Source organism: Ursus maritimus, unplaced genomic scaffold (genome assembly GCF_017311325.1).
Source record: "Ursus maritimus isolate PB19 unplaced genomic scaffold, ASM1731132v1 scaffold_29, whole genome shotgun sequence".
Classification (NCBI taxonomy): Eukaryota; Metazoa; Chordata; class Mammalia; order Carnivora; family Ursidae; genus Ursus; species Ursus maritimus.
In genome coordinates, this window is record NW_024425452.1 from 216,949 (window position 1) to 338,389 (window position 121,441).

General features: G+C 51.4%; 1 protein-coding gene, 1 long non-coding RNA gene and 1 other non-coding gene across 3 annotated transcripts; 2 read left to right on the forward strand and 1 right to left on the reverse strand.

Annotated features, from left to right (window-relative positions):
- Positions 1 to 17,206: 17,206 nt before the first annotated feature.
- On the forward strand, positions 17,207 to 19,854 carry LOC103664111. The gene is made up of 2 exons (XR_568928.2): positions 17,207 to 18,456; positions 19,167 to 19,854. It is a non-coding gene; the product is annotated as an uncharacterized LOC103664111 (long non-coding RNA).
- An 11,617-nt stretch (positions 19,855 to 31,471) lies between these two features.
- On the reverse strand, positions 31,472 to 71,091 carry LRFN2 (leucine rich repeat and fibronectin type III domain containing 2). Its single transcript, XM_040643441.1, has 2 exons — positions 69,596 to 71,091; positions 31,472 to 32,696 (listed from the first exon to the last, which is right to left on the reverse strand). The coding sequence occupies exons 1-2, from the start codon at positions 70,993 to 70,995 to the stop codon at positions 31,718 to 31,720; spliced, it is 2,379 nt and encodes a 792-aa protein (XP_040499375.1). The 5' UTR covers positions 70,996 to 71,091; the 3' UTR covers positions 31,472 to 31,717.
- LOC121105744 lies at positions 44,923 to 45,026 on the forward strand. Its single transcript, XR_005838393.1, has one exon. It is a non-coding gene; the product is annotated as a U6 spliceosomal RNA (small nuclear RNA).
- Positions 71,092 to 121,441: the final 50,350 nt, after the last annotated feature.

The window sequence follows — 121,441 nt, forward strand, 5'->3', positions numbered from 1 at the left end:
AATGGTCTCTCTGGCTCCTACCACTTTCCATATCCCATGGGCATGCCTCTGGTGGGCAAATCTTAAGTCACAGCCAGAATCCCAGCAGCATGAGATTCGGGGAAATGTCATTTTCATCCTTCCCCTGTGATACAGAGGGAACCACAGAAGGGGGTGGATGTCGGTGCCAGGGACCAGTACACAACGCCCAGTACCCCACACTCGTCTGGACTTCACCTACCCGGTAGTCCTGACCTGGTTTTAGCTTCCCCCCAGCCTGCGGGCACCGCTCAGACCCCTGCCCTAAACTCAGCTTCTGCTGGGTCAGCCCTAGCGGCCATCCAGCCCGCAGCCAGGGCAGAGGAGAACCCCCATCCGTTCCTCACCCTCATCATCTCCTTAACTGGGGTCTTGTTAACTGAGCCTAGGTCCCTGGACCCTCCTGGGGCTCTCCTGGAATGGAACCGGATCTGAAGGCAGGCTGTCACTGGACAGCACTGGGCTGGAAGTCAGAAAGTTCAGAAGGCCTGGACTTCAGCCATGTCCTCATCATGGGCCCTTTCAGCCTCTGTCAGAGTAAGTGGTCCCTCAGGTCCTGCCTCCTAGTGACACTCCGAGATTTCGAAATCTTATTTTATAAGCAGAATGGACATGGTCTCACACACACACACACACACACACACACACACACACACACTCACACGTGACATCCCCAGGGAGCTGGGGACGGCTTTGCTGGCACAGCCCAGAGTTCTTGTCCAAGTCCTTTCAGAAAGAGTGAAGGAAATGTGGTGCTGGGGAGAAGGTGAGGCTGTAGCAGAAGGTGGAACAGGCCAGGAACTGCCCCCACCTGACAACCTATCCCCCACCTGACCACCCACCCCTCACCTGACAACCCACCCCCTACCTGACAAGCCCCCCCACCTGACAACCCATCCCATTCCCCCCTCACAACCCAGCTCCACACCTAACAACCCATCCCCCCACCTAACTACCAACCCTGTAGCTGACAACCCATTTTCCCACCTGAAAACCAATCCCCCCCGCCGACAACCCATCCCTTCACCTGACAACCCATCCCCCCCACCTGGCGACCCCCACACAACACATGCACCACTTGAAAACCCATCCCCCCAACCTGACAAGCCACCCCCCTTAAACCCATCTCCCCTACCTTACAACATACCACCCCACCTGACTATCCATCCCCCCACCTGACAACCCAACCCCCACCTGACTATCCACCCCCCACCCATACCCCCACCTGACAACGCATCCCTCTACCCAACAATTCATCTCCCCACCTGACAACCCATTCCCCCCCACAACCCAGTTCCTCACCTAAAACCCCTCCTCCCACCTGACAACCCATCCCCCCACCTGACAACCCATCCCCCCACCTAACAACACATTCCCCCACTTGATAACTTATCTCCTACCTGAAGCCCCATCCCCCACCAAGGCCTTGTGTCCAGACTGGGGTCCAGACTGGGCCAAGAATACCTGCTCAGGGCAGACTCCAGGGAAGGCAGAAGAGGCTGGGGGTAGGGGGAGGTGAGAGAGGAACTGAGCAGCTAAGAACTAGAGTGAAGAACTTGGGCCACCAGGGAAGACAGTCTGAGCTGGGCTGGCCCGCCGGACTCAGGCCCCTGCCCCCCTGCTCTGGCCTCTTTGGCACCCCCTCACCTAGACCCTCGAGAGCAGTCAAAGCCACCCCCACGCCGGTGACCTTGAGGCTGCGCATCCGGCTTAATCCACCTCAGCGTCAGTGAGGACCTTGCTGTCACTCAGGGATATTTATAACCTTGTCTGCTGGAGCCCAGTACCTGGCAGGCCTGGAAACTGGGCCACAGGAGCCACAGAGGAGGCAGGCCCTGCCCCCTGCCCCAGCCTCTGAAGGCTCCCTGGGAGCCGGAGGAGTGAGGGACAGAAGAGAAAGCCTCTCTGCCCCAGCTGGGAAACTTGCCCTGCCCCTGGGTGAGTGGGGTTTCCAGAAAGGGCTTGGCATGCCCATCAGCTCTCCTCTGGGCTGCATTTCTGCCCAGTCATGAGTGGCCCCTCATCGTGTGTGGTGTGCGTCCAGCAAGAGAAGACTGGAAAAGAAGCATCTAGGCCAAGATGCCACTTTAGGCAAGATGTTGCCTGAGTCTGATCCCTCGGGAAATTCTGGAACCCGAATGGCCCCTTGGAGTTCGTCCAACCTGAAGACAAGAGGGCCAGCTTTGGTATTTGGACACCAGTGTGATTAGTCAAGGGCTATTGGGGGGGGGTGCATGTGACAGAGGGATTCAACTCCTGGGTGTCTCCCAAGGAAGTGGCTTCTATCCTGCCAAGTAAGGACCGTCCATTGGAGAAGGCCTGGTTATGAACCATTAGGAACCAACACCCCAGCAGCTTAGTGACGGAGATCTGACGGGGCCTCTGACACAGCCTTCCAGGCTGAGAGACAACAGATATCTAGTTGCCCTGAGGATGCACAGAGAGGCTCCACAGCCTTCCAGGGCTGTCTTGCAGCCCAGAGGGCGGTGTGGAGGCCATCTTGCAGCCGCCATGTGCCGTATAAGTACCTGCCGGTACTACTGCACAAACCCCCGCTGCTCGGGGAGACGTGCTCAGATCCAGCTCCGCGTGCAGCTGGAGGCACAGACCGGCACTGAGCTGGACTTACACGGCTTCCCTCACCACCCTCTGGTCTGGCCTGGGCACCTCCCTCAGACAAACGTGTCTCGGGGATGGCATTATCCTTGGGGATAAGTTACAGAGAAAGCAGAGAGGGGCTGGTTTTCGGTTCTCCGTCAGGAACACCAGTGTGAGTGAGGATCCTGCCCAGGCCGTCCTAGACTAGCATCAGGGAGAGGGATGAGGGCCAAGCAGATGGCCACTGAGGGGACCGCAGGAGGGACCTCTTCCCACCCTCATCCATTCGGGGTGGGCTGACCAGGAGGCTGGGAAGGGCTGACCACTCCGGCCAGTGACAGGAGTCTTCTGTCCCTCAGGGAGGATGGGAGGATGGCAAAGGAAGCACTCCCCTCCCACCCCACTGAGCCCCCTCCTTCCCTACACCTCGCCCCAGCTCACAGGAAAAGGGGCACCCTGCCAAAGGCGGCTTCTGTGCCACAAGCCAGAAGGAGAGGTGATTACTGAGGGAGGCAGTGCAGGAGGCGAGAGGGACGTCCTCCCTCCATTGTGGCTACTGGAGAGACAAGCAACTCTGGGAGCCTTGCAGGCCTGTGGGGTAGAGGGGGGGAAGCGGACCACATCCGAAGAGCCCTCTGACGAGCCTGGGGCGCAGTGTGGCCTGGAGGACAGCAAGTGTTAATAGTGTCAAGGTCAGAAAGGTTGACCTGCTGTCTATGGGACCTTTCCGGGAGAGAAAAATAAATGACAGTCTGGTGCTTCTTTCTACCTCAAGAAATGGGCCGCAGCACTTTAGGAAGATCATCGCCTCCCCTTCCCCTGTGAGGCACCTCAGTGCCCCCCCCAGGATGTTGCCAGCTTGCCCTTTCCCAGGGGAGGAGGGGTTCTATGCTCAAGGAAACCGTCTGACTTCAGGGTTTACTGTTTGCCACTAAAATGGAAACCATGGGCGCAGCCGTCTTTCCCCTCTCCCCATGGTGTTGCGCCCTGCACCTGGAGCACCTTGGCCTGGCACATCGTGGGCGCTTGACAAATACTTATTGATCAATGAGCACTCTGGTCACGTACCAGTGCGCACGCACACACACACACGCACAGACGCTGTCCACGTGCTATAGTGTGCATTCGAACGTATTTGCACGGGCCCAGGCAACCGCGTGTCTGTGATATAGTACTCTGCAGTGTAACACCAGATAGAAGTGGTGAGGCCAGCTTAACATAGATGGGCTTTCTAACAGCGCATGCTAAGAAACAGAACGTCTCTGAGGACAGATCCATAATTACCCAGCCTGGAAGAATGCAGAACAGAAAATAGAACCTCTGTGTAGGAGCCAGAGCGTCTCCACCACCTGGTCCAGGCCTTTTGTGTTGGTTGCCTGGAGAAATGGAAGACCCGATTAAAAGGTGTGAGAAGCTGACCCCTGCGGAGTCCTCAGAAGGGGAGGTGGGGCTGGGGTGACCCAGTCGCTCTAGTTACAGAGTTGAGCTTGCTAAATATAGCCCGGCCAGACGTGGGGCACCGATGAGGCAGGTCTGAGATCAGAGAGGATGGAGGGGGCTCCCCTCTCACCCAGGCTCCCTGGCCCCCCACCTTAGCATTTCCAGGCCAGGACTGATCTGGGGGGAGGGGATGCCATCTCCCCCCTGACAAGGAGATGGAGGGAGAGGGGCAGCAGCGACCTAAGCTTACGGCTGTTCTGACCTAGTGCCTCACCCGAGCTTGGGCGTCGCATTCTGACAGGAGGTATTTGGGAAATGCAGGATCAGACACCATGCGTGGTCTATGGTGGTCAAGGTCATATCTAATGGATATGACCCTTGTTGTCTGACACTCAGGCCTTGGTAATTTCAAGGCTGCTCCAAGGCCGTGTGTGTGTGTGTGTGTGTGTGTGTGTGTGTGTGGTGATTCATACAGTCAGAGGAGCAGAATAACCCAACCCCCTTCATGGTTAAAGACCAGGAAGTTCAATATGATGTCTTCACGGAGCAGAGTGTGCAGACGTAGGTGGGAGCATACCCTAGAGCTGGCCCTGGTGGCATGGGACAGGATTGGTCCTCACGGGCCTGGCAGGTCCCCAAAGCCCCTGTTTCCATGTGAAGGTCCCCAGAGCAGCACACGGGATGGAAAGGGCTGGGCAAATCTTTCCAGAGCAGAGGGCAGGAGGAGCCCACCCTGAGACATTAAGGAGGACCAGGGTGCTTGTCTCTGAAATCCTTCCTGTCACAACTGCCAACATGTCCCATGTCCTTGTCCTTCGTCTGTCCTGGCCCCTGGCGCTCCGGGTACCCCCGCCACATGCAATGGTGCCCCTGGACTCTCAGGAAGCCATGAAGCTTTGGCCAGAGGTAGGAAGCTGGACGAAGGGACAGTCTGGAGGGTGCCTACACTTGTGGCTCGAGAGTCTCCTTATCAGAGGACCATCAGTAATCATCCTGCTCCGTCCTTTCCGGGACAGGGAGCTCATCTGTAAAACGGGACAATAATGCCCTCTTCAGAGAATTGTGAGGGTGAAGCGAGAAAGCACAGCAGAGCACCCAGCACAGGGCATCACATAAAACGTTGATTGCCATGCTGCCTTTCTCTCTTCTCCTGAACTCTCTTCGGAAAATGTAAGTTGGCATTACCTATAAGAGGATGTGGCCCAAATTTGTTGTGATTGTTTCCTACCTGCTTGAACTACCCAAGGCAGCTGTCCTCTCCCTGCCCACCTCCAGTGGAAGCCCCGCCACACCCCTGGGCCACCGGGTCATGCCAGTACCAGCTGCCGTCACAGGCGGGGGCACAGAGGATCCACAGCCCTTGGAACTGGGGTGCCCTCCCCCTTATCCTCGGTGGCTCACCCAGGGTGCGAGGAGCTGGCAAGCAGGCCTCCCTCAGGGATCACCTTTCCTGGCCTTCTGCTACCTGCAGGCCTGAACTTGGGCGTCCCCATCCAGGCAGGGGTAAGCGGTTGGCGGGACTCCCCCAGAGCCTTCCTTGTGCCCCCTCCCCTTGCCACAGGCTCACCCTCACATTTCCACCCTCTTTTCTCCCTTTACCTGTGTATTTTTTTTTTACTTTTAAATTTTATTTTATTTTATTATTTAAGTTCGATTCATTAACATATAGTGCATTATTAGTTTCAGAGGTAGAGGTCAGTGATTCACCCGTCTTACATATCACCCAGTGCTCATTACATCACGTGCCCTCCTTAATGTCCATCACCCCGTTACCTGTGTATTTTCTCTCCAGTGGAAGAATGCTATTCTCCCTTCCAGAGGGGCTGCTGGCAGGGAGTGGAAGAGCTCACAGGACTGCAGGACCCTGGGACTCCAAGGATGGAGCAGGACGAGCCTGGAGGAGCTGCCCTGCCGGCCCCCAGTCTGAGCCTGAGGCTGAACCCCCACTCCCGGGGTTTGTGGGATGTTTCTCAGTGGCTTCCTCCTCAGTTCTATTTCTCACCTCCCTTCCCACTGTGAAGGGTGGGGGCTTGGACTGGACGGAACTGCCCTGGGGCCCAGAGCTCTCCTCTGCAAAGCCAGGGGCTCCCTTCCATGCTTGGTGGGGAACCTGGACCAACCCAGACCTGTCTGATCTGCCATTTCCTCTCCTTTAAGATGATCAAAAGAGCACCCTGCCCTGTGTTTCAGGGGAGAGACCTAATCTGGGTGGCCACCTGGCTGGGGGACAGGGACATGGGCCGGGCCTGTCACGGAGACCGCACCCGTGTCTCTCCCTGCCGCCACCTGGCCTCTGGGTATCTACTGATCATCATTTTCCTTCACAGGAATCAAAGCCCAAGTAGCAGTCAAGCCGGACACAGAGCAGGAGACCGCCCTCCTCAGAGAATGAGGTAAGTGTGCACAAGCCACTGTTCCCAGTTGTGGGCAGCCCCCACCTGACCCTTCCCAGGTTCCTTCCCTCCCTGTGCTGCTGAGTTCAGGTTTCCTGGGAAAGGGTCTGCTCACAGGACCTGGGGCCCCTCCTCCTCCCACTTGAGCTAGGAGGGAGAGCAGGGACAGCCAGAGAAGAGCCCCAGCTTCTCCTCCTCCTTTTTCAGATGAAGGTCCTCAGGGCTGCTCAGAAGGGAGGGCTGCGGTGTGAGCTGGGGTCCTGGTACAAGAAGAAAGTGGTCCCCTTCCCACCGTCCTTGTTCCCCTTCTTCCCTTCCCTGACCTACAGCTCAGCTCTGCCCCTCCACGTACAACCATGTAATGTCAAGCTCTTGGAGCGGACAAGCTCCTGCACCCTGGCCAAGTGTCCTGGCACACCTGTGGCCTGACTTGAAGCTGAGCTCAGAACATCTGCTCCCCCCATGGTTGGGGAGCCGGGGGGACACTAGGGCTCCCACAGAGCCCCTCTTGCAGCAGAATGGGGTGGACAGGTTTCTTTAAGGGAGTTTTTCTGTCTTACTTCTTACTGCTTCAGCTGTGACAGGACTCTATTTACCTCCCACTGCGCCCAGGCAGACTGGGCTTAGGAGAGAGGAGAGGTAAGAATCAAAGGGAAGGGGGCCGGGTCCATGGCTGCCTGGGGGACTCCCACCTCCCCTTCCAGCAGTGACTGCCTGCTGTGGCCTCAATGCCCCCACAGCAGAGTGGCGGCCCCTCGAAGGAGTGGGATCACCTTCCTGGGCATCTTCACATTTTGCAGAGGGGATTCTGTTAACACAAGGGAATGGGACCTTCTGCCAGGGCCACGTACTGGGCAAGACTGGGGGCCGGTAGGGCATCGTTCCTCCCTGATGTGGTTTCTTAGTGAGCACGCTGAGAACAACTGTGGGAAAGCATGACTCCTACGGAACAGATGCCCGTGGCAGGAGTGTGGGGGTTGGGATTCACAGAGAATCGCTCCCCCCCCATTTTGTCATGTGTAGCTCTGAGGGGATATCAGCAGCTCTTCCAGGCCTTTTAGTTGATAACTGGGACGGTTGGGCTCCTTTCCTTCGGGGTCTTCTGGGCCTACTGGGCCTGGGGAATCGGGCTGCCCCCGCACCCTCACCTCCCTGGGCCTGCCTGCCCTTCCTTCTTGCCTCGGCGCTGGGCTGAGAGGACAGCAGATGCCACAGAAAGTTTCCCAGTCCACGTCTTGATCCAGAGCTGCTTTTCCTATTCAAATGGTGACCACCAATTCAGTCGGGATGCTGAATCTGCCTGCGCTCAGTTATCCAAGAGGGCAAGGATGGTCCGATGGCTCAGGCTGCCTGGAGGGGATGGGCATGAGAACCCCTCCTCCCATTCCCAGATGAATTCTGCTCAAGATAATATCAGTGTTCCTTGGCATGAATAGTAGCCAGAGAATTCTACTATCAGATAAGGGAGACTAAGCTGCATGGGCTCCGAGGCCCTGACCGTGCCAGTCTCGTGATTCTAGAACCCCACATACTGGCTCCTATCATGAATATGAAGTAACCGATGACCTGTGCTCAGCGGCACACGTAATTAACGTAAGGGAAGCTGTTGGCACTTCAACTTCCCCAGCTCTACGTGCTATGTATTTAATTACTCTGTACTTCTCAGCTTATAAATACACAGCCCCCTGAGCTAGATCTCTCTTCATTGTCATTTGCCAATTAAGGAACCGAGGCGACAAACTAAAGCCCCTCACTCAGGAAGAGACAAGCAGCCCCCCTGATTTGGGCTTCAGGAACAAAAATTCCTTTGCCCCCGGCCCACTGCCCTGAGGCACGCTGTCCTCTGCAAGCCCACAGGACCACATCGTTCCTCAACCCTAAAGCTGGGGTTTGTTCCTCAGGCTTCCTCCTCCTCAGAAACAGCAGTCTGTCTTGGCTGATTCCTAGTCAGACTCAGAACAAATCTCTTCCCCTTCATCACTTTCTGGGATAAGTGAGGCCTGTAGGTCTGGGAACCTCAGAGGGCGCCATGAATCCTCCCAGCTGAGAGGGACACCGTGGCCTGTGGGGAACTCTGGTCTGTCCATCCTTGCCTGGCAGCGCGTTCCTCAGAGACAAAGAGAACAGGGGGAGATGTGTGGAAAACCTACCAGTCCTTGTCAACCAGAGATAAGTTCCTCAGGGAGACCTGTGAAGGCCCCATGGGCATGGCTGGTGTTCTTTCATTTCTCACGACACGGGGCAGAGTCAGCAAACCACTAGATGCCAACTATTGCAATTTCTATATCTCCCTCAAGTGGCTGCTGGCTTCTGCTTTCTCAGGTTCATGGCCCATGTGTTGGGATGCAAAAGTTTAGGAATTAAGGACTTTTCTGGGATTCGTTCATATCAATTCCAATGGAGGCAAATGTGTTTATCGACGGCTTACTCAGCCCTGTCACTCGCTAGGACTATGACCTTCGGCACGGGGGTTTAACCGCTCTGTGCCTCAGCTTGCTTCTCTGGAAAATAGTACTTGAAATACCCCATGTCACAGGCTTAGTGAGGATTAACTGGCACAGCACATATGAAGTGCTTAGTGGGAGCTGTGTAAAGAAACCCAAGCCCCTCCCTGCCCCACTCCCCCTATCTACACTGCTAAGAACCTTCCTCTTCCTCTTCATGCCGCCTCCGAGCAATTGAGCCAGGTTACCTTCCAGGCACCCATCTTTCATCACAGATAGGATGGCTTGGCCCATCCGGTGCCCTTGAAACATTCTGAAAGGTCAGGTCTCAGAGCTCCTCCTCTGTTCCCTCCCCTTCATAGGAGCTTTAGCCGCTTCCTATATTTAGGCCGTCATGTCTGGCCCAGAAATCATGACAGTTTTAAAAAGGCTGGTGGCTCTCCACTCCGGTCCAGTGGGCCAACCCAGCTCCTCGTCTGAGGAGGCCAGAGCCTAGGTGGGGTGATGGGCAAGTCCCGGACATGGGGGCCCCAGAGCCAGGCTTTTTGACTGGTCCCACACGTGACAGCTGCTGTGCCTTCAAGAGCATGTTGTACCCCCAACCCCACCGACCTGGGTTAAAAAGTGACAGATATCAAGAGGTCTGAGGTGGCAATGGGATACGGCCCTGAGAGCGGATAGAAAGAACACCTCAAGTCCAGAATATACGCTTCCCTTCCTCAGAGTCCTAGCTCCTGCCTTTTTACGTTGACAGCCATGTTTGCTGCCACTTCTGCTCCTGCCATGGACCCCCTGATGGCTGGGACACGAGAGTGGAGAAAAGCGAAAGGAAAAACTCAGGGATCCCCACCCTGCACCCATGCTCTGCACTGTAGGAGTTCTAGATGTCACTGCTCTGACCAGAACCAGAGGGTTGCTTCTGTATCTCTCTGCACCAAGTGCTAACTTTAGGTGTCAGGCTATGCTCAGTCCTGCTCTGCAGAGACCCAAGTACAAAATATGTCCCATTCACGACCAGTTTGGTGGTCCCTGGACTCCTGGTTCCCCCAGCCCCCAGTCCACTTGCTGGTACTTACTGTTCAGAGACGTCAGATAGCTGCGCCATGTACTGTGTTTACTTCATCCTCCCTGGAATTGGAATATAATAAGATTTTAAAGCCTTATTGAGTTATAAAAGCCTGGGTCCTTCTTCTGCCTCCAAGAGAAAGGAGACAAGTCCTGGGTGATTGTCGCATTGTCCTGTATCCTCATGAAAACACAATCACACCTATTCACTTATTCATTCTCTTAACAAATATTTCTTGAGCACCGGTTCTGTCTGTGGTAGGCCCCTTCTAGACACTGAGAATTTAGCAATGAAAACCAGACAAAGCCACTGCCAGACAAAGCAGTCAGAGTATAAACAAATAATTAAATATATAATATGTAGGCGATAAATACTATTGTGCAAAATAAAGGAACACAAAGGGATGGGAGTGCTTCTTTATATAGGGTGGACAGGCAGAGGCTCTTTGAATAGGTAATGGAGTCTAAGGAGAGAGTAGAAAAAAAGTGAGCTCTCTAAATATCTGAGGCAGAAGTATTCCAGGAAGAAGAAATGCCAAGACCCTCCGGGGGCAGACAGAGCATATCTGGCATATCTGAGGAATAGTGAGAGGCCTATGTAAGTGACCAGGGAGCACAGGGCAAGGAGGCGTGCAGTTGGCTGGGGCGGGGGGACCGTGGGAGAGATCATATGTGACCGTGAAGGCCGTTGTTAGGACTTTGGGGAATGTGGAATTTGACACAGGGGAGTGACATTATCTGACTTATAATTTAACTGGATAAGTCTGACTGCTGTTTGGAGAAGAGATTGGGGTAGGGGAGTGGGCGTCAAGAAGGAAGCAGAGAAATCATCTAGAAGACTATTGAAATAATTCAGGAGAGAGAAACTATGTATTTACTGGTCCAATGGGAATCAGATGGAGGAAGTTAGAAGTGGTTGTGTTCTGAATATATGTTGAAGGTAGAGTGGACAAGAGCTGTTGACAGGGGGGTTTGGATAGAGAGAGAAAGTGAATAGTCAACTTGGAGATGCTATGGAGACCATTTGGCAATCACTCTGTTGACCCAGGAATCTCTAAGACAACATTCTTGATATCATGATGTTCAGGCACTTAAGGAATTCTCCCTGGGAGAGAGGATTCACTACCTCACACAACAGCCTTACCCAGTCCCTTAAAGTTCTTTCTTATACTCGCTCAAAGCCATGTCCCTGTGTTTTTCTCTCACTGCTCCTGAAGCAATAGAAGGCAGGTCTTCCTACCTCCCACAGACAATCCTCCAGATTCCTGGCAGAGATGTGCCTGGCCTTTCCCTCCATTCATATCCCCCACCAGTGTTGTTTTCAGTCCCTCTGAACATGAACAAATACCAGGAGGAAGCAGCTCTGGGTATTCTACCAAGTAGAACTCCTTCTGGATCATAGTTCACAAATTTTGGTAATGATTCATATTTAGGCCACACATCTAAATTTGGCAAAAGGACTCATCCCCATCCTTTTTTCCAGGTGGGGAGAATTAGAGAGTTAGCTTTAATCTTGCTTCCTTATCACTGAGAAAACCAAAGAAATTAGAAGTGTGTTTCCTTAGACCACCTGTCGAGATCCGTGTCCACACTCTCCTTTCTTGACCATCATAGTAAATGGTCAGACAGTGTAGATAGTTCATAGTTAAGTGAGAAACTATTTGTGCTCCTACCTCAAACCAGTTTCTCCACTTTTCTACTATATCCCACCCCTTTTCCCGTGTTCAAGAAAATTGGAGTCCCTGAAAATTAGAGGGAACAATGGAGTAGAACTAACATTTTAAAAGCAGAATTCAAGAACACTTACAGAAATAGGAGAAAACCTTACTTGATGTGGAGGTCAATGATGTGCCTGGGAAAATTGAGAATGATCAACTCACAGACAAAGCCTATACAATTATTAGACTTTAAAGACGAAGACGCAATACTCAAGGCTTCCAGACACAACAGTCATAATACCTACAAGAGTATGCAAATTCTATTGGCATCAGGATATTCGAGAGCCATCTGCAAAGCAAGACAAGAATGGAGCATTATTTTCAGATAACCGAAAGAAAGGAAGGAAGTTGTGAGCCAAGGACTTCACATGCAGCACAGCTATCACTCATTTATCAAGGCTATTGAAAAATTACATATGCAAGGAGTGCAAATATTCCGTACACATGAGGCGTTCTTAGGTAACCTGCTAAAGGATGAGTTCTATCTGATCAAGAGATGAGTGGTGGGAGGAGCTTATGGCAAATGAGTGATGGTGAGGATGGAGTGTATTTAAAGTACATTTAGAGCATGTAGGTCTAAAAGTTAAACAAGGATCAGAATCAAAGGTGGAAAATAATTTGTAAATGGCTTATGTTCTGACCAAGTAGAAAGAATATAACTTAAAACTTGAGCCGAAAAGGAAGACAGAAAGACCAAAGTAGAATAAGGTCACTGTTGCACAGGCAACAGATGGGAATCAAAGGATACGATTTAGAATCGCCAATTTAGTCGGTGCAGATAGTTCACAGTTAAGTGAGAAAAAAGTAGATCAGGATATTTTAAATGATACCAGTACAAAGGTAACTATTAGAGCAAAAATGTACACTTTTGTAAATATCAAAGCAATTTTTATAAAAAAAAAAAGCAAAGGAGACATGGAGAGAAAGAAACAAAGTAAACATAACATAAAATTGACACCAATATATTAATCATAACAATAAATGTGGAGATTACCTTGTCCAGTAAAAGAAATATATTTTCAAAATATCTTACAAAGCAAAACTCTAGTCTCTTCTATATATAGAAGAAACATTTAAAACAAAGTGATTCAAAGGCTAAAAAATAAAAGAGGTTAGGAGAAGTTATGCTAGCCAAGTAGAACAACTCTAAAGAGGGGAAGCGAGCTTAATATTCGTGCAGAATTTAGGCCAAAAAGCATCAAATGAGACAAATAAAAATATGTTATAATGCAAAAGCAGCAATCTACAATAAAATAAATCAGTTATTAATATCTATGTACCAGATTAACCAGAAACCACTTCTCCATGAAATAGAAATGACAGCAATGGGAGAAGAAATAGAAATAATAATGATAAGACAGTTTTACTCACCGCTCTCAGGCCAAGAAGGGCACGTGAACAAAAAATAAGCATGAATAGAGAAGACTTAACCAACATTAATGATAAATTAGATTTCATAAATATGTATTAAATGCTGTACCCTTTAATAAAGAATATGCTTTCTTCTTAAGCAGACATGAAATATTCATCAAAATTGATCATATATTATATCACAAGGGAAACATAAGTAGGTTCCATGGTAGGAATATTACAAACTGAGTTCTCTGATCACAATGCAGTAGAAGCATGAATAAAAAGCAAACATTTAAAAAGCCCTTCCAAAGATGGAGAAAAAGGGACTGACTTCATTCTCCCTCCTAAAACAATAACAAAAAATCTGTGCAAAATATATGAAACAACACCAGGCGTCAAACCATGAAGGACAGTGATCCTAAAGACTTGGGAACAAATGAGATGATGTCTACAATTTCGTCAGCTTAGTGCCTGGAGAGAGTTCCAGGCCCAGTGCAGGTTGCCCAGTGGACTGCCTGCCTGGCCTGAGAAGCTGCGAGTCTGAGGGATCAAGGGAACTGTGGTTCACAGGACAGAGTACAAGAGAGAGGAGAGCTGCAGAGGGGCCTCTCAAGTATCCAACAGAATGCTGATGGGCACATATGTGTGAGGATACCACCTCTCTCAGTCCATTCAGGCAGCTTTAAACAACAGAAATCTATTTCTCACCGTTCCTGAGGCTGGAAGTCTGGGATCCGTGCTGGCATGGTTTGGTGAGGGCCCTCCTCTGATGGCAGACTTCTCACTGTAGTCCTCACGTGGTAGAAAGGGCCAGGGAGCTCTCTGGAGCCTCTTTTATAAGGATAACTAATTCCACTCGTGAGAGTTCCATGCTCATGACTTAAGCACTCCCCAAAGGCCTGACCTACTAATCCATCATCTTTGAGGGCTAGGATTTCAACATATGAATTTTGGGAGTGAAACACACATTCAGACCATAGCATTACCCCAAACCACAGAAAGAACCTCCTGAAAAGATCAGCAGAAACACTGCCGGGTATTCTCACAGGGCCAAGAATAGTGTCTGCTCCAAGCAGCTGAACTAGAAAACCTCATTATCCAGGTAGAATTGTGTAGAGTGCTCAGAAGGATCTTGCCTCAAAGGTGGAGGATGATGGGCTCTAGACTAAACACTGCTTTGGCTCTATCTGACAAATCTTCAATGTAAAACCTGAAAAGACTGAACTCTTTCCAAGTAACTTAACTGTATCTCAGAACGAAGTCCAGGAACAAAAGTACATTAAAATTCATAATGTCTGGCGTCCAATAAAAAATTACCTGGCATGTAAAAAAGCAGGAAAATATAATCTATAATGAGGAGGAAAGTCACCTAATTAAAACCAACCAGAACTGGACACAAAGGTTAGATTCAGCAGAGGCATTAAGATGGTTATTATAACTATAACACAAATGTTTAAAAAGTTAGTATATTGACATAGAAGATGCAAAAAAGACCCAAATTGAATACCTAGAGAGGAAAAATACAACGCTTGATGTGAAAGACACACAAGAAGGGACTAAGAACTAAGATTAGACATTAGAGAAGAAAAGATTAGTGAATTTAAGACATAGCAATAGAAACTATTCAAAATGAAATACACAGGAAAAAAATAATAATAAAGAAAATGAGGGCGCCTGGGTGGCTCAGTCATTAAGCACCTGCCTTTGACTCAGGGCGTGATCCCAGAGTTCTGGGATCGAGCCCCACATCAGGCTCCTCCGCTATGAGCCTGCTTCTTCCTCTCCCACTCCCCCTGCTTGTGTTCCCTCTCTCACTGCCTTTCTCTCTGTCAAAATAAATAAATAGAATCTTAAAAAAAAAAGAGAATTTCCTTATTCTTTGAAAATAGTTAATTATGAAGAAGTAAACAGGCACAATTTTATACAACCTATTATCAAATGAGAGAGAGAAAGATAAAGCAAATATAGCAAAATGTTAACCGTGAATAGTTCTGCTTAAGCATATTTAGGAAATCATGTACTATTATTATAACTTTTCTATAAAATCTGCAACCAACACAAAATAGATGTTAAAAAATTATATTCACATCAGTGCCATAATAGTCCCTATTCAAAATAAGTATCCCAATTTCTTTATTTCAAAGCACTTCTTAAGTTCTAATATCATGTATTTATTAAATGTTTATTATGAATCTGCCTCCATAAAAATCCAAGGTCTCAGGGACAAGAATCTGCTATTTTGTGTAATGAGGTAATCCTGAATTTCTAGAAGTATACTAGCACTTAGTAGATGTTAGAATTAATATTCTTGAATGAGTGAATAAATGTTACAATTGGATAAAACAGGCTTAGAGTCAGATGATCTGTGTCCAAGTCCTCATTCTTAGTGTTACTGGATACAACATGGGCAAGTAATTAAGCTTCTCAGGAACTTAGCTCCTAATGAGTAGTTACCTATCAGAGAAATAGGGAGTGCGATATCTGCAAAAACGGCAGAGTACAGAACTCCAAAAGTCTGTTCCTCCACAAAAGCAACAAATAAACTGACAGAACCTGTGAGAATCAACATTTTCTGGACTCTGGAATCTAATCAATATCATACAGCTAGCATGGGAATGATTGATCAATATAAACATATATGAGACTCAATGAAATGTGACGTTTTAACCTACCTGGTACTATCTCTCACTCCCCAGCTTGCCAGTGGCCTGACGACAACAGCTGGTATTCCCAGTCTGTACCTGGCACCAGAGGGAACAGAACAGACCCTCTTCCAAACAACTGTGGTTTTTGTTTTGACCTGTCCGGTGGCTTCTTGAAGAATGGTCTCAAAAAGCTTGTTCTATTTCACCTAACTCAGAACTATCCCAGGGTTGAAGCCGCTACCCAGGGAGAATTGGTCAAAAATACTGAAAATCAAATGTGTTAGCTGCTGCTTCCTCAGGCAAGGACTAACAGTTGGGGAAAACAATAGTCTAACCTAAAAGCCTGGAAAGGAAAGGCTGGAGAATGAGATTCTTTGAAGAATAAGGATTTTGTAATGCTGCCGCATACTTCTGGGAATCTAGAAGGCTATGCACATACCCAGGGCTGGGAACATGCTCCAAAAACACCAGAGAAGGCCTCAAGCTCTTGTGCCTGGCTGCTCTTTGGGTTCTGCACAAGCAGGAAGTGAAGGCTAAGGTAAAGTTGTGAAATGTCTGGCTGAGTGTTGTAAGCATGTCCTAACACACACACACACACACACACACACACACACACACACACACATGCGTGCACACGCACGCCACCCAATAAAACTAGTTTTTTGTTTGTTTTTATTTTGTTTTGTTTTAGTTCCAAGTATTTAAGGAAATTTCTGTGAAATCACTAGCTGACCATAAATCTAACAGAACAGACTTTAATGATCACACATGAAAAAGGATACAAACAGTACAAAACTCATTGAAGAAAGTCATGAAACAGACAAGCAACAAGGGAAACGCAAATCAAAACGACAGTGAGATACCACTTCACACCTACTAAGATGGCTATAACCTTTTTTAAAACATGAAAATAATAAACATTGATGAGAAACCAGAACCATTGTATATTGCTGGTAGGAATGTAAATAGGTATAGCCACTGTGGAAAGCATTTTGGCAGTTCCTCAAAAAGATAAACATAGAATTGCCACATGACCCAACAATTCCACTCCTAGATATATATTCAAGAAAATGAAAAACAATTTTTTAAAAAAGATTTTATCTACTTATTTGACACACAGAGAGAGACAGCCAGCGAGAGAGGGAACACAAGCAGGGGGAGAGGGAGAGGAAGAAGCAGGCTCCCAGCGGAGGAGCCTGATGTGGGGCTCGATCCCAGAACGCCGGGATCACGCCCTGAGCTGAAGGCAGACGCTTAACAACTGAGCCACTCAGGCATCCCTGAAAAACAAAAATTTAAACAAAAATGTGTACACGTGTGTTTATGACAGAGTTAGTCACGATAACCAAAAAGTAGAAACAACCCAAATGTCCATCAACGTGAACAGATAAACAAAATAAGGTATATTCATGAGGTGGAATATTATTTGGCCTTAAACAAAGTGAAGCACTGATACATGTTCCAGCATGGAGAAACCTTGAAAACACTATGCTATAAAAAGAAGCCAGACACAACAGATTACCTGTTGTGTGATCCCATTTACACGGAGTGTCTGGAATAGACAAATCCATCAAAACAGAAAACAGATTAGTGGCTTGCTCTAGGTTAAAGAAAAGAAAGAATGGACAGTAACCGCTTAGCGTGCATGGGACTTCTTTTAAGGGGGGGTGACAAAATGTAATCCAATAGTGGTAATGGTTGCACAACGTCGTGAATGCGGTAAAAGCCATTGAATGGCACACTTTAAAATGGTTAAGATGGTGAACTTTACGTTATGTGCATTTTTGAAAAAGGCGTATAGGATGCTCAAATATGATGATGCATGCCGAATTTTCCAGGAGGGAGTCTTTCAAAATAAGTGCCCAGGAAATAGTAACAAGTGAGCCCCCTCCAACTAGCCCCTAAGGCATCGTCCTTTTCTCCTTGGTCGGGGGCATTCTCATCAGCTCGGCAGCTCTCTCCCATTGGCTGGATCCTTGCCGCTAAGGGTCTGAGAACCCGGTTCCCCAGGCCCTGCAGCGGGGGAGAGAGGAAGCCAGGGACAATGACCAAGCTGTCTTTAGGGGTCTGGGGCCCCAGGAGCTGGATGAGGCCGGCCAAGCATTTCTCTCTAGTGAGAGGTCTTTGGTTGGTTGGAAAATGCCAGAAATTGACGTTAGGAGGGTCCGAATGGCAGCTGTGCCCGTAACTCTTGCGAGACGTCAGGCCAAGCGCCTTGTGGATGTGCTTTCCTCTGAGGTAAGATAAAACCTAAGCGAGGACTCCAGGAACGCAGGTAACCTGTGATGCCACGGCCTGCTAAAGATAAAGCAAAGGGCACTGCCCTCGGAGGCCAGACCGAGGCTGACCCCTGTTCCCGCGTGCCTGGGGCTCGGTCCTCGCCCACTTGGCCACCACCTTCCAGGAGAGCTGCGCCCCTCGGCAGTCCCAGCGCCCCCCCACCCAGGCCTCCGGGACGCCCCTCCCCCACTCCAGTCGGCGAACGGGACCCACGGCGGTCGGCGGAGGCGGGACGGGGGGAGGAGCTCGGCCTCTGATTGGAAAAGGGGTGTGTGGGCGGGGCGATGGGCGTGGCCAACGGCAGGAGCCCGAGCCATTGGAGGTTAATTTCGGGCAGCGCCTTTGCTTAGTTTCTTCGAGTTGGATCAGAGCTGACTTCGTAGCTGACAAACCGGTTTAGGGGTACCCCCATCCCCAAGGAAGATCAGAACTGCTTTAAGGATGCAGGAAAACCCCCGAGGCGCAGGCTGTGGGGAACTGGGCATCCCCTTGCTTACCCCAGGTTGGTTGCAGAAGTTGCGGCCTTCGTCCCCAGAGCCGCAGGGCTGGGGGCTGGGGTCCGCTCTAAGCCCGGGCTTAGCCCCCTCCCCTTGCCGCAGGGTCACCTCGTATTTCCGCCCTCTTTTCTCCCTTTACCTGTGTATTGTATCTCCCGTGGAAGGATGCCATTCCCCCTTCCCGAGGGGGCGCCGCCTGCAGGCGGTGGGAGAACGCGGGACTCGGAGGAGCTGGAGGGGCCTGGCGGAGCTGCCCTGCCGGCCTGGCCCCAGCCCGAGGCGCCTGGTGAGGGGCTCTGCGGGATGTTCTTCCTCCTTTCCTTTTCACCTCCCTTCCCACCGCGAGGGAAGGGGGCTTGGGCTGGACGGAACTGCAGACCTGAGGGCAGGACATAGCCTCTGCAAGGCCAGGGGCTTCCTTCTACGCTCGCGGGGCGGGGAGGGGGGGGAGGGGGCACACTAACCCCTAGCAAATGTTTCCTCTCACCTGAATCATGACTGGAGAGTACCGCCGCCTACGTCGGAATCTCGGCGAGAATGCGAGTGAAGTGAATGTCTTTTGAAAACAAGTTTGTTATGCTTTGCCTGCTTTAACTTGTGGTTTTAACCGTGTTGGCTTTGCCCCCGCTGCCGGCTTTGCCCCCGCTGCCGGCTTTGCCCCCACTGCCGCCTTTCCATGCATCAAGTTTCTCCTGATCTCCTTTTACTTTCACAGGACTGGCCACAGGCCATGATCATCAGTCAAGCCATAACCAAGAGCGTGGAGGCTGTCTATTTGTGCACGTGGTCATCTTCTAGGAACTAGGAAGCCACCCTTCAGGAGTCCCCATCACAGTGGGACCATGCCCGGCTCCTCCTTTTGCAGCCTTTACTGAAGTGTTAGCTAGCTGGAAAAGGATCTGCTAGTAGAACCTGGGGCTTTTGTCCCCTGTGCCACACACCCCATTTCCCTCAAGATATCCAGTACTGTTCCTTCAGGGAGGAGATTTGAGCTTTGTTCAGGCAGCAGGAGAAGACCTAGTCCTCACGGGTCACGGTTCCTTCAAAGGTCAAGGCTCACAGGATTCCTTAGGTGAGAGGGCTAGGCGTGAGCAGGAACAAGCAGGAACCCCACTGTAGGCTTGCATATCAGTGCAGAGGGTGGGTCCCTTCCCCTCATATTTTCCGCTTTGTCCCAGAGCTCAGCTCAGACCCAAAGGCTCTTCCATTTACCATCAACGTGGAAACTTGGCTCTTCACATAGGTATATTCTCCCTCTTTTGCGCATTATCTTGTTCCTCAAAACTGTCCTTTCATGAAGGAGGCTTGTGGAGTCAAGGGCCCTGACCAGACACCCAGAGGTGACTGAGCCCTTCAGACCTCAGGTTGGGTAGACCAATTTAATAAAGGCTTTATGTCCTTGACTGCTGTGACTTGTGATTGGTGTGCTGAGTGAGAAATTGGATGGTCCTTTTTTTTCTTTCCATCTAAACCCAGTGCACAGTGTTTGCCACAGAGAAAGGGGTGATGAGGGGAGGAGGGGAGGACTGTTTTAAGGAGTATCCCTGGCTCTCCCCACCTCCCTCTCTGAAGAATGCTTGTCACTATCTCAGGGAGGGACTGGACACCAGCTGGTTTGCTAGACACCTGGCAGAGTTTTCTCTGAGCATCTACATGGTGATAGGGCAAGAACCAAAGGAACGAATTTCTCCATTGGAATGTAAAGTCACTAGGAAGGACGCAAAAGGGGGTAAATAGTGATTTATATTGCGGTCCTGGAATTTTATTAGTTACTATTTTTGTAACTTTGTTCTCCTAGTCCTTGATTAAGGATAAAGGGAGAATTAATAAGGAACAAATTCTTGGTGGGAGGGGGTTGTTGATCAAAGAGTACAGGTATCCCATCAATGAGCCTGTGCTGTGCACCTGGCAGGTGATGGGCAACTTTCCTGGATCTCACAGTTGGTAGTGAAAGACCTTGCAGAAAATAAAGCATTCAATGACCGGGGCTTCAGAGGTTGCCCAGTGCCCTGCCCCCTCCTCCTCTCTTGTTTTGCCCATGTGCCATGGAGACCAGCGCTGATTTGGCAAGAGAACAGACCTCTCTAAGACTCCCCACCTTGGGGCCCTTGCTCTGTGTTTTTCTACTCCAGTGATAACCACAGAATATTCTGGGAATTTTCTGTAATGACTCTGGGGTCTCCTGAGGAGCAGGAGCCATAATCATCAAGCACAGAGCTCATCGGAGCACAGAGAATGAGTTCATGTGTTCTCTTCCTTGGGGACTTATAAATTAAAAGTATGGAATCATTTGTAATCAGAATAATACCACCTGGCAGGGATATTGATGAGCAGAGGAGGGCTTATTTGAAGACCTCTGATCTTTCCAACACTGAGACACTTTGCCTAATACCCATATAATAATCATTAGTGTTCTGTAATTTATAACAGTGTTATCATTGATCCAGGTCATTAATCATCATGAATTGGTGACTTCTGAAATGCTATGGGTTATTTGCATAGCTACACAGAGCTCTGTGGTTTACAAATAAAGTAATCCTTGGAGGTAGATACCATGGCCATTTTACAGATGAGGATACTGAAAGATTCAACTCCCTTAAGGAGAGGGTCTGCAGTGCACTTGCTTTGTTGGGCCTACTGGCTTACTCCTCTCTCTAACCCCCACATTTTAGAAAACAAAAACAAAAAAAGCAAATAGGGACTTGGGGCTTATTTAATCCTCAGTTTGTCAGGGCATTTTAAGGACCTTCAGGGCAGGCTTCTATTTCTCAACAGGCACTAGGACAGGCACAGAGAAGTCATTAAATACTTGTTCAATAGATTCTCCATGTCCTCCACTTTTTAATGTTTTATTTTCTTTTTAACTCTCATCACTCACATGATTCCTTCCGGGTAATTCACTGAGACTCTAATGTCTTTCACTGTTCTTAGGTAAACTTTGGAGCAACTCCAATTATCAAGTGACTGATTACCCAGCTCTTCCCATGACTAGTTATATGACCTGCAGCAAGTTGTTCATCCTTTCCGTGTCTCGGTTTTCTTGGGGGTAAAATGACCTAACCCTTGTGTCATAATCCTTGTGAGGATTATGAAGAATAACACAGGAAGTATACACGATGCTTACCGCACTGTTCAGAAGATCACATGAGTTCCCTCTTCCCTGCTTGGGCAGTCCTTTGTGTAAAGGACTCTTCAACAAAGATCTTTACTATTCATGGTGCCTCACAACCAGGAGGGAAGAGTCCTGAGTCTCCTCTTCCCTAGCTGCTTCATGGCCAACCTAGATTCCATAAAACTTTCTGAAAGACTTCTACTCTTCTGTGCAACAGCTCTCCCCTCAGTCAATTTACCCTGGAATAATCCGGAAGACCAGGGGCTCATCACCCTCAGTCATTCTGCACTCATGTAGTGTCCAGTCATGCCTTCATGGAGACCTAGAAGAGACAAGTGGATTTGATGGTGGGGCCATGCACTAGAGCGTCCGGTATCCATGGAGAAGCCAGCCCTTTCTTCCTTTACTAAACCTTGATGTGCAGGTATAGACATAGCCATGATTTCCCAATGAGCCTCTCTTGTTATATGGGGTCAAGAGTCTTTGCCTTCCCACAAGGAAAAACAAGAGCCTTAAGACATATACAGCACAAACACTCAAATCCTGAAAACGACCTCAATTTCTCGGTGGACCCTGCTTGCCTCCTGGCTTCACTATGTAGAGTGCCTACAAGGACGTTCCAGATGGAGCCCCATCCCAGGCCTCTGTTCTCTTGCCCTCTTCTGGATGTGGATGGCAGATGGGCTAGACCTGTACCCTGGACCCACACAACTGTGTCCTCCCAACTGTTCCTCTGATTCTGCCCCTCACCTCTTCCCCTACTCATGCTTGTTTGATCCCTCTCACCTGCCCACTTCTTAGCCAACAGTGGACCATGGTCTCTAACCCCATCCCAACTGGCCTGGCACTGGAGGGCTGAAGAGCCTCATGACCATGAGGAATTCCTGGCAAGTCACCCTTTTCAGCGCTAAGCTGCAACTCTCCAGGGTCCTATATCCTTTCTCACCTCTCCCAGGCTTCGTTGTCCTCCTGCCATGTGGATATTTTCTTTCCTTCCTCTGGTTGCCTTCTGGGCCTATTTCTATTTTGCTGTAGCAGGCAGCCATCACCATAATGGCTGAGTGTGTGGGGGGGTGGGGGTGGGGGTGATGGGAACACATGTTCTGGGGTCTGAAGTTTTCATTTGAGACTCTCTTCTGCTACATAAACTCTGTAAGAACTTGGAAAAAACAAATAAACAACTTGCATCCTCAGATTGGAAAATCTGTAAAATGGGGAAAGCACTGATGTATAAATCCAAGGTGTTAGGTAAGGAATGGAAGGAAAGAATTTACTTGGAACAGCGGGATGCTGTACAGCCTCTCCAGCCCTGCTGTTGGCTAAATGTCCCCACTTAGTTTTTCTCCCCCACCACTCTGCAGACAAGGCTGGGTCTAGGGAGGGAAGCCCAGTTGACCACCCCTGGAATCAGATACTCTTGTCTCAGCCCCCTCCATCTACCTTGTTTTCTACCCCAAATGAAAGGCAGAGGGGCTTGGGCAACAGTATCTTGTTGTCTTATGCCTGGCACAGACCCCTATTCCCCATTTTCCATACCTCAGGGGAGATGGAGGGCCCTCAAACTCAAGAGAAAACTCCCAGAAAATTCCCAGCCTCTGCTTCCATATTATTAATAATATGGGCCAAGGTTGAACTAACCTAAAACTGTTTGCAGGATTCTTCGGAAGACAGAGTCTCGTCAGAACTCCTCAAAATCTTTAAAGAGCAAGGAAGATTTGGACCCCTTTACTTGATGGCTGTGGAGGTCCACCCACCTTCCTCCCAGACCTCTGGGGTGACCCACACTCATCTCCATTTACCTTCATCATGGAAGCCAGGCTCTTTGTGTGTGGGTCACCCCACAGCTCTACCCAAGGGGCCTGCCCAGTTGTGTACCGCCAGATGGGGTGGACCATTTCTCTAACATTCCTTCTTCGTTCCAGTTGGGGACTAATGTGATGATTCAGAAGTAAAGACTAAACTGGGAGCCACTTTGAATTATCCCACCTGAAGCAGGTGGATGGTGTTTGTGTCAGGGACCAGGAAATTAAGGAGAGGTGGAGAGGGCTGGTCGATGGGCTGTCCCAGGTCCTCCTACCATGCCTTGGGAAGTGCTCACTCCTAACTCAAGTGAGCCAGCCTGTCGCTGGGTGATTTACTGGCATCTGGCAGAGTCTTCCCATGAGAATTTACAGACAACAAGGGTTTTCCTCTAACGTCTATTAACCCAGAGAAATGGAGGAAACTGGTGGGAGGGCTTGGTGGCAACATTTGTGTCATTCCAGAGGCCTGTTGTTAGATTTTGGCTATTATGCCAGACCCGGAACGAGGATAAAGGGTGAGCAGGGATTGGGGAAGTGATAAGTGAGGGAGCCCTGGGGTGCAGTTGGGGATTTTCCAGGTCCTCCTTGTGTTAATGGGACTGTAGATCTCAGAACATGAAGGAGCATCAGGGGCTGCAGAGGCTACCCTCTGCTTTCTGCCCCTTTCCTGCCTCCTTCCTTTTGTCAATCTCATGGAGACCTATGCTGATTTGGCAAGGGAACAGCATCCTCCCCCTCACAGATTCTCCCAGCCAAGGTCCTGGCTCTGTACTTAATTTCCTACTATAATTTTGGCCACAGCACTCTGAGAGCTGCTTTCTGTCTGGCCTCTGGATTTCTTGTGAAGGAGGGAATGATGGCTCCACACAGGCCCACCAGGAATACGGAGTCATAACCATCAGGCCTTCATCTGATTTGAGTTCAGGGAGCCACTTCCTACCTGGGCTGAACTCTGAAATTCATCATGCACAATCTTGCTTGTAATAAGATTAATAACAGTTTTCATGGATATTGAACAGAAGATTCTAATACCCATCGAGGGAGGCTAGAGTGGATGGCCCCTGATAGCTCTGGCAGCCCTGAGATTCTCTGAGTCTGAGATACCTAATATTATCACTAATTCCCTGTAATTTATAATAATGTTTCCAATGATGCATATCATTAATAATAATGACTGTTATCACTCTGCCTTTTCCAATCTGATGTGTGATCTATAGAACTGCATGGTACTTCTCAGGAGTACTTACCAAAGTAGATACTTACCACTAATACTTTACCAGAGAGGAAACCAGGGCCAAGAAATGGCTCTGAATCTAGCTCCCAACACAGAAGGGCCCCTCACCCACAGGAACAATTGCATGTGCCTTGAGTTACTCAGGACACCCCCCCCCCCAATTCTCTGCAACTGACCCTCTTCCAGGCCTCTTTTGTTCTCTCCATCCTACTTGCCAGCCCCTTCAAAAGCTCCCGGGATGGCTAGTTTCCTCCATCCACCCCTGCCCAGGCCCAAGCCCAGGACTTCAGTCCTGACCTGGCTTCTGTTTGGCACAAAGCCAGTCAGTCCCCATTCCAGGTTCCTTTGGAGCTTAAAATCCAGTGAATTCAACCAGCTAGAGGTGCCACCTGGGGCTTGTGGCCCTGGCAAATCCATCCACCCAACCATCTCTTCTGGGATAGTAGGTTCCCCAAAACTATACATTACCTTGAAATAAATGAAAACAGACCCATCTTTACAAAATCAGAGATCTAGAAACTAGCTCATGTCCCTGCCCCTCAGGGAAATATGTAAGGCCCTCAAGGGCATGCACAGTGTCCTTCACTTTTATTTTGATTTCTTTTTAAAACCAGGCACAGTGTGGGGCACACAGCAGGTCAGCAAATGCATGTTGAATGCCTACGGCGCTGATTTCTCCACCCCTCTCACTTTTTCTACTGGGCTCGGTCTTCTCAAATTCAAGGTTCACACGCCAGGGTTCAGGCCTTTGACATGAAACCCAGCGTTCCTCTTCGCCTCTGCAGCTCTGCAGGTAACTTCAGTGCAAATCCATTTATTGAATGTTTATCCAACTCTGCCACTCACTAACTATGTGATGTTGGGCAAGTTATTTAACCCCTGTCTACCTCAGCTTCCCCAAAGGGAATGTTAATAATAATACCGACTTCATTATGTTGTTTTGATGATAAAGCGAGACTACACCAAGCTCTTAGGACAGTGCATGGCACATAGGAAAATCTCAATAATGTCAGCTATTATTAGCAATTTAATTTTGTGGTTCAATATCCACTTGGAAAATGCTAATCTTGTGTCAACCTAATGAAGGGATAAAACTTTCCCTGAAATTAGTCTGGGTAAGTAAGGCAACTAACCCATCCTTGGTAGACAGGCAGAATCATATCCTGAGAGATCCCTGGAGGAATGGGTAGAATGTGACAGGGAACCCAGGAGGGAACATTCAGGACTAGTAGGTATCACTGAGGCCTTCCACTCTCTTCTTCATAACATTTTTCCTCAGACAGTGAATGAGATACCTGCTTCTAGTCAGGATGTGCTGCGTCAGGGATGGAGGCGTGAGGCTTTGAGGTTTTTCTTCTTGAGAAAGTGGCAACAGTATCAGGAAGTTCAGCTAATAGAGATAACTACGGTTTGGGGAACAGGAGACATCGCGAATACAACACAGCAGGTGTCAAGGGAAAGCGAACCCACCCCTGCTTGAGCCGCTGCTGGGTGCGCCAGGGAGCACCAGTGAACACATGGCACAGAGGAGGTGATGAAAGAAGGAACAAGATGGGCAGCTGGACGGAGCGACCTGGGGCAGTGGGTGGCTGGTCAGTGGGCTGACTGGCTGCGGACCAGATGGGTTTGGGGAGCCCATGGAGATGGGTGAAATTCCAGTTTCACCCCCTCATCACTAAGAAACCAAGCGGGTGCCTACAGGGTGCAGTGACATCTCAGAAAGGGATTAGCTAGTGAGAGCGTCCTTGCCCCAGCCCCACACACACACCAGCGCAAGACGTGGGGCAGAATAGTGGCTCTCATTCACCAGGAGCCCATTCGACCGTTGGCTAAAGGAGCCAGAAGCTCGAGGATCCCAGCAAGAAGAGGAAAATAATCAGGCAAGAGCCTGCAATCTGGGCCTGTTTGTTTGGGGATGGGGAGCTGAAGAAAGAGGCCAAGCATCCAAAACGAGGACCCCGGGCAAGACGGCTGGGTCTATCAGAAGACACTAAATGGCTCTGATGGGCATCGCAGGAGAGCTTGAGACACAAAGGCCAGCTCCCCTCTTAGGTCTTTTGGAAAGCATAGCAATTCCCTCTGCTAGAGGCTTTGGGGAAGGAAAATCCTGAGCCTTGTAGTAAACACTGACTGGCTGTGACGTGGGAGACCTTAAATGAGATCACGAAAGATCAGAAACTAAGATCTTGGGTTTAAAGCCTGAAAGGAAAAAAACCTGTATTTTTAAATTGTGAAGGCAGAAGTGTTCCCTGTAGATGTTGGGAGAGCAACCCCGGTGAGTCTGATTCCATTATGCAAAGGTAGAAACCTCAGGTATTTACCTGGGAGAAGCCTTGTCACCAGGAACTTTCTGCTGCCAGCTGCATCACGGGGAGCAGCTGGGTTTGAGAATCTAGGTGTGCTATTTAAAACCGCGTGGTGGGGATTTGACTGCTGTCTGCCAAGTCTCGTCTTTTGAGTAAGTGTGTCGGTTTTACCAGCAGCAGTTTGCAGAGACCACAGCGGCAGTAAGAACAGAGGAAGCCCCGCCTTGCTGGCTTCAGCCGAGACCCTCATTTGCAGACACACAGAGAATAGAAAACACAGAAATCCCCAGGCCGTTGTTGGGAAAAATCAGTATCTGTAAACCTGAGGAGAAAAGTTACTACTCGTCTTGGAAGGGGGGCAAACCCGAGACAATGACCTTCCTTTTACCTGGCTGGAAATTGTATCCCTTAAAAAAAAAAAAAGTGTGCATAAGTCCTTTTGGAATTTCAACAGTGTTATGATAGCAAAATGAAAAGCATCTCCTTTGAGGGGAAACTGAGGAATGTGTCATTATCAAGAATTTGGGGGAAGGGGGTTGGACTATTTGTGAGAAAGCTTAATCATTCAGTTGCGCTCAGAGTCTATCAGCTAAATCTTCTCTGCGAAAGAGCAGAGAACTGAAGCTTCTCTCAATCAGGAAAGAGGATCTGGGTGGGCGAGTGCTTCTCCTGACAGGGACAAGAGTTTAGGAGCAGGAAGTGGTGGGAAGATGAGTTTGGACATTGGAGTGAGCTGGTGTGAGGCTTTCTATCTCACAGGGATGAAGTCATAGGCTTTCGGGGCACAGGGGCTGGGGGTGGAAGGCTGTTGAAGCGAGTGATCTCCTTGGAGTCTCCAGGCCAGGAGAAGGGCTGATCACAAGGGTGGTCTGAGCAGGACCTTCTGAAGCCTGGGGGAATCTTCCTGGTCAGGGGAGCGAATGTATTATAGGCCAAGAAGGGCCAGAAAGGCCAGTGTGAGGTCAGAGGAAACCAAGGGGACCTTACCTGGAGTCAACACTCTGAGAATTTTACCAGACCTTGAGGCCAAACCAAGAGCTCCCAGATTAGGCTAAAAATCGGAGTACTTCCATCCGTCTAAAATATGATCCATAATGGGTTGAAGGGAGGAAGAAAGAATAGGGGGTGATGTTAAGGAAAGAACTAAGACTTTGTGGCCAGACTTACTGTGTGACCTCGGGCAAGTAACTTAACCCCTCTTGGGCCTCAGGCCCTTCCTCTGTAAACTCAGCATAATAATATCTACTTTGAGAGGTTGCAGTGAGAAGTGCCACTTTAGTATCAGCACATGACCAGCAAACTGCAGGTGCTCAATAACGGTTAGTCTCCTTCCCCTTCCAGAAGCTGTGCTGGCAAGTCAATCGTTCTCTGTCCCGAGTTGCACTGTCCCGTACGGTGACTAGTACTAGCCACACGTGGCTCTCAAGCACTTTAAACATGGCTAGTCTGGACTGAGATGTGCCCTGAGGGTAAAGCGCACACTCGATTTCTAAAACTTCGGAAGGAATAAAACTCCCACCACCCACGCCAAACCGAAGTATCTTATTAATATTTTTATAGTGATTACACATTAAAATAATAATCTTTTGGGTACATTGGTTTAGATAAAATATATTATTAAAACTAATTCCACCTGTTCCTTTCTACTTGATTTAATGCAGCTACTGGAAAGTTCAAAATGACAGTGTGGGTCACATTTTATTCCAATTGGACGGTGCTAATCTAGCCACTAGGCGTAGCTAGGGTTGGGAAGCTGTTCCCAGAGAAGCTTATTCGTTTCTATTCCTTGGGTTTATCCTTTGGTTTGTTGTCCCAGTTCCCCAGTAAAAGAGCCTTTTGAAAAAGTGCCATCCAGGGCTCAACCAAGATGGGTGGGAGGTGTCCGTGCGCCCCTAGTGGCTAAATGTGGTGGTGGCCACAGTACAGGAAAAAGGAGGCAGGGCTGGTCTTTGAGATACCAGGTGGGACAGTCAGGGCAGCTGAGGGTGCACCATTCCTTCTTCTCCTGGAGCTTCACCCCAGATCCCCCTACTGTCCTTTATTTCAGAAGGACGACCCCGTTCTCTCTTATTTCAGAAGGCTCCCATCTTACACATGAACTTGGCAGGAAGCAGGCTCCCAGTGGGCAGTAACAAACACAGGTGCAAGAGAAAATGCCACTTCAAAGCCACATTCAGAAAACCTCAGTTTCCAGAGAAATGAACAGCAGACATTCACAGATATGAGAATGTTCTTTTTTTTCTCTATCCCAAGAAGTGTGGTTGGTTTTGTTTTTTAAACTGTACATTTTACTGTACATTTTTTTTTAGCAAAGAAAGTTGGCATTTATATTCTGACCACACAGATGTTGCTTTCCAAAACTCCAGGTCAGAAACATGACAAACACAAGTGCAAGTACATATCATGTCACGACAGAGCTCGGGGCCACTGACCCAAATATACGGTTGGTTCTCCCCTTCCGGTGTCCACCATTTCCTTCTGGGTGTCCGAACCCAAAGGCAAAAAGAAAGGTGGTATTTAGGGTCACTTCCTCAATGGCTACATGTAGAAAGACTGAAGGAGAAAGGTGTAGGGAGGAAAAGGAGAGAAGAGAAACACGGGCAGGGAAAGAGGAAGGGAGAGAGAGATTTCCGTTCAAGTCACCCAATTGTATGGTTGCTACCATGACCGGGGAAGGCCCGTGCTCTGGCCCCGGGACTGGCCTGGAAAATTAATGTGTCTCAGGAAGAGACTGGCCTCGGCTGCTAATGACTGTCAGGACCAGAAAGGGACTGGGGAAGGTAGAGGGTCAACAGGAAGAATAAGAATAAAGACAGGAGAGTGGAGGGAAGGTGAGAAGAGACAGAAGGGGTGGGAGGGAGAAGGACAAAGACAGGGGATTTGGAGGCTCCTGGGCTGGAGCCAGAAGGCAATCCTGCATAGACAGTTCCCCACCAGCTCCTTGTGTGTTCCGGGTGGGGTTGGGGGCCACCAGCTCAGCTCCAGGTCTGAGCCCATCAGAACCCTTCAGCAGAAGTGGACTCACCTGGACATCGTATGCGGTATGGTTGGCAAGTGGAAGGAGGGAGAAGAACAGGAGAGAAGCTAGAGATCAATGGCACATACTCAGAAGAGCAAAGAACGGGTTGGGGAGACCGAGGGAGAGGTAGTATGTTGGCAGTGAGGAGAGATCTGGAAGAGACGGAGACCAGGAGAGACAGAGATGCAGGAGAAAGTCCTCCAGATGCTTCTAAAACAGTTTCTTCCTGGCCACATGTCCTCTGCCCCCTCCTGACACGGTCTGGGGTGTGGGGGTTCATCCCCTGGTAGAAAAGGACCCATGTGTGCCTCTCCCATTGCCCTCTGTCATTTCCGTGGATGGATCCTCCTCAAAGCTGGCATCCAGGAAAGGCGTCCCCCATGTCCCGTGCTGAGCCACCTTCCTCAAGAACAAACAAGGGATGGACTTTGGACAGAGAAATGCCCGAACCAGGGTGAAGACAGCATAATGGATCCCAAACACCATCCCAGGAGGTGGCCTTGGCACCTGCTCTGACTTGGTCACTAACTCACTGTGTGACCTTGGGCAAGTCCTTTATACTCTGGGGCAGGTTGGGGAGGGAGAGAAGGTTAAGGATGAGATGACTGCAAACACCTCTTCAAACTTCAAAACTCTACCATTCTAAAAAAAGATTTTGATTTCCCCCTCCCAAAGCTCTAGAATTCTCCCTCTGTGTCCAGTAGGGAGAATAGGGATGCTTTACCAGCTTGTGCTACTGGTACTGCTGATCTGGAAACCACAACATCTAGAGCCATGGAAGAGTTCATTAGTCCTTAGAACTTGAAAGGAATCAAAGACTGGGTACCATCCAGTAGTGTGAGAATTAAGAGACTGAGGTCCAAAGAGAAAAAGAGTCTTGCCCAATGTGTTCAGCTGGTTATTTAGTGGTGGCTCTGGAACCCAAACTGAGAGCTTTGGACTCCAAGTCCAGTGCTCCTTTTGCCACCCTACTCTGCTTTCCTTAAGAGAAGCCCTCTTTGCCCGCCATATGCTCATGGGGACTTTCGGTCCCACCTTCCCCCCAAAGAGGTAAAAATCCTATAGCAACTCCAAAAGTTAACAACCTTTATGCCCTTATGCCTCATAAAGCCCTTCTCCCTTTCCCACACATAAGAAGTTCTGGAAGTTCCCCTTCTGGCTTAGGCTGCTGTGATGGGTGTGGGGCATGATGTCTGAGCAGAGGGAGTTGGGTCAGGTATGGGAGTGGTTGCCCATCCCTCCCAAGCGTGCAGACAGTTGGGAATAAGGAGGAGTCTGGGCAGCGGATGCCGCGGTCTTGCCTCCAAACAAGAGTGGAACCAGAACCATCCCCTTCTCTTGTCAATGGAGAATAATCTCCCACTACCAGGGCTGCTGGGAACCCGCTCTCATGTGAAGAGTAAATTCTCCATGATCTGTGTGAATGAAGAGGAGGAGTCTGGGAAGTGGGGAAAATAAATTAAGAAATAAAAACAATGCTGGAACCATAAGCAATCCAAAGCCACTTGCTTACACACTACATTCGTGATCAGAAAGGAGGGAGTCCGCCTTTCCAAACACTCAGGGCTCAGTCTGACATTTTAGCGATTGAGTCCGCTTTCCCTGAGCACACCCCGGCTGGGTGGTGGGGGAGAGGCTTGGAAGGTGGTGTGGGTTGCGGGGGGGGTTGACAGGGAGACGAAACTGTCCCTGGATGTAAACATCACCATGGAAACTCCACAAAGACTTGCCAGTATAAATTCTTTCCCCTTCATCCACCCTGCAAGGGTGACCGAGAGGAGACCCCCCCAGGCCTACACCGTGCTCTCCATCACCCACTCGGAGCTGCCGAAAGTTCCCCGGGCCCCCACCAGGTCACTCTCCTCAAAGGGCAAGAGCATGCCATTGACAGAGAGGCTGCGCTTGGTCCAGATGTTCGAGACCCTCCGAGGGGGGCTGTAGCCACCGGGTGCGACCCCTCCAGCTGCAGCAGCTGCAGCGGCAAAGTCCCCCATGTCAAAGGAATGGCTGCGTTTGGCCTTGCCCTCCAGGGGCAAGGGGAGCAGGCTCCTGGCCCGGGCCGCTGGAGGCCCCAGCAGTGGCTCTCGGTCCGAGTGGTGGCCCCTGGCCGATGTCCCAGACCCTCTCCCGCCTGGAGTCCTGGAGTCCAGCAGCTCCTCCTTTCTCTGACTCTTGAGGTCCAGGGAGGCAAAGGCCCCCATCAGGCGGTCAAGGTTAGGCTTGGGGCGGGGTGCAGGGGGTGGGAGCCTCCAGGGGCCCCGCCCCAGCCCTGCGGCCTCCCCGCTGCCCAGGGAGCTGGAGGAAGAGGAGTCGCTGCCCCGGGCCAGGCTGGCACTGAACTGTACAAGTTCATTGCGCACCACCACCTTGGGTGGCCCCTGCGTGGGGACCCCGCTGGGTGCGCTGGCCAGAGTGGGTGGCGGGGCCCCATTGGTCTGCGAGTGCACGTTGCTGACCGCAGCGGCTGCCAGCTTGCCCGGGGCCTCCTGGTTGCAGACTTTGTAGCGCACCATGAGGATGACGATGAAGACCAGTAGCGTGGCCACGATGATGCCGCCGATGACCAGGATCATGGTGCCGCCCAGGATCTGGCTGTGCATCGACTGGCACTGTGGGTAGTCAGCCTTGGTGAAGAACTGGGCACAGCCCACGATGTTGGTGGCCGTGAGCGTCGTGGCCGTGTCGTCCCACATGGCCAGCACACACAGGTCGTAGCCGGTTCCAGACACCAGGTTGTTGACCACGAAGGCCTTGTTGGAGGCTGGGATCATCCTGGGGTGGGTGGACGCAGAGGGAGAAGACAGTGAGGGTAGGCAGGGACAGGAGAGGTTGGCGGTAGGGAGACAGACACAGGGACCAGAGGGAATAAGGTGGAGCAGGAGAGAGAAGGACAGGCGAAAAGGTGGGAAAAGGAGCCAAGGAGACGGGACGGGAGGGGAGAGAGGAGGAGGAAGCAAAGGGACGGCAGAGGGCAGGAACAGGGTGTGATAGGTGGTAAAGGAGTCCCGGGGGAGAGGAGAGAGGCCCACGTACGAAGCCAGGGCAGGACATGTGGGGGTGAAAAGGGCAGGGAGAGAGAGATTCAGGGGTGGAAGGGTCAGTGAGAAATTCACAAGCAGACCAAGTGCCCAACGGCCCAGAAGAGGCCGAAACACAGACACCAGCAGTGTGAAGATGAAGAGAACGAGAAGGGGGGTGTGGAGAGCAGGTAAGAAGAAGGAGGTAGAGAGAAGAAGGTGGGAGCCTCAGGCAGAGATGGGAGAAGGACCATGGGAGGGGCAGAGGGGGAGACATGGAGAGGCAGAGAGGTTAAAGCCAGTGGAAGCCCAGTCTAAACAAAGAGACCCCCAGCCTGACTCCCGGCCTGTCTTCCTCAGACTCTGGGAGGTGGTGGGAGCCAGGCCTGCCCGGCCTAAACTCGGGATGCCCCAGACTCCATCCACCCCTGCTTGTGTCCTGGAGATTCATGGACATTGTCTGAGCCCCTCCCTGGGCCCTGCGCTGCAGGAGTCACAGTCCAGGCCCTGCCCTCGGAGCCCATGACATCCTTCTCTGCGAATGGCTTTCTCAGGCCTGGCAGGAGAGTGTTTGCTGCTGCAAACCAGGTTGGAGGGGTCTAAGCAGAAGACAGCTGGAGACAGGGAAAGGAGGGGGACAGTGAGATGTGGAAGATGGGAGGGCGATTCTGCTTCCCAGAAGGAAGGGATGATTCCTCTCCCTCCGGGGCATGGCAAGAGGCTCCACCTTAGGGGAGGGTCTGGGGGGGCTGCAGTCTCCCACACTGGGGCCCACCCACTGTCCTGGGCCTCTTCTGCTGGGACCCTCAGGAAGCCTGGGCGCACACCCTGATCTCTAAGGCCCTGTCCAGGTATCGTGCCTTGTGGCATCTCCAAAGACAATGCCCTGTTACCCCATAAACACTCCTGCAGAGATAGTCACCTCGTCCTGGAGGGGCCAAGTCCCTCTCTGCCTTTCCCACCACCCCTCCTCCCAAAGAGCCCTCCGTTCTCCATCCCCCTACTACTTAAGGGCTCTATCAGCACCCACCAACCCCACAAACCCAGAGTCAGGCAGTTTAATTGAGATCTCAAATATGAAATACCAGAGCCTGAAAACTTCGGCCCGGGAGCTCCTCGTGCAGGATTGGAGCTGACAGGCATTTACTGACAACCCGTCAGTGGGCCGCGCAGGAGGTCTTTGCCTCCTTCCTCACATTCCCAGGCTGCTGTGTGGTTGGGGAAGCCACTTCGGAGGAAGCATTGGTCCCCAGCCCCCACCCCCCAGCTACAAGAGGTTGGGTGGGGCCGGGGTGGGGGGATCTGCAAGGGCCCGCGGGCCAGCCCCTTAGGTCTATCTGTTTCACCTGGGCATTGTGGCAACCCTGTGAGGATAGGGACTAATGCCCTCCTGGCACAGAAGAGGAATGGCCATGATTCAGAGAGGTTAAGTGATTTGCCTGAAGTCACACAGCTGGGGCTGCTAGGCTGGGCCGCTGGACTTGGACACTGGTTCCCAGATCCACAGTCTGGGTTTGCTCCTTACCATGTCACAAACATGAGGCACGTTTCTTCATCTCACTGAAAAGCTTGTCCCCGCCTGTGGCCTGTCAGCCACCCCTTCCCTGGAGCAGTGCTCAGGGCCCACCACGCTCTCATGCCTCCACCGGCAGGATCTCTGGCCTGCTCAGCCACCCACTGGGCAGAGCGCACTTCATCTCCCCTTGGAGCTGACGATAGAAGCCTCAGTGGAGGAGCGATACGTACCCAGAACAGTGACGCAGTAAGCAAACCCCAAGGGTCACCTGTGTGCCAGGCCCCATTGTCAGGGCCCTATGGCTCTCAGCTCACTTAGTCCTATAGCAACTCTCCGGGGCAGCCACTACCGTGACCCTTACTCTGCAGGTGGGGGGGGCAGAGGTGCAGACACAAACACACACAGCTGGGATTTGACCCCACACCGCTGCCCCCCAGCACCTTGCTGGGTCATGAGCAGTGTCAGAGCACATGCATCAAGGGGGGGGGGATGGGCCAGCTTGCTTATTGAACAGCTGTTATGTGATGGGGTTTTCACATCCGGGGTTGCACTTAACCTTTGCCCCAATCCGAGGACACGGCGGATGGACCATGAGCCCAGACCTCCTATCCATGTTTAGCTGGCTTCTCCTGGAAAGCAGACACCACCCCTACCCCTAATTAATAATAAAGTAGAGGGGCTAAGGTCTAGGGAGGGCTTCCTATGTGCCAGGCACCGTTCTGAGATCTTTAAGGGGATTAATACTCATAACTGGAATCGTCATCTCCATTTTACAGACAAGAACCAGAGGTGCAGAAAGGTTAAGCTGGCTGCCCAGGGGCGCCCAACTAGTAACTGACAGAGCGGGGATCTGAACTGGGCAGTCTGGCCTCAGGGCCTTCCCTCCTGACCACTGTGCCCTCCCATCTCTCAGACACTGTCCTATTTTCCTGAGGCCTCAGGGCGACTCTGTGTGGGACCCTGCCTGGCGCCCCTCCCAGGGCAGGGCAGCTCAGAATATGATAAAGCCACAGTGGGCCGTGCTGCTGACAGAAGTGCAACAGACTGAGCTGATCCTTGGCACCAGGGGTGAGAGGGGGCAGGCTGGGAGAAGCTTCTCACTGTAACTGGCGCATCAGAAACGTGGCTGGAGGAAAGAGCTCTGGGTTCCTGGGTATGTGTGTGTGTGTGTGTGTGTGTGTGTGTGTGTACTTACAGGTGAGCCAGAGCCACCTGGCTCCAAACAGCCTTGGCAGTCAAGTCCACCTTTGGCAAAAACAGCAATAACCAGCGTTCACTGAGCACTAATCTTGTGCCCAAGTTTGCGTGCATGATCTCACTTAACCCACCTGACAACCCCTGGAGGAAGTCATTATCATCATTCCTGTTTAGGGAAGGAGGAAGCTAAGGAATTGTCACTTTCCCTCGTGGGAGTGGTGAGCCGAGACCAGATCTGGGTCCGTGGGGATTCAGATCCCACACTTTTAGGCATAAGCAAGGCTGCTTCCCACCCTGCGCAACCAAAATGACAAACGGCATGAGAAAATCGTGTGAAATGGGCACTATTCAAACTCTAGTGACACAACCAAACTCATCTCTGCCCGGGTGGCCCTGTCTACCCGCTCATGCTCCCTCGCACAACCAAACCCTGGTCCTCCAGGCTAGATCTGGAGAGGCCGGGTCCCTGCTTCACTCCTAACCATGTCCCACGTTCCACCTTCTGGACTGCTCACTGCCTTCCAACTCCACACTCACACTTTTGCTTAGGCCTTGCTGTCTTTGGTGTGGACGAGTGCAGCAGCCTCCAGACAGGCCTCCCTGCCTCTGCCTGTGCTCCCTTCACGTCCATGCTCAGCACCACCAACCCCAGAGCGCACCATCTGAAACAACTCTGGCCACGCCCCTCGCACACTGAAACACTCCTCAAGGGCTGACGGTGACCTACAGGAGACAGTCCAAGCTCCGGAGAGGGGCTCCCAAACCAGGCTGCCCATCACATTCTTGTCCTTCCACCCACACACCCTCTGGCTTAGCCCACAGTCTATAGGAAAACAGCTCGGAATCAGCTGGGCCCAATAGCAGCAGAAGGCATACTCACAGAGGCATAATTAAAGCCTTTGCTTACAAAGGACCTTGTTACAAAGGGGTAGATTTGGGGATGAGGGGGCCGCAAGGGAATGTGCCATAAACCAGGATTGGTAGCAGACGTGATGTTCTCCAGTCTAGCTCTGAGCATACCAGGGGAGGTCACCAGACCCTGCCTGAACTCACTCTTCCCTCCTCCCAATCTTCTGCTGTTGCTCCCTATGGCTGAACCCCACCGGCAGCTGGGGTTCCTGGCAGTACACTGGTCAGGCTTCCAGGGCACACAGAAGCACAGAGGGGTGGATCTGGGGAGGTAACAGGCAATATCTGGCACAACCATCGGGTCACAGCCCACCTCGTGAAAGACACTTCCTGAAATCCTGTGTGAAAGACACTTCCTGAAATCCTGATAGGTTTCTTTCTATAACACACACCGGCAACATCTCTGCTAGCAGAAACCATGAATTGCTATTTTAAGTTCAGTTGCTCCAACATGTTAAATTTAATTAAGCTCACGTGCTCTAAAGCACAATTTAAAGCTGCAACCCCAAGCACTTACCCAGGAAAAACAAAACAAACGTAAGTGGCTGCCTCTGAGTTGTTTTTTTTCCCCCTATTAATATGCATTTGGCATTCATACTTAATACTATCAGACAAATCTACAGCTGATGTCTGCAGCTGATGCCAGAGGTTTAGGAAGGAATCACAGGAGCATACTGGTTACCCGAATATTTGCTCCCACATCTGTCTTCCCTTTCACCTGTCCCCACTCTGTGTGCCAAGGAACTACATTTCCCAGGCTCCCTTGCCTGTTTCCAGTCTCCTTGGGCTAGGGCTTGCAGGAAGAGTTGGCCAATGGCGGCCCTGGGAGAAGGCTGGAGAATCAGAGGTGGGGGAGAAGCCAGATATTTCTTCCTCCTTTTCTGCTTCATGTGGTGCCTTCCCATCAGCTGCTGAGCCCCCCCCTTGTGATCCCCACTCCTGGGGGTCTGGTTCCTGCTGGATGGATTTGGATCTTTGGCTCTGGTCATGTCCTCTCCTGTGCTCTCCGCCCCCGGGTTGGGGTGGGAGGGGACTATGGCTTCCCGCTGTCCCTCATCTCTGCGATGCCTCCCTGCCCCGGGGTTGAAGCCCCAGCGATTCCATCCCTTGGGTAGCCCAACCCCTGTACTGAATTCCGTCTTAAATATAGAGTGTGCTTTTATTTTTCCTGACTGAATCCTGAGTAGCACGGGAGGTAACCTTCCCGTGACGAGAATGTTCTGTTATCATTCTCCCCTTGCACTTTCGGAAGAGACTATCCTGGCTTCACAGCAGCAGCACATCGTGGCCTCACTGGTGGGACTCCAGCTGCAGGAAGCACTTGGCCACCTTCTCTGACTCTCTCCCCACTCCCCACATAAGCCACCCCAGCCCCTTGGCTTCTAGCAACCCCTCTTCCTGGAAGCATCCGATCTCTTTCTCTACCAGGTGACTGTGTCCTTTGGGGACTGACCCAGACGTCACATCTGACCCCACCGAGAGCTGCCCCCACCCTTACACATCCCTCCCTTAGAGCCCTTCTCTGTTTACGCACTGCCACCAGCTCCCTTGAGGACAGGGGCCTTGTCTCGCTCACTTTGTAGCTCCACAGCCAATCATGGTATGTGGCCCAGAGTCACGGCTGAGTCAGTATTTACCTTACGGTTGAGTGAGTGAAAGAGTGCTTTGTTAAATGTTAAGGCCTGTACAAATGGGAGAGAATCTTCTTTAAATATGATGGCTGGCTAACGGCGACTCGCAGACACTGGCTGGTCCCCAGGAGATCCTTCCACAGAGGTGTTTTCTATATCCTTGAGGCTCACTGTGTGGCCTCCTGACCACCTTTATGGATGTGCACGTAGTTACGTGTGTGGGGCGTGTGAGTGTGGGCGTGGAGGTGCATGTGTGTGCATGTGTGGGTGGGTGTCAGTGCTCACACACAGATGGTGTGCAAAGGTGGTTCCCCCCAGTGTTAGTCACGGCTCTTCTCAACCCTTCCAGACACTCTTGTGTGTCCCCTGACACTTCTGAGGTGACTCCTGTGTGCCCTCTCCCAGAAACATTTGCAGGCCAGGCCTGCTCCTTCCTAATAGCTACCATTAAAGATATCAGAGCATCCGAGAACAGGAATGGGAGAGATCCTGACTCTCTGCCCAGGGCCTCAGGGCAAAGCCTGGGAGCTGACCCCCAGAGCCCACTTCCCCCTCCCTGGGCTCACTCTCGACTACATTCCCCTGTCTCCCTTGTAGTTAGAGGAATCCAAGCCATATGTTCTGGCAAATGGAATGTGAGCCACCCCCCGGCCAGGCCTTAAAAGAGAGGGACTGCCTGCCCCACACTCTCCCTCCCTTCTGCGGCCAGACACGGGGTACGGTGACCTGTCTTGACCACACAGGTGACAGCGAGGCCTGAAGTGTGGTAGAAGCCAGAGGTGTCTGCGTCTCCAGGTGAAGAAGACCTCCTGACTAACAGCAACCACCCCCCCCTCCACCAAATCCATGATGCACCGTGGCTCCCAGTTGGGCCTCTGCACCAATCTGGAGAAGCCACGTCAAGCTGCCCCACTTCACCTCCCCGGCTCTGCACCCTCCTTACCTGCTCTTCTCAGAACCACCAGCCTGCCAACCTCTCCGGCCGGCTGCAAGATCTCGGGGCACACAAAACAGCCTCATTAAAACAAAGCGAGCGGCCCTGGCTCCCCAGCCTCTCCTTCTTCCCGCAAGCCCCCGGAGGGGCCTGTTTGCTTCGCTGTACAAACTGCCAGGTAGAGAGGAGGCGTGGCTGCTTCTCTCCGGCATACACCTTATCGAGTACTTCCCATGAGCTGGGCACTTGACAGGCACGGTCTCTTTGATTCTGTGCACTGCTCGTGTAAGTGGGAATAATTATCCCCACGCTACAGATGAGGAGACTGAGGCTCAGGCGGGTGGGTCACCTGCTCAAGGGCATGGGGCCGGACAGTGGCTGAGCCAGTGTTGTAAGCCAGGCCTGCCAGGGCCCCGAGCATGATCTGCCCTCTACTGAATGACCTGGAACTGTACTGAGCAGAGTCAGATTTTAGCAGCAAGCAGGACTTAGAGTCAGGCTAACTGACAGCAATACCAAAAAACTCCCAGAAAACCAAAAAAACACAAAAATCGCATATTAGTACAATGACAGCTGATATTTATCGAACACTTAAATATGTCAAACACTCTTCTGAGTATGCGACATGTATTAAACTAATTTAATCCTAATGGCAACTCTATGAGGGAGATATGCTATTACAATCCTCGTTTCACAGATAAATTGAAGCTCAGAGAAGCATTTTGCCCAACGTCTCATAGGACATTTGTGCCTAGACAAGATTTGAACCCAGCACTCTCACATTACCTCCATCAGTGCTCACAATAACCCTGAAAAGTACAGTTCATAATTAAGCTCCCATTTTAGAGGCAGTAACTGAACTGCCCGAGGTTGCAGGGGGAGTTGGGGGGAGAGATGGGATTTCGGTGAGCACTGAGGGTCGTCTGGCTGCTTCCTGACACTCGCATGAGGTCTGGAGACTCGAGGCGGGAGCCACGTGGATATTTGCAGGCAGTTTCCTCACAGAGCAAGCTGCCAGGACAAAGGCCCTGAGGCAGGAACAGTGAGGAAGCGGGTATGGCTGGAATAGAGTGATGGGAAGGAAGAGTGGTAGGAGGTGAGGTCACTGAAGTCGTAGCCAGGAGCCAGGTTCTGGAAGGCTTGTAAATATGTTCGGTGTTGTGTTCCAACCCAGAGTATTTGCTGGGCTCCAGGGTTGAGAAAGATCCTGAGGCTGTGTTCAACTTCAGTGGGACAGAGTGGTATGGGTTTGGAAGAGCCTGTGTCCTCTGTCTATTGTTTCTGGTCTAGGGATCAGAGAATAGTTAGAATTGCTGGAATTACTAATACAAGCTATCGAAACCCCTCTTCTTGTGTCTCAGGCCAGGTGCTGGCCTTGCCTAAATGTGGGGCCCTGCGTGGTAGCAGGGAAAGCCATACGGCTGCTCTTTAAGATGGGATTAGCATGGAGCTGGCGTGACTGAGTGAGGGCTCCAAGAATCAGAAGCCTCTTAGGAACTTCTGACCGGGGCCAGGGGCCAGGGACCACACTCTGCCGCTGCCTTTCTGCCTTTGCCCCTCCTGAGAACACAGGGCCCCCCGGGTGTCCTGAGGCCCTCTGTCTTCTTGACTTCACCCTGTCAGCAGGTAAAGAAGCCCCATTCAAGATGATTGAGATTCTGAGGCAAAGCCCTCACTATCCATTCCCACAGCCCGCAGGAGAGCAGGCCAGGTGGGGAAACAGAGCCCTTGTGGAACTGGCCTCTGGGTGGGCTCTCTTACCCTCCTTCCCCCTGCCTCTCCTGCACCAGCAGCCAGGGGATCTTGTAAAAGCCAATGAGGTCAAGTTCTTGCTCTGCTCTCTACCCCCAGTGAGGCCTGTCTCACGTGTCAAAGTCCTTGCGTGGTCCACACAGGCCCCATGTGATCTGCGCCTCACCTCTCTTATTTCCTCTCTTCCTCCTTACCCGGATCACTCTGCACCAGCGCCTGGCCTGCCTTCTAGTCCTCAAACCTGCCGAGGGTGCCCCTGCTTCCGAGCCTTTGCACTGGCGGTTGTCCTTACCTCAGTGCTCTTCCTCCAGATGGCCCATGCTCACTACTTCACCTCCTTCAATTCCGCTCCAATGTCACCTTCCCTGACCTCCTATTTAACATGGCAGGCTTCCTCTCATCTCTACCTTGGCTCCCCCACGCCCCTTACTCTGCTCCATTCCCCCCCATTCCACTGTTATTGCCTGAAAGATGCTAGCATTTGCTTATTTACTATGCTTACTATTAATTATCTTTCTCTCCTTGCAGTAGAATCAATCTTAGCTCTCCCTCTGGGCGTCAGTTTTTTGCCTGTTTTGTTCGCTGATATTTCCCCAGCCTTGAGAACAACACTTGGCACCAAGGAAGCCCTTAAAAACATCTGTTGGGCAGGTGAAGGAAATGCGTGTTCTCTATTTGCACTACCTAACACAGTAGCTACATGTGGCTATTTAAATTTGACTCTAATCAATTAAAATGGAATCAGATTAAACATTCAGTTCCCCAGTCACGCTAGTCACAGGTGGCTAGAGGCTACCACACGGGACGGGGCAGCCGCCGAGCACCCCCGACCCGTCCCGGAGCTCCATCGGACGGCACTCTTCTAGAGCGTGCGGAGGGCCCCAGCAGGAGGCAGGTGCTTTCCTGTGTGAGCCCCAGCACCCCAAACAGATGGGGTCAGGCCGGGGAACACCGTCCAGCTCAGGGACCACTTCTAGAGGTTTCCATAGGGCTTCTGGGTTCTCTTTCTCCCCGCAAGGTCCCTCAGTGACTTTGGACAGCTTCATCCTTTCGTTTTGGTTCTTGCAGCTTCTCTTGGCTCCTTGGACCTGAGGTTCAGTGGGGTCTCTCTGGGGTTCCCCTGGGCCTGGCTCAAGCTCACATGCCCTCAGAGTGCTTAGACTCTCAGCCTTGCCAAACAGAGGCTCTGCCCCCCCCAACCCCGTGTAGTTCTCTGTTTCTAAATCGTCATTCCTGCTTTTCCACTTCCCATCTAGGAGTTACACTTTGGTTGCATAAGTCTCTATTAAGAAAAATCCCCGATAAATCCAATCCCAATGATAAATGTCACGCCTCCCGGGACTACCTCCCGCTGGGAAGAAAGAGAAGGTGCAGGGCAGCAGAGTGCCACGGGGGTGAGCAGACCCTGGAGCCAGCCTGCTGGGTTCAAACGCTGGCTCCGCTGCTAACCAGCTGTGATAGGGTACCACGGGCAACCTCTTAACCTGTCTGTGCCTTAGTTGCCTAAAAATACCCGATTTCTGTAACATGGGGCATTTATAAGCTCTGCCTTATAGGGTCGTTATAAGGTTTACATGAGTCATGATTCACAAAGAACCTAGCTCGGTGTCTGGCACAGAGTAAGTTCCTCTTGAACATCTATCATGTAAAGGAGTCGGTGATGCTGAACCAAAAGAAACATCTCTTACAGTGGAAATGCAGGCCTCGGGGTCCTCACACCAGCTAGAAAGCGGGAGACCTGCGTTGCCCCCGTGTCCTGGCTGGGCCGGCAGGGAGGCATGGTGCCTGGGACACTCACTGCAGGGACATGTGTCCCCCACCCTCCACATGACTCCAAGAGTCTTTTTCAGAAGACAAGTGGTGACAACGTTAGTTAACCCTAGTGGAGTGATTGTGGAGATGTCTGGAAATCAGGCCAAAGTGAGGCAAGCCCCAGCAGGCTACCTCTGTGCCCACCTCCCCAGAGTAAGGGCTTACCCAGTGACAGGTGAGGGTTTGACCTGGGGAGACCTTTCCTTTGCTGCCTGACTCGGGAAGCATGGCACAGCCGGCTACCTGGCAAGGGCATGGGAAATCGCCAGGCCCCGTGTTTGGCTGGTACTATAGTGCCAGTAAGGGAGTTTCTCCCTGCTCCATGGTGCTCCTTCACGGAGAGGATTGAGCCAGGAGGTCAGGGCGAGAGCGCTGGTCCTGGGTCGTCGGGGTTCAAAGCCTGGCACCATCACTTACTGGCTGTGTGACCTTGGGCAAGCCACTCAACTTCTCTGTAAAGGGGGGCAGATGACAGGGCCTCCCTCACAGGGTCCTTATGAGGACTAAATGAGTCAGCACCTATTGTGTGAACGGTGCTGGGTCCTTCGTGAGAGCTCAGCATATGCTAGCTGGTGACCGAGGGTGTCATTTGGTCGGAGCGGGGGAGGGGGGCGGGGGGGAGCGGAGCGATGAACCTAGCAGGCGCGAGGTTAGGTTCAGTTCCGACTAGGGAGGCAGACACACAGCCCGGCGCAGCAGCAGCCGTCTCAGACCCAAAGGTCTGCTTTGGTGCCCTTGCTGGCCCAGCCTGCCCTCCCACCCAGGTGCTTGTCTGGCCAACTCCCCAATGTCTGCTGGTCTCTCTTGCCTCCCCTGCCATTTCCATACACAGACCTCAGGAACGTGGCTTGGGAGGGGCGCGAGTCCCTCCGCGACAGGCCCCTCTGGCTGTCAGCACTGTGCTCCCACGGGTAAGGTACAGGCCGGGCAGCCCATTCAGCTTCACACAGCCTCGAGTGGAGGGGAATCCCAGCTCACGTTGGGCTGTGTCCTGATAGCTGTTGCTTCTCCCACGGACCCCAAGCCAACCCTATGGGGACACGTAGAACAAGGTGGTGGTTTGTCTGTTTTTGGACACGTCGGTGCTTCTCTCAAATCTTGCAGTGGCTCTCCCATTCCAACTTGAGGTTCCACTTTTGCAGAATTAATGTTCCCTTTCCTTCTAACATTTCCTTGGGCCCCAGTTTTCATGTGCCTCTCGGCTGCTCACCTCTGGTCACTTGCGTCTGTGGTCAGCCCTCCTCTCTGGGGCACTCTGAGCACAGAGAGCGGGGTCAGACCCCACCTTACCCCGATCGGACATCAGACTTCTCCTGAGCCTCCCCCACTCCCGCCCAAAACTGCACTGGACTTTCTGGAAGCAGCATCCCATCGGTGGTTCCCACTGAGCACGCGGTCAGTGGAAACGCCCTGTGATTTCCCTGCGGTTGCTACGAAGCCCCGTTGTTCCCATTCTGTTCCCCTAAAGCAACATTTCTACCATTGCCAGCTCATTTTTGCCATTGCTGTTGACCAGGCAAGCTCCCCAACCCACGGAAGGCCTCTCTTCTGTGTGTCTTTAACTTTCCTTCTATCTCCCTTCATCCAAATCGTGACAGATGTGCGACTTTTCTCTGTATTTACTTGTCCTTAGCTCCCAGCCCCCAAGAACCGGGTTGGCATGTCTTGGAGGAAAAAGTGTGGGTTTTGGAAGCAGACAGAAATCTCTCTTTGAAGGCCGGTTCTGCCCCCAACCGTGTGACTCGGGATCATTGTCTGTCTCTGAACCTCTTAGGTCACGTGCGAGATGGGGAGAGCAGTACCAACCTCCCGTGTGAGTGTGAAAAATCAGAGGCGGTGGGGGTAAGCATGGCCGCCACCTCCACCCCGTTCCCAGGGCCACTTGGTCCCTGGTCCCCCAGTGAAGATGACGATGACGATGAGAGTTGCCTTTTATCTCCTTGAGGAGCTGAGAAAAGCTTGCTCACTAACAATTCATCACTCACAGAAAAAAACACAGAAGGTGTCAGACCAATTATACCTCGTTGCAAACACAGGAGTGTTCAAAATAAAGATTCCCCACCAGCTGCGTTCAAACTGCACCTGAACAACGGTCAGACCCCAGGTCAGCGCCGCGCAATGACGTACCTGATGTGACAGGTCCCCCGGTTGGTAGACGCACCATTTCATGCGGGCGCCTTCCAGGGACAAAGTCACCTGTGGCACCAACGTCCTTAAAAATGTTACCACGGTGCTTGCGTCAGCCGCACATGTACAAAAATTGGAATGATAGAGAGATGAGTACGGCCCTTGCACACAGATGACATGAAAATTCATGAAGCATTGCCTATTTTTATGAAATTCTGACACAGGCTACAACATGGGTGAACCCTGAGGACATTCCGCTAAGTGCAAAAAAGCCAGCTACGGAAGGACAGCTGCGGCACATTCCACTTACTCGAAGTATGGCGAGCGCTCACGTTGACAGAGATAGCAGGTGGCAGGAAGGGCGGCTGCCAGGGGCTGGGGGGCGGGGAGAGGCAGCTGGCGTGTGGCGGGTGCAGTCTGCGTGGGGGACCGGGCGGTGCGGCTGCACCACAGTGTGAAAGTCCTGCGTGCCACTGAGCTACACACTCAAAAGTGCCTAAAATGGTCAATTTCACGTCCCATATATTTTAACACACACACGCACACAATGCCACCCTGCAAATGTCATCACAAAGCAAATCCTGCCAGGAGGGTAGGCTGTTGGAAACAAATCTGCCACGTCCGGGTGGCTGATGCACCCTTGGGGGGCGATCACCATTGGCAGGGCCTTCCTGGCTCCATTGTGCGCGGGCTCGGTCGGCCCTGTCAGATCAGGGATGGGCAGCATTTGGGGAGGGGCCTGGGTGGAATAGGGTGGCCCCTGGCCTTGTGTTTGCGCTTCTCCCTCTGTCCTGGCAGTTGAAGAACAAGGCAGCTCTAGAGCAGAACTTGGCATGAATCAAATGGGTGCAAGGAGGTTGTGCAAGAAAATCACATGGTGGTTCACAGGGTCCACTGTGGTGTCAGCTGGGCCTGGGTTCAATTCCTGCCCTGCCACTGATTAGCTGTGGGACTCCAGGCAGGTTATGTCACCTTCCCTGCCTGAGTTAAATAGCAATGCTAGCACCTGCTTTGTAGGAACCCTGTCAGGATGAAAGGAGGTAAGTGTGTGCAACGGCAGGAGGCCTGAACAGTAAACACGAGGTTCTGAGTCGACGACAGTGGGGAAGTCAGTGCTGACCCTTGATAGAAGAAATCAAGATGAAATGAAGCCCTCAGTCATCTCATGGCTGAGTTTGGGGGTCCCGCCTTTCCCCCCAGTTATAGATCCCTCTCTCTGTCACACGAGAAGCTCCTTGAAGAAGGGAATTGTCTCCACCCCTAAGTGGAATTTGTGCTGTGTGGAAAAAATTCACTGACTGTGTAGGTAAGTCACTTCACATCCCAGCTCTGAGCCTTACTCAGTTTTCTTGCTGCAAAATGGGTTCATAATGTCGATCATATGGTGTCTCCGTGAACAGTAAATACGGTTTTGTTTGGTACCAGATACCATGCTTAGAACGTGTGTGTGCAGTCAGGAGCAGCCATGATGATGCTGGGGTTCGGGGTAGATCAGGTTCCGTTCCTGGCCCCACCATCGGCTAGCTGAGCAATCTTGAACAAGGAAATCTCACTCGTCTGAATCTCAGCTTTGTCGTCTGTGCCATGGAGCGATAATCCTGCTACCTACCCCAGAGGACACTTGAGCAAACCTAGGAGAAGGGAGTCTCCTGGGATGCAGCACGGAAGTGGTCAAGGGTCACAGTGCGAGGGGTTGTTCAGCACCCGTGCACGAACCAGTGACGGAGAACCCCGCGGTGCTTCCTTGAGGACCGCTCCAGCCGTGAGGCCAGAGCCTGGTCCCCACGACCGAGGAGCCTGCGGGACATCTAGCTGGCCAGGCGGCAGCGTCACTCCACTGCTGACTCCGCTCAGCAAAGAGATACTCTCTCCAGCGGGAGGAGCCTGCTCAGCCCTTCTCTGGGCTGCACGTCCGGGGATCCTCCCGGCCCACCTCTGCCTCTCCGGAGCAGGCTGGCTGGGAAGGAATTCATCAGGGTAAGGAGAGAATGACCTCTGGAAGGAGACGTCCCCACAGTGGGGAGACTACTCTGCTCGGCCAAGCAGGAGAGAGGATGGGAGAACAGAGACATCCCCACCCATCCAATACCCTCAGGTCCAGGCTCTAACCCTGGCTTTGTCACAGACTTGCTGTGTGGCCCTGGGCAAGCTACTTTCCTTCTCTGTGCTTCCAAGTCCAATTCTGATATTCTAGAATTCTATAAGAATATCGCCAGCGGAGGGGTGATAAAAGCCAGGGAGAGGCAGGAGGAGGGCAGGTGGGGTACAGCCAGCAAAGGGCTGGCGGAGCCCGAGCACCAGGTTCCCCACCCTGAGAGCACATAGGATTAGGCACCCGAGTGACCTGGGCTGTGAGCTCAAATCCTGCCTCACAACTTACTGGTTGCCTCATCTTTACCCTGTCGCTTAACTTCCTAGAACTTCATTCTTCTTGTTTGTAAAAGCTGTTTGCAGTTCTAAATTGCAAGGTCATATGAGGATTAGAAATAACGTATGCAAAACACTGGCATACAATATATACTCAATAGATCATGTATGAATGTGGTGAATGCTCCCACTTTATCACGTCTGTCATCTCTCTCTCTCCATCTATCTCTACGTATCTGTCTGTCTCCGACCTTCATCATCACTATCACCTTTTTCATACAGAACACCACCACCACCCAACCCATCCATCTCCCAGGAGGAGGGCAGAAGGTGAGCTGTCTGGGGGCACTGGTAGGTTGTATGGGGGCTCAGGGGCTCGGTGCTGAGAAGGTGAACCTTACTGTGGGACTTATTCATTAGCTGGGAGCTCTCAGGTGAGTCCGGCCTGGTCTAGAGGTGCCTGTCCTGGTTCTACCTGGGAGTGCCTAAAAGTAGCAAGATTACTATCCTCTCCTTCCCGAGCCCTCCCCAGGCCTGGGGCAGCAGTTCCTGTGGGGACAATGAGCACAGAATAGAGCCGCTAAATGCACTTTGTTGTCCCTTGGGGATGGTCATGGGGGTCTGTGATCTTCTTATATGGAAGTAATCATGTGAGTAAATCACGTGTGAGTACATCAAAGACTTGGGTCTATAGTTTTCTGGGAATCTCTCCAGCACTGTTTATTGTGGTGTATGGGTCTGAAGCCCCAGGAACTGGCTTCCTTTCCTCCCTCTCCTGGTCTGGCTATGGAGAGGCCATGCTGGGCTGCAGATGGAGCAAAGCTGATGAGGGCCCCTCTTGCCCTTTCCCACACACAAGGCAGGATGGAGGATGAAGCTTCTGGCGGGGTGGCTGTGTAAGTGTGTGTCCACTGGCCAGTGTGTGTGTGAGTGTGTGCTCATTGGCCAGTGTGAGCATGAGTGTGTGTCCATTCGCTAGTGCGTGTGTGTGTCCATTGGCCAGTGTGTGCGTGAGTGTGTGCTCATTGGCCAGTGTGAGCATGAGTGTGTGTCCATTCGCTAGTGTGTGTGTGTGTGTCCATTGGCCAGTGTGTGCGTGAGTGTGGGTCTATTGGCCATTATGGAAGCATCCTCGCTGTGTGAGCAGAGAGGAGGGTGTTGGCTTGAGGCTGTGGCCTATGTTAGCATTTGAATGAGTCAGACCATTTAGGAAGATGTCCTTGAGGGAGCTGCAAGGCTCCTGGGATCTGGCCCCACTCCCTCCCTGCCCCATCTCCTAGCCTCTGCCCCTTGCTCTCCCGCTGTAGCCACCCAGGCCCCTCACTGCTCCTCAGACCTGCTCTGGCCTTGGGGCCTGGCCCTGGCTCTTGCCTCTGCCGAGAATGCCCTTCCTGCAGACCTCCGCTTGGCTCAGTTCCTTCAAGCCTCTATCGGACCTCACCTTCTCAGGGAGGCCCACTCTGCCACACTCTTTAAGCTGCACCTTGCCACCGCCCGAGCCCCTTCCCCTGCTCTGCTCTCCCCTGCATAGCACTTACTGCCTCCCCACGCCTAGATAATTTACTCATTTATTGTGCTTGTTGCCTGCTTCCTCCATGAGGACAAGGATCCTCAGTTGTTTTGTTCACCGATGCATCCCAAGCACCCAGAATGGAAGCATTTACATTCTGGCATATTTGCCTCTGGTTCCTCATTTGTAACATGGGGACGATAATAGAAGCTCTCCACTTCATAGAGTTGTCGGGCAGATTAAATGAATGGATACCTACAAGCACAGAGAACAGTGCTTGGCACATAGTTCGATAAATGTCGGCTGTTATTATTATACTCCGTCACAGCTGGGAGTCAGAGTGAGAGGAGCGATCCGTGCGAAGGGCCCGGCACACTGGTGGTCACCAGAGGGGAAGGGGCTTACTGTCCTCTCAGTCATCTTGTAAAAATTCCCTGACCTCCCACAGTCCCGGAACCCATAGTATTGGACCCTTTAGGCTTAGGAAGTTAGTTATCAGTTTATTCATTACCATTTTTTTTTTAAATCCAGCCAGGAAGCCAGGAAGCCCCAGCCTGCCCACCCTGGGCTGCTGGCTCCCGATTCTATAGCTACTTAGCAGAATGTGACCAGCAAGCACGTCCTCTGAATGGCGTGGTTGCCATTCAGACCACGCAGGACCCCAGCTCAGGCCCAGGAGTTGGATGCCGGGATTCTTCTCCCAGCCCGGAGACCCCTAACAGGCTGTAGGACCCAGGACAAGTCCCATGCCCCCTGTCTGGGTCTCTGCTTTTCCTGGGCCCAGAAAGGAGTGGGGATTAGACCACTTCTAAGGTCTTTCCAGGCAGGTCTGTTCATCCAAGAAATGTTCCTGGAGCACCTGCTCTAAGCCCGCGCTGCTCCAGGCATTGGGGGTACAGTAGTGAGCCCTAGACACAAGTCCCTGCCTTGTGGAGTCGACATTCTGGGCATCGGGGGCAGGGGGCGGGCAGAAAGTAAATACACATAATTGGTAAATGATTAAATATGTCATAAAATGGAGCATGCTATGGGAAAAAAAGGAAAAGTGTAGCAGGTTAAAAGAAGGTAAAAGTGTTGGTGGAGGGAGGGCAGGCTCAGCTCTAAGTGGGGTAGCCAGGGAAACCTCCTTGAGAAGGTCCCATTTGCAGAGAGGGACATCTTACATTCCAGGAACCTATGAATCTCAGCCATTCTTGGCACTTCTGTGCTCCAGAGAAAGCACTGTTTGGGGTCCTCTGGAATCCCCCATCTCTGAGCACACTGATTCCCAGCCTGCCCAGTGGGTGATGGGGCCAGAAGACAGATGAGCCAAATTCTCAAGAGTGATGAGTGATTGACCACTGTCTTTATCCACACTCCGATAATTTATAGCTCCTGTGTCTCTGATGGAATAAATACGACATTTTATTCTTCACTTTGCTTAAGACTCAAGGTCAACAGCTCAGCTGTGATTCAATGGCAGCTCCCTCCGCCGGACGTCCATGAGCCAGGGAGCCCCGTGGCTGTCAGAGATTCATGGCACCATCCTCCAGCCCTGCACACCCGCCTCCCCCTCAGCACTTGGTTCTGGGCTTCACCCGGCCAGGAAGGCAGTGGCCGCAGTGGCTCTGGGGGATGACGACTCATTAAGGGCAGAGACCAAGCCATAAATCTCCTCCCTCTCTCCTGAGTACACCCCATCACTAAGGTTGAACCCATGCCCCGCGTTTCATTTCAGTCCTGGGAGAAGGTAGCGATGGGGCGGCCAAGCAGCCACGGTTCAGATGGCAAGTTATAAATGAGAACGCCCCAGGGTCTGGTCATCACTTTCCTCAGCGTGGAGAAGGGGCAAAAGGCATGCATTAGCTTTCCGGCCTCCCATGGAGTCCTCCAGGCCCTTTATGCAGCCAGGGCCTCCTTCTGCTTTTAAAGAAGCTATGGTTTAGTCTGTTACACATCACCAGCACTGCCCAGAAGTTCTCCCACTTGTCTGGGTGAGATCCCTCCCTATAGCACCGACCTGTTTTTCCTTGTTTCTTCCTTACGTGGGGGTGGGGGGATGTGTTCACGCTTCCCCTTTCTCCTCATGGTGGTTCTGAGTGACAGTAGGCGGAAGGTTCTGGGTTTTTGAAAAGATTAGGCGGCTGGGAAGAGGATGATATAAAAGGGAAATGGGGTCACTGGTCTCTATTATCTTTCTTTTCTCTTTTTTCTCTCCTTTCCTTTTTTTCTTTCCTTCCTCCCTTCCTTCCTTCCTTCCTTCCTTCCTTCCTTCCTTCCTTCCCATCTTTCTTGTAAGCTCTATGCCCAACATGGGGCTTGAACTCATGACCCCAAGATCAAGAATTACATGCTCCATTCACTGCACCAGCCACAGTTTGAATATACTACCTGTGACCCCAAGACATCCATTGCACTCCTCTCTACCCTAACTCACATCTTGGGAGGAAGAAGAGTCATTGGGAGCTGGCTGGAGCATGGCAGGCCTGGGTTTGAATGCTGGCTCTGCCATGCCCAAGCTGGGAGACCCAGGGCAGCTTACCTACCCTCTCTGATCTTGGAGATCCCTACTCTGTAAAGTGGGTGTAATAGTAACAGCTGCCTCTCAGGTAGTTGTGCACATGTCCGGTGCAGTGGGGTGCACAGCACAAGCACTCCAATGCTAGCTGCATATTATTAAGGCAGCGAGGCCCAGACCCTGGAGCCAGCCTGCCTGGGTTCAAATCCCAGGCAGAACACCTCAGGAAAGCTACTTAACCTCTTTGTGCCTCGGTTTTCTCATCTGTAAAAGCAAGATCATAACAGGACCTTCCTCATCGAGATGTTGAAAGAACTAAATAAGCTAATAAATGGAAACCACTGGAATAGTACCTGCACATGATAATTTCTCCAAAAGGCTGGCTCTTATTATCATCATCATTACTGGAGGAAAAAAACCACCTGCATTTACTTGGCAATTTTGACCTAATCTCCATCAGTCGGTTTTGTGATTTATAATCCACTTACTTCTAACCAAAGATAGAAGATGACTTGCCACATAAAAACATGGGAGACAAGTAAATTTTTAAAAATCCGTTTTATGGCAGATCGGAGATCAGTAAGGCGGTTTGCGCTAGAGGCCCTGGACCCCAGGATGACTGGTTGTGGCCTGAGACTGAGGTATGCACACAGAGCCGCTCGGCAGCTCTGAGTCATCCTATCTCGGGAAGGGGGGGGTTGCTCAGAACAACGTGAGATTAGCAGCTTTCTCAGGGGCATCCTGTCTGTGTGGGAGGTGGACCACAGGAGCAGAAAGGGCTGATTGTACTTCAGACGAGGGGTACCCCCAGCCCAGGAGGGGTGCCGCAGTCCACTTGGGGCTGGCCAGGCCACACCCAGCACGCTGCCCACTAGACCCCACACATGCCTCTGCATGTGTTGGCACTACCTGACACGCTTCCGAGGCAAGGGAGCAGGAGAGGCACCAGAGAAGGCGTCCCCTCTCCCTTCCCGCCCCAGAGACAGGCACCGCCCTGTACCGGAAGTGCCTCCTGTGCCTCTTCACTGACGGAGCTCCTATTTGACCTTCGGGGTCACCTCCTCCAGAAAGCCTCCCTGACCTTCCCAGGACCTGGCCTGCAGCTTGCACGGCACTTATCACAGCCGTAGTAACTGAATCGGGTTCTCCTCCAGTACCGAGTCCTTTCTGTCTGCCTCCCTGGGAAATGTGAGCTGCAGGAGGGCAGGCGTGGCCTGTGAGTGGCCATTTTCACCCAGAGTGGCCCAGACCTGACATTCGCAGCATATGATAAAGACCTCTTCAATGACCAAAGGTGAGAGGCAAGAAGGGAAGAAGGCAGGGAAGGAGGCTGTTGAATCTGAAAAAAATAACATTCGGCAAGCCACAAGAATTATCTGCAAACATTAAACGGACCTATTTTGAAACCAGAATTCATTTTATTCCTGACTGGGATGAAGGCAGAATGGAAGGGCAGGAAGTAGAGGCAGATGGAGTCGGGGGCCTGTAATAAGGAAAATCTTCTCAGCTACAGCATCCAACGGTAGGTGGGGCTCTTGGGGGAAAAAGGAGGGCGTAGTTTCTTGTGTGGGGAAGGTATTCCCATATGGGGCCAGTTAATATCCTAAGGGTGTCGGGGGGAGGTCAGGTGGGGGTGATAGATGGGAGAAGTGTTGGGCATCATAAGGATTCACAAAGAAAGGAGAGGGCTGCCCTGGATGACCTTGAACTGTCCTTTTCTAACTCGGGACCTTCTTCAGTCTGTGAGAGTAGCAAGAACTAGGCTCATTTAAAGACAGAAGAACAGAATCCAAGAGAGTTGTGGCACATAAACAGCTGGACCGGTGTCAAGACCTTGGCCTTCCCTCCCTCCCCCTGAGCTCTCTCAAGTCCTTAGCTACATGTCCACACAGGGGAACTGGGCTTTGAGGTCATCGTATGACCCCCTCCCTGACCCCCTCCCTCTTCCCCCTGCTGGGACCACCACTATGCGCCCCCTCATGTCCATACCCTCTGTTGATCAGTCCTGGAGGAAACCACTTCAGCATCACCTAGGTTTTTGCCTATGATAAGTGCAAAGAAGTGCATCTCTAACGGTGGAACTTCAGGCTCTCTGATCTTCTACGAAGGAAACATTTTTGGGTGGGGTCCTATTCGTAGGCCTGCTCGATACAGAATGGGGGTGGTGTGGGGTTTGGGTGTAAATCTTGGCACCTCTGCTTTCCTGGCAGCTCCCACCCACGCACTTTTGCTGTAGTGGAGAAGCTTTCTTCTAGCCCCTGCCAGAGGGAAACGACTGCTGGGCACCAGCCTAGTCGACCCGGGAATTTTCAAAGTCTCGCTGTTTCACTCAGACCTTCTTTTGAGCAACAATCAAAGGCTGGGGGAGGAGAGCAAAGCAGCCTTGGGAAGCAGCCCTTGGCACCGCCTCACACACGGTGGCATTTTGACGGGTGGTAAAAATATCTCTCTGGCGTTCAGTGCCGGCTGCTGCCACCGCCTCAGCTTCCAAGATCCTGTCTCCTTGTCCAGGGCCTCTGCAGCCTCCCCACCTGTCCAAACGCCGCCCTCCCCCCCCCCCCAGGGGACAGAACACAGGTCACCGAGCCCTGACCAGTAGCTAGCCTCGCATCTGCAACAGCTGCCTCCAGCACTGTGGCCCGGCAGCAGCGAAAACGCACCGAAGAGCCACTAGAGAAGGAGATTTATTATCAGAAATACTGCAGCACATGCCTAATGAGCTAATTAAACAAGAACATAAATAATTACTCCCTATCAGAGTGAGAGGGCTGGGAGCAGAGAGGGCTGGGGGCGGAGAGGGTGGGGGACGCTGACTGCGGAGCTGGGACGGTGATGTGGGAGCTGTCTGCTCTGCAGGGGGAGATGGGAGCGCCTCTCCACTCCAGGCTGCGGCTGGGCCTCAGCGAGGCTCCCCAGCGGGGCAGACGCAGGCCCATGAATCCCGCCAGAAAAACCATGACCAAGCGCTGCTTTGTTCCCCACCCGAACATTTCCTGCTCACTCACCTGCCCACACCTGATCTTTTTCCCCCTCTAAGGACACTGAGGGGAAAGACGGAAGAGTCATTCTCGCATTTTATGGATGTGACTGTTAAGGAGCAGGGTGGGTTTCAAGACATAACTAAGACCCCTGCGACCATCTTGTAGCTTATTTCCCTGCTTCTAACCCTGCCCCCCTGAGGTCTATTCTTCACCTAGCAACCGGAATCTTCTTTCTTAATCACATCATGCCACTCTCCTGCATTCAACTACCCTCCCCCACCCTGTGGCTCTCATCTCTTTCAGCTTAAAATCCAAGGCCTCACCATGGCCTATGGGGACCCACATGATCTAGCCCTGTCCAGTCTTCTAATCTCATTCACTGTCACTCTTCTTCCAGATGCACTGAAGTCCTTGCTGCTTCTCCAACAAGACAAGTTTATTCCTACCCCAGGGCCTTTGCACATGCTATTTCCCCTTACTGAACTCTTTTTCTCACTCTATTCAGGTCTCACTTCCAATGTCACTCCTTAAAGGGGCCATCCCCGATCACCCATATAAAGCAGTAGCCCCTCATTCTGTGTCCCTTTATACTAATTATTTTTCTTCCAAATACACACATAAATTTTTTTGTCCATCTCTCTCATAAGAATGTAAGGACTTTGCCTATCTTGTTCTAACCCTAAGGTCTTGAGAGTCTACCCCCAAACAGATTGAGCTACCCTAAAATCTAGCTACTGCAAGTCAAAATGTGGTTTGTGCCTAGACCACCCAGTTCCAAATCCAGAGTTTTCTCCATCACTAGTCATTCCCTCCTTTAGAACTTGACCTGGCTCCCCACTGTCAACAGGAGGAAGCCTGACTTTCAGGACAGGGCAGAGTGCTGGCTACAGGTTCCAGCTCCCCCGCCTCCAAGCTGTGGGGGCTTCGTAAATCACATCACCCGCAATGGCTCAGAGTCCTGGTCTGTCAAAAGGCAATACCACACCTACAGGGTTCATGTACCAATAAAGAGAGCACACAGAATGCGTTTAGAACAGTTCCTGGAGGGAAGTAAAGACTCAGTAAATACAGCTGTATTGTGTGACATTCAAGGACACCAACATGCTGACCTCTTTAAACAAACCTATTATTTTCCTAGACCAGAGCTTCTTGAAATGTGGTTCCCAAAGTAATAGTATTGGCATCCCCGGGAGATTGTATTAGAACAGCAGATTGTCAGACTCTGCTCCGGACCAACTGAGTCAGGAACTCAGTAGGTCCTGCATCTGTGTGCTAACAAGTATGCCAGACGACATGCTCACGTTTGAGAACCTGTCCTAGAGACAGCTCCTGCGTTAGGTAGGCCACGTGTGCTAGATTGAGTTGTTGGTCCTGTTTCTTCACTTTCCTATAAGAAATGATACCTCCCCAGCCTTGCCGTGGCCTGATGGTGGGCGAAGTGCATGCCTTGTCCCCCCCACCCCCCGACTTCGGGCTTGGCCATGTAACTTGCTTTGGCCAATGGGATTTAGTACATGTGATGCCACCACACACTTGGGATTTGGTTCTTCTATTGGGCTTGCCCTCCTGCATTTCTGCTTTCACCAGGAGAACATACTCTAAACAGCCATTGTCCCTAGGTGGGATCCAGAATGAAATATGTAGGGAGGACCTAAGCCACAGCCCAGCCCAACCCAGCTCAGGTCAGCCAAGACCAGTTGAACTCCAACAAACCTGCAGACCCATGAATAAGAAAATGAAATGTTAGTGGTTGTAAGCCACCTAGATTTTGAGTTTGTTTGTCATGCGGCATTCCTGTGGCAACAGCTGACTAATACACCAGCAGCCCTTATAGGTCCTTGACCAGGACCAATCACTCTTGCCTCTGCCTCTGTCTTTACTGGTTCCACCTAAAGCAGCTATACCTTCCCCTCTTCCCTCCAAATCTCACCTATTCCCCAGGATACACCTTACACTCCACTCCACCTGTTCCCAGAAGCCCCACCCCCCTGAACACACCCCACCCAGGCATGTGGATTCACTTGAGTTAGCTGATGAAAAAGCTTAACTGGATAAAGTTCACCAAGCAATTCATTTAGAGTTTAACCTTCTAGGTGGCTAATGACTACACTGAAAAGCCGCTTAACTTAGTACCATCACTAACTAATTACCATGTTACAAGGTTAAGTGTTTAATAGTTCCCCCGATGTTTAATTTCCAAACACTTCTCTCCTTTAGGATGCAATAGAAGTCAGTTCCCACATCTGGATCAGTACTTCTACCCACAGCATCAGCCCCGCAGCCACAGAAGGAGTCGGAGCCCATCTCTGGAGCCCACCCCAGCTAGAAATAGCTCCCCTTCGTAAACAGTTAATGAGCTGTTCGTCCATATTGCATGTCTCCATGGCCCTGCCTTCCCTGGACTGGCACATTGCAGTTTGTGGTTTGTGTGCTTCTGCCCCCCTCCCCCCCACCACCTCAGCAACTTTGAAGATGATGGGCATTAATTTGACTTCATGTCCTCAACCCTTCTGAGCCCCACAGGGTGCCCACTCCCATCACGTACGCACATGGCAGACCATAGCCCTAATTGGCAAGAACTAAGACATCCCTCTTTGCTTCTCTCTGTCTCACTGTCTCCAGAGATGAGAAAAGAGCACTCAGAGAGAGGCAGAAAAACAGCCTGGATCATCTTCTTTCCCAGGCTGGCCTCAGCTACATGTTGGCTACTGGTTTCTGGGATTGTGTGGACAGGTGCCAAGAAGCGTTAATGACAGCGAAGCTTTCGCCCATACAGCCCTGCGGTGGTTGCACGCCTCCCCGTCATCCTCTCTCCCTCCCAGCTTCCCGGCAGAGCCCTGATTTTATCTGGGGTGGCAATGTGCCTAACAAACGACTACCTTTCTCAGCCTCTGGCAGAGTCATTGGGTGGGACTTCTGGGGGCTAACCACCCAGGAGGCGGTGCCTGATGACGTTTCAGCCCCCCAGAAGTCTCCCTTGGAGACAAGGATTCGGATACCAGTCGTTTATCTGGGAGGTGGGCCCAGGACAGTCCGGTTACGAGATGGGGAAGGAAGTCCTTGTGGGGTAGGTGGAGGGTGGTCCACTGAGCAAGGTACCACTGTAGGCAATTGGGGCTCAATCCTCCTGGGACCCTCTTGGAGGCAGCACAGAACATGCCTCAGTTGTCTTCCTCCCCCTTCCTCCAAGGAAGAGGAAGCTGGGGTATGAATCCTTCACTCCCCGTGTCAGAGGCTGGGGCGGCTCCTGGGGATGGCAGCCCGCCCCCTGCACTTCAGCCTGTGCTGCCGGAGGAGAGTTCCCAGGCAGAAGTGTCAGCGAGCACAGAAGACATGAGCCACGTGTTAAGGATTATGCCACTGACCTTCAGAAGGAGCCTCAGTCCTTGAAGGCCATGGAACTCCCATACCAGCCTTGAACTACCTCCTGCTGGGATTCTGTTACGTGACAGCAAAAAAAAAAAAAAAAAAAAAAACCCTCCAAATTTGATTAATGCACTGTAGTCCGATCTCTGCCATTAGAAGCACTTGGCGCTTTATGAAGATGCTCTTCGTTCACGCCTGACATCTTCCATTTCGCTACCACCTAGTAAGGTAGGCAGCACCTTTATTATTCCCATTCTGCAGATGGGAACCCTGAGGCTCCGAGCAGGAAAGGCAAGAGCTCATGTCTGGGGCCCCTGAGTCCTACCTGGTATTCATCTCTCAGGCTCAAACTAGCGGGCGAGAACAAATGACTCCAGCAACTGAAGTGTGCAAGGGGCTTTACTTTCCCGCACGTACTTTATCATGTGGGAGATAACCCCATTCTAAGGAATTTTTATTTCAATGTGAAGGAGGAAGCAAAGTCTCCAAGAGGTGAGATGAGCAGGTCTTCTTGTTTCTCCCCTTACCGGAAGTTCAGAGACCAGCCCCCAGCCGTGGGATGCATAGCGGCTCTGCCTACCAGTGCTGCCCACACATCTGATTTCACGGGCATGTGGCATGACGCTGAATTCACGTCAGAGTCACCGGGCGAGCTTTAAAAACACTGATGCTTGGGCGCCACCCCAAGCTGACTCAGAATCTCTTGGAGGGAAGATACAACTCCCCAAAAGATTCCAGCAGGCAACCAGGATCGGGGAACAATGGGGAGGTGGGAACCTGGGGCTTGGGGTCACATCTTCCGCACCTCTGGTTCTTCCTGAAAGGAGCTGGCTGCTGTGAACCCACCTGGGCAAGTTGTCAGATGAGGGTTTGGTGGCATTATGATGACCGTCACCACCTGCACTGACCCCCAGCACCATACATTCCTCCCAGCTGCGCCCCTCCCTCTGGGAACCTTCTTTGGTGTTTTCCTGGTGTGAAATAAATGATATCCCTACTTCCATCCATGGACTAAGCAAAGGTATGTAAAATTAACAAGGGGCTGGTTCTCTGGTTCTCCAAGAGCCACATTTCAGAAGCAAGGCAGACCGGATATACACTATAATCCCTTTACTCCTGCTAATTATTTCTATCTTCGGAGATGTCTCCAGCCAGAGCTTTTTGAGAATGAAGAGGGAATGACAAGTAGAGAAATTAGTCACCTCTGAGCAGATGCCCTGAAGGTTTTTGAATCTGAGTGGTGTCATCTTCTTGTGCAGAGCAGGAAAGGAAGGATGAGAAGGTAGTGATATGATTTGAAATGCTCTTGGAAGGCACCCCTGAAAAATGTCTTCCCTATGCACAAGTGTGCTTTGGGTTTGAAATTCCACCATTAGAGATTCACTCCTTTGAGTCTTCCCAATTGAACTGCAAAAATTTCTGAAAGGGTTTACATCTTGTACCTTGATCTCTTAAAACCCTGTTAGATCATTTTCCAAATTTACAGCTCTCTTGGAATACAGCTTTGAAGACTGGAGCCATAAGAGGCAGCTTGAAGAAGAGGGCCAAGAAGAGGGGCAAGAAGGGAAAGCAGGCAGGCTCCTAATAACATTAAGTACTTATATGTATCCAGCACTGCACACTTGACTATGAAAGATGTGTTTTCAAATACTTGATCTCATTCAGTCTGCACCACAATCCCAGGAAATATGCAGAAAGGAATCTCTGTTCCCATTTACAGAGGAGAACATGGAGACTGAGAGTAATGAAATGATTTGTTCATGGTCCCAGGACTAGTACATGGTGGAGGTGGGGCGAAAACTGAGGTTCTGAAAGTGCTAGCTTCCTCCCTATCTTTTCTATATTAATGGGTGTACATTGTGCTGAGCTTTAAAAAACTACATTTCCCAGCCTCCCTTGCAGAAAGGTGTGGTCAATGAGATGTGAGCAGATGTTATTGGCCGGGGCTTATGAGAACTTCCATTTGCCCTCTTGCTCTCTACTTTTCATCTTTCCTGTTGTGTATAGAAGGGAGATGTGATAGCTAGAGCTCCAGCAACCATTTTGCACCTTAAGGACAAAAACTGTGCTGAAGATGGCGGAGCAGAAAGCTAGAAGGAGTTGGCCCCTGGTGGCCATGCTGCCCAGAAAACTAGACCTAAAGTCTCTTCCACTGGACTTCCTTTACATGAGAGACATATAAACACTAATGAGTTTAAGTCTTTGAGTTTTCTCTTCTTCCTAATTGCCACCCTGGACTTCTGACTCCAGACTTATTTTCCTCTGGGATGCCTCTAGCAACTAAGTTACTTCACAATGGCTCACCTGGTACCGCACAGAAATCCTCATATTGCCTTGATTTTCTGCTAGCTGGTCCCAGGAGGCTATTTCTGAGTGGGAACCAAGGTTCTCACTGGCCCTCCTGTACCACTTTCCCTCAACACTACTAGGCCCTAAAAACGTGGGAAGCAACTAAAGCTGAGAGAGACAATCCAACAGACTCCCAGTGACTTACCCCATCCTTCTCAGAAGGAGAAGTTACAGTTGGTGCTCCTTGGCCCAAGTCTATAGCCTTAACCAAAACCCACATGCTGTTAGTGAGATGTGCCCCCACAGCATGGTACTTGGCACTGAACATAGGAGACCACCTTTCCCGTCTGCATTTTTTGGAATCCTGGGAAATCTACTCAATTCATTGGACAATTAGATTCACCATCTATAAAATGAGCCTAATATTTGTCCTGTCCATCCCTACCTTATGGATGTCAGGTTTCAGTAATTTAACAGTGTGAAAGAAATGTAGAATACTACAAAATCCAAGGCAGGCTGATCTTGATTTTGGCTCTGACCAGCAAGCCAACCTGCTGGGGAACTACTTTCCCTGACCCATCCACCCTGGGTTCTTCCTTTACATCTTTTTCTTCCTTCACCTGTGGGAGCTCAATCAACATTTCAGTAGAAGCTGGGGTGTCTGGGGAAGCCTCCCCCTGCATAGACTGAGCTCCCCTTCCCTTTAGGGAACAATTATCCCTACCAGTTTCTCCCCATATCCATAAAGTCTCAGGTTCATTAGTTAATGCCCCTCCATCCCATGGTGGAGATCGCTGTCTTTTCATGGGGAGGAGACAGATCTCCACTTAAGTGTTGACTGGTAAGATCTCGATGGGGTGACGTAAAGGACCTTTATTCTAGAAACTATAAATCACTCTTTTTTTTTTTAAAGATTTTATTTATTTATGTGACAGAGAGACAGCCAGCGAGAGAGGGAACACAGCAGGCGAGTGAGAGAGGAAGAAGCAGGCTCCCAGCGGAGGAGCCCGATGCGGGACTCGATCCCGGAACACCGGGATCACGCCCTGAGCCGAAGGCAGACGCTTTAACGACTGCGCTACCCAGGCGCCCCTATAAATCACTCTTAAAAGACATTGAGGAAGACATAAAAAGATGGAAAGATATTCCATGCTCATGGATCGGAAGAATTAACATAGTTAAAATGTCCATGCTACCCAGAGCAATCTACACTTTCAATGCTATCCCGATCAAAATACCGAGGACATTTTTCAAAGAACTGGAACAAATAGTCCTTAAATTTGTATGGAACCAGAAAAGACCCCGAATCTCCAAGGAACCGTTGAAAAGGAAAAACAAAGCTGGGGGCATCACAATGCTGGATTTCGAGCTGTACTACAAAGCTGTGGTCACAAAGACAGCATGGTACTGGCACAAAAACAGACACATAGACCAATGGAACAGAATAGAGAGCCCAGAAATGGACCCTCAGCTCTTTGGGCAACTAATATTTGATAAAGCAGGAAAAAACATCCAGTGGGAAAAAGACAGTCTCTTCAATAAATGGTGCTGGGAAAATTGGACAGCTACATGCAAAAGAATGAAACTTGACCACTCTCTCACACCATACACAAAAATAAACTCCAAATGGATGAAAGACCTCGATGTGAGACAGGAATCCATCAAAATTCTAGAGGAGAACATAGGCAGCAACCTCTACGACATCGGCCAAAGCAACCTTTTTCATGACACATCCCCAAAGGCAAGAGAAACAAAAGATAAAATGAATTTATGGGACTTCATCAAGATTAAAAGTTTCTGCACAGCCAAGGAAACAGTCAGAAAAACTAAGAGGCAGCCCACGGAATGGGAGAATATATTTGCAAATGACACTACAGATAAAGGACTGGTATCCAAGATCTACAAAGAACTTCTCAAACTCAATACACGAGAAACAAATAAACAAATCAAAAAATGGGCAGAAGATATGAACAGACACTTTTCCAATGAAGACATACAAATGGCTAACAGACACATGAAAAAATGTTCAAAATCATTAGCCATCAAGGAAATTCAAATCAAAACCACACTGAGATACCACCTTACGCCAGTTAGAATGGCAAAAATAGACAAGGTAAGAAACAACAATTGTTGGAGAGGATGTGGAGAAAGGGGATCCCTCCTACATTGTTGGTGGGAATGCAAGTTGGTACAGCCACTCTGGAAAACAGTGTGGAGGTCCCTTAGAAAGTTAAAAATTGAGCTACCCTATGATCCAGCCATTGCACTACTGGGTGTTTACCCCAAAGATACAGACGTAGTGAAGAGAAGGGCCATATGCACCCCAATGTTCATAGCAGCAATGTCCACAATAGCTAAATCGTGGAAGGAGCCGAGATGCCCTTCAACAGATGACTGGATTAAGAAGTTGTGGTCCATATATACAATGGAATATTACTCAGCTATCAGAAAGAACGAGTTCTCAACATTTGCTACAACATGGACGGCACTGGAGGAGATAATGCTAAGTGAAATAAGTCAAGCAGAGAAAGACAACTATCATATGATTTCTCTCATCTATGGAACATAAGAACTAGAATGATCAGTAGGGGAAGAAAAGGATAAAGAAAGGGGGGGTAATCAGAAGGGGGAATGAAACATGAGAGACTATGGACTATGAGAAACAAACTGAGGGCTACAGAGGGGAGGGGGTGGGGGAATGGGATAGGCCGGTGATGGGTAGTAAGGAGGGCACATATTGCATGGTGCACTGGGTGTTATACACAACTAATGAATCATCGAGCCTTACATCGAAAACCGGGGATGTACTGTATGGTGACTAACATAATATAATAAAAAATCATTATAAAAAAAAAAATCTCGATGGGGTGGGACCTGACCGAATTGGCCCTCTTATCCTTTCCCAAGATGGAAGGCCGAGCAACAGTAGAAGATGCCCCCTCCCCAGCACTGCAAAACTCAGTGGGGTGGTCCAGTCTCCCCAGGATGGGGGGATGGTGTAATGTCTGACATTCATGGAAGAAGACAACATGGAAAGGAGGGCCTGCAGATAGAGTGGGAGTGGGGCATGGAATGGCTGTTATCTTCCCCCAACTTCGGGGTCTCTCTTTTCATAATCCATCACTTGCCCTACCTGTGGATGACCACAGCATAGTAAGCAAGAGGAAGGTGAGACTGCATCCTGGGTAATTCCACACTGTGCTTTAGAAGCATGCTTGCTGTTCCCCTGGCCCTCCTGGGGACGGTTCCAACACCACGCCTGGTGACAGATGTTCTTGATGACTCTTCGAGACAAGTGTTTGTGAATGTCACTTGGGCTGATAATGACATGCAGGGCACATAATTCTCCATGTCACACCTGGGATGCGGCTGAGCAGGGACGGGCTGCTGCCTTCTCCAGGGAGGAGAGAGCCTCCCCTTTTTCTGACTCCTCTCCTGCCACCCTTCCTCCTTCCTTGTGACCCCTCCTTGCTCTGACACTGTCCTCATTAATGCTGGCCCCTTCCTGAAAGGGCAGGCTCTGGGGCAGAGGGATGGGAGAGTCGGCCCTCCCCAGTCACATGGGAAACATGCCAGGCCCCTGTGGGGCTCAGCCGAGTGTACTCAGGGAAGACAAATGCCTTGGAGGTCAGCAAGAACCATTAAAATAATTAGGGAGCTAATTATCTGATAAAAGAACAAGACCCTATTTCATAGTCAAATTCAAATCCTGAGTTATCCATGATTTGGGATTACCTATGTCTGCTTCCCCTTCCTGGTATGTGGAATAGAACCCGATGTTTTCAGACACTGCTCACAGCTCTCCAGGGCTTCTGTGGGCCCCGGATGGGCATCACTGATGACCTATCGATGACTTGTGTCCTGTTCCCATTGGGCAATCTGAGCCCCTGCCGAAGTCCCTGTCTGTGACCGCAGGCCCTGGGGCTCAAACCCGTATGAGAAAGGGCACCCTAACCCTGGGAAGTAAGATGCCAGAGTGGCCTCAGCTGGTAAGAGCAGGTGGATTTAGCGAGTGTAATACTGCCTTAACCATGGGATTATAAAGGTCTTGCACAGAAGCAGAGACCATCAGGGCTGGGATCATGTAAGTCAAATGTTTCCATACCTGCTTAAAGTCAGGCTGCCCACTCAGCGTCCCTGGCACGAAGTCACCCAGGTTCTGCTTGAACCCCTCTGGTATGGGCAGCTCACTACTTTGTGGCAGCTCTTACTTATTCTGCTGTTGGACAGCTCTGATGCTCATTCCCGTTCTGTTCGGTTCACCAAATGTCGACCCAGTAGCTGTCGTGAGCCAGGACTTACTAGGAGCTGGGGTTACAGAGATGAGTACACATGGAAAGCATATGCTGGAGAGGAAGAAAGATACAAAACCAAAGTTCACAGCCAGATGGAGAGCAATGAGAGGGGTACGTAAGGCTGTTGTTGCTGGACTTTTTTCTTGTAACGGGCTGATGGCTACTTCCATACACGTGTGCGCACGCATGTGTATGTGTGTGCATGGCGTGTGTGCATGCGTGCATGTGTTTTCTGCTCTTCTACTCCTAAGTTCTTTGAATAATTTAAGGGACATAAGTCTTCTTTTCTGAGTCGCTTCATCTCCAGTGTAACCTTCCTCCATCTCCCATTAGCTTCCAGAATCCCATTCTCATCAGTTGATCTCTGGACACAAGGTACTTGGTAAAAGGACTCTTCAGACCGTGCCATCCTGTGTCAGACATTCCACAGCTCTGCTCTGACCAACTTGAATGATTCAGCAGTTAGAATCGTAATCTCTCATGAGCTAAGCATTTTACTTCTGTTAACACAACCAAAATCCATAGGAGTCTTAGCAGCTCCACCACTTTGTGGCCGTAATGTCCTTGAGATCAACTAAAACTCAGAGCCTGGGCCACACAAAATTCCCGTCAAGCCAGATGTTCCCCACCTTGCGCTTGTTCAATTGAGTCCTTGAACCAAAGGGAAGGGAATACATGTTTTCTGTGTCATTATCCATGACAAGAGGAAAATGGATCAAACAGAACAGAAATGGGAGCAGAAGCTGAGGAGGCACAAGGCAGAAGCTTTCTTGCATGTTCACATCAACGTATCAGTCTGGCTACTTGACCAGTTTCAAGCTCATTTCACCAGTACACATTTCTCCATTTTGTCCCAAACAAAGGGTGAGATTTTGTCAAATGTCCTGTAAAACTGTCATAAGCTCTGTTTATGGTAGTGAGTCACAGCCAATGGAATCTCCTAGGACATTTTCCAAGGGCACTTAGCACCCCAGAGATTCGGATCCACTTCCCTGTGGGGATACTCGGGGGTTGGATCTAACGCAGAATTGTTGTACAAGGAGGGTGCCGGCTGAGAGGTGCTGTCCTCAGGAGTGACAGGAGGCACACCTGTCTGAGCTGCTGGCCCACAGTATTTCCTGAACATAGATCAGCAACTGGGCAGGATTTTCTCCTCATGAACCCATGCTGGGGCCTGGCAATCAGCATACTTTTCTGAGGGCTTACTGCCATCTGTTGCGAAATCCTTTCTAGAATTTGGCAGGGACTCCATGGCCAGCCTAGCATCCTATGCTTTACGCGGTCTATTCTTGGAAAAGCAGAATATCCGCCCTTTTCCCATCTGAGGCACTTCTCTTTCTGTCCGTGCTGCCTCAGGACCAGTCCCACAGCTCGGGAACCCCATCTAGGGTTCCTTTAGTCTTGGAAGCGACCCTGGGGGCCTGGGGACTAGGACCCGTATTCTTCCCTTCCTTCTCCATAGTACAGGTCTTGCCCTTCCTGGATTGCTCGGATCCTGATTCCGTCTCTGCTTCTTACCCCTGTATCACACCTTGGACAAGTGCCTTATACGGAAAGTGGAACAATCATAGTTCTCACCTCCTGGGGATAGTAAAAACTAAATGAGTCGGTCGGCATAAAGCCCTTCACATAATAGCGCCTGGTACAAGGAAGCTCTCAGCACAGATTTGCGCCCTCCCTCCTGGGAGGGTGGGAACAAGTCACAAATGGCCAGGCTGACCTGCTGGCTCCTGGCTAGGCTCATTGCAACTTCCTTCCCAACCAGCAGGCTGTTGTCATGGTTCCTTTCTGCTACGGACAAGGGTTAAAAAGCCCCATTTGGCTGTCTTTAGCTCTCTCCGCACAGCGCACGCTCCTCCTCACCTTCCACTATGGGCCTTTCTTCCCTGTTTTGTACACTTTCCTGCTGAAGTCAGCGCACGTCAGAAGCCACTGTGCAGCCACTAGTGTCTTTTCTGTCTTAAGGGGACAATTCATCTTGGAGAGTGAGTTGAGGGGTGGCAGATGGAGAGGGAGGGAGAGAATCTTAGGCAGGCTCCATGCTAGGGCACTTAACCATTAAGGTGTCCAAACCAAGGAAAATCCAGTTTCCTTCTTGGAGTGCCCTATTTCTCTCGAGCCAGAGTCGCCATCAGGGCGCCGGGTGGCCTGGCCACAGGGGTGAGTCTAGGTGCGGACTCCTGCTTCTTTCTGGCTTTGTGAGGCTGGGACAGCTTTCTAATTCTCTCGGCCCTTTTGACTTCGCACACTGCCCGTAGAGTGTCGGGTCAGACCCAGAGCAAGCAGGCAATGATGGTGACCCGCGATGGCTGTTCCTATCATCTGGTTACAGACTCACTCTGAACTTTTTCTCTACGATTTTGGAACTCTGTCTTGTTACAGACTGACTTGTGTATTTAACTCTGCTGTTCCGTTTCCTCCCCCAAGCATGGCAGACAAGATAATGGTCTTCCTCTCACCTGTTACTATTACTTTTACTAACAATAATGATAAAGATGCATGTACCTCGAACACGAACTGTGTGCTCATACTATTTGGAGAACCTTCTGAGCTCTGTCTCCTCTGGTCCCTGTGACCTCCCTCAGAGGAAGGCTGTCCTTTCTCTGTTTCTTTGTTTGTTTTAAAGCCAAGGTTTCTGATTCTTTCATTAATTTTATGAACTTCGTGTCTCCAGATTCTGAGCCACCGAATGCAAGCAGTTTGAATTCGCATCTTGAGTGAGGTCAGGACCTGAGCCCCAAGCCCTTCTGTGCCCCTGTCTGGACACCAACAGTCTCCCCGCCCCCATCACCCACTGCACTGCCTCCCCTCCTCTCTGTGCCCGTGCGAACCTCAGAGCAGGTAGCATTTCACCTTTACACTTTTTATCAAAGTCAAGACCATATAATAAATTCACAAGTGAACAAATATACTTATTTTCCAAAGGTCAACCTCACAAGTTATCAAAGAAATGCAAATTAAAACAAGTTCCATTTCTCACATATGAAATTGGCAAAGATGGAAGTAATTATATATTCAGTCATTGGCGAAGGTGTGGTCGAAATGGACACTGTCGCCTTTCACTGGTGAGGGGGTCAATGAATATTTACATGCAATGTATAAAGATTATAATTTACTCATTAAACCAGTAATTCATCCCCTAGAAAAAGAAGCTAAGGGAATCACTGAACTTGCCCAGGTGTGTTTAGGTACGATGCCCCAGCAAGGCACTACTTTCAATGTTGAAAATGAGAAACAATCTAAATTTTCAACAACAGAAGACTGGTTACAGAAATTGTGGTACAGAGAAGTGAAAAATATTTGACTACCATGGGAACTAAGCAAGCTGTAAGGTGGCGTGCAAAGAATTAAGAAACACAAACTAGACTGACCATAAATATTGTTTTGAATTGAAATAAAACTGAGAGGCCAAATGCATTTGGTTTACTTTGGTGAGATTACAGGTAATTCTTATTTCTCTCTTTGTCATTTTCTTTCTTTTTTTTCAAGATTCATTTATTTATTGGGGGGAGGGGCCGAGGAAGAAGGAGAAAGAGTCCCAAGCAGACTCCGCCCTGAATGCAGAGCCGGACGCAGGGCTTGATCTCATGACCCTGAGATCATGACCTGAGTCTATATCAAGAGTTGGACACTTAACAAACTGAGCCACCTCTCTTTGTCATTTTCTTTACTTTCCAAACTTTCTACAAAGACTACTACTTTTATAATTAGAAAAATACATACATGTATATTTAGGTTTAATGATAAATCTATAGATCTCTTAATCTGTGTATATATGCATACATTTAAGTTAGGTTCTAATGCTTCTTTCTGCACATCCTGAGAAGCGAAGTTTCCAGACAAACCAAGCATATGTCTGGCCAGGGAAGTACTCTGGTTTCCACCAGTTTCCATGATGCACCCCCTCAGTCTCAGGGACTCCGTTTGGGGAATGAATGCCTTCCTTGCAAGCTCTTCTCCCTCACACATTCGAGTCTAGAGACTTACCAGCTGAGATTGGAGTTGGAAGAACTCTCAATGCTCTTAACTGCTCCTGCACCATGGACCCTTCAGGTGTCTATGAAGCCTCTGGGATCCCTTCTCAGAATAAGCATTTTAAATGCATAAAAGAGGGACACCTTAACAGTTGGTTAAATGCCCGAGCATGGAGCCTGCCTAAGATTCTCTCTCTCCCTCTCCATCCGCCACCCCTCAACTCACTCTCCAGTTCTCTCTCTCTCTGAAAAAATAATAAAACAAAATAAACTAAACACATAAAAGAAAACATAGAGGATTTCCAAAGAAACCAGGCATTCCTTGAGCAGCGAGATTCTAGGCCACGTGCTTCACGTTTACCGCAAATCAAGGCTGGCTGAGATGGGAACTCATCTGGGGTTGGAGCCTGGACCCTGGGCCTGGATCTGTCGCTCCATGAGTTCCTCCCTCTGAATGACAAGGCGATTCTACTGCAGCTTTTTACTCTTAACCTCCTTTTCCTCCAGGTCCAGGAAATGACCCCTTGACCCTCACCATAAATTTACAAGGTCAACATCATTGTCTCTATTTCCAGATAAAGGAGACTGGTGCCCGAGATTTCAGCGTGGGGGGCAGGATGACCCCACTTCTAATATCCAGGCTCCCGTGACCTGCTCTTGCCAATCAAAAGTCATCCAGGGCTTCTGTGGGACCGGCTGTGAACGGGGCAAAGGGACGCTCTCCTCCCTCTAGGGCTACTTGGAGGGAAGAGACTGTGTGGGGGTGAATACAACCAGAAGAGAGTGAACTTAGGGAAGGTAAGAAACTCTGAGAACACAGGATGTCAGTTGGGGGGGGGGTAGCTTTGATCTCGCTGAGCCCGAAGTAACTTCCTGACTTTTATGTTACATGAGCCAACACCCTAGCTCTCCCTTTTCCCTTTTCTTTTCTTCAGCCAGTTTGAATTGGGTTCCATTACCTGCAGTCACACATTTGGCCTAAGTCAGATATGGATTTTCCCCATTTTACAGATGGGGACAAACAGGCAGGCCCGGAGAATTAAATGAGTAGCAAGTGGCAGGGCCCTGGTCCGAATTCTACTCTTCCTGACCTTAAAGCCTTAAGCAGGACAGCATATGCGTCCAGGTGAAGGCCAGAGTCACTTCTCCCAGGAGGAGTGAGATCCTTTGGCCAAGAGGTCTGCTCCTCGTTCTTGTGTGTCCTCCACCTGGGGCTCAAGACAGAAGGTTCAGAGGCTCGTAGCCACGTGCCCACCGCCAGAGCCACGCCCTGGGAGGCCTGGTCCTATGTCCGTGTCTCTTGGGGCTGCCCACAGCGTTCCTTTCTTCCTACACTTCAGCGGGTGTGCTCTCTACGTCCTCTTCCCTGCACGGAGGGCAGAGATCGCCCCACGACTCCCCAGGCACCTCTGGGGAGAAGACGCAGGAGCGGAGCCGTGGGGAGCCCTCCCCGGCCCCTCCCCTGCCCCCGCCAGGCCCCTCCCCAGCCCCGCTCACCTGTAAATCAGTACCTCATCGTCGGAGCAGTTGTACTGCAGCTGGTACATCTTCACGCGGGGTGCCGACTTGCTGACCGACCACTTGACCAGGGCCGAGGTGGTCGTCACGTCGGACACAAGCACAGCGCGTTCCGGGGGGCTTTTGGGAGGCTCGCCCCCCCCACTGCCTCCGCTTCCTCGGCCGGTCTTGCTGGAGCCTGTGATGTCCGAGAGGCGGGACTTGGGGGGAGCGGTGCGGCTGGTGCTGTTGCTGAGGTGTGGCAGCTGGACGACGGAGACCTCCACCATGGCCGTGGCCTCCCCGGCGGCGTTGGCAGCGATGCAGGTGAAGGCGCCGCTGTCCTGAGACGTGGTGATGAGGATGTCCAGGGTGCCGTTGTCGTACACGGCGGTCCTTGAGGAGTTCCCCACCAGGCGGTCATCGGGGGCCACCCAGTGGATGAGGGGGCTGGGGTCCCCAATGGCCTTGCACTTGAGCGTGGCCGCCTGGCCCTCCAGAACCAGCAGCTTGTGCGTGTGCTGGGTGATGAGAGGTGGCTCGCACACAAACTCCTCCTCGCGCACGTGCCAGAAGTAGCGGCCCTTGAGGCCCCCCGGGGAGCCGCAGGTCTCCAGGTCATCGTCCCGCTCGAGCCTCCTCAGCCAGAGCAGCTCACAGTTGCAGTGCAAAGGGTTCCCCCCAAAACTAAAGGACAAGGGTGGAGCAAAGGGCGTGGCAGTCAGGGCGGAGGCCTGGGAGCGGGCAAAGATGGGGTCCGGCGGCAGCTTCTGCAGCCGGTTGGAGGTGAGGTCAAGGCGAGCCAGTTTCTGCAGGTCGGCAAAGGTGCCCTCCGCGATGTGGTCCAGCAGGTTGTGGTCCAGGCTCAGCTGGTGGAGGTTGACCATGCGCCGCACGGAGCCCCAGGGCAGGCCGTGGAGGTTGTTGTAGGAGAGGTCCAGGTCCTCCAGCGTGAGCAGGAAGTCCTCGAAGGCCTCGTCAGCAATGCCCCCCAGCTGGTTATTGTTTACGATGAGATGCTGCAGATTGACCAGGCCCCGCAGGGTGTCCTCCCCAAGGCTGGGCAGCCGGTTGCTGTCCAGGTGCAGGGAGCGGAGGCTCTCGAGGTCCAGGAAGGAGAATGGCTGGATGTGGCTGATGGTGTTCCTCGACAGGGTCAGGTCCACCAGCCCCGTCATGTTGGCGAAGTCCTGGCGGCCGATGTGGATGATGAAGTTGCCGCCCAGACGCAGCTCCACTGTCCGCCGGTCGATGTCAGGGGGCACGAAGAGCAGCCCCTTGGAAGGGCAGAGGGTCCCCAGTGACTCAGACAGGTTCTGGCAGACGCAGTACTTGGGGCAGGCGTCGACCACAGCAAACGCCATGCCAAACGCCAGCAGGCCACCAAGCAGGGTCTCCATGGTCTGGTCCCTCAGGCCGCGGTGCCTGGAAGGGAGGGACACAAGATCAGGGTCAAGAGGCAACTTCCTAATGCCCTCCAGGGCTTCATCTGTCACCCTAACCCCCGCCTTACGGAGCAGCAGAGAATGGCCTGTGCTCTTGTGAGTCCAATCTCTTCCACCAATCAATCCCTCTAATAGAATTCCCCCCTTTTTCCCCTAGCCCTTATCACTTTCGAACAGACTATTTAATTTGCTTATTAACTATGTTTATGGTATACTTCCTATCTCCCCCACTACAATGTCAGCTCCACAATGGAAGGTACTTTTGTCTTTTGTTAATTGCTGTATCCCACATATCTAGCACAGTGCCTGGAACACAGTAGGGGCTCCATAAATGTGCTGAATGAATGCATGGATGATTCCATACCAGTGGTTCATCTAATAATCATCAGATTTGAAAAGTGTGTTCTGGATGTATTTTGAAGCACTTTTATCTTCTTAATTGGTTTCGACTTGGCATGAAATCAAACTGGACCAGCATTCCTTAGGAACAAGGACGTGGACAAGGAGAGAGCTGGCCCCTGGAGAGATGCCAGCGTTATTGGGGAACTGGTTGTAGTAAGTTTCCCCATTGAGAATCTATACAGCGAATGAACCTTTGGGAGTTCGGAAGTGAAGAAGGGGTGAGGCTGGAAGCAAAGGCATGAAGTTCCTCGGAGTACCCTAGTATGTGCTGGGTCCTCTGCCCGGACCTTTATGTACATCATCTCATTTGGGCTCTGGGAGCACCCTTCCCGGGAAGGGCTTCTCCGTGTATACAGAGCCTCCTCTCCTTCAGGTGTTCACTCAGAAGTCACCTTCTCGCTGAGGCCCCGCCCCGACTGTGCCTATCCCTCTTTCCTGCTTTGTGTTTTCTCCTGGGAATTCATCAGGATCGACCTTACTGTATATTTATTTCACCTACTTGTCTTGTTTATTGCTTGTCTTCTGTACTGGCAACAAAGCCCCAAGACGTAGGGACTTGTTTTTATTCACCACTATATACTCAGGGCTTAAGGCACCGCCTGGTACATAATCGGTGCTTTTGCATGAATGAATATCTAGGGAAAGGAGGAATGGACTCTGGCTCAGGTCTTTGTGTCTCCAAATCTTACAGATTTCTCACTATTCCATGTTGTACTAACTGCAGTTCTATTTATGTGGTGCTGAAAACATCAATGGGGTTGGACTTTTGAAAATCCTGCACACCGGTGGTGTAGTGTCACCCAGAGCAGCACGCTGCAAGCAAGGCCTTCTAAGGCCACTGATCTGGGGACACGCTGCCTGCTCTTTCTTGCTCTTGCAAAAGTTCTGCATGCGTGAGCCAGTGCAGAGGGGCTGAGGAATTCTGCCGCAGTCAAGAAAATGGATTAATGTTTAATTCTGCATTGCTTCCCCCTTTTTAAGCTAAAGATATTCCTTTTTGGAAGCAACAACTATTAATATCTGAAGGAAGCAGGGCTCCAGAGCTCCCAGTTTGAGAAGCACAAGTGCAGAAAAAAACAACAGGCTGATTTAAAAGGATATATAGTAAATTTAAAAACCTATTCCAATCAGATATGATTTTATTGTGAAGATATGAATTCCATTATTATGACTCTTTCAGGGTAAATCTCCCTCCCTTTAGGGTCAGAGACTTAATCTGTATTTCATCTGGAGAAAGTGCTGTTTTTGATCAGCCCTGTCCAATAGAAAGATGATTACTAGCCATTAATGTAACTTACAATTTTCTCATGGCCATATAAAAAGAGAAAGAAGTGAAATAAATTTTGATAATATATTTTATTTAAACCACTGTATCCAAAGTATTACTTCACATGTAATCAATACACACAACTATCGATGAGATATTTAACATTCTTTTATTCATAGTAAGTCTTCAAAATCAGGTGTGTGTTTAGTACTGAGAGCACATTTCAAGTGCTCACTGGTCTTATGTGGTTACTGGCTACCATATTGGACTCATTGTTGGAGCAGGTGTTGGCTAACTATACCTAAGGGTCAAATCCAGTCTGCCACCTGTTTTTGGAAATAAAGTTTTATTAGACCATGGCCATGCTCATTCATTTGCATATCGTCTATGGGTATGCGTGTGTGTGTGCACGCGTGTGCTCGCATGCACGTCCTACAATGGCAAAGGTGAGTAGTTGCAGCAGATATAATGTGGCCAGCAAAGCTGAAAATATTTACTGTCTTGCCCTTTACAGAAAAAGTTTGCCAACCTCTGTTGTGGATGATTTTTTTTTGCCTCTTCATCTTCTTCATTATGGTCACCCTCATTGAAAGCCCTTGCCAATGTGCCTAATTCCACACAGTTCTGCTCTGGGCTCCCATGAGCAACCACCCACCCTGCCAGTCCCTGCTCTCACAGACCTGAGGGGTACCAGCCCACCCTGACCCAGATCCCACCAGGAACATCCAACCCAGAGGTGTCTCTGTGTGGAGGTATTCTACCTGTTACTGTCTCTGTGCTCAAATGTGCTCGGGCCTTTTAGGTCCATACTTAGCTGGGGCCCTGATAAAACAAACAGGAAGCTTCTCTATCTGCATTGACCCTCTTCTTATTTTTTTTAGCACAAGGACAAATTTTTGCAAGGGCTGGTCCTGGCCACTACCCTGGTTTATCTCTTACCATGCTCCGTTCCACTGTTCTTCATGTCCCAGCTAGGCTCAACGTCTCTTACTTATAAATGCAATGCTTGATCTTCCTCAAGGACTGCCAACAGGCTCTGGGCTCTTCCTGGCCTCTCTCCCTACCTCCGCTCCTGCCTGGACAAGTTCCGATTCTCTCTCCAGGTCTCAGCTCCAACATCACCTGCTCCGGGAAGCTTCCCCACAACCTGGACCAAATTCAGCTCTGCTGCTATGTGCCCCTTATTCTATACTTGTCCCACAGATTGCTCACCGCACTTTTCATTATACTGCCGTCCTTCCTTACCTACCTGCCTTCCTAGACTGTAAGCGCCAAAAGGCAGGGAATTTAGCCAGCTTGTCCACCCCTCACTGTACCCCCAGGGCCTAACACCACACCTGACTCATAGCCAAGTGCCCAGTAAATATCAATTAAATGAATGAATGAAGGATGAACTAAGCAAAGGGAGTTTCTGGCATTGTTGCTGAGGTTCTGAGGTCTGTATTAACCCTGGTCAGGGTTCATTCGGTTGATCAGCTGAGAAAGCTATCCTTATGGAGAGGCTTGGTCACAGCAGAAAGTTCAGAAACATCTTCTGTCAACCGTCAGCTGCACTTCCCAGCATGACTCACCATGGTCGTAGTCAGGGAATTCCTAATTCTCTGGCTACCGTGTTTGCTCAAGAAGAGGTGAACGGTACGTCCTCTACCCACTGGGAATCCAGGGACAGCCACACCCAAGGATGTCCCTCCCTAGTTAAGTTGGAGGCAGCTGTGTGCATGCATGTGTGCGCGTGCTGAGAGGGGGGGTAGTGTGCTGAAAGCCTAGGGCCCTGAGAGAAAGCCATCCTCCTCTCCAGCTCTCGCTGAAACACTGAAGTTACCCAAGGCTAAGCAGCATGTCCAGCATTTTCATATCACGGCGCACACAGGATGGTGGTGCTTCTCAGATTCCTAGAGCCCAGGGCCAACCTTGCTGGTGGCCGGCATTGGATCTCTGCGGTTCATCCCTCCAGATCCTCCACCCACCCACCCTCTCCGACCCTGCCCTGTGCCCTGCAAAGCTGGCCATCTGGGCTGCATTAGAACACCATGGACAGACTGCCCCATCCAACAGCATCCTCTGGGGTCGTCCTGAGTCCTGTCGCCTGTCCTCTGCTAGAGGGCGGTGGTGGCAGCAAGCAGGGAAGACTTGGACACTCCAGGGTGTGCACCGTGCACAGGGCCCATTGTTTTAAACAGTTCTGTCCTTGGAAATTAGTTTTTAAAAGTTTGTTAAGGATTAACAAGCGTCTAATGAGTTCAAAGCTGGGACATAATAGAGCTGGGTAAATACATTCTAAGTGACCAGCAGGGAAGGTTACCGACAGATAAGTGACTATTGAATCTTAATTAAAGTTGTATTCTGAGAACTGTCACTTCATATATTACTCTCACAGCCAAACAAAACGCAGCTTAAACCCCGGGTTGGGAGGGAGGCAAGGGGAACATGTGGGTGCAAGTAATTAGTGCACGCCCAGAGTGGGGGCCCTCTCCGGAGCAGGGATTTGAGCCGGAAGGAGCAACTAGGTCCCTCTAAGCAAGTCCAGGTGGGGGAGGTGGCGGAGGGGAGCAAGGAGAGGCGGAGATTCGGAGTAGAGGTCTGGTCTGTGAACAAGGAGCGGATGACAGCCGGTGGGAGGGGCTCCGGGATTATTCTCGGCAAAGCTGCGGGAGGTGCACGGGGGTCGGAAGCGAGGCTGTGAAATGGACGCTGGTATCAAATGTCCGCATCAGCCGTCACGCCCGGGAACCCATCTGCAGAGCAGCAAGCGCGCCCTCTGCTCAGAACGTCTATGAGCCCGGGCCAGGGGGAGGGGGGGGGGCTGCCTGCAGCGGCACACAGAGGACCCCGGAGAGGAGGAGAAACACTCTTCCCTGGATCTGCGGTGCTCTCCAGGATCTGCATGTCTCTGCGTATGAACAGTGTCCCTTCTCTCCCGGGTTTCTTCAGGTGGTTTCCCCAACAGCTCTGCGAGGTGAGTGCTGCCACTGGTCCATAAGGTACCAGAGTGCGCTTAGGAACAGGTGTCCCTGTAGGGCCCCTTCGCTGGACAACCTTGCGCAGTAAACAACCTACCCTCCCATACCTCGCGGCCTGGAGTATTGCTATCCCCATTTCAACCACTAGGAAATGAGGTTTGAAGAGATTTGGGCCAGCCCAAACTCTCCCAGCTGCCCTGAGAAGAGACAATGACACTCTGGCTCTAGGCTGTCTTTGAAGTAGAGCAGCCCGCTCCTCCCCTCAGAGGCTTCCACGTGCTGCCGCCACTGTGGGATTCTCGGTAACCTTGACGGCCCAGCTGTGTGACTAAATTTGGACACTTGCGTTTCCTGCTTAGGGATGGTGTTCTCAGAAGCAGGGGCCTAACTGGCTCAGAAAGACCCACTTGTCAGGCCTCATGGTGGTGATTCTCACGTACACACACACACACACGTGCACACACACGCATGCATGCACACACTTAAATATACTGGCAGTAAATATAACGTGTGGAACTAGGCTGATGGTTTGTAATCAGAGTCTCCAGATGGGATTTTATATTTAAAACAAAAGGGAAAAAGAAAGGCGAGGACAGAAAGCAGAAAACTAATGGACATGGCGGCAGAAAAGGAAAGTTCCCGTTCCTTCCCTCGATGGTGAGACCACAGACTTGAGGAAAGCCCAGCCCCTGGGCCCTGCCTCCCTGTCAGAACCACCTCGAGCTGTTCAGACAGAAGAGGCAACATTTAGCAGATGGCTGGCACGATGTCTGTGATATCTCTCCACCCTGATTTCCATTTAAAAGATACCTTAGCAACCAGCCAAGGAGCCACCCGCCCCTGGAGCCTGTAAATCAAGCAAGATGCCTGTCTCTGCTTCAGGTAAAAAGAAATGGCCCCTCCAGGGTGCTCCCAGCCAGGAAAGTGTGAATTAATAAAAGTGGGAGGGGTTCAGATCTGTCAGAGGCAGCCGCCAGCGCCAGCGCCTTCTTTCCAGACCTGCCCTCCCAGAGCACTCGCTGCTCCCCATAAATCATACCACTCAAGGCGAGCCCTTGGGGGACCGGCTCGGGAGCTAGGGGATGGGGAAAGGAAACTTGACTTCCAGACAAGAGCAAATGGGGCTGCTTCTCTGGTCTAGGACTTGGCCCTGCCCCTGGCCCCATGTTTGGCTCCAGGGTAGGCTTCTGACCCTCTCAGCCCCATTTCCAGCGCCTCCACCTCCCAGACCCTTAGGAAATAACAGACTGGGGCTCCTTCGAAGGATAAGAAAAATGAATTAGCATTAGAGAGCTGATTTCCCCAAACCCTTCACAGTTGCCCTGCAGAGAGATCCTTCTAGAACCCTCAGAAAGAGGGCAAGGGGCAAGCTTAGTGTGTCTGTGCTGTAGAGAGAGATAGCCCGAGACCTCGGAGTTCCTAGTCTGACGGGAGAGGCACAGCCTTTTGACCTCAGGCAGCTCCTATTTTGATGCTTCAAACAGCTTCTAGTTTGAAGGGGTAGGGGGAGACACAGAGAGAGAGAGGCGAGAGAGAAACAGAGAGAGGAAGCCAAATCCCCAAGGGAGCTGCTTCCCCTCCAAGAAAAATCTTAGTTCCTTGGCTACGGAAAGACTCTCACAGGATGGGTAGGCTGGGCAAAAACATTCTCTGTGCTGTCCCCAAACAAAACCAGGGAGGCAGAAGCCACACCCTGAACTCCCAAACTTCTGCATAAACTAGTTTAAAACAGTGGTCTGAGACAGCATGGGCAACAGGACAGAACAGGAGAAATCATGTCTAAAACATCAAAGGGGCAGAATGAGCCCATTTACGCTCTGTTTAAACTTCTATTGTGCAAGATAAGCAGTTGTTATCGTAAGAAAGTTATTAAAATCAGAGCTGCTTCCTCTCTGTTCTCAATGACAGCATTAGGCCCCCGTGTTAATGCATCCATGATAGCTTTTATTGTGTTGCAATGTAATTATGTGTTTTGCTGTCTCCTACTTCATTCACCTGGGAACCCCTTCTTGGCAGGGACTGTATTTTGTTCAGCTCTGAATCCCCAGTAGCAAGCTCAGTACCTGGCACAGAGGAGGCCTCAGGGACGTGTCTGATGAGAGAATGAATGAGTGACTGACTGCAAATGAGTGCTCTGGGATGACCAGTGGCACCCCTTGGCACCTTCGCCACCCTGCTCACGCCGATTTGCCACAGGAGCACGCTTGCCCTTGTCTGGGGCAGGCCGGGCATGCAGGAGAAGTAATGCCCCAGACGGCAGCGCAGGCTCAAACCCATGCTTCCCCATGAGAGGGGTGGAGGATAAATACCTCGACTCCCTTCCCCCACTGGTGAGATGACTTCTTCGGTCTCCTGGGGGTCCCCCGTGACAGTAAGCCCCAATGCCCTTTGCAGTCACCTGTTCCTTGTACCCCGTATTGTCTGGGCTGTCTTCCCTTCCCCACCCTCACACCTCTTCCTGTGTGACCTGCAATCACCAGCCAAGTAAACGCTTCCATTCAGACCCTTGCTTCAGGTCCACTTCTGGGGAATCCAGCGGAGGGCCCACTTCTTAATTATAACTCTCATGATGCAAGGTACCAACTGAGGTTGGGCCCCCGTGAAAATGTCACATACGTGGAAAAAAAACACGATATGAAAATCACACACGCTCTCGTCAATGACAAAAACAAAACAAAACAAAAAAACCTAGCAACTCTGGGAAGGAAGGAGACCTGAGTTCCCACACAAAGGATTGGTCGTAAGAGTTGAAGGGCAATTGTTTTCTACCCAATGTTCTGCGACCAGGGCGTGGAACACTCACCCTCTCGTCTCAAGCAAGCTGTGAGCCTGGTTGTGAGTGAGTGTAATTGTGGGAGGCCCGTGTGCACACACATGAGGAGTGTTGATATCAGTGAACGGAGAGGTGTGTGTGAGGAAGCGGGCACGTCTGACTGATCACGCGCCTGGAGGCGCCTCCTGTGCGAGTGAGGGGGTGTTGCATGAATGAAGGTGAGTGAGCGAGTGAGTGACTGACTGAACGGGATGTGTTTGCTTGAACGGAGGGCTGTGTGGGTGAAGGAGGCCCTGGTTTTACGAATGGGGGCCTGGATGTGAATGAGGCTGCCTGTGAGCTAATGGTGTTTCAGGAAGCGAGAGGGAGCAAGCTTGTTTGTTTGGCTTTGATGGAAACAAATGCTGTTTTGCTGCTGTGTTGTCAACTACAAATGCATTAATCTCCATGGTCGCCTGTGATCTGTCCCTGCTTAGGGGACACAGGCAGCCCGCAGGGCTGGCAGCTCTCAGCATCAGTTTAGGCCTCGACTTTCTTCCCTGTCCCTGCCTGTCAGCCTCTATTCCAGCCCTTAGGTGAGTGTGTGGGAGCTCTGGTTTCACAGAGAGATTTTTGCTTTGATTCAGTCATGACTTTCAAGATTCCTTCTCTAAAATGCCCCCTGCCCCCATTTCGAGCACTTTTTGGAGTCTCTCACCTGAAGCCTCAAGCCAGGAGCCTGCTCCGGGAAGCTAGTGGACCACTCCTTTGTACCTCAGAGGGAGAACGTGGAGGGTATGGATACACAGGGATGCATTTCCAGTCACCAGGGCCTCTCCGGTCCCTTCTCCCTTGCCCAAAGTACCCCCCCGCCAAACCCTTCGCAGATTCACATCCAAGGACCCAGTCCTTGCCATTTTATTATTTTATTTTATTTTTTTAATGCTTTTTTATTATATTATGTTAGTCACCATACAGTACATCCCCGGTTTCCGATGTAAAGTTCGATGATTCATTAGTTGCGTATAACACCCAGTGCACCATGCAACACGTGCCCTCCTCACTACCCATCACCAGTCTATCCCTTACCCCCCACCGAGGCCCTCAGTTTGTTTCACATGAGAGACTATGGACTATGAGAAACAAACTGAGTCTTTGCCATTTTAACTCTTCTCCACTAGAAATCACAGAGCACCCCTGGGTTCACTGACTCACCAGCACCCCTCCCCCAAGCACCCTGACCTTTCCTTGGGCCCCAAGCTCAGGGGGGCAACCTCAGTGTGCGGTCCTCTCTGGGACTGGGCTAATGAAAGGAGCAGTGGGGTGGATAATTCAAGCGGCAGATAATCCAAAACTCATTTCCATTTGGCTAGGGAAGGTTCACACTATGATTTACTCTCCTCATTATGTTTGGCTCAGGCTAAAATTAAAATTGGCTTTTCTTCTTCAAGCCATCCAGGCTACAGGGTAGGCAATGACTGGATAGCATTAAAGTTCGCTCCAGCTGGAGAACATAATTTAGGGTTGATATCTCACTAGGATATCAGACTTGAAGGTCGCTGGAGATAGGAGGAGTCCAATCTCCCTCCTCAGACTGGGGCTCCCTGAGGGCAGGGCTGTGTCTAATCCCTGTATCCCCAGCATCTGCCAACGGTACTGCCTCTGGAACTTGAAGCTAGTGTTACCAGTGTCCTTCTGCTCTTCTCACAGTCCCTCCCCTCCCCCCACTCTTAAGGGTCTCAGTGAGGGCCAGGCCTCCCAGAAGCAACCCTGTCCGGCAGGTAGGCAGGGGGGCTTCAGCTGGGCAGCCCCGGGCAGGATATCATTAAAGTTCACAGGCTGCTCTGGGAGGAGGAGGTCTCATTACGAAGGCCTGCAATTATTATCCTGTCCTGCTATTATGTGTTTGCTAGGACATCAAGCATGGCATATTTAATCTCAGGCTCCTAATAACACCTCTGATTATTAAAACAGAAAGAATTTAGACAATCAAATTGGCTTCTTGATGGGAGGGTTTTTTTGCCTATTTCATCTCGCCTGTTTGTGGCAGTGGGGCCTGGGCTTCTTGCCGCAAGGAGGCGCGTGGGCATAAAGAATCCCATGTTGCACCTGCAAGGTCTGTCTGGTCTTTCCTTGGCCTTGGAACAGAATCCTCAGCTAATGGCCACCCAGACTTATAAGGTGACACACACTTATCAGTTGGGGCTACCTTTGCTGCTTTATAACCCCCACAAATTCCCTGGCAGACATAAAGCATAAGAAAAAGCCATAAAAGAAAAAAAAGGCTTCCTCCCACTTTGTAATAAGCCAATGCAACAAGGTCCTCCTGCCTGTTCCTTCGCTATATTGCTCTCCTTTGTCCTCCCAGTTCTGGGGACTGAGGACAGAGACACATTATCACTCGGGGTCCTCTGAGGAAACAGATGACAGAATGGAAGGGCTGCCTGAAGGAAGTGTAGTGAAGGGACAATGCATGGTGGGTGTGGGCAGGTTTAGGGGAGCTCTAGTACCAGGGACTGGCAACAGAGGGGAGGCTTTTACCTTTTTGCCCCCAGGCCTGAAGGGGTGAGGGCAGAGGGCAGTTTCAGGAACCCAGGCCTGTCACAGCCATGGGAGAAGAGTGACCCAACAGGAGTAGGTGCCCTGAATAAAGGCCACATCCACTGATGAACTGCCCTCTGGGAGGGAGCCGACCAAGGAAGTAAGTGCCTCTCTCTCACATTGCCCCCTCTCCTCTGGTGGAAACTTTCAGCAGCCAAACCCAGGAAGCCAGAGGATAAGGGGGCCTGCATGAGACTGTCTGCACAGGTCGGCCTCCAGGGCCACACGGCAGGGCTGTGGAGAGTTTACCCGGAAGCGCCAATGGAAAATAATATGCACCCAGAAAGAGCTCCCTTCACTGCTGTCAACTTTCCCAATGAGTTGGCAGATAATAAGGCCACTTGGAAGTGAAAGAAAAACAAGAAGGAAGAGGGAGGGGGGAGTGAAAAGGAGGAAGAGGAGAAAGAGAAGGGAGAGATCAATCCATTGGAAGCAATAAACCCCACAGACTCAAGGGCAGTAAATATGAATTCAGTTTGGTTTTGCCATTTACAGAGCCCGCCTTCTTAAGCGCTGACAGGCTGATCAGATAAAAGTCACTGTCGCCACCAGGACGGTGCATTTAAATTTTTATTGCAAACACCAGGCTCCATTACCCTGGGGTTTGCTCTCTGCATCCCTAATATTGTCTTTCTTCATGTTGAAATGTGCGTGCCCTGACTGGCATGCATGGACTAGCAGAGCAGGAAGAGCATGGTGCAGGCCTTCTGTGCTCTGGGTCCCCATCCTAGCCCCGCCCAGGACCTCAGCAAGCCACTTCTCTTCTTTGTGCCTCAGGTTCCACATCCGGGCAATTAGGTTCTGTGTGTGTGTGTGTGTGGTGGTCGGGCGGGGGGCTCATCTCCTCAGGTCCATTTCCAGCCGATTGAATGAGATTTGGGCGGGGGGGGGGCAATGGAGACTCAGGCCCCACGAGCACCCTGGTCTACTCGCACCCCAGCCCCTCAAGTGTGGGGAATGGAAGAGAGTCTCCTCTCTGTCTTCAAGCCTGAAAACCTCACAGGGTTTCTCTTTTTCCTTTTTTTTTTCTTCCAGTTTACAGACTCATCTCTCCCTTCCCTTTATCTCCTTTTCCCTCCTGTCCCCCTTTCTCCCCATGATCTTCCACCCTTCCCCATTTCCCTCTGCCTCTGCCTGTCTTCTTTGTCTTCCCCTTCTTTTCTCCTTTGGCTCTGCTCTGGAGCCTGGAGCCTGTCTGGAACACTGCAGCCAATTCCTCCCCCTATGACCCTCCCACCCCTCCAGACACGGAACCTGCCAGACTCAGCAGCAGGGACTCGTCAGGCTTCAGCTGAGCACCTGCTGCTTTGGGCATGCAGGACATGGGGACGGACAGAACTGGACAGGATATCCCCTCTCTTCTCAGGAGGAGCTTACAAATACGTGGATAACTAATCCAGCGGCGGGGGCGGGGGGGGGGGCGGCAAGTGTCTACAGTGTGTCTGGTTCCTTCTACATGTTATCTCACTTAAACAATTTGATATTGTAATACTACTTGCCCATTTTACAGGTGGAGAAACTGAGGGTAGAGAAAGAAGAGTGGCAAAATGCTATGGGGATACTTCAGAAGACATTCCTCCTAACTAGAGCAATGGAACACTTCTTGAAGGGGGTAGCACTAATTGGGGCCTTAAATAGTAGGTGGTAGGATTTCAGCAGTTAGGGATGGTGGTCTTAATGAGAACATTCTAGAAGGACAAAGATTCAAGGTGTTGTAGGAGTCAGAGGGGTAGTTAACAAAGCTGAGTAATTATAGAAACCTTTCCAAGGAAGATCTTTTCAGAGGTCCCAGTTGGAGAAGTGCTGTCCTAAGAAACCTGACTTCGAGGGAAGGTGGCTAGTGGGAAGCACACAGACTCTGGAGTCCAGCCACCTCCCGTGCTCAAATCCTGGCTCTTACTAGTGTGTGATCGTGGGCAAGTTGCTTGACCTTTCAGTGCCTCGGTTTCCTTGCCTGTGGAACTGGATAATTTCATAGAGTTGTGAAGATTAACTAGGTCACTGCGTGTAAAACACTTAAGCAGAGTTGAGCACATAGTGAAATCGCACAACAGGGTCACCCATTATAATTCTTATTCTGTGACTGTCTTTAAGTCACAACCGGCTGTTCTCAAAAGAATCTTTGGTAAAGAATGGATCTGAGATTTCCACTGAAATAAAAAGCAAAAACGCAAAACATATTCCAGAATTCAGCACCCCCCACCCCTGGGGATCTCTGCCACTAGCTGAAGAAATTCTGTTGTGGTAGGTCACGTGGGTAGAGCTGCAGGTAAAGCTGGGGTCGGGAAGCAATCACTGAATCTTCCTCCAGTCTGACTGCTCCCATTCCAGGGTTGGGCTCGAAGGTAGTTTGGGGATAGGATGCCTCCAGGCCCAGGGAAGAGGCAGAGATTTTTTTTTCTTTAGTGAAGGAGCTTTCAAAGGCAAAAGTGCCTAATACCCATGAAAATCATAATGAAGCCCTACTTGGGGTACTGGGGGTACTTTCTGCTCACCTGCTGCCATGGGAGCCCACAAAAAAGAAGGGTCCTCCACGCCTCCTCTCTAATCACTTCCAGTTTGTTGGTAACTCCTTCTCTACCCTGCTCCTTACCACCAATGGCCACCAGCACAGCTGCCATGTGCCATGCTCACTACACTTCTGTCACTTAGCTTATGTGTATTTATTGTGCTAAGTCCTTAGCAGCTATAAATATTTATTGAGCACCTGCTGTGCTGGGCTCCATACAGAGTCTGAGTAAATAGTTCCTCTCTGTTCTCTAGGAGACTGCAATCTATTAAAGGCCAGACAGAGAGACCCAGCACTGAGGGAAGAGGGAGGGGGGGGGGCGGCAGCAGTCTGATGACAGAAGCAAAATCTGCCCTGCCTCCCTCCTCAAACTCAAACTCACAAAGAAGCAGAGCTGTGTTCCCTTGTTTAGGGGCTCCCTGAGGACAGGGCTCTGTCTCCCCCCTCAGACTGGGGCTCCCTGAGGGCAGAGCTCTGTCTACCCCCTCAGACTAGGGGTCCCTGAGGCAGGGCTGTGTCTCCCCTCAGACTGGGGCTCCCTGAGGGCGGGGCTGTGTCTCCCCTCAGACTGGGGCTCCCTGAGGGCAGGGCTGTGTCTCCCCTCAGACTGGGGCTCCCTGAGGGCAGGGCTGTGTCTCCCCTCAGACTGGGGCCCTCTGAGGGCAGGGCTGTGTCTCCCCTCAGACTGGGGCTTCCTGAGGGCAGGGCTGTGTCTCCCCTCAGACTGGGGCTCCCTCAGGCAGGGCTGTGTCTCCCCTCAGACTGGGGCTCCCTCAGGCAGGGCTGTGTCTCTCCTCAGACTGGGGCTCCCCGAGGCCAGGGCTGTGTCTCCTCTCAGACTGGGGCTCCTTGGTAACAGTCTTTTATTTCTTCACCATAAGAGCAGTTTGTGAGGAACACTCTATTTATACTTGCTCTTTGCAAGAGGTAAATACCCCACTGAACTTCTCATTAACTTTAGGCTAAGCACATTCCTACATTGTGCCTCAGTTTCCCCTAGGAAATTAATAGAGGCACTAATTAGCTTTAAAGTTGCTGTGATGTTGGGGCACCTGGGTAGCTCAGTCGGTTGAGTGCTGACTCTTGTTTCAGCTCACGTCATGATCTCAGGGTCTTGAGATACTTCCCCACGTTGGGCTCCGCACTCATCGGGGAGTCGGCTTAACGTTTCTGCCCCTCTTCTCATGTGCATGTGCTCTCTCTCTCTCAAATAAATAAATAAATAAATAAATCTTTTTTAAAAATTGAAAAATAAATAAAGTTGCTGTAATGTTAGGATGTGGAGTGAGATTCACCCCAGTCTCTCCTCTTCCCCCAAACATGGCTACCTTTTGCACCACCATAGATAGTCACATGGCCACTATCTGGTGATGTCTTCTACCTGCACTACCTGAGGACCTGGGATTAGAGGATATTTTATTTTATATTTTAAAGATTTTATTTATTTACTTATTTGTTTTAGAGGGAGGGAGAGAGAGAGCTCACCCCAGAGTTTCAGAGCAGGAAGCCCTACCCTGACATGTCAGAGGTCTGGGTGCTCCCAGTATTAGAGCACAAGCAGGTGAGGGATGGAGAGCGGGTGGTCCTGAGCAGTGTCCTTCCCACAGGTCTCAGTGCAGGATGAAATGTGAATGCCTCCTCTTATTCACAATCTCACGGGGCCTCAGGATTCAGGGGGCTTGCTGATTTGGGGTAAGGTCTTACACTTTTTTGCTATCTTTGGGAGAAAGAGGATTAGGGATTGGTTGAAGGGGTGGGGTTTGTTTCTCCAGCAACCCCTGGGCTTTAGTGAACTCAGCAAGCAAGGGCTCCCCTCCAGATCCCACCTCACAGAGCCTCAGGTAGGATGAAAAAATTGTCATTATGATAATCAGGAGAACAGAAGGAATTTGAAGCCAAAAGGGAGCTGCCCCTGACAGGGTGTGACTACAGCAGTCCACAGTCTCCTGCTACCCTCAACTCCCTCAAATGTACAAAGGGAAGGGTGTTTGGGGGAAATGAGATCTCTGAATTCTCTCCTGGCCCTAACCTTCCGGGATCTTTATTTTGTTGCAACACTCAAAAAGATCAAATAAATCAGTAATTAAAATATTAATTCCTGATTATGTGAAATGAGAATTTTGTACTGCCTTACGCAAGGAACTGAGTCCCTCATGAAATTTTAGGCACTATCCTCTGACTCATGGGAGTGGAATTTGGAAATACCGTGAGGCTCGGAGAGTCTAATCATTTCTCCTAATTCACATTACCTAAGTGCCTCCTGCCGTTCGATAGACAGCAGAGCCAGGGAAGATGAATGCCTCTGGCTCGAGTTCCCAAGCATGCTGAGGAGATGGGGTGGTGGCTCAGTAGACCAAGGAAGGGGAACTGAGTCTATTTTGCTAAAGGGAAGAAACAAGGGAAACTTCTTGGTGTAACTGGGCGAGGTAATGGGGAAGTCCGGTTGGACAGTTGGGAAGGCAATCAAATCAACCATGTCTTCCTTGACCAGTGCTGTGCTCTTCCTCCAAGCACAGAGACTCCTGCTTGTCCTCTGATATCCATTCTCTTCTTTCCCAGCAAGAATCCCCAGGTGTTATTTGTCCTAAAGGTCATGCAGAATAAAGACTACATTTCCCAGCCTCCTTTGTACCTAAGTATGATCATATGACCAAGTTCTAGCTAATGGACTATAAGTAAGCCAATAGTAGGTGATACCCTAGAGATTTCCTTAAAGCAAAAGCACACCCTTCTTTGTCCCTCTCTCTTTCCTAAGGCCTGGAATGTAGATGCACAGATAGAGCTTGAGCCGCTCTCTCAGTCCACCAGTTGGTAGCCATGCATTGAGGATACAAAACAACAAAATAGAAGGAACCAGGATACCGTGACACCACCACATAGCCTTGAACTCCCTGCAGTTTTTTTTTTAATTAAAATTTTTTGACATTGTTTAAGATACATAAGAAGTTTTTAAAAATGGCAAGAGTTCCCGTAGACTGTTCACCTCACTTTCCCCATCTTGCCTACCCATAGTGCGTGGTCGAAACAAGAAATCAACACTGGTGCAATGCTATTCACTCAAATCTAGAACTTCCTCTGCACTTTGACATGGGAGAGAAATATGAGTCGTTCTCATTTAGGCCACTTCTATTTGTTCTGTCCTGTTTTGTTTTATCACTTACAATGAAATCTATTTCTAACTGATATGATTTCCAATAAGTATAATAAGGTAGTATCCCAGCTCCATCCTGAGAAAGGTAGGTGGTAGGCAGAAGTCGAGCTGGCCTGGATGCAATGAACAATCAGACAACCTTCTGGACCACGGTGAGAAGTCCTTTCAGACAGTGAGAGGCACTGGACTATCAAGGCTTCTTTCCCTTTGCTGGTGCTGGTGGAAGGACTGTCCTCTCCCACCTCCTTGCTCCACACCCACCTCTGCGGGCATCCCCACCTCCACCCCTAACTCTGTGCTCACCCTTCTCCTGAGGGAACCATCTCCACACCCACATCTTCCCTACCCAGAGCTCTGCATCTCTCCGCTAGTTCATGGAGCCCCAAGACGCTCATTAGTGTTGCAAGCTCCTGGCCCATCAAAGTCACATGTCAGGAGAGCGGAGCGAAGGCGGGTGACATTTGTTGGTATTTTCAACTCGGTGAAAACAAACAAGTTGTGCTGGAGTTAAATGTCAAAGGCCCCTGAGCATATTGCAAGGGGTGGAGGAACATTTCCTCGGGGGGACAGACTCGTCTGTGTCCCCGAGTAGGTGTGTTTGGGAGATGCCACTGTGCCGAGGCCTGCAAGGAAGGCCAAGTGGGTGGTGTTTGACAATGTCCAGCAGCATCCCGCTGCGGGCAGATTGGGCAGTCCCCCAGCGAGGACATTCAGTCATCATCCATCCATTCATCCGGAGAGCATTTACTGAGCACTCACTATATATAAAAGACTGTAATGGGTGCTGTCAGACAGCGAGCAATGAAACAAATATGGCTGGTCCCCGCTTCGTGGGAATGGTCTTTAGAGAACATAGAAGGCGGATAAACATCTAACATAAGAAGAAAACAACCATTATCACTAGGGGTGGAGTGTTCTTTTTGGGTTCCCAGATAAGGGAGGGGGAAAGGAGGACCAGGAATGAATTTCAGGGGTTTTCCATGAGGCCTGAAGGATGCGCAACATTTCGACGCGCATAGATGTGAGTTAAAGGTGCTATTCATCTCAAAGACAGCATCAAGGCTGTCCACCCATGTTACTCTTAGCTTTACCATCACTGCTCCCCACAAACAGGAGGTAAGTGCCCCAAATGGAGCCAGATATATGGGACACAATCGAGCACAAGAAGGGTTCCTGGGGCCGATGAACTTACTGAAAGGGTGTGCTGAATTTTGTGTGACCATGCATTTTTTTTCTGGAAAGAACATCCACAGCTTTCATCAGACTCTCCAACATGAAGGTGATTTCCCCCAAAGCTGAACCCCTATCTAGAAACTTGTGAGAAGTAGGCCCTCCCTGGATCCCAGGCCATTACTTGCCTGACCATATCTACTTCAGGAAGGGAAGTTGGAGATCTCTAGATATGGCTCTTCCTGCCCAAGTTCTAATTCCTGAGACCTGCATTATGTGCTTTAACTGGGGAGAGTAACCAGCTACAACTTGGCGGCTGGGGGCCGGGGGGGGGGCGTTGGCAGAAGGCAGAGAACTGGGGGGGGGGGAGAGCAAGGCGCGCTATTTCCCAAGGAAGAAACATCCTCTGCTTATGTCTGGCCCTGCAGTGAATGAATTATCAGCCTTTTCACTTAATGAGTATCTCTATCGACTAGCCACGAGGCCTGTGTTGGGGAGAGCAGACATTTCATTACCAGAATTCAGTGGTGCTATGTTGATCCTGGTTTCCTGACAATTACGAGAAGGAGCCAGAGTGCCAAGTAGCATGCTTGTGTGAGTGTTCCCTTGTTCAAAACATACAGGTTCTTTTCCATTCCCCAGTCACACGTGTAGCTCTTATGTGACCAGGGGAGGCAAGAGGCCCCTTGTAGGAGATCCCAAAGTACAAAAGGAAGGCCTTTTGGGGATATGCCCTTGGGACTGGGCCACATATCCCTGCTCCTTTCCATATTAGAAATGAGTAATGGGACCTCTGGGTTGCTCAGTCAGTTAAGCATCTGCCTTTGGCTCAGGTTCATGATCCCAGGGTTCTGGGATCAAGTCCTGCGTTGGGCTCCTTGCTCAGTGGGGAGCCTGCTTCTCCTTCTGCCTGCTACTTCCCCTGCTTGTGCTCTCTCTCTCTGACAAATAAGTAAGTAAAAAACCTTAAAATAAATAAATAAATAAATAAGAGTAACCCCACAGGCTGCCAGTGGACAACCTTGCAGGAACAATCATTCCTTCATTTTGTCACTTCCAAGGTTACCTTTCCCAGTGAAAACAATATTATGGACACCCCACATCACCATTATTTTCCCTTCTACATAAGGAGAAATAGAGGCACAGGAAAAAGGCTGGACACATTAGTAGAAAGTCTGAGAGGACTTTCAAAGTGCCTAATCTCCAGTGAAAGTCCTCTAGCAACAGAAGGCAGACTAGAATTGCTGTGTCATGTGACAGTACATGTGTCTCTAGGTCAGCCTTTTTAACATTCATGGTGGCAGCTGTTCTCAAGGCCAGAGTCACAGCTGGTCAACATCAGAGGTCCAATGCTGACCACCTCCTGGGTCAACCATGCCACTGATTTGCTCCCATGATCCTGTTGACATCCCAAGCTAACAATGATCCAGAATTAGGCCCATCCACTATCAAAGCCATAATAGCCAATGGTATCACTAGTCAAGATTGTAATATCGCTCTCTAAGGGGTGAACTCTGGAATAGGAGCAGACAATGTGTGTCATTGTCAGACAGGATTCTCCAGTCTCTCTCTGGCCTGGCCATGAGTCCCAAAGAGGCTGTGTGTATCAGATGGTGAAGCTACGACAAGACAGAGCGCCATTAGAGGCCTGGATCTTTGAGGACCACATGTAAGATGGTTGCCCCGAGGACTACTCAATCCCCATGGATTTTGTAAGGAGGAGAATTAAACCTTTGTTGTGTTGCGGTACTGAGATGGGGACCACTTGTTGCTAAAGAGTAACTAGCTTGTTCTAACTAAGAAATCCCTTAACTTCTCCAAGCCTGTCTTCTCTTCTATAACATGTGGGGGAACGCTGTCCAGCCTTCCTCCTAGGGCACATGTGAAGAACGGATGAAATGACAGACAGCTTAGATCAGAGAATGGGCAGGTGCCTCACCAGCATGGAGGCTGATGCCACTTGATGCTATTTCTACAGGCTCCTGGCTCCACTGGTAGGTGATGGTCCAGAGCAACATGAAATAACTCCCAGCTTTTTCTATCCCCCCAACAGAACAGAAACACTAAACACACTTCTTCCTTATGTTAACAGACCCTACCCTTCCCACAAGGCTTCACTGGGCACAAAGCACTGGCCAGAGACTGTGTTCTAGCCCTTCATACGGTTAGGTGTGCCAAGGTGACCTTGTGTTCTCCAAAGAATTTGCAGAAATGACAAGGGCCTCTTCTATCTACATCCCTGGCTTAAAAGAAAAAGGGATCACGCTCCTCTTGCCAATCCTCATGTATTGCAAAGCAAATGTGCCAGCCACACGGCCGCAGCCACACAGAGGAGTACCAGGCCCAAGGGCAGCGCGAGCCACAAGACGGAAGGAAGCTGGGTCTGAATGACATTGTCCATCACAGCTGCCCCACCAGCCTGAACCAGCTAGCCCTGTGTGAAAGTCAGATACACTTCCATCTTATTTAAGCCACTCTCTCTGGGGACTCTTTGTTATAGCAACTTCACCTTTATCCTAACAAATACACTGGATAAAAAGATGAGGCTGCCAGTGTTTTAGTTTATTTCACACATGCTTTCCAAGAATCCAGGTACCAACAACAACGAAACCAATCTTTATTGCTTATGAGCCTGGCTGGAAAGAGCCTAGGCAGACAGGCCGGGAGGCCCTGAGAGATCTAGGAATCCATGGGGTCCACCATCTGACGATCCTCATTTTCCCCAGCAATCCAAGGAAATTATCTCTCCACCTTGGCCACCACATTCTCAATGAAGTGGACAAAGTCTATGATAGGGCTGTCACAGGAGTGAAGTCTTAGACCCAGAGGAACTGCCATTGTAGAGGGGGGTGACAGGCTCCCCAGGTCTCCCTGCCCGGGGTGAGACAAGAGAGAGTAAGAGACTAGGGGAGGCTGTGTGTGATGTAGAGCTCGCTTGTAAGTTGCAGTTACCTTGTAAGCACGGCCTTTTTATATAAATAGAGATATTTCAGGTACAGATACAAACCTGTGCCCTTTGCTATGAAATTTCCTTCATGCACACCCCACCTTTTCCCGCTTCCTAATGGCCTCCACCTTGTCTCTGCGGGTCCCATCTGATCAGTTTTTCAGGGCCCAGAACAAATGCCACCTCTTCCCCTCAAAAAACCTGTGTGCCATGTCCCCCTTGACCAGATCAATTGCTCCCTTTTCCAAATTCCCTAAGCACTTTTATCTGGGTTTCTCTGGGGACACTCGGTGCTTTGTAACATGTACAGGGGCTGGCGAAGATGCAGAATGAGGCTTGCTGGAACAGCTGGAGAGAGGACCTTTGAATGAGCTCATCAGGCGCTCTGCAAGGGGACTCACATGCATGATCTCACCTGCTTCTCAACCTTACGAGTCAGGGACGAGTCAGATACTACGAGTCAGGTATTACCGTCATCGCCACTTCGATGATAAGAAAACACAGCACAGAGAGGTGAAGTAACTTGCTCGTGGTCACCCAGCTAACTGCTCAAGAAGACACTCCAACGTTGGAAGCTGCAATTACAATCACGGCACAACGCTATCCTCACTCATGAGAGGGACAAGCAGGGGTCCATGAAGCTGGGCGTAAGGGAAGTGCCCAAGTTAGGCGCAAGAGAAGGTGGCCGCACGTGGGAGCAAGGGCCAGCTCAGGAGCCCTGGCGTGGGCTCCCGTGTGGACTTGTTTCTTCACAGGGGCTCCTTTGCTGAGGTTCCTGCCAACAGCAGGCATGAGGTTTGAGCCGCTCAGCTGAGACAGTGAAACGAATCTGTCAATTAAGTCAAACATCTGGTCAATGTAGCAAAAAATCAGTCACCAGGGGTCTGGCCACAGATCCAGTGCTCCTTCCAGGGGCTGCACTCTTCCCCAGGTGACAGAAGGAGGGAGCCCTCATTGCCAGACCCTCATTTGCATGCTCCCCTCTGATTGGTTGGTGAGACTCACACCTAATGCAGTCCTAAGGACCTCCTGTGAGCAAAGCGGGGATAAATCCTGTGGGTTCTAAGATGTGCTTTAGAAGGGAGAGCTGAATTCAGCCCTGATCCAAAAAGCACATCCCCAAGCCGGGTGGTAAGTTCTGTGCTGCCTGCTGTAGAAATGCAAATTGCCATAATAAATGCCGATTATCCCAATTACCTCTAATTGTCTGGCTTGTGTAGCAGGAGCATTACCATAGGAGAGGCAGATAAGGGAGATGGTGTATTTAGCAGAATACGCTATCCAGGGAGTTGGGTTACAAATAAAGCAGGTGAGCTGGGCCAGGAAGCACCCCCCTCCGTGGTCCCTTGGAAGGATTGCTGCAGAAAAACAAGGGGCTTCACAGTCGCCCAGCTGCTCTGGGCCAGCGCTGATGCAGTGACATCTTTATGAGATGGTCATTAACTGCTATTTTAAAAACTGGCTGTGTGCTGGAGAGAGAGGGCAGAGAATATATGCTTGAACACAGAATTTTAAAGCCAAAAACTGACGTTAGAAATTACACATACTGTGTGTACCACAACTGCACCAGGTGATTGCACTCCTTCCAACAGCCAATAATTTACTGGGCTTCTGACAAGCGCCGGGTACCGTTCAAGGCTCTGGGAATGCAGCAGTGAACCCACGAGACAAAACAACACCGGAATAATCCCTGCCTTCACGGAGCCAACATTCTAGTTTGGAGAGGCAGAGACAAATGAGACACACAAATAAAACACAGAGTATAATAGAAGGTAGTAAGTGCTGAGGAGAAAAATAAAGCAGGAGAGCAGATGGAGATTGCTGATTATCAGGGTTGAGATTGAAATTTCATGTAATTGGGTGACTTGACAGGAGATGACATAAAATCTTAAACTGTAATAGCAATGATAGCGCGCCGCTGCCTCTACAGAACATACTCTTTTAGTCAATACCTGAATCAACTAAAGAAAATTTGATACAGGACAGAAAAATGTGGTCACCAGCCATCTGCAAGTACATTAGCTAAAGTCTCGTCTGTAGTTATGTAGGCTCTTTTTTTTAATTAGCTTACGGAAGATCACGAGGCTTGTAGGGGCCGCTTAATCCTGTTCCAGTATTGACTAAGGCTGAGTGAATGCAAAATGTGCAATTTGCACATACCCTTGTGAAATTAAAACCTTTCCATTTACTGATCGAGCAATAATTACTATAAAGAACGGAGGGCACCTCGGCTAAAACCAAGAAAGGGGTCCATTTGTCAATGAAGAGAAAAACAGGGCCTAAGCCATGACTCTTAACCCTGGCTCGGCCCCAGAACGGAAGCGGAGGCAGCTTCTTGTGGGTGCCCACGCCCCTGTCTCTTCCTGCGGAGGGATCTCCACATTTCCCTGCCCAGTGTTTTAAGCCAGGCTACTCAGCCCACTCCATGCTCCCTGCATGCATCACACCATTTCTTGCCCAGGTGTGTTTGTTTGCTCACACCATTGCCTCCGTCCACAACAAGCACCTGCCCCTGTCATCTGGCCAACTCCTAAATGTCCTTCAGTGTTTACTCAGGCTTTGCATAGCAGGACTCCTTCTCGGATCCTCCCCTTATCCCCACCCCAGACTGTGTAAATTCCTAACTCAAGTCTCCAGTGCTGCACTTACAACACTGCATTATAATTACCCCATACACGCCTGTCCCTTCCGCTAGACTGTGAAAGCCTTCAGAGCAAGGACTAGTGTCTGATTCAACGTTCTTTCACCAGGACCCGGTAAAGACCCGGCCTAACGAGACATTCAATTTCTGATGAATAAGAAGATTAATTAATCGTCGCAGACCCTGTTGGTGAGCTGCCCATGTCCCTCGGTGGTCAGCAGCCCCATGCCTACTGATGGCTTCCTGCTCCACGCATCTGCCAGTCTGCCTAACGGCTTTCTCTGGGCACAGGAACTCACAGGGCTCGAGTGGGCAGAGCAGAAACATTGAGAAATTACCTCCCCCTGCAACGAATCTTGGATGGGAGCTGGTGGATAAGGATCCCTGCTTATCCACATCCTAACCCCCTGGGAATATGTTAGGTGACATGGCAAAGGGGAGATTCAGATTACAGGTGGAATTGAGGTTGCAGGTCAGATGACCTTGAAACAGAGATTATCCTGCATAATCGTGGTGGACCCAGTGTCATCAAGAGGGTCCTTACATGTGGAAGAGGGAAGCTGAAGAGAAGTTCGGAGTGTAGCACAGAGAACAGGACCTGCTGTGCCCGCTCTCAAGGAGGGGGACACAAGCCAAGGAGAGTGGCAGCCTCTAGCCGCTGGAGAGCGTAAGGATAGGGATTCTGACCTAGAGCCTCTGGGAAGGGTGATTTCAGCCCGGTGAGACCCATTTTGGGCTTCTTCCTTGCAGAACTGTAAGACCCTAAATGTATTGTTTTAAGCTGGGAAGTTTGTGTTCCTTCATTACACTGTGGCAGGAGGAAACTAACAGGCCCTCCTGGAGGCCCAGGGGGACGATTCCTAGTTGTTCAGATCAGTAATCTGCTCATTAACCCGCCCCATATTGGCCTCCTGCACTTCCTATTCTCACTTCCCTGCCTTCTCTACCAGTACTTCCTAAGGTCACCCCCAAAGAAATGACCTGCCTCAAATCCTCGCTTTGGTTTGCTTCTGGAGGAACTCAACGTAAGACATTAATTTGTTGGAGGGACTAGAGAGATATCTGACCGAGAAGACCTGGGCCACCCTGATCCACCTATGATTTGACCCAGATCTGATACCTGACAGCTTCAGGATCTTTGGGCCAATTAAGTTCCCAAGATGATCAAATGTATGGGAATCTGGAGGCTCAGGGGATGGGCTCCCATTCCCAGAGCTGAGGGGAAGCCCAGAAGTGGTCCAAAGGGAGAGGCCGGACTGGGTGGAATGGAACTGAGGGGAGGGAGGGTGGGTTCAGATCTGGGGGTCAGAGGTGTGGGATGGGGTGGGCTTGAACTCAGATGTAGGCGATAGGCTGTTTTTAGGTGGTGGGTTTGTGCATGTTTATTCCATTACATCTAAGGAAACGCCGTGTCCTCCCTCCCCGTCTCCCATGCAATAGAAACCAACAGTGCAATGGTGCCAAGTGCTTTCCATTTAATAACAGCTTAAGAGGCTGTTTCCTGTCTGCGCTTAGAGGAATTCCCTGAGGGAGGGAGGGAAGGAGAGAAAGAGAGAGAGCGAAAGAGAGAGAGAGAGAAATTCAGAAGGCCACGCAGCCAACAGCTCTGGGCCTGTGACTCTCCCACCCCATCCCAGCTCTCCACGTCTCAGCACCTACTGCCTCCTTTGTCTTGGCTCCTGTCGCTCTCTCTGTTCAGCTCTGACAGGTCTGCGGCCCACCTCCAGGAGGGCACCAGGGTGGAAGTGGAGCGTGAGAGACAGGGGACAGGACAGAGGGGGTGGCGCTGTACCCCGGATACCGCCCAGAATGGCGAGCCTCCTGAGCCAGCCTCTCACCCTACGGATGAGACCAAAGGCCAGGAGTGTCAGGGTCACACCACTATGTCTCCAGACCTAAGGACGGCAGGCTGAGAAGGATGTTGGCAAACAAGAGTGTGTCCATCAGGTCTGGGCCTGACAGGCGAAGGCTGTGGGAGCTTCTGGGAAAGGAGGGAGGACTGAAGGGCTAGGGGACCCCAAGCTTATGCGATCCAAGTCTGCAGTCACAGGTATGGGACTGGCTTGCAACTATCTGAGGGGTATCAGGCAGAAGGAATGGACTTCTCCTCATTGGCTCCACAAACAGAGCCAGGGCCACGGGGTACAGAGAGGCAAGTTTGGGGCTCAGCATCCAATTGGCTTTTACAAAAATTCAACTGTTTAAAAATAGACCTGGTCCCCTGGCAAAGTAATGAGCTACCTGTCATTGGGTATATTCAAGTGGAAGCTGGACCATCACGATTCAGGGATGCTATCATGGGAAGCTCTGTGAAGGATGCATTACTCTGACTGTGAAAACGTCTCCATAATACACCAGAGCTGCCCTCTGACAGGTGCTGTGGTGTAGTCGAGAGCACAGACTGGAGCTGGCTGGCCCTGGTTCAAACCCCTGCTCTGTTGTTGATGAGCGGTGGGGCCTGGGGCAGCTCACAGAAGCCCCCCCCCGCTATAAAATGGGGGGAGGGGAAAGAACAGTACCCCCCTTGTTAGGACTGCTGCAGAGAAGGAATGAGTTGGCACTGCAGGCAGTAGGTTAAATGCTTGCTATCATCATTACTATTCAGACTCGCTCTTTCTGGAAGCGCAACCAGAACCACCACCCAGGCTGGCGGGAGCCATCCTCTCAACCAACCGGAGAGAGTTTCATTACTGATGACGCTAAGAGAGACGTGCTCTGTGAGATGACTTGTCCCACACCCGAAGCCAGATTACACTTGCCTAAAGGAAGAAGGTGAACGGGGGGACCCCATCTCCCCAAGGCAAGCTCCTTTGGAGGGTGGCAGAGTGCTCAGAAACAGTGAGGCCTGTGTATTCACACTTAGTGACCATGGTGCCCCCAGGTATCCCACATGCTGGTGGCTGTGGTCACAGGGACTCAACAACTCGGACAAACAGATGCCCCCACCCCACACGCGGGGTTTGAAAATAAGCTTCCTTGTGTGTGTGTGACCAGAGGAGAAAGAAATTCAGGTTGTTGTAATGTCCCCTTACCCCTCCCTGTCTGCACCCCATCTTCCCTCTGCCCTCCCTCTAGTCCCTCCCTCTTTCCTCCCCAGGGCTGGATGGGTGTCTTCAGGTCAAAATAACTGGTCAATTCCAGCAACTCAGGAATCTAGCAGGCGGGTCTTGGTGCACACCAGGAATCTGGGGATTTCTTCTTGCCATGTGAGAACCACTCATCGTCTGCCTGAACTTTACACTTCTCTGCTGGCTGAATTGGCAGCTGAAGACCCCCGATGTTGGCCATAGCCCTGACTCAACAGGAGAGGGAGAACTGTGGGGAGCAGAGGGGCCAGTGTGGTCATCCTTACTAAGGATTCCTGGGGGGCCTAACAAATGACCTCTGGGAATGGTCTGCAAAGTACCCCTGCTCTCCCCATGCTGCTTCCAGATTTCCCTGCTATGAACCCACGGCCTCGATCCTCTAAAAGCCTAACCAGCACATACGCACTTCTTCCAGACATACAGACACTTCCCTCCTCCCACACCAGTGCTGTCACAAATCACGGAGGAAACTGTGTCCTGTGGTGCCAGGGAGACCCAATGGGGAGCCCTAGATGTGTCATGACTCCGTGCATCGTTTGACACAAGGGTATCGGGCTTTCCGCTCTGCCCCTCTCCTGCCTGTGGCTGCAGCCCCTACCTTCAGGCACCTTGGCAGGCTGACAGGCAAGAACCATGTTATTCCCCAAACCTCATTTCCACTGGCTTCCAACTTTCCATGGCTGCGATTCTCCTCGGCCGGCAGTCTCCGGTCTCTTTCCACGCTGGCGTTCACACCCTCATTCCCTCTGGGCTGCGCCTTTCCACAGCAACTTACACACCTGTTTCTTTGGCTGCGACAGAAGTGGATCTCACTGGGTGAGATGCTGGGACAGAGACCCTCCCTGCGCCGCTGGAGGGCACACAGCACACCCCACGCCGTCCCTACCCCTGTGTCTAGCTCTCTCCTTGCTTCCCCAAGCCCGCTCACACCTCATTTTCCCAGTCCTGTGCCTCCAGGTCGTGTCCTCTGCCTTCTTTCTCCTTAAGAAAGGTGAACTCTGGGGCCCCAGCCCAGCTTCCGGGCTCTGCTCCCTGGAGGCTGGTGGCCAGGAGTGGTGGCTGTGACTTACAAGCAGCCCCCAGCTGCCACCCCTGGGCGAGAAGCCCTATCTAAGCATCTCGGGTAACATCATGCCTCCTCTCAGCTTAAATGTCAAGTCTCTGGGAAGCTCCTGGAAAGGAGACAGTGTGTGTCAGACTAGAACGCGCTTCTGGTTTAAAGTCAGAAAAAATTGGGACGAAACTCCAGCCCAGCCATCTGCTAGCTGTGCTGGGAAAGTGACACATGCCACCTGGGCTTCCTCACCTCACCTGAGCCACGGGGAAATGACAGCGGCCAACACCCACAGAGGACCAGGTGGGCTTCCGAGGGCATCATGGATGTTAATCCACGGAATCCTCACGACGAGTTGCAAGGTGGGCGTTGCTGTGATCATCCCCGTCTGACTGATGGGGGCGCGGAGGGCCCTAGCCACGGAGTCACTGCTCAGGGATACAGAACTAGAAAGTGGCCATCTAGACCTGCCTGGCCCTGAATCATTGTCACACGCTGCCTCTCGGACTTGCCCTGCGTGCCCATCGGGCTGCAAATACCCAGTCCCCGGGGCACAGCAGGGGCTCAATAAATGCAGGATGGCCTTACCGTTGTTGGTAATTTAGACATGGGGTCTTTGGGCAGGTCGAAGGATGGAATGGATGCAATGAGGAAAACTATCAAACTGGACGAGGAAAAGCAGGGGCACTTTCTGGGAAATCATGCCTCGTCTGCCTCCGCTTCCTGGGGCTGTTGTAACAAATTGCCACAAACCCGATGGCTTGAAACAACAGAAATTGATCCTCGCACAGCATGGGGGCCAGCAGTCTGAAATCCAGGTGTTGGTAGGGCCGGGCTCCCTCAGAAGGCTTTAGGGAAGAATCCTCCCTTGCCTCATCCGGCTTCTGGTGGCTCCTGGAAACCCCTGGTGCGTCCCTTAGCTTGTGGCTGCATCACTCTGATCTCTGCCTCGGTCTTCACACGTCTGTCTTAGTGCTTCTCGGTATCTTTTCCCCTTTTGTCTCTTAGGAGGACACCCATCTTAGGGTCAGGGCCCACCTTAAGTAAAATACAGGATAATTTCATCTCGAGATCCATTGCACCACTTCAACCGCCCCACGGCAGGTAGACAGCCCCACGGGAGCTGCCCTCACTCTCATGGGTGCTGGGGACTGGAGCTTCGTGAAGGAACAGCTCAGTGGAAGAGGAGCCACCAGAGGTCGGCGTGGCCCCTAAAGCGTGTGGAAAGCCAGTGCATGCTAGGCTGGGGACCCCAAGACCCTTTGACTGACCCAAGCGGGAGAAGACAGCTGGACGGAGAGTGTCCCAGGGGACGGAGACCCGGAGGTGAGCCCAGTGGGGTCTCTGGAGGCACGTGGAGAAGGAAGGGCTTGGGAATTGGGCTCAGGACCACAGGCAAGCATGGCCTGAGCTCTGACAGTCTGGATCCTGCAGGAACCTGAGTTGTGTTGCTTGGGCCAGCAGGTGGCAATGGACAAATTGGGAACCCCAGACCCCAGGGGCTGGTGGGTATCTTGGAGGAGCCAGGGGTGTGCACAGGTGGGGCGCACAGAGAGCTCTGCGGGCTGAGCCCACAAAAGGTTTCATCAGCATGGGCGACTCAGAGATTCTTTGTGTTTCAGTGGGAGGATTTGATGAGAGGTACAGGGACTAGGGATAGTAAGGCTGAGTGAAGAGCCCTGATGCCTTCCCAAGCACTAAGACCTGTGCTCTCCGTGGAGCTGCTTTTGAAAATGTGGTTTTGTGGCTCTTATTTTGTGGACTCCTCATTCTCCTGGGCCCTTCAGCCCTGGTGCACATTTGAAGGGCACGGTTATCCATGTGTCCCAGGTGGATGGTGCCCCCTGGAGGGTGCTGCGTCTGGGATGGGCTTATTGCTCCCAGGTTACAGAAAGGGAAACTGAGGCTCCAGGAAGCTTGGTGATTTGCCCCCAAATACCCAGCTAATTAAAGATGGGCTCAGAAGAGCATCCAGGGATTTAGAATTCCAGCCACTGGGCTGCCTCAATGATTTTCCTTGGCCCTAGGAATGTTTGCTTTCATGGACTCCTTCCTCCATAAGAAAATATTAAAAATTATATTTTATGATTGCACCAGTAAAAAAAAAAAAAAGAATAGAATCCAGACTGTTTTCTTCAACCCCCAAATTCAGAATGGGTCCAACCAGCCCAGCGTGGCTTTGGGGGCCCCTTACTGCTCTGCCCCAGCTTGGCCTCAGATAAGCAGGGCTTTTCTCTCCCCATACTTATATGGTCCGGAGACATCACCGCCTCCTGTCTGTGTATGCATTTCTCCAAACACCTCCTCCAAGTAGCCTTCCTTATGATGCAGGCCAACTAAGAGCCCTCACTAGGAACTCCCTTTCTATTAACCAGCTTGAAATTCCCTTTGAACCTTGTGTCTCCCAGCCTCACTCTAAGTCTGAAGGGAGGGGCCCAAGCTCTCCTGTGGGCCAGCCTGCCACCCACACCAGCAAAGCCTGGTAAGCAGCTGGGCACACTGGGAGCCCCATGAGCGTTGAATTAGCAGGACAGCCCCTAGGCCACCTGCACTGAAGTCCTTGCTGTTTCCCTTTTCCTACTTGGGGATTTTGCTTTTCACCTGGTAAATTTGTATACCTCCTTCAAAGCCTCAGCTCCAGCCTTCCACCAGAAGGCCTTTACCTTTCCAGGCAGAGTGCCTCTCTCCCCTTGCCCACTCTCCCCAGTTCCCAGCCTGGGCCTAGGAGTAGCTGGTGGTCCACAAACATATCCCACTACCGCTCCACACTCGTGGGAAGAAGAGTCTGGAGCAGTGTCATTTTTCCGGCCTGTCTGGGCTGGAGCCCAAGGAACATCTCAGGTCCAGCTGCCAAAAGGCCTAAATGTCTGGTTCCGGAATCTCTTCCCATCTTCTTCATTAATTAAAATCACCTTCAATTCTTAATTAACAGGGAATGGATTATTTAGGTCAGTGGTTCTCCACCCTGGCTGCACAGTTAGGCTTACGGGAAGCTTTTACAAAATTCCGAAGCCTGAGCCTTCAGCTAAATAATCATATCGGAAATGTTGGGAATGGTACCGGGGTCAGTATTTTGGGTAATTTAAAAAAGGCTTTTTGGGTGATTTCTAACTCTCTGTGGGGTGGAAAAGAAGTCATCTAGGTCATGGGTTTTCTCATCAAATGTATCTCCCTTCTGTTCTCATGTTGTCTTTGTCGGATCCTTTTCTGAGTCCAGGGATCTCCTCGGAGACTGGCTGGGAAGAGGCTGGTGGCTCTTACAGCTGCTGGGACAACTCAAGGAATAGTGCAATCCAGCTGCCTGCCTTTGACCAGGTAGTCTTCATGGTCTGTGGGCCCAGGAGAAAAAACAAGACCCAGAGAGGTTGAGGGTCTGTCACAAGGTCACGCAGCCTGCGGATGGCAGAGCTGAGCTGATACGTCAGGTTCTTTCAACAAATGATTTGGTGGTGGGCTGGTTCTAGAGGACGACGAGTCTTGGGGGTGGTGTGGTGTGGACAGCACATTTTCTCAGCCCCCGAGGGTGCAGAGGTGTTCGTCTTCGGTAACAACTCCCAGCCTGCTCTTGGTATGGGCTTTGGGCACATCCCATTGCCCCCTCCTAGTAAACAGACCATGTGCTGGGGCTGGCACTCTCCTCTCTCTGTCCCTTCGCCAGCTTTTAGCTCCAGGAGCTTGAAGCAAACTCTACAGCGGTTGTGGCGCTGAGTCACCTATGCCCCTCTTTGGGGACCCGATGCTCCTCTCCAAGCCCAGGCAGGAGAGATGTTTAATTTATCAGACAATGCCACAAGATGTTGTTTACATGCACGCGGAATGTAACACAACGCAGCAAACCGTGAGTATCGTAAACCTGTTTGAGGCTTCTCCTCCTCTGTGTGATAATTAAAGAGACAGTTTGGGTCACACGTGCAAAGTGGCAGCTTTGGGGTACCAAGCCATGGGGGTAAGCTGACGCAAGGGAAAGAAATGTCCTGTCTGCTACCGAGACAGACTCCAGGCCAGGGTGCACACTGCCACCCTCCTCTTCCTCATGGATAGAGTGACAAGTGTCCCAGTATTCTGCACTCTCTTCCTTCGTCCCTGACCTGTAGTGTGAGTTGGAGGCTGAGCCCATACTCTGTGCTAGCTATTACCATATTTGGTCCTCGGAATAACCCTAGGAGGTAAGAGCTATTACCGGCCCATTTTACAATAATCTGATTATCAAGGTCATCACCACCATTATGGTTAACATTGGTGCATATTTACTCTGTGTGGAGCTCGAAGTCCTCTACACATGTCATTCATTTAATCTTGCAACAGCCCCGGGGAGTAGGTCCAACTATTATCTTTATTTTATAGATGGGAGAAACTGAGGAACGGAGAGGTTGAGTAACCTGCCCAAAGTCACACAGCTAGAAAGCAGAGGTGAGGAAATAATCCATTCATGTGCTGAGTGAGAACGCCTGGAAATTTGGGGGCAAATGGTGTAGACGTGGCCCCCTCCCTCACAGAGCAGGCAAATTAACCCACTAAGCAGCCTCCGGCTGGACAGCAGCTGGGCCGGGCCTGGAGCTAGGTGCCCTGGTTCTCTGAATTCATCTCCTCTCTGCTTGACCATGCTCTTAGCATTCTCTTTCTCTCTTTGTGTGTGTATGTGTATATATGTATATGTGTGCACACACACACATTTGTGTGAGAGGTTAATCCAGAAACCTATTTATACTGACACATTTAATCTGGAACCAACCACTGTTTTTGGCTATTCAACTAATCAATTAAACTAATGGAGTTAAACTGAATTGAATCCAGCACAATTCCCTCCTTTGGGCTTCTACAGGCTGGAAATGCAGAACAAATGCACTCCAAGGAGTCCGTGTAGACACACAGTTGACGGGCAGGCTTTAGCATTTGTCTGGCTCAAGACCAAGTTCCTGCACTTAGCAGCTGGGAATGCTTGGTCTGGTTGCTTAACTTCTCTGTGCCTCAGTTTTCTCACTGTAACGGGAAATGAGCACGGTCCCCACCTGCCCGGGATAAATGGATATAAAGCACTAGAACAATGTCTGACACAGCACTCAATAAATTAGAGCTATTGTCAGCAGCAGCAACATTATAATGAATAAGACGGTGTCTCTCAATCTTTGTGCAGAAGCACACTGGGGCTGATTTGCTTTGCTCAAGCTGACAAGTGGTAAAAACCCGGAGGAGGGGTGTCAGACTTCACACTCCCGAGACGATACAGTGTCAAGGGCACTGGGACTACAAGAGAGAACACAGGGGTTCTCGTCCCAGCTCTGACGTTGGATGGGGACCCCCCCACCGCTGATTGTGGTCTCAGCTTTCTCCTCTGTCAATTGGGGAATGCACCATGGAACCTTCTAGGACCTTCTCTGGCTCTCACCTTCTAGAGTTGCTAGGAGTCTCTCTCCTCTCTCCTTCCCGCCTTGAGCACCTGGTGCTGCCACCCAGGACTCTGAGGGGCACTCTGGGTTGGGGGTGCTTTGGGGTGGGGTGGGGGGCATAAACCTGAACCTGGGTTGCTAGCCCCGTGTGGAACAAGCTCTTTGATGTATAGATAAGGTCCGCTGACACCCGGGGCAAGAGCTCTGCACGTTCTTAGACTGGCCTAGGGGCGGGGGCTGCCGGCTCTGCCCTCACCCCAGAGCCGGCCCTGGGATCCAAGCAGGGTGAAGAGTGAGCCAGGGTCATGCTTGTATGAAAGGTGGAGCCCGAGTTCTACTGCGGGCCCATCGGGCTGTACAGTTCTTTCTTCTCTTTCCCGTGTAAGGCCTTACCAGCGCTAGAATCTTTGCTGCTGAGAAATAGGTTTGGGAAAATAGTTTTGGCTTAAAACCTGTGATTTTTTTTTTTAAAGGCCTACTTCTAGGAAAATTTCAAGGACTCTTGAGAATTGATGTTTGGGGAGAGACGTGTATCTACTCCCCTTCTCCAAAGTCACGGCCTAGTAGGAATGATGAAATCACACACTGATTCAGCGCTTGCTGTATACAAGGCTTTGTTCTCAGAAATCTGCATATACTCACTCCTTCGTTTTGTTTTGTTTTTTTAAGATTCCATCCATTTATGAGAGCGAAAGAGAGAGAGCAAGAGAAAGAGGGAGAGAGCAAGCAAGGGGAGGGGGCAGAGGGAGAAGCAGGCTCCCCGCTGAGCAGGGAGCCCAATGCAGGGCTCGATCCCACGACCCGGGATCGTGACCCAAGCCGAAGGCCGACGCCCAACCGACTGAGCCACCCAGGTGCCCCTCATTTGCTTTTTTTTTTTAACAGCACCAGGTTAGAAGTTTCATCCCTGATTTTCAGATGAGGAAATGGAGGCTGGAAGGCGTTTTCCTACAGCTAAATGCTGGTTGAGCTGGGATTTGGTCCTACTTGACTGGTCAGGAGTGCAAGCTCTTAATCACCATGGAGGCTGCCCTGTGAGTCAGGGTTCCATCGAGAGCTGGTGGTCTTAGATTTGCAGCCTGATGCCTCGGACGGCTCTCTGTGTGATCTTGAATAAGTCCATGACCCCTGGGCCCGCATTCCTCCCCTGGAAATAAGACAGGCTATGCTGCAGAGCTGCGACAAGGAATTGTGGGTAACGTAGGCTCCCAAATCTCAGAGGGGGCCTGGCGGGACACAGAAGCACTTGTTAAGTGGCCTTCTTATTTGAATTTAGAGGAATAACATACTGCTGAGGGGGCCTTGACTGCAAAGCCTAATTACTCTGAAATTCATAGAAATTAAGATGCACCTAAGACAACATCGCCTATACATATAGAGGGAAAGTTAAAAACCATTCTGGGGAAAACATCCACGGAGAACCTTCCCAGAGCACTTACGTGTTATTTGCAACTGCCATGCTAATTTGAGTGAGTTGCCAATTGCTGGTGGGTCCCTGACCAGTGTCTGGGTCTGTTCAGGAAGACAGGTCTTCTGAGGGCTTGGGTCTGGAAGGAAGGAAACTACTGATGGGGAAGCAGTCTCTGGCTCACACTCTCATCAGTGCAGACAGGTCTTCCTCTGAGGATTGAAATCAGTGTTTCGTTTTTTGCTTATTTTTCTTGCTCAGAATCTTTGAAATGCCAGGGATGGAAAGCAGCTTGAAGAACTTGAGGCTCAGCAGTTCTAGGTGTGTGTGTGGGCCCAGGGTCGTCTGGAAAAGCAGACATGAGGAGAAGGCACTCTCCTCCCCTCCCTCACCGGTGAGTGCGCTGGAGGCTCTTCGGGCGAGGTAGATCGAGATGGGGTTGCCCAGGTATGGGAGGTCCGCGTGCTGGGGCGGGAAGGGAGGTCCGCGTGCTGGGGCGGGAAGGGAGGGGCGTCTGGGGACTCAGGCCCGCGGCACGGCCATCCAAAGCCTCAGTTCCACAGCCCCAAAGCTGAGACCACAGAAGCCGAGCAGCACCAGGCGAGACCAAGCAGGGACGCCGGCTGAAGTGTTTTACTTACATCTACTCACTTGCTCCTTCCAACAACCCAGGGAAGTAGATATTCTTATTGTTGACCTGGTTTCCCAGTGGAGAAACTGAGGCACGGTTGTTGACTAGCTTCCCCACACAGCTGGAAGGGGCGATGGGGCTGTGGAGCCAGGCAGTGTGACACTGCAGTCTGAATTTTTGTTCCCTGTGCCTCTTGGATGCGTGTCAAATGCTGTGTAGATGAAGGGGTTACTTTTAGGCAGGGATAGGGAGGCTGGGGCATGGGAACTCTTCTTGACCTCTGAAATCCCCCCCGGTGGGCCTAAGTCTGAAGCTGGTTTCTCCGTGGGTTACTTTGTGTAGAAGAAGCAGAGCCGGCTGACAAGCCCCGTGGAGCTCCCAGTTCTCGACATAGGAGTTGGAAGACGTGAGTGTAGCCAGCCTCAGGAGAGGACGCCATGGCCTGGCAGTCCTGAAGGCTCCACAGAGAGCCTCCACTCCCTTCCTCAGGGGTTGAACCACATCCTCTCCTCAGGGGGAGCCTGTGTCTGACACCCCCACCCCTCCTGTCTACCCAGCCTTCTCCTCCCAGCAAAGTGCAAAAACAGCAAATAAAATCTTCAAACTTGTTGTCCTTTTTCTTTTTCAAAGATGTCACTGGTCTGTGGTTGCCATGGCAACACCTGCCAGCTTCTCTGAAGTCAGCTCTCAGTTCCCTCCAGCGGCCTTGGCAGCCTCCCTGCCACACGCCCCTCCTGCCTGGCCCTCCCCCTGCCCATCTCAGGGCCCCACCTCTGCCTGCCCTTCCAGGTCCCGGGGCCCAGCGTCCCCTTCCTCCTGTTCCTCCAGGCGGGGCGGGCCGAGTGGAGGGGCACTTCAGGGCCACCCGGCACACCGGCGGGTAAGTGACCGTAATGGGCTCCCGGGTGGCACGGGCCTGCCCACTCCACCGCGGCCTCCCTGCCACTGCTGCAGCCTCCTTTGTCCTCTAGAGCTCTTGGTCTGTCCCCCAAAGCCCAGAAGGCTCCAGGGTGGTTGAGAAGAAAGAATCTGTGAAAACCGGTTAGCCTGACCCTGGGCAAGTTATTTCACCTCTCTGAGCCTCACGTCCCCCTCCACAAAATGGGTGACTAAGACTTGCCTTAAGGGTTACCATGGGGCATCACGGAGAAGGGCCTGGAAAGACCTACACAATAGATGCCGCAGGGACAGCCCTTCCTTCCTCTCTGCTTCCTGTTGTTCCCACCCCCTCCCTTCTCCTGCCATCTTCTGTCTCTGTGAACCCACCAGGCTTCCCTCTCTTCTTCTCCACCACCCTCCCGGCCCCATCTTGTCTCCATCCCTGCCAACCCAGGCTTTACCGCTAAGGCAGGCATCGGAGCCAGCAGCACCGCGCGGCCTCCGTTCTTCCCGGGGCCACAGGGCTTCTTGGGGAAGGTGGGAGCACAAGAACAAGCGTGATGGCAGGGGAGAGCATTTACTGAGCACTTACGGTGTGCCAGATTCTATCTGAGGAGCTTTCCACAAATCAGCTCATTTAATCGTCACGTCACCCCTGGGGGACACTTACTGCTACCATCCCGATTTTGTAGCTACAAACACCAAGGAGTGGCAGGAAAGGAGGGGCAGCGATTCTATGACGTGGGAGCGACATGAGAAGGGGGAGGGGGAGGGGGAGAGGAGGCCTGGCAGCTCAGAGGCGTGAAGTTCCCTTCCTTCTGTTCTCGGGCCTCGGTTAACTCTGCCATGATATCCCAAACACTCCTGGGGACCACCTGAATCCCTGCAATCATTCTCGGTCCAAGTGCAAAGTCACCCATGGAGTCTCTCCCACCACCCTCCTCCCGAGTCTATCGGGGTGCCTGCCTCAGGGAGGAGGGCCGTCTCCGTCTGCTCTCCCTGCCGGGTGTGGGGCTGTCCCGGTGTGCATGGCGGGCACAACTCCCCGTCTCCTTCAGCACAACCTGTACCGGGGGTTCGGCGGGAGGCTTCCTGCTGCCCGTGCCAGCTCCGGGAGGCCGGGGCCTGGCTACCCGTCTCACCTCCCCTTCTCAAGCAGAGAGGCTGCGCCAACTGCCTCCCCACTGCCAGGAACACGAACTCATTCCAGGAGCAAGGATTTACTCACAGGCAGACAGGGGGCCCTGACAGGGACAGAGTGTGGTGACAGGTGGAGGGACGGAGCTGGCCAAGAGCTCTCATCTCCAGAGGCCTCTGCCCGGTTACCGCTCATCAATGTTCCACTGTCCCTGACTGTGGGCCACTCTGATGCTCAGCAGCTCCACCACCGGCCCTAACTGAGGAGGGAGGGCCCTTGGCTGGCTCCGCCCCCACCTTCTGAGTTCAGAGCAGCCTCTCTAGAGGGCAGGGTCCCAGGCAGCTGACATTAGATGCCCACACGAACCACCTGGGACCCCAGAAAAAAGGTCCTGCTCCAGGAGGCCTGCGGGAGGCCGCAGATGCAGCATTCTTAGTTGCCTGGACACTGCCTGCAGATAGTGAGAGCCCAGATGACCCAGGACTGCCTCCAAGGACCCTACTTTGAGAGTCTGGGGCCTAGGGCTCTCTGGAGGCACACATGACCCCGCACCCCCCCCTTCTTCTCCTTCAAGCACCAGACACAGCACAGTTGTTCTCAATTGCTGCTTACCAGTCACTCAGGTCCCCCCTGAGCACGTTTGAACTAAGACCATGAGCTTCCAGCCACAGAATCCAACATCTGGTCCCCTCCTTGGGGGACGCAGTCCTCACAGACCCCTCTGGCCTTACACACTGACAAGGGTGCCCAGGCGAGAGCCTCACAGACGGGCTCTGCCACCCACACTCACTCCTCAGCATGGTCACACAGAAGATGACAGAGGTCCGGAGAGATGGGGAAGCTAGGGGAAGACGCCGTGAGCGTCCGAATGTAGTCTTGGCTACTCTAAAAGCCCTCAGATGAGGATCTGAGGGTCACAGTGAATCCCGAACAGAAAAGACCAAAAATAGGCAAGAACCCTGCATTTGCTTTCTGCACTGCATTCCAACCTTGTGTAGGAAAGGTCATTGACTTACTTCCTCTTGGGTTTTCCCCTCCTATCTGTAAAAGGATACTTCTCAGCTGGATCATGTCTAGAAAAGGTTTCAACCATCAGGCCGGGAGGGTATGTGTGCACACAGACATAAGAGGATGGACCAGATGACATCTCAAGGTCACTCGCAAGTCAGAGGAATCTGTGAATTGCCTACCATCTCCTGGGCATCATGGAAAGAAAAAGGCCTGTCCCTACCGCAGTTTGTGGTCTTGGCTTTGATTAAATCTGGAGATTAATTTTTCCCAGTGACAGAGTGGCCAGCCTGGAAGCCATAATCCCTTCAGTAGTTCAACATGTTTATGAGGGTGAGAGGGTGCTTAATGCCGCAGTTAAAATGCTAAGCTGAGTAATCAGTTCATTAGGAATTTACTCAATATGTTTGCTGTCTGCAGCTGGGCCCCACTCCCCTGGATAGAGAGAAATCAGCACACAATGCAGCCAGTGACAAGAGAAACTCTTCCAACATCGACAGCAATGCTCGGAAATGCCCTGACCCAGAGGAGAAGCCTGGTCCAGCCCCCCACAAGGGCAGGCTGTGGACCCGACTGGGGAGAACTCTTGGTGTGGCGTAGGCCCAGGGGCTGGACGTCAAGCCCTGGAAAGAACAGAGAGTGAATCGGGCCAGGTGCAGATAAGCCAGAGTGTCTCTTGCTAAGTTCCCCCAGAAGAAGACCCTAAGACAAGGATTCGAGGGCACATAGTTTATTGGGGAGGTGGTCCCTGAAAACACAGGAGGGGTGTAGGGGAAGTGGGGTGGGGAAGAGAGGGCAGCTAATAAAAGATGTGTTCTCAAGCATGTTACAACGGTGGGCAACTGGGGCTCAGTCCCACCGGGACCTCGTCAGGGCTCTCCCTGCTGAGGGGTGAGGGCGCTGGGATGGGAGGGCCTGACAGTCAGTGTTGGAGAGCCGCTCTCGCAGTGAAATTCCTCAGCACTTCTGGCTTGCGTCCCTGCCTGGGCAGGGTGTGCGCCGGTGGCCAGAGAAGGCCCTCAAGCCAAAGACACAGGGGGAGGCGGCAGGAGCAGGTGTGAACTGAAATGGTGGGGTCAAGGGGGAAATAACTACAATCCCCACAAGAGTCATCTTAGAGGACACTTGAGGCCCATGGACTGATGAGTTTCAATTTCTGACCCTAACAAGAAGAATGGATGGGTCTCTGGAAAAGGGTAGGACCCCTGAACCCCAAAGCACAAGGACTTTTTGGGAGAACTCAGCAGGTAGCAAGGCCTCCTAGGGAGACTCACTCAGGCTTACGGAGGGCCTCTGGGATGGCGGGCATCTCAGCGGAACTGTTCCTGGGTTAGAAATGAGCAGGATGTTGGAGATGTGCCAGGCACTTCTCTGGGTGGAGAACAGCCAACAGAGTTGCCCCGCGGTTAGGATGGAGCATCTCGATTGAAATTTTAATAAATCATCTGGAAGACGGAGTACACAGTGAGAGCTGGAAATCTGCAAATGGCACTAAGTTTTTTGGGGGAAGTGAAATGTCAAACCAATGGGGATACACACTACAGAATCCCACAAGGGTGTGTGTGAGTGGGCAGAAAAGTGACAGATGAGATTCGGTGTGGGCAAGTGTAAGATAGTGTATTTAAAGACAAATATCTCAAACTCTACAGGACTTCCTTCTGAGATGATGCATACCACGGTGGTTTATTTTAGGAAGAGTGAGGAGGGGAAGGAGAACTGACATATATGGAGGGGCTACTAGGTGCCAGGTGTTCATGGATTTGGTTGAGTTTTCTGCATGCGCAATGAGGACATGTGGCTCAGAGGGGCAAAGCAAGTTGCTGGAGGCCACCTAGCTGGAAGGGGGAGCTGAGATTCGGATTCTGACTGTGTTCTGTCTGGTCTGTTCCCTGAGGATAGGAGCCCGATACATGAAGTGACCTGAAGACCACCAGGGACCGGCCACGAGGGAAAGACACTGGGAACAGATCCCACAGGCTCCTAGCTGTCCCTTCCTCTCTGGCCTGCCCTGCTCAGTCTCTTTGTTGGTTCTTTCAACAAAACATTTTAGTGTTGCAGGCCCTCTGGGCCCTCTCTTTTCTTTATCTAGTCCTTTTCCCTTGAGGAAATACCGTCATATGCTGATGAGAGCGAGTCCGTGTCCCCAGCCCCAGCCTCACCCTGAGCTCCAGGCTCACAATTGGACTCTCAGGACATCTTCAGTGGGCGTCTAACAGGCATCTCAGACCTAACAGGACCATAAACAAGCCGTCACTGTCCCCCAGGAGCCTCTGTTTCTACAGTCTTTCTCATCCCCGGAAATGACAACCCCGTGGAGTTTGTCCTTCCGTCTCTGCAAAATGGCTGTGTCCTGAGAAGGTCAGTGGAAGGGAGGGGAGGTGGGCAGAAAGCTGTGAAGTGTGGGACTGCTTACTTTTGGAAAGATGAGGGTGAGAAGGGATGGTCGGAAGTCCAAGGAACCATGGCGTAGGCAGAGAAATATCAGTGGGTTTCAACAGCAGATCCAAGGGTGGTGGGATCAGGGGATGGTGAGAATTAGGGGATGGCCCTGAGAAGGGGGGACATATAGATGACAGGAGCAAAGCAGAGAGGGCCCCAGGCCCACCAGCCATTGCCATACTGGGAGTCCCCCCTCGGCTCCCCACTTCTCTCTGCCTAAGGTCCTCTTCCCGTCTCATCCAAACCCCACTTCTTCTCAATAGCAGTGAGAGGGTAAGCAGCTGCTTCAGGAGCTAAACTCCCAGCGTCGTATGGCCCAGGTCGGAGAGTGGGGTCCCTGGGCCCACCTGGCCGGTGCACAGCAGGCCCCAGGCCTGCCAGCCAGCAGCGGCCCCAGTTCTTCCTCAGCCGGGGCTTGAAAAGGAGAGGGAATAGTTCCTCTTGTTGGGAAGATGAAGCCAAACGAAAAAAAGCTGTAAAGTCACCGGATTGGAAAATGAGAAAGCAGAATAAATAGGCTCTCGGGAGGGAAATAGGTCTTCCCTGCTCTTTGAACAGGAATAAACAGGGAGAACGCCTGTCAGGAGGGGACCCACACCAGGAAACAGGTGACTTGGCCCCTTCAGGAATCTTCTCTTCAGCCCACCCCTTCCTTCTCCAGGACCACCAGGCAGCAGGGGCCCCGCCTGCTGGCCACCTGCCTGTCCCCTCCCCATCCACGCCCTGTCTGCCATTGCCTCTGCCCTGCTCCTTCCTGACACCACCCTCTGCCTCTGTTCCATGGAAACAAAGCCACCCCTCTTCTCAGCCTCACTTCCTGTGAGAAGCCTTTTTACGCCTCTCTCTTCTCCTATCTGACTGAGGCACAGTCCTTGATAGATCAACTCTCTATCTGTTCCCCACCCCCACCCCCTGGGCACCTGCTTGCCACTCTGTCCCTTGACTGAGCCATTTGCCCAACCTCCTGTAGCTCATAGCATGTAATCAATGTGTTTCAATGTCTCCTCTGCCAGGAAGTCCCCCTTGATCTGTCTTCAGCCCTCTTCTGGTGGACTGAACGCTTCCTCTTTATACCATTGCGGGTAAAGGGTAATTCCAGTTACGTCACAAGCCCTCTGGTCTGGTCTGAAGGTGAAACACTCCCAGGATGGAGTCTCACCTCCTCTGTCTCCTTGAGAGCTGGTCCATTTCTGTATCCCGCCAGGCTTCAGCGTGGTGGACTACGTCACGACTGGGATGCGGGCTCACCCTGGGGAGCGTGACATGCTAGGAGCAAACCCAAGAAGGGGACGGACTCAGCCACACAAGAAGAACCCGCTGGCACATCCCCCTGCACCGCACCACACACAGAGGCACACACCTCACAGTGCACCAGAGACAGACGATGCACATCCAGGCACGGCCTCCCATCTCTCTGCCCTCTCTGTGTCTCTGCTGGGCCACTTTATTGTACTTAAAAATCAGTGATGATCTCCCACCAAAACAAAATCCTCACCCAGCTAAACACCAGAGCACCCTTTTCCTCTAAACACCCAATAGTCCCCACATGTCTGCGCCATAAGGAACTTTGAACAAGCTCGTCCAACCTCTTCATTTTACAGACGAGGAAACTGAGGCCCAGAGTGGGGCCGTGCCTGCCAGAGGCCGTGCAGCTGTGAGTGGCAGCTGGGGCCACAAGGCAGAGCGGTTGACACCACCCCAGCTCCTCCTGGTGGAGGGAGGCCGGGCATCCAAGAGAGTGAGAAAGGGAGGGAAGGAGAGCTGGGCAGCCTTGATGCGGGGAGGGGGGCTGGGGACACAAGGAGGACACAGGGGAGGGCCACCTTGGGAAGGAGAGAAGTGGGATGGGAGACAGGTCACCTCTGAGCTCCAAGGAAACACTCCTCTCCCATTCTCCTCGCCTCCTGTTGAGGTAAATGCCTTCCCTCAGGGGCTGTCTTCCCCCAACTTCCTCTGCCTGATTTGGGGAAAAATAACAATGAAAAGGTAGAAAGTAGAGACCAGGAAGGTCTACCCACCAGCTCCTGCATCCTCCCTCACGTCTGTTTGTCCATCTGTCTCACTCCCTTCCCCTCTCTGACTCACCCATCCTGCCCACTCCGTGCATGTGCCTGGGGGCCCCCAACTTCAGGCTCCCCCACTTGGACCACCTCATCCACATCTGCTCCTTCTGCATGCTGCCCTCCATGGCCACTTCCCAAAATCTCTCTGGGGACCTTCCTCTCCCATCTCTTCCGTCCCTTCCGTCTGTCCCTCCGTCTGCCAGGACTTCCCAGGCAAGCTGCAAAGCCACCCGTGGGACTCTGTGCCTCCGCTTGGGTCGGGAGGCTGTGGGCAGCACGGGGAGGGCCCCAGCTGGCCCCCAGCCTGACAGGGAGGGAGGTCAGCCAACTCCAGGGGGGAGGAGGGCCCAGGCCGGCTGCTTTCCACAAGCCTGCGGGGACAAGGCAGACCCACGTGGAAGCAAACATCTTGTCCGTGTCCCACGGAGGCCGGGGAGGAAATGGGACCAATTAATCCACATTTGCCTCTCCAGATTGGAGTACGAGTGGGGAGATGGAAGAATTAACCTTTTCAAAAATGTAATTTCATAAAATCATCTCACTCGGTATGGGCTCTCTCTTTATTACTATTATTTATGGCCGTATCCGTGCCTCAGGTCAGCACAGGTGTAGAGAGACAGAGGAGGGGCAGAGCGGCGGGGATAGTGACCCCTGGGAGAGAGGAAGGGGAGGGCCCCCAGCCCCCCACATCCCCTTCAGCTCTTCTGCAGATGTGCTCCTCCCTGGGACTGAGTCTCAAGGCACTCTCACCTGTCCCGTGAAGGAATTGCTTTTGAGGCCCTCCTCAGCCCTGTGCTTCTCCATTATTTGCCTACTCCTTGACCTCTTTCTGGAGCTCACCAGGGCTGGTGCTGTGGAGTCCCTGAGGAGCCACCCGCTATGCCTACACCTGGCAGGACAGGAACATCCGAGGACCCACCACCGGAGACTTGCTCCCAGGCTCAGACGATCGGCATCAGGCTCCCTCCACTGCCCATGTGGCTGGGGTGGGGCAGTCTCTTGCCTTCTCCGGCCTCCATTACCTGCCTGTCCTGCCATCCTGCCGGACCTTCCAGCTTCCCTGGCTGCCACCTTGCTCAGCCTCCAGGGACGCCTCATGTCCTCGACTCCTTCAGAGTCTGTGGTGCTCACCTGTACAATCTAGGAGCCTGCATGGCATGCAGGAGGGACAGTGAGGGAACCATGTGGCTGCAGGGTGAGGAGAAGGGAGAGGAGTAGCAACGAGGGCCATCACTGGGACTTGTGCTTTTATTCTGAGCAAACTGGGAGCCAGTGCAGGATCTGGAGCCGAGAAGGGGCATGACCTGCCTTATATTTTCAAAACTGCTGCTCCCGTGTTCTCTGGGGCCTGATCTGCCCAAGCTGCTCCATTCCCTGCCCAGCAGATCTCCTTCCCCTCCCTGGGACCCCGTGGACCCCTCCCTGCATTATTTTAACAACGTCCACTGGATGCCCATCTCAGAACTGTGTCTGGAAGGCAGGGAAGGAGAAAGATGTGCCCCTGCCCTTGTCAAGGCCTCCAGCTTGTGGAAGAGATAAGATTCCCTCCCCAGCAACTCCTACAGAGTCCCGGGTGGACCTCTAGTGTCCCAGGCCTCGGCTCTATCCTGCCACTATGTTGCTGTGTGACTTTGGGTAAGCAGCTTACCCTCTCTGAGTCTCTGTTTTCCTCCCTGGAACATCAAGGGTTTGGACCCTGTGGTCTAAGGTCCTTTCCAGCCAGGCCACTAATTCGCTTGGATCCATGGAGGAGGAGAAGGAGAAGGAGGTGGAGGAGGACGAGAAACATTAGGGCAGGATTTCCCACAGGGGACGGAAGCCCTCACCTGATTCCCAAAGGTGGGTCTAGCTAGAAGATGCGGTTCCCACCTCCTTGTCAGCTCCAGATCCTCATCTCCTTGCTGCTCAGCTGCCCCTCCCACCCCGCAGCTTCTCCTGCCGCACCCCCTCCGAGCCCCCTCTCTGGCACTGAGAAGGAAGCACATTAAACCTGCCAGGTCAAATCAGATCAGCGTGTGCAACAATTTAACAAAAGATGGATCCGGCAGGTGTGTGCGGTTTTTAAATAGAGCTTCCTTGGAGCCGCTTGTTTCGCTCAGAATGAAAACAATTGATTATCTTTAGAGCCACTCACTGAAGCTTATGGCCTTGATACAACCGGCCTGAGGTTTCCAGGGGCCCGGCCCTGCTCCCCAGCCCTGGGGCCTGCAGCAGCCCCGTTCTCGGGAGGGGGGGGGCGGGGAGCACCGCTGCAGGCAGCATGGCCGGCAGCCAGGGGCCTCTCCTCTGCTGGGGGCCCAGCCCGGCAGCCCTGAAAACACAGGGAAACCAAACTCCTTGCCTTGGGGAAGCTTCTAGTCTATAGCTAGTGTGGACGGTGGACAGGAACAAGTCAGTGCACACACTCTAAGACATCAGGTAGTAAGCAACACGTGCTGCCGGGAAGCAGAAAGCACGTTAAAGACTTGGAGGGGAGTGAAGGCTGAGGCACCAGAGCTCCTGAGACAGGCCAGGCAGGGAAGATCTCTCTGAGGAGGGCATGGAGGGTACGTATGAGGGCTGAGCTTTGCTGACATGGGGCACGGATGGGAAGGGGAAAAGGGCTTTGGGACACAGGGGACATCTTGGAGTCCTCTGTGCACTGGGTCCAAAACCGAGGCGGGGTCAGGGATGGGAAGCAAGCCCCCTGCCCCTATCCACCCATCCTGGCCTTCTGCCTCAGTTTCCCTGCCAGACACTGCAGTTCCCTGCCAGTATGTTGCTATACTGAGAGTCCTCAGACTCATTTAGCTGAGACAAGAAGACCTATTTAACACCTACCAGCCCCTTCCCAGGGGTACAGATACTATCTCCCACATACCAGGTTGGGTGGGGTTCCACTGCCCATGGGCCGATGGCTCAGAATCAGGACAGAATGCCCAGCTGGCTTTGAGTACTGCCCTCTGCCTCCATGTCCCCTGTTCCTAGGCTTGACCTGCTGGTCGATATGCTCCCCCATACAGAGTCCTGTCTAGCACTTTCTTTACCATGGGTGAGGCCCGGTGGGACCTATAAAAAGCCCTCATGCTCTGCAGAAGCTCTGGAAACCCTCCAACTCTGCCTCCTGTTCCTCCCCTCTCCTGCAGTCTGGTTTCTGTCCCACCGCCTTGCAGATTCTGTCTCTTGGCCACACTGATGTCTTGCTTGGGCAGTCCACTTACCTGGGTGCTGGCCTCACCCCTGGACACTGACTTCCAGCCTGTGGGTCCACCCTGCCTCACCCATGTCCACCCCAGAATCTAGGAGCCCAGTCATGGCCAAGTCCCTGGTTGCAGTTCATCTCTGGCCCCCAAGGGCAGACCCTGTAGCTGGGTGTCCCTCAGGCGTCTACACAGCTTTCACCTGAGCCTAGCCCCCTGTGGCAATGGGACAGTGTTACCCTGTAGTCCCGGGAAAGGCCAGCCGGAATGAAATGGACTGGCCTAGGGATGGGCTGGAGCGGAGCTTCCTGCTAATGCTGTGGTCAGTCCTGTGTTTACAAGAAGTGTTAGAAAGCTCAGGGAAAAGCAACCCAGGATGGGAAAGCGGGTTTGTGGAGGCGATGGAGCCCAGGTCCAGTGGGAAGCAGGACACCTGGCTTTGTCCTTGGCTCTGCTCCCAACGACCCGGGTGACCTTGGATAAATAGCACTCTTGTTCCTCATATGTCAAACAAGGGCCTCTGGGTCCAATCAGTGGTTTTCCAACTATGTGCCATGTAAGGTTCCACGGAGCCCTTCCAAAGCCGCCCCACCCCAACCCCCCTGCCCAGGGTGGAGGTGAAAGTAAGGGGTTCAATTTCCCCCCCACCCTATTTCCAAACAGTAACTATACTTGTGCTCCTGCTGTTCGTCCAAGGCTGCCTCAAAATGCTTCCATTCAAACAAGTGGTGAGAGTCTTCCAAATCCTTTTAAAACCACTTTACTAGATGACTTCGAAATTCCAAGAATTAAAGATTAGTCACCAGTTGATGACCGCAGCCCTCGGTGTGTGCTCTCTCTCCTCCACCACTCTTCTGGCCATCATCCTCAACATCTTTAGTGTCCCTGAAGATGATCTGTTCCACACCCTGGCCCCTCAGTCCCTTGATCACTGCCCCCAACACCAAAGATCTTTTCCTTTCCTTAGCCTTCCCCACACATGGCCACGCCCTAGACCTCGTCATCATCAATAACCACCTCTCCTCTGAATTCTTGACTTCAAGGATCCCCTTGTCTGACTCTTCCATCCCCTATAGTATACCTGCTCCTAGGCTAACAATGCTCCCACCTGCTGAGACCCCTCGTCCAGATTTGCCTTGGTCACTATCCACCAAACACTTCTTGTTTTCCTTCATTACTCAGCCCAGATTTCACAGACCAGCGTCCCCCGACTATCCTCTTCTTAGCACCCTGGATGCCCTTGTCCCCCCTCTCCCTCCTTCAACAATCACTTGGAAAAACCACAATCCTGGTTAAACCCAACCATCCATTTACTTGGCACCTGCACCCCATCAGCCAACCGCTATCTAGGACCCTGTAGAGAGCATCACACTGCCCTGCAGACTGGTTCACATTGACGATGAGGCATACCTGTTATTGCCAGATCCTGTTTCTGTACTTGCCTAGTAAATGCGCTTTCTAACTCTACACGGAAATTATTTTAAAATGTCCTGCATTCCTCAAATCATCATTTTCTCTGCTTCCCCCGCCCCCCGCCACCGGATGACAGCTTTGACGCACACTTCATAGAGCAATCAATGAAATCAGAAACCCATCTCTTCTGTCCACCCCTAGTTCACCCACCTATCTTCATCTGTTCTCACCTTTTCTGCCTTCTTTTCTGTTGACAAGGGGGAAAAAATGTCCCTGCTGCTTTCTAAGACCAAGTCCTGTACTCGTGAACAGGAGTCTGTCTGTTCTTATCTTCTCAAGGACTTTTCTCCTGCAATGATTCCCTCTGTCCACCCGCATCACCACTGTCCCTCTCTCTTTGGGTCATTCCCCTTAACAAACATGTCTTGGTGGTTCACATCACAAAAGAAAAAAAAAATCTTTCCCTTGACCCCACATTACCTTCCAGTCCCTCTATTTCCTTGGCCCACCTCTGCCCCCAGCAAGAGATTTACTGGTTCGTCCCATCTCTGGGTTTCATCCCCACCTCTCCATGACAAAGACGTTGTTGATCAAGGTCACCAATGACTTCCTAATACCTCAAAGCCAAATGACAATTCTCTGTCTTGTCCTTACCCAGTCTCCCCACGGCATCTGACCCAGTTGGCCCTATCTTCTTTCTGAAACGCTCTTCTGGGCTCACACTCCCTTGGTTTGCCCCCAGCCTCACACGTTGCTCCTTCTCAGCCTCCTGCACCGGCTCCCAGACCTCTACCGCCATATTGCCCCTCACTCTGTCCTTCTGTCCTCTGCTCCCATGCCTACACTCTCTTCCCAGCTGATCATATCCAATCGCATCCTTGTATTTGGTGAAGACTCTTACAATTTTATCTCCAGCGCAGACCTTTCCCCTGGACTTGGTCAGAATTGCACAGCCAGCGACCAACTTACTATCTCTACTTGGATAACCACTGGGCAACTCAAACCAACAGAGAACAATAAATTCCCTCTTCCCATTCCACATCTGCCTCCCTCTGAGCAGCCCCATCTCTGACACCCTACCAGCCACCCATCCAGTTGCTCTTGACCCCTCCTCGCAGCCCCTCACACCAAATATCCCATTCATCACTAAATCTTCTCAGCTCTACCTCCAGAATCTAGCTGGGATCCAATCCCTTCTCAGCACCTCCAAGGCTACTGCCTGGCCCAAGCCACCATCACCTCTCACCTGGACCACGGCATGAATCTCATTTACCTCCTTGCTAGAATTTTCTGGCCCACCTCCAATCTGTCCTCCACAGAGCGGCTGGAGGGACCTATCTAAACCGCAATCAGGTCAGGTCAGCGTACTGTTTATAAACCCTTCCAAGGCCCCTGAGGCACTGACGATCAAAGCCTGCGAGCCTCTGTGTGATTCAGCCCCTGACCACCCCTCCGGCCTCATCTTCCCCCAGCTCTGCCCTCAGTCGGGAGGCTCCGGACACCCTGGCCATAGCTCCTGCCAGCCCTGGGGTCTTTGCACTCATCCTTCCTTCTGCCCGGACCCTTCTTCACCCTGCCCCATCTTCACATGCCACCCTCATCATTCAGATCTCAGTTTTATGGGTCATCTCCCCTGAGAGGCACCCCACTGTCTGCCACCTCCCTCCATAATCTATTTTATCTTTTCCCTAGGTACTGAAAAGTGTCTTACTGATGCGTTTGCATGTCATTCTCCTCCTCCCATGAGAATATAAGATCTTTGAGGGCAGGATTCTGACTCTAATCCCAGCACCTCAAAAGCGCCTGTAAGTAGGTGCTTACTAAGTAGACCTGACTAATTGTCCCAGTCCTCCAGTTCCTTGCTGATGGACCTTGAAAAGCCAGTTAAACCCCCGTGCCTTCCTGATCTATGACGCAGGAGCTCTAATACCTACGTGCCTCCAGGGCTGGTCCAAGGTTCTTGGATGTGATAGCTTTGCAGTATGTAAAGCAGCAAGCAAAGGCTCTGGCCCCTACCTGACTCTGCAGAAAAGGTGAGGAGTTTATAGCACCCTAGAGGGACCCTTCTGGTCCCATTCCCACCTGCCTATCTAGCTCAGAATTCTGTTCCCAACCTCAGAGAGCCCCCTCGGCACTCCTCCGGGTGTCCCTAACCCTGACCAGCAGACCCTTCCCCGGCTCTCACCCTTGAACACACCAGCACCCTTCTCTTCCAGCATCTCCTCCAAGCCTGTGAGGCCCAGCCCATTGCCCTGTCAATCTCTGATTGTCTCTTGTCTTTTCTGCCCCACCCTTAGTGTAGCTTCCCCCATCTCCCCCCTCCCCCAGACACTTGTCTCCAAAGCTGTCCTGTGGTTTTGTTTTCCTGTGGAAGCCAGCTAAGCACTCTTTCCTCCTTTTCTGGGAGTCCCCCCTTACCACGTTAGCAACTAGTAAGTCCCTGTGCCACACAGAACGGACAGTGATATCATGTCTCTGGGAGACAGGAAAGCATGCACTTACAATAGAACAAGGATGGGGTGAGGAGGGGAAGCTGAGTGCCGGACAATGCCTCAGTTTCCACAGCTGTATGGAGAAGGCTCTGCAGTGCAGATGCCCTAGATTTTCCATAACACCTCCCCCCATCCTGCCTTGCTGTCTTCCCCAGGATTGATGCATGGCCTTTGCAGAGAAGGCCTTGGGCTCCCCAGGAAGCAAGGATGATCAAAAAACCCAGATCAGGACAACAGCGGGCACACAGGGGATTCTTGGAAGGCTAGAGAAATGTCACCTCCCCAGTCTCGGACCACAACAGCCATTTATCATCCTTACTGTTGGGGAGCAGTCCTGAGATGGAGCTGACCTTGAAGAAGGACAGAATCACTTGTGGGGGTCGCTGCTGGGGTGCGGAGGAAACAGGGCCATGGGGGGGGGAGGGTACAGACTGAGGAAGCAGGCAAGGGGGACGAGGTCCAGACCATCCGGAGGGGACACGGACTGGATGACGGTGTGCCTACAGACCTGTGTCCACACTGAATGCTCCGTCCCCAGCAGAATGCTCCGTCCCCAGCAGAGAAGCCCGCACAGACTAAGTGGGAGGAAAAATGGCATTGCACGTGGAAATGGGATGGGGGAGGCTGCCGAAGATTCTTCCAGATCCACAAGTGACTAATGAGTGTGTGTGCCAGAAAGTCCAGTCTCCTGCCCTCCGGCCCTTCCTCATAATTGAATCTAAGCTGCAGTCGTGGTTGAAGAGTCTACAGTTAAGACCCAAATCCAAACACACCAGGGCCATGGGCAGAGAGGCCAGAGCCTGCAGGAGAGAATCCTGACATATTTATGCAGATATTTCTAGATACTTCTCTGTTGTCTCTGCTTCTAGTCACCCACCCTGTTGCTCGCTGTCTACACATCCGTCTTTCCCCATTTCTTAGCAAAGAAGCATGAACGCTTGCTCCCAAAGGCAGATGCACCCAACCCTGATATTCCCAGGCACCATGCTCTCCAAAGCGCTGGTTCTCACACATGATCTCTCACACACTGCATAAACTCACACTCACACCCAGGATGGCACTGAGAGCCCCCCTCCCTGGCCCCCCACTGCCATGGGCATGCAGCCACACCCCGGCACTGCTTTCGGCACCTGGAGGACATGGGTGTAGGGAGCCGACCAAGATCTCTGCCCTCGGGAGACGGCACTCTGGTGCTGCGTGCACGGAGACGCACAGACAAGTCCCCTCCGACCCCTGCACGCAGACTCGTTCACACACGTGCGGGTGCTCAAAGAGACTCTGGACAAACGTTTATTGAGCACCTGCTTCGTTTCAGGAAGCATGCTTGGTGCTGGAGATGTATAAGTAAGCAAGCCCAACATGCGTCCTGCCCTTATGATGACCCGTAAAGGCACATTCACAAACAGGCCAAACAACTTCACACGCACATGTGCGCACATGCACGCACACGGCTCTTGATGTTTTTAAACACAAATCCAAAGTCAAAGCATTTTTATGATGCCCCAGGAAGCCGCTCACTTGGAATGAGGAGTGGGGCCCCTCCAAGTTCAAAGGCAGATCTGTAAATTGTCCGTTCCTTTCCCTGACTGTGAGTTCCTCTCCTTTCAATACCGCATCATCTCTACTCCTCACTATCCTGTCCTTGCAATAATTAAAGTGCCAAGGGCTGCCTGCGGCCTTGCACTCGCCCCATGCCGCCTAAGACGCCTCCCAGCCTCCCGTGGTCAGGACAGGAGCCAAGCGTGCGCCCAGCGGCCAGGGATTTTTGCTGAGACGTTACATTACAACAGGGTCTGCTCCTTCCAGACACTTTTTTTTTTTTTT

What these genes read in the sequence shown, in the direction of transcription:
- LRFN2 (XM_040643441.1), bottom strand. Translation starts at nt 70,995, where the DNA reads ATGGAGACCCTGCTTGGTGGCCTGCTGGCGTTTGGCATGGCGTTTGCT. An exon ending in GATGAGGTACTGATTTACAG is followed by an intron (nt 32,697 to 69,595) that starts GTGAGCGGGGCT and finishes CACCCACCCCAG; the next exon opens with GATGATCCCAGCCTCCAACA.